Below are 144,179 nucleotides of genomic sequence, written 5' to 3'. Positions count from 1 at the left end.
CCTCGCTGGTCATTGCCAGATAGTTTTCAAGGTCTGGCTCATTTGTCTCAGTCTGCAAAAACAAACTAGAAAGCACTGGCTGTCTTAAACTCTGATTAGCAAAGTGCTGGAATGTGCCTTCAATGCAACAAGTCCCAAGATTCCTTTTATTTTTGTTGCAGCGAAGGCAATATAACCACCCGATTCAAAGGCTGAGCGTCTGGCTGATTATACTGGGCAGCAGAGTTCAGTGATTCTGGATGCTTTTGCACAAGTTTCAAGCTTGTTTGCAGTCATGAAACTCATAGTTTCATCACTCCAAAGGGCAGTGGCAGGCTCACAGAGCGCATTTGAGGGAGAGGAGAAAGAGATACACTGTTTGCTGAGAACTTTACAAATGTCATGTGTAAATTTATCCATGTGCATTTATTTATTTATTTTTGATAGTGTAAGTAAGACGGATACTTTTTCTGACTGTAAATTAGGTCTACAGATACTTCCTGACCTTTAATGTCTAAAATAAAGGCTGAGGTGAAAAGGGCAACGGCACTATTTGCTATCCCAGCAGTGGATGTATGCTGCAGTGAATTAAAGGCTGGACCAGGCTTGCTCAGCAAGCGCTCAGGTAGCAGAGCTGAGGATCATAATCTTAACTTCATGTTTGAGTGTGGACAGGAAAGTGGAGCATCATTGTTTAGCAGTGGAGAAGGCACTTGGATTCTGTGTTTTGTCCTAGCAAAAACCTGAAATACCTGCTACAGAGCTCTCTGTTACAGTGATCCACAGTAACAGAGAGGTTTTTAACTCTGAATAGATCGGCGAGAATAGTGGAGTCCAAATATTCCACATGGATTTAAGATGTATTTAAAAAAAAGGTTGGGTTTTCTGCTTCAGCCAGAAAAGTATTTCCAGTTTTTGCAATGGTTAAGCAGCAGTTTAACTTCCGATGTCTAAAATAACTGAGGATTAAGACTCATTACCAGTAAGTAATGACTCCAAAGGTATATTCACATAGAGCACATTATAAATAACCTCATGCATTTGAATTAATTCATATTATGGATTCCATGTATCTTTGCTTCCACGTGGATTTGTGGCTTTTAAATAATAAGTCTTTTAGTATATATTATCATTAGCTGGCCTATATAGTGTACTTAAATATGGTTAAATGGATAAACAAGGCCTGTGCTGTATCAGTTTTTAGTCTCAATGAGATGGGATTTAAAGGTGAATGCTTTTATATGGTGAGTGAAAAATATATTTATTTAGATTATGACTAAGAAGTACATTGTATTAATTGAGACCCAGTGGTGGCATGATAATTGAGGAGTTCAATTTATTCATATTCATTACTCCATAATGTGCTGTATATATAATCTGTGAGTGCTGAGCTGGAGATGCAAACAAGCTCCCAGTGAAATGCTTTAATTGGCCTGTTCTATTTCCATTTCAATAAGAGGTCCCCTCCTCTCCTCTTCTCCTCCCCTCCTCTCCTCTTTTGTCCTCTCCACTTCTCTCAAGCTGTCCTGTCTGATATTTGACATGCTGGCTCTCTCTCTCCTTCCTGTTAATGGATCGGTTAACTCCATAATTTGGAGCTGTATGTGAGGAGATAGAGACAAGTGTATGTGAATATGTGAGTTTGTGTGCAATTGGATGCTGCAGGACTAAACTAACACAGGAAGTTGAAAGAGGAAAGGATGGGAAGATGAAAGGAGAGACATGAAAAGGGATGGAACGGAGAGAGAAAGTTTAGATTTCACGAACACTACAAGTGGAGCTCTGGCAACTCAGCTTCTTCTCAGAAGTCATCACAAACTGACACCACTAAAACTGCAATCCACAGTTATTCAGAAAAAGAACATATTCAAATCTAAATCTATTTTAGACTAGTGTGATACTATAATTTGTAATGCCACCACGTGATTTAATATTACATGCAGTCATGTATAAAGTACTTTGACGCTCTTTAAATACTATAATTTGTTGTGTAAAAAAAATTGCAAACTGTTGCCATTTAAGATGTAATAACTTTAACTTTAAGCATTGCTCTGTCTACCTGTAACTCATCTATGTCAAATCACATTTTATCAGATCCCACTATATCATTTAGCAGGCAGTCAACATAAAAAACAAATGTAAACTGCATAAATTAAAAAATGTATAAAAAGTTGGTCTAAAATTTCTTTAGAAAACTGAGTAGGTTGTTTAGTTTATAATCAGATCAGCACCAGCAGGAGTGATGTGATGTGATGGTTATTTTAAACATGCTACTTAATACATCACAGTAATGAGAATATAGTAGGAACACTGTAAGAGCAGTATGGTGGCACAACTGCTTCACAGTACGAACCTGTTGTTGCAAATGTATTCTAGAAAATTATCTGCCAGCATGTTGTTATAATTTTATAGGTAAATGTGTTACAGTGAAAGCAACCACTGAAAGGGAATGTCCATTAAAGTATAACTGAATAAAAATGAGAAAGACATTTTATTTTATTAAATAAATGACACAAACCGCAAAAGTTATAATGTCCAACAAACCTTCTGCAAACTATTATGAAACACTTGTTCATCTAAAGGGGACATGTTCACAAGTAACAATGTTTCACACTGGAATCCATGAATGACAACACTACAACAGCACTCAAGTCTGGAAGCTTCAATGATACAATAGTAGTATTAGCTTCAACAATCAACTCCTTAACCCTTTAAAACCGGTCTGAGCGGGCACACTCCCTTTTGCAATTATTTTTAAATCCCTGTAGAACCGGAACCACGTAAGCTAGCACAATAATTTTGTTTGCACATGAAACCGGAGGAGTTGTACTTACATCTTATCCCATCAGCTTGTCCTAGGTCACAGTTTCCTTCCACGTATAGCTTTGCAGAAACAGCATAAAAAGGACTTGCAGCAACAAAAACACGCTTTGCCGATCTGATCAGCTGTTCATAACACTTCTTAAGTTGGAATAGACGTCAGCGCAAACTATCGCATGTCCGCCATTACCTGCCTGAAACCGGAAGTGGCATCATTTTTGCGGAAAATGTAGTTTTTTTACCTTCGGGGCCTTGAAAGCCTATACTGGTGTTTTTAGAAGTCATGTTTGACTTCATGCATAGTTTCTAGGATGCTTGGAACTCAAATTGCACTGCTGGACATAGTTTATTTTGATGCACATGCTGGTTTTTTTTGCAAATTTGCATTATAATATTTATGGGGCGATCGTGGCTCAAGAGTTGGGAGTTCGCCTTGTAATCGGAAGGTTGCCGGTTTGAGCCCCGGCTTGGACAGTCTCGCTCGTTGTGTCCTTGGGCAAGACACTTCACCCGTTGCCTACTGGTGGTGGTCAGAGGGCCCGGTGGCACCAGTGTCTGGCAGCCTCGCCTCTGTCAGTGTGCCCAAGGTAAATTTTTTGTAGTTTATTGCAATTTATGCAGTTATTATGGACTTAATGCATACATATTATTAGAATTTGGGCTATAACGGTTGTATTGATGTATAGCAACTTGAAATTCTCTCAAAAATGGCACTACAGCATGTAAAAATATAAGGATGACTCTGGCGGACTTGGTTCTATGGTAGGTCTTAATCCTGCAGCCAGAACTGAACTAATTCCCAGTTTGATCATTGATATTGAGAATCAGATTAAGAGGACACGGGGGAAATAGTAAGGATAAGAATGTGAAACACATGAAAACAGGACAGGGTAAGTTTTTCCATTCTTCCTGTTCCTGAAGTACTGTAATTTCTTCCTCTCTCTTTGTTTAAATTCCTCCTCATCAGTTGTTCTTTATCTGAATCTTCTGTCTTTACTTCCTAGAGCCGCTTCTTCTATGCATCCTGTCTGATTGCTTCCCTTCCATTTTTGCATTTCCTCCTTCCATTTTTTCTCCTCTTTTTCCCTTTTTCATGGGATTCCCCATTTCACATCCTTTTCTCCTGTGAACCCCTCAATCCTCCTCTAGCTCCCATCTAAGCCCCTCTTTTTTGGTCCCCCCTGTTCGTCTTTGTATGCCCTGCCATTCTCCGTGCTGCCCCAGGCTCAGACATATGGCACTCTGCTCTCTGCTATTGTCATCCATTAACACAGTTGTCAGTGGGAATTACAGACACATAGCGCAACATGCGAGGCTGTGCTCTGGCTTCTGATGCTGGAGACTGAACGAGGCAGCGAAAGATGTAAGGTGTCTAAATAGAAATCTGTTACACTACATTTCAAACATTACCCCTGCCAAGAGATGTTTTGCAAAGAAAAGGTAAAAGGTACTATTTTATCATAAACTATGTGAAACAAAATTATTTGTACAAGTGATCTGTAAGAAAACTTCAGGTTATAGCTCGGTTGATTTCTCCTAATCCTCATTTGCTTAGCTTTTTGGTTGTTAATGTTGAAAGGCAAACATTCATAGAGGATCCGAGAAATACTCTACTAAACAAAAAATAAATAGTGAATTTAAGAAATTCAAAGATTAAACAAAAACTTACGCAAAGCAGCTTAATAGGGCAAAGAACCAGTACACGCAGCCAAGAAACAGGATTCTATTAATATGTTTCATATCTGCATATTTTTACTGTTAACCGAGGACCCTGGGATGTTTTAAAAATGACAACTTTTGCCGATTTGCTGAGGACAACACCTGTTGTTACCTGCTATCAAAGACAGCTACAGCTGATTTTACTTCCAATGTATTTCTGCTACACTTAACATTTTGCACTGACAAAGTGTTGGACAACATTCTCAAACTGTACAGTTTCAATGGAGTAACTTTTTTAACTGGTCACTGCTGGGAGTGTAGTGCAGTTAGGTAGCCAAAATTTACTTGGCCAACTAGTTTGTGCTTCTAAGTATTTCTCTTAAGAACAAGAATATGTTGGCATTTATGGTATAACACACCGACTGCCCATTTATTTTCCCTTTTCAATGCAGTTTTATTTATATAGAGCCTCAAATAGAACGGTGAGACTGCTTTGAGCTGCTAGGAAGCTGACAGTAACTCAAATAACCACTTATTACAACTGCAGTATTCAAGAAAGTATTTCTGAATGCTAAACTGTGAATGTTAAACTTTAAAACAGATGGGCAACAGCAGCAGAAAATCACACCAGGTGCCACTCCTGTCAGCTAAGAACAGGAAACTGATGCTACAATTCATATGAGCTCACCAAAATTGCACGAGAGAAGACTGGAAAAATGCTGCCTGGTCTGATGGGTCTCAGTTTCTGATGTGGCATTCACATGGCAGAGTCAGAATTTGGGGTAAACAACATGAAAGCATGGATCCATCCTGCCTTGTTTAAACAGTCAGGCTGCTGCTGGTGTAACGGTGTAGGGGATATGTTCTTGGCACTTTCATGATAGCACCAACTATCATTTAAATCATACTCATACTTATAGCTATACTAATCATAAATGTTTATGACCCATCGCCTGATCGTTTCAACAAAATAACACACCATGTCACAAAATTAAAATAGTCTCAAACTAGCCTCCAGATCTCAGTCCAATTGAGCACAATTGGGATGTTGTGAAATAACAGATTTGCAAGATGGGTGTAAAGATCTGTACAAATCTGCAGCAACTGTGTGAAGCTATCATGTCAAGCTGGACCCAACTCTCTGAGGAATGTTTTCAGCACCTTGTTGAACCTATGCCATGAAGAGTTAATGCAGTTCTCAAGGCAAAATCAGGTCCAACTCAGTTCTAGTAAACTTGACATTTATCAGAGGCCGGTGAGAGTTTGACGTTAGCTATGCTACCTATAGCTATATTTCATTTGCTAATCTTAATTTTACAGCCATCATCATTTGGTGACTGTAAATTATTTAACGCATTTAACATTTACTTAAAGCAAGTCTAAAACTCAGGCTGGTTCTGTTCCTGCAGCTTGTTAGCACTATATCCTTTGCATATACTGCAGGAGGCCTATTCACATTAATTCACAGCTACTCACCGTGGGCACCTCTAAAAAGCTGAAATTTCAGAGGTGAACTGCCCGGGGATACAACCAATCAAGATTCAGTGCTTAGTTACTATTCTCGCTCAACTCCCTCCAACAAAATGTTTTAACAGTGTCACAGCATAGCAACAATAGCTGCAGGTCATAAAATTAATTATGGGTATGTTTGATGTCAAGTGTCAATAGGCAGTGACAAAAAAACAAAACAATACTTTGTCATTAGGTTCTTATAAAAGGGTCCCCTGAGTGAGCAATAGAACCATTATCATCTGTTAAAAAATAATGCTTTTTGCTGTTTGTGGATAGTTTACGAAGTGTCTGGCCTTATACTCCAGAACGGGGCTCTGCTCTAAACTTGTTAGAAATGTAGTATAAGGCCAAAATGTAGACTTTGTACAAGCATGTCCCCAACAGATGCCCATATAAAAGTTGTCTTCCCTATTGTCAGCAACAAACTTGATTAGTACAAGTTTGAGTAGGCCACATAAACACACACACAAACACACATTTCTCCACAGTTCTAATTAAAATGGCTGTGATGAGAGCTCAGAGTGTGATGTACAGTATTACACAGCACTCAGTATCACATTCACAATGATGTGCGTGTGTGTGTGTTTGAGAGAGAGACACAGAGTGAGAGTGAGAGAGACATAACAGCTCTATAATAATCAGTCCATAGGGAATGGCAGAGCAGAGAGCTGTGACAGCTTGTCCGCCAGCTAACTGTCAGTTACACAAACACACATATGCACGCACACACACAAACACACACACTTAGCAGATACACTGATGATAATCAAACCTTATATGTGATCCAGTGTCAAACAACTGTTTAAAGATATTTTTATTTGTGTTGCATGCTGCTGCGATATGGGAATTGTTGTGTTGGAGTATCTGAATGAGAAACAAGTTTTTAATGCCAGTGTGACAGCTGATCTCCAATTTGCAGGATGAACAACATGAAAACTGACTGCAGTTGCTGCAGCATTGGTGATGCAGGGCGGATGCTCCTGTAAAGCAGGTAGAGTGAAAGGTGGACAGATTGACAGACAGTCAGAAGACAGAGAGAGAGGGAGAGAGAGAGACAAGCAGGTAGAGAGACAGGCACAGCCTGGGGTGGTGTGTTTGCATCTCTCCACCACCGTCTACAGTTTTGATTCTGTTTGAAGTTCTCCTTTTCGGCGATGGTGTTTTTTGTTAAATCTTGTCAGATTGTTCTCTCAGATTTTCTGAGATGTCTTTAATCTGCTTTATCCAAAATATCAGTAAAGGGAAGACAAATACTCCCCCCCCCCAATCTTCTCTCACAATAGGATGAACATACTAGCTCTATCCATATCCCAATAAGTTACTTGGATATATCCTGTTTGTTAGAGCAGCTGATAAAAAATTTCAGAGCTTTAGTTGTACGAGCAGATATGTTAGGTTCCACAATTAAAGGTGTTTGAGTTGAATGACCTAAACTTCTCAGTCCCACACAGATTGCGGTCAAATTACTATCACTAAGATTGCTAAAAACAAAGTATTTCTCCTTTAGATTATAGAGTTAAAACTATATTTAATGACCAATCAGAGTCTGGATTAATTTCTCCATTTCAGTATATTAAAACCACTTCTAGATACCAACTGGTTGGTATTGCAAAGATGGGTTTATTTTCCAAAAGACAAAAATGCAGGAGCAAAATCGGTGGATGCGCGGCAGTAGGCCTCTCTTCCCATCCCAGTGTGGGGTCCATGCAACAATGTAAAAAACATAAAAATGATCAAAGCTTTGGTGTGGTTCCCTATAACAACCGTTTCAAATTCAAAAGCAGGTTAAAAAGACAACAAGTATGATTAAAGGCAGACACAAAAAACAAATGAATCTGATAATTACTTTAAATATTTAAATCCCAACTAAGATAAATGAAGCTTATGTACAAGTTCAACAAGCGAGTCTGTAGTCACTCATCTGTCTGCTTCGCAGGTGTTGGTGGCTAATCTAATCTTTACATCACTTCCACTTTCCCACGCTGTCAAGCTATTTGTGACATCACGGGTCTAGTCCAATCAGCTTTCTGCCAGCCTTCTTCAGGCCAACCAACCTTTATGCCCCATACTCTAAATCTCACTGTGAATCTGTCATTCTTCCTTGCAGTTGCCTTCGTGCAACGTACAACCCACCTCCTCCCCATCGCTGCCTCTCATCACTCAGGCTCCATTCAAGCCTCCATCTTTATCTCCACCACCAGCATGTAGACTCCAGGGGAGTCCTGCCACAGTCCCTATCACCACTGGGACTCCATTCTGCTGTGCTGGGCCATCGAGGTCGAACTGCCAAATACCTTAAATCAAATTCTGTACATTAATAAGTCACGTTCGGTTCCTTCTAGTGATCTGTCTTTATTGAAATCACAGTTAACAACCCCATATTCATACAAAAATACATTTCCAAAAATAATAAGAATTAGAATTTACATGTAGTGTGTCTTACCAGTGTGGGGTCCATGCAGCTCTGGCTGGGAACCCCCACATGTGCAATATGTCCACTTCTGGTGGACATGGTTCAATACAAAAGCAGCACATGGAGGAACTTTCAGGGAGGTGTGGCCAAAAACACTCCTGCATTTTCAGCGCACTGTGTGCCAGCACACACTGGCTCACCAGTACGTGCCACAGTTCAGGTTATTTCTGCTGAATCCTCTCTTACAGATGCCTCAGGAACTTCATAAAAGTCCACATTAGGGAATAATCATGCCGCACAATGTTTTGAATATTAAAGCGTGCTCCTGGTAGCACTCGGGACCTGACCCACCTCTAGGCTTAGACGTTGCAAAATCAAGAACCAGCTCTCTGAGCCCTCAGGTGACCAGCATAAAGAGAGATCGTTAAAATCAGTTGCAGTTTTGGATTATTATGGAATAACTGTCAGAAAGCTTTTTTCTCACACATAATTGAAATTTACTGTAAACGATGATAAACACACCACAAAAGTCATGAGCTACTTTGTTAATGTTGCAGAGCTGAAAGGATGTATTCCTTCTTTGTACCAGTTAGAATACACCACTCTGTCAGCATGAAACATTAAACGTTTAGGACCAGATTTACCAGGCAAGGAAAATCAATATGTTCTGATATTAGGGTGCAGTCTTCCATTAGAATTGATGGAGAGGGGGTCTTGGAGGTTAGGGGCAGCTGCTCTCTGGATAAATCTGATAGCTAAGGTGGCTTTACCACTGTATAAAGGTAGATAAAGGGCTTAAGGTATACACTGTATAAAACACTGTATACAGTGTTTTATTCATATATGAAGGCATGATAAAATGTGACCGCAGTCTAAAGCACTTTGAGTGGTAAGCAAGACTAGAAAAGCACAATCTAAATGGCAGTCCATTCTGTTTCCATAAACTTCGAGTCTATGTACATGTCCAATTCCAAAAAGTTGGCATAATTTATAAACTGTAAATTTCACAAATTGCAATGATTTGCAAATCTTATAAAGCCATATTTTACTTGCAGTAGAAATAGAAAACATGTCCCATGTTTAAAGAGAAGCAATAAGCTCATTTTGAACAGCAGTCTGCAAACATCTGGAAACTGAGAAGACCAGCTGTTGGTCTTTTCGGTGAGGAATGCTGTCCCGTTCTTGTCTGTTACAGGATAGCGGCTCAACAGTTCTGGTTCTTCTTTGGCATATTTTTTTATTCATGATGCTCTGAATGTTTTCAGTTGGTAAAAAAAAACCCTGGGCTGGCCGGATCAGTTTTAGCACCCTGACTCTTCTACTATGAAGCCATGTTGTTGTAATAGATGCAGTATACGGTTTACCTGAAAAACATATTATTTGGCTACAAGCATATGCTGCTCTAAAACCTGTCTAAATAAATAAATGTTTACTTATGGCTTCCTCTTAGCATGATATAGCTTTAACCTACTCATTGTAAACTCATGGTGAGGTCACAGTGAACTGTGTTGAGCCCATGAAATGATTGTGAGGACAGAATCAGTTTTAATGCGGTGCAGCCTGAGGGCCAGAATACTGATTATTGCAATATTGAATTTTGGCCTTTTCCCTTGTGCACAGAGGTTTCTCCAGATTCTCTGAATCTTTTGATGATAGTGTGTACTGTAGATGTTTTACATTGAGGAACATTATTCTGAAATCTGCAATTTGTAGACGCAGTCTTGTGCAGATTGGTGAACCTCTTTTCATCTCTACTTCTGAGAAACTCTGCCTCTCTAAGATGCTCTTTTTATATTAAATCATGTTACTGACCTGTTTCCAATCCAATCAAGTAGCAAAATGTTCCTCCAGCTGTTTCTTTCAAGCACCACTTACTTTTCGAGTCTTTGAAACCTAGTTGCTCCCATCCCAACTGTTTTGAGATGTGATGCTGTCATCAAATTCAAAATGAAGCAACATTTTTCGTGAAACAGCAAAATGTCAAACATTGGAGCTGTTTTCTGCATTGTACTGTAAATAAAATGTTGGTTTATGAGATTTGCAAATCTTTTTATTCTGTTTTTATTTATACTTGACAACAAACCAAACCAAGTCCAACATCTGTCCAACACACACAAATTACAAATTGTAAGATTCAGCTGTGGTATTGGGCAACTATTATCCCCTTGTTTTTGCACTACACATTCATTTCTACTAGAATTTTAAGTTACATTAAAATAGTAGATTGAGAACCAGAAATATATGGGCCTCAGCTCTAAACATTTACTGTGAGAAGCTACTGAACAGAGCCAACACTCTGGCACTGTGCTCACAATGAGCCATCTACCCACAGTAATTACACATGCATTCTGCTAACATCTCCCACTGGCATGCCAAATAAAATAGCAACAACTATCACAACCACATCAGGTGCAAAATAAGACATGCTTCTTTTTTTTTGACATTTTATGATGATTTACAGTAAATTGCCTGCCACAAACCTTCATAAATCAGTGTGTATAATTCATTTAAATACCCCTCTTTCATCTAATGCCAAAAGAAGGTTCTGAACTGGTGCTGACACTTAATAAACCTGGCCTGCACTTTTTTTAGGGGGGGTTATTTGTCTCCTGAAGTTAATCTGAGGAGAGGACAGATGAGGAGAAGCGAGGACAAGGAAATTTAGCACAGCAGAGAACAGAGAAAAGCAGCATTGAACCCCCTAATCTTCAGTGACTTTGTTGGAAAGATCTGGAATCCTTGACCGTTAAAATTAATCTCATCATAATATGAGTCTATTTTCCAGCTCACAGTTTGCTGACAGAGGAAATCATCAAGCTGCGGAGAACCCAAGCGTTCACACTTCAAATTACCGGTGACCCTGATGTAGGCACGCATGTACACACACACCTACACACACACTCACACACATACACATACATACATGCAAAAGACATAATCACACACCCATACAATGACATAGGGAGGCACAGTAAATGAACAGATGCACAAAGAGTACATGCTGATGCACACATGCACATGCACATATGGACACACCGACACATGTGCCCCTGCCTCAAAACACAACCCTACACTTTTGTGCTTTTACTCTTGTAGCAAAGACACTATATGGACAAGAAAATTGAGCCACGCCTCTTAATCTTTTAATTTGGGTGCTTTCAGTCCCACAGGTTTAAAAAAAATCGATCACCTCATCATGCAGTGTGTCTTTGGAAACATTTGTGAAAGAATGGGTCATTCTAAAGATTCAAGCATTGCAATTTAATACAATGTCACAAGTTGGTTTGTGACATTTCTCCCCTTCCTTGATGTTCCATGATCACCTTAAGTGGTATTAATAACTGCAAAGTGGAAGTGCTTAGGAAAAAAGGTACTGATCAGGGTCATCGAGTCCTGAAGTATGCATAAACGTCGCCAGCGCTCTACTGACTCCATAACTGCAGAGTTCCAAACCTCATTCACTTTAGCACAAATACTGTCTGCCAGGAGCTTCATGGCACGGTTTTCCATGGTTAAGGTCATAGGTGTGTTATGTAGATGTCCCTGTTCTTTGGTCCATAAGGTGTGTATGTCATAATCCACAAAATAGAGCCTGACCAATCACAGGTCAGATATATCTGCATTGTTGATACCTTACATGCTAAAAGTTGCTGAAAAAAACACCTATTTTCAAAGTTCTATTTTCAAATGCAATTTAATACAGGTTGAGCTCAGAAAATCATATCACATAAGAACAATAAATTGTTTTTATTTTATTGTGTATTGTTTATTCTTTTGCAGTTAAGCACTGGGCTACTTGGCAAATATTTATACTATTTTTTGTTACCTGGGTATAGCAAAAGGATGGAAATTATAGAGGCAAAAAACATATTTCAGACTCATGGTCACAGTTTTTTCTCTCTCACAGATTTAACACTTAAAACTAGAAGCAGTGTTACAGGAGTGTCTATATAGCCCAGCTCTTTCTGCATGCATACTGTGCGTATTCTATTTTTTTTTTTTACATGGCTCAGCACCTTAATGAGTAACTTTTCATTTCTAATGATTAAATAAAAGCTATTTTCAGCTGATCCCTTGTTGCACGGGGTTGCTACAGTGTTTAGCTCCACGTCTTTGATTTAGCACAGTTTTCTGCTGGAAGCCCTGGCTAACCCAGACCCCATAGGGGATTGAAGAATGAAGCCAGCAGCCTTTCAGTTATCAAGCAAATTTAAAAAAAATCTGCTATTTTCAAATTTATTGTTAGTGAGTCAAAGATTTTTGCCTGTGAGCAGCTTCTTTAGAGGATACACCATGAGATCTCACCTGCTTTCTGTTTTGTCCAAGCAATGCTTGAATAAAACTTGTGTTTGCATAAAACAACACACACAAGCCACTGTGAAAGATATTGTACGGGGAGATATTGTGTGGAGAGAGAATGTGGCAGAGGCAAACGCAGTGAAGCAAAGAGCTCTAAAAGTCACTTAGAATTTGGAGAGCTACTTAGTCAAGGTCATTATTGCACTGAGTCTGTGCATGTGTGAGTGTGTTCTTGCATACGTGCATATCTCTGTGTGTGTGTGTGTAGCGAATATAATAATGCAGCGATTTGCAGCTATACCAGAGTGTAGTAAAACCATTAAGTGTCTGACAGAGGTGCTGACTGTAGATTACAGAGGCTCTAAATCTGAGCTTGGCATTATGAAGCCACTTTGCTCTACATAACTACAGTATATGTCATTCTGAACAGCCCATAAATGTAGCAACAAATACCCACAACAAGCAGCATCTTGTAGTACACAGTAAACATTTGTGAATAGAATCATACAAAGTGTTAATTGTTTAAATCTGATGCCAAACAGAAGACGGTAGGTTAGATTTGTTTTAAACAAGCAAAAATATAGAATATTTGACAAAGTCAGAGAGCGACAGAGGAGAATGTTTTTTTTTTTTTCCAATAGAAAATCATGGATGCATGCACTTCAACTACACTCAGTGGCCACTTTATTAGATGCATGTTGCCAGTGTGGGAAACATTTTTCAAAGATTTTCAATTCTGACATAATCGAGCATCAAGCAGACGCTGCAGATTTGTTATCTAGACATCCATGAAGTGAATTTCCCTTTCAGTGAATAAGGCCTACTAGAACCGTACTACAAATACTGCCTAAATCTAATATGGGGCTACATGGATCCATGCTTTCAGTCAAGCTGCAATGACATTTTGTGAGACTTGTGCAAATGACCAAATGTCATCTTTGGCCAACACTGTAGCTGTTAATCGCTGTCGAATTGAGTGATTATTCAAATTTTCAAAATGGCAAAACATCCTGTTTTGAAAAACAGCTTATGTGGTCTCCCGAGCATCGTGCCCACTGTAAATGCATTGAATAAGTAATGTCCCGCTATAAACTATGACTGTATAGGATAAATGCACTCGTGCAACCATTTGCAATACAACAGAAGCTCGACTTAATGTGTTTCCGCGCCACACTACTACAGCATGATTAAATAATAAGTCAAGTGTTGTAAAACCACTTGAGAAGAGGTTTCTTTACAGCCTGAATAAGGTCTGGAGATGCTCTGCGTTAAAGAGTCCAGTGTACACATGTGTTAATTTGCCATTGCCAATCAAGTGTTTCTGAGATGATTGATCCTTGTTCGCTCCAATGGCGAAGTCGGCAAGGAGGGAGAGTATAAGAAGAAGAAAGAAGAAAGAAAGACACAAGCAGCATGTGCGAGCCTCTAACCACCAGCTGACACTCTTCATCTGTTGTGTTGTGTCTGCACGTCTGTTTCACCATCGAAGCACTGTGGGTTTGTCTGAATACATCAAAACAGCCAGAAAAACAGAGAGTGAGAGAAAGACAGAGGGAGGAAGAAAGAGCATTTTCTTAGAGAGACTCCAGCATCAGCTTTCTGTCTTGCTTTCTCTTTCCTTCATTTCTCACTGTGTAATATCATTTCCCCACTCTGTCCTGCTTTTATCGCTCTGTACCCCCCACACCCCCTTCTTCTCTCAGAAGCAGAGTTGGGAGTTGGGAGCAAAAGGCAGGAGACAGACAAGATAAAAGCTGCTTCCTGATTCTTCAGCTCTCAGCTTCTCTGCTGTCAGGCACGAAGACAGCTAGTCAAGAGAGAGAATTTCCTGCTAGATGTATCCCTGCACAGCTGCTGTCGCTAACAGGCAGACAGGCAGAGGAAAAAAGAGGAGGAGAGAGACAGACGGACAGATTCAGAGGCAGAAAGACCAGCGAGCAGCAATGCAGACAGGTAGAAAAAGACGCAACAAAAGAAGATCACGCAGACGTTCACTCTGGACTCTTTGGAAAAAATGCAGACAAGTTTGTGTTTCATATGCAAAGAAAAAAACTGAATAATAAAACATGAGAATATACTAATGATGTTTCACTATTCCACTGAGAGATGCTACCCTAAAAGGAATTGCACAAATGCATGCACATTTCCTTTAAGTGACAGAAAGTATGTCTTCTTGTGTCCTTTTTTACTGTGTTGTTTGGTGGTTTAAACAAATACATAAGGTACTGACACTCGCACACACATTTCTTCTCTGACACTGTCTTTTGAAGCCCTGGCCTCAAGCTTCTTGTCCTTCAGTATGTTAGTTTCATCTTTGGGAAAAGTCTCTCAAATTCTCAGCTTCTCTGAGCAGATAGATCATGGACTGGGAGCAAGAAATGTTCATAAGCACACAGATGGCCGGTGGTCTGGTGAAGGCCAGCATCAAATGTTGGAGGTGAATTGCGCTTTAGTTTCTCTATTCAACATCCCTGGGTTTATATTTGATGCCGTTCTAATCCTTATTTGGAAAAATACGAGAGTGCATTGGGTCGACTAGACGTTAGTCTGAAAATAGTCGAGGCAGCTTTGAGAGTTTGCTTCGTAGCAGGAAAAATATAAATAAATAACCACAGGAAGTGGTTATCCTCGTAGGCACATTATCGTTTGCATGGCTGGTTCCCGCAGTTATTAGATAGTAATAATGAATGTCAGGCAGGGGAGTGTGCAAACTGTAGGACGACATCAAGAGGGATATTCTCTGTACTGTAGCACAGTGTTAATTATGCTACTGAAAACATTCATTTTTAGCCCTGGAACTCAAACCACTTTCTGAAGCTCCTCAAAATGTGTATCTAAATAATTAAATAAATATTATAACACTTGAACAGAGCTCTCCCCTAAATATTAGATTTGACTTCGGGGTGGCTGTGGCTCAGGTGGTAGAGCAGATCAGCTACTGACTGGAAGGTTGGTGGTTCGATCCTTGGCTTCCCCAGTCTGCATGCTAAGTATCCTTGGGCAAGATACTAACCCCAAGTTGTTCTCCGATGCGTCCATCAGAATGTGAATGTGTGTGAATGCTTAGATTGCACTTAAGCATAGAAGGAAGTGCTTGTATGAATGAGGCACGTTGTATACAGTGCTTTGAGTGCTCCGGGAGAATAGAAAAGCGCTATATAAGAATCAGTCCATTCACCATTACTCTGAATTTGAGGCTTCAGAGATCTGTTAAATTGCCTATTTACTTTAATACAGCCACAACCCTGAATTGGATACGTGTCATGATCCTGGGTTTTGTACCCAGTGTTTTTAGTCTTCAGTTTGATATTTTCTGTTTTCAGCAGTTTTCATTCTCCTGTTGATTTTCTTTTCCTCCTATATTCTTCATGGCTAGTCTGTGTTTCTGTTAGGTCTCCCATGTCTCCTTATCTTTACTTTGGTCTGTCAAGTGTGTGTCTTAATCTCCATCTCAGTATTTAGGCTTCCTGCTTTATTTTGATAGTCTCTCATTTCAAGTGCATTATCTTCAATTTTGCTTTGTTAATCGATTCTGTTCACCTGCGACTTGTTTTCAGGTTTGGATTACTCTTGAGCCCTGTGTTTTTTCAGCTACCTGGATTTGCTCCCTGACCTGAATAATGGTTCAGGTCTCGGGGTCTGCATTTTGGGTCCAAGCTCTTCATAAACCGTAAAAATAAGTGGAAGAAAATGGACCGACAGGTATGTAATAATAACTTTACGAACTTAGCTTGGGCACTCCTTAACACAATCACCATTCATCCAGTGAACCATTAAAAGGTTTCACTGCAAACCTTACTCAATAGTATAAAGGCAGCCTCTTCCACTTACAACTTCATATTTCCATTTCTAGACTTCACCAGAGTCCCTTTGCCTGAGCATAAAATAACGCTTATTTATATTATACTGGTGTTAGTGCAGCCCTTCAGTTCATCCTAGGTCTAAGCAGTGTTACTCAATAAAAGTAATGTATTACACATTACGCTCTTCTTTTCTTTAAGTGATTTATTATAGTACGTAATTACTTCCTGGAGAGAGTAGTTAATTACAATACTGTTTAGATTACCGTTGCAATGCTTGTTACATAAGCCTGAAACGAACTGTCATATAAATGAATTGTCTGGTTACAGTCCCACATACCAACATGAATCCTTATCCTAAATAGGGACACACACACACACACACACACACACACACACACACACACACACACACACACACACACACACACACACACACACACACACACACACACACACTTTCTTTTAGTGTTAAAGTTTAAACACAAAGCTAACATCACATGAAAAAAGAACCAGCAGGAAGAGACTTCAGAGTGATCACCGCAGTGATTCTACTGTAGAAACATGCAATGGAGTCGACAATGCCACAACCCTGACTGCTCATCACTGCTTGTTGAAAAAGATCAGGGTCTGGCTGTTATGCTGGGGTCAGCATACACTCAGCTTCACTGGGTTCTTCTCTACTTTTTCTATCTGACCTTGTGGAGATACCTTTGTAAAACAAATAATAACATAACTGTAACAACAAAAAATGTGATAACAGTACTTGGTTACTTTGTACTTTGTAACACTGGAAAAAAGCTGTTTTAGGTCCTTGTGACTCCCATTAAGCCAACATCCTTTAGACTGACTGCCCCAAATAAACACAAGGACCAGCAGGTGGGTGGACCTTATGACATAACCATGTTTGGTATATATAAGAAATGATGTCAACTCTCGCATCATCAGATATCATACAGAGCCAAGGTAAAAAAAATAAATCTGGGCCTGGCACTTAGAGTTGTCTGTTGTCTCAGCTTTTTGCCTCTCAGGGTTTCCCTGACATCATAATTCGACAAACAGTGTATACAGCATATGACAGAATATAAAGTAAAACCCTCAATGGCACCTTGTTTTAGGAAATAAATCATACGGTTACAACTACATGATAAAATGAAGCCAAAAGCTTTGCTTTCTGTTCAGACTCTTACTTTAATGCCTCAGTCTGTATCTCGGCTAATAAATTTCCCGGTGTCCTTTCTGATGATTGATGATGGGGAACAGCGATCCAGCCTGGTGAAAATTGGTGTTTCACATTTGTTGCATATCCACAACACATCTTTAATGCATCTCTCTGTGTTTCCCTTGTGTGAGCATCTATCTTAGCACTGCCAGTTTCCTTGATGAGTGCACACCTGACTACACATGTGAGTACTTCCTCTGTCGCACAAAAACAAGCGCAAGTCGCACACTTTGTGTTACAGATGCCATGCAATTACACATCAGTCACACTGTTCAGTTCAGCCTTGCATTTACTTTAATTATTCATTACTCATTTTGGACGTGAGCAGAGACGTATGGTATTCTTTAAGAACGCAAAAAAAGAGGTTTATTAAGCGATATCTCTTGTATTTCCACTCATCAGACATGTGTAGGGACACAGTCACAGAGCTCTACACGCTGATCTCTGCACATTTTTAAGCCTCAAAGGACAGACAAGATCTCACCAGTTGTCACTGTAGCATACATGTCTCTTTACATTTTCTCCCTGTTATAATAATGTTTTTAAAAAGGGGGTTGGTGCCACCTTGAATGATGCCAGACCGACAGACCAACCAGTGTCAGACATGTTTGTATACGCCAGCTGTCGTGACAAAAGTTATTTTACATAGTGAGATCACCTGCTGAGGCTGTTGGCCAGTATTACTCATTCACCTGCCTTTCACAGTTATTCATGTCTAGCTCATCTATGCGAGGGAGGGCAGTTGTTTATCTTTAAAATGTAATTTGACTTTGATATATGCAATAAGCTCTTACAGCACCTGAATGGACACAACTGTGGGTGCCACTGTTGATTCTCCTGCAAAAAATGGAGGCGGGCATTCAGGCACACCTCCAGTGTCAAAAACTGGTAGCACTAAGAAATGTTTTTTGTACAGCTTGCCTTCTTTTACAGCTTCCTATCAGACAGGACACTCAGACATGTCCCACGAGGGTACAACTTTCCTTTCTTTCATGACTTAATTCACTTGACACCAGTGTTTTCTGTCCTGACACTTTCTGAGCAACAGTAGTCAACATATTGGAAGAATACTGTCCCATCAGACATCGCTGCTTGCTCTCAATGGAGCTGGTATCATTCTTCCTCTTTTTTCCCACATCAAAATCATTTTTTTTTGTCATTCTCTCTCTTGTGTCTGTCTTTTATATAGTGATCCTCTGACTGCACTGTCCCCCTCTGCCTCTGGGATGTGTGTGTGTGTGTGTGTGTATTCCCTCAAACCCTATAGGGGCTTGTATATGAGTCTGGCCCTCTCTGCCTTGCCATTGTTATGCCAGCTTTGTGCCTTGGAGCATCTGTGAGTGTGTATGTATGTGTGTGTTTGTGCCCATGAAAGCGTGCTCATGCACAGTACTTGCAGGCGCACATGTGCATTTGCATACCATGTGTTTATGTGTGTGTGTTTGTGAGACTGTGGGCAGCTCCTTTTTGCCAAGACCCAGCTCCTCTCTGTGTCTGTCCATTGTGTCCAGTGTTGTGTTCAGTGGCCCTGGGCATTTGGCCACTACAGAGAACAATGCAGAATAGACAATAGTCAAACAATAGCAGGGATACCCTGTGGACCAGTGGGATGAGACACCTACCATGTATGTGTAGAACCAGCAGTTGGAGTGCACTTGATAATATGTTCTTACATACCATCTCGCAAAACCTTTCTGCCATTCTCTATTGTGCACACAATGCAATATCCTAATCATGGCAAGTAATAAAAGCGAATTAATTATGCAGTATATTGTGGTGCTTAAATAGCATCAGGTCTAAATATGACTAGCATCCAAGGATGGAGGAAGGATGTGTATGTGTATCATGCTATACATTCCCTCTCCCCCTCCAATGACCTCCTTCACCCAATAGAAGCCAACTGGCAGCTTGACATTCTGTATCTAAAATCCATTACTCATTCTTTCTCTGTCGCTCCATCAATCTCTCTGTCTCAATAAGCCATCAGTGGTTTTGGTTCTGATCCAAATCAATCCTGTTCTGACACTGACCCAAATCATTCATCTCTTCCTGCTGTCTCTCTCTATCTTCATGTCTCTCTAACAGTAGGAGTGTGTAGCCAGCTGCCAGCTAGCATCAGTCATGTTGTCAGGGTCTGGCTCTGGAGCTGCTGTTGGCTTTGAGGGCAATAGTTTCTCTTCAGCTCTGTCCCTAAACAACACTGATGTACTGATGGCATTTAGCAGTATTGGGCATGACTCCTACATTTTAGAGCAGAATTTCAGGCTGTGCAAGCACAACCTGAAAGACTATTCCAGGTTGTGCACGGTGGGAATAGAAGTAGAAATTGGACATTTATTCCAACAATAATATTCCCTGGCTAAAGACTACAAGAAAAACCTGCATCAAGACAATACAAGAAAAGCTAAACTGTTTAAGGATGACTACCGCACCTTTTTAAAAGAAAAAGGGGTTCTAATGGAAAAATCTGTATTATTCTGCAAAACAGGACAAAATGTCTAATAAGACAAGTTGCTGTTATTTCTTTTGGTAAAGTGTGAACTCTGCAAACAATAGGATGCACATCTTAACTTTAGCAAATTACAATTAAGAAACCATAAATAAAACTAGAGATAAGTGTCTTTGTAATAAATGTCTTTGTAAACAGATTCTAGGAAATTACGAAGACAATGTAATCAAAATACTCTAAACTTTGTAAAACTTCACAACAGCAGATAAGTAAATGATGCTGTGTAGCAGTAGCATGTGTAGCACTGCGCCACAGTTTGCTGTCCATCGGTGGTATTTCATAATTGGCTCCAAAAAACATGATACTTCTTTACTATTTATGAAACGTACACATTGACAGACTAGCAGTTAATGTGTCAGGGACATGGTGGCAGCAAGTTGGGTTGGTAGACAACACAAAGAATTACAATTTAAAACATTTTGCAAAGAATTTTGAAAGAAAGACGTTAACTAAATCAGGCCTACCTGAAGGGCTGTCCTAACGCATCGTTTTGTCACTGATGGTTGGTCAGGTTGCCCAGGCAATCCTCTAATGTATTAATTACCATGTCAAGTAACTTGTACTGTTACTAGAACTTCAATCACATGAAGTTGAGAAAAGTCTAGACCAGCACACTTTTACCTTGTGAGGGATTATTTCACTTGTTCCACTTCTTGTGTGGACTTAAGCACCCCAAAGATAATCATATAGATCTGTCCATAGAATTAATATTGAAAAACTTTTTCATAATACATTCGTAAAAAGCTACTATTATGTGGTTTACTCTAAAGTAAGCAATTACTATAATGTTTTTAGTAGGCTTCCATCATTGCCCTTCATTCTGAAAACAGAGACGTACGTGTGAGCATTTGTTGGAAGAACCTCTCAATTATTAATGACAAGGATCGTGATGACGATGCGCTTCACCTGGCTAACATAGACTTATAAGATTTAAAGGTGTAGCAGTACATGGTGCCATGGTTGCAGGTATAACAAAAGCACCCTGACTGACCACATCACAAAAATCTGCACCATAAATTAAACCTGGCTGAAGTGTTGGCATTTCTGGATCTTCTGTTGTTATTTTGATTTTTTTAGACGATGCTGAATGAGAACATTTATTACCTTTCACTAAAAATGTTTTAAGCACTTTTTGCAGTTTTTCTTGTCCAATACTTTGTTACTTGAGTGGTTGGTTAATCTAAGAGGAGAAAAGCTTGTTTTTGCTGATGTGGCCTTTATGGTAATGCACAGCATGAACAGCTGTTTCAGGTTCATAAAGGCGCAGTCAGTGATAATTCTCTGAAAAGCCTGAGCTTCCTTTTATTGCCTGTGATGCTCATCATCTTGATTTGTGCGTTAGTACTGTATGCTTGGCAAACAGGTGTCAGTCTTCTCAGATTCATAGGATAGAAAAGATGCTTCTTGAACGTCTAACCTGAACTGACATCATGTCCTCTGCTGCAAAGATTTAAGCCACATTAAGATAAAAGGAGATTTTGGCTGTGTAAGAGCAGTCGAGCTGTGTACTTAGTATTTCTTTAAGCCCTCTCTTCTGTCTCTCTCTATTTTTCGCTGGATAATCTCACCCCTCTCCTCCTCTCATTTTTTTCTTTCCAGCAGATGTCATTTACCTTCTGTCTGCTCTCCAGGGACTCCAGACTTTTGCAAAATTAAGAAAAGATTCACTCCATCACCATCTCAGGTTGTCTTTGCCTTCTTCAATTTTTCTTTCTCTCTTTTTCTTATTTCTCCAAGATCAAAAATACAACCTATCTACCCGACATGACAAGCAGTTTATATCTCTTGCAGACCTCCAAGATTAAGACATGTAAAACTATTCTGCTTTTTTAGATGTTTTCCACCAAAGCCCACTGAGTCTCCTCCAGATTTAATTGGCCCTATAAATAAACTGTTCTGCTGCAAAAGACGTTTCGAGGCAAAGTAATGGAAGAGAACACACACACACATACACATGGAAAGATGGTGAGATAGAAAGACAAAAGTAACGATGTGAATTACTGCAGTAGATGAATGTAATTCACTGAGCCTTAGCTAAGCAGTGTTCAGACAGCTGATTTAGGATGCAGACAGACAGTGATGGCTTCATCACAGCAGCTGAGAGAGGAGGAGTATGTGTGTACCTCACGAGAAGATGGAGGCGAGAGAGAAAAACAGATGCAGAGTATGGAAAAGATCAACTTGCTGAAATAGAGACGAAACAAGGAGGGGAAGAAAAATCAGACGTTTATGTGTTTTTTTGTGTGTTTAAGAAAATGAACACCTTACATAAATCACATTTTGCAGTTAACACCACGGAGAGGTCATAATGTTTGTCAGCTTCAACAAACTGCAAAGATGTTTTTCATTTCTACGATCATAATTTTTGACACCTGTTGTTTACAGATCATTTCTTCTTAGAATTTTCTTTTTTTAATTCAAAGTGCCTCATAATTCACACACAGATGGCAAAAAGCTACACTGCAGAGTGGACAGAGAGAGATGCTGAATGGAGCAGTCACTGACAGCTGTTACTATTGTCTATTGTTGCTACTCCATTGAGTATAACATATAACACGTGAGCAAAGGACTTCAAGAAATGTATGTCTGCGGGTATGTGCTCTGACAGGGAGCTGAGACCCTGCAACTTTGTGATTGCTCAAATTAAGCAATATATAATAATCCAAAAAACAATAACACAGTAACAGTAGAAAGAAATTTCAACTTCCTTGGGTAAAGACTTTGTATGACCCTTAAGAGTTTCCAGATGTCAATACAAAGTCAAAGCAGAAATAGTATGAGTAGAGTTCCAACCTCAGTATTTCACTTTATTACCAATGTAATAAAGTGAAATACTAGCTAGATAAGGCTGAATATGAGTTTATTCCCTATAGCTTCCAATCAAGTAGAAGCATTTAGGAATTTGATTTGATTTTTAAAATAATACCACTATGTGTCAAAGGTGCTCTATTGGATTGAGATCTGGTGACTTCGGAGGAAATTTGAGTGCAGGGATCTCACTGTAGGAGTGGTCTTCTGCTGATGATCTGGGACAATGTTCCACGTTTTTTGCATTCAGAGATCCGATTCTTCATACCTCGGTTGTAACAAGTGGTTATTTTAGTTACTGTCAGCTTCCTTCCTGTCAGCTCAAAGCAGTCTGGTCATTCTCCTCTGACCTCTGCCATTAGTGTAATATTTCCATTCCCTGTAAACCCTAGAGATGGTTGTCTTGCAAACTCCCAGGAGATCAGCAGTTTCTGAAATAGACTCGCTTATCTGGAGCCATCAACCATGTCACACTCAAAGTCACGTAAATTGCTTTTCTTTCCCATTCTAACAATTGGCTTGATCTTTAGCACATTTCTTGACTTGGTGCAGTGAGCTGCTGTTATGTGACTGACTAATTAGACATTTGTGTGAGCAGGTGTAGTAGAGGCTGGTGTGTTTTCAACAGCAAGAAAAGACATTACAATAAGGTCACGTAGCTGTTGTCTCAAATGCTGGTTTGTTTTGCCAAAATGAAATATTATGCAATGTGGCAATAGAAAATACCCCCAAAAATTCTTGAACAGGAAAAATTTGTTGCATTGAAACCAGTTGAGAAAATGAGCCAACCCCCTCTTTGTGTGCGTGCACGAAACCAGCTCTGTCCAATTTGTACATTTGCATGTTTATGCATCTACAAAGAGGTCGGAGACCGCAAGCACCGCTGTTAGATTTGTTTGTGTGTGTGAGACAGAAACCGAGTATAATCTTGCCATGTAGGGTGTTGACTCTACAGGGATGTGCAGTAACATGCTGTCTAATTAACAGTGTCCTCTCTGTGGTGGTGACGGTTCCCACAGCCCCAACGGCCATGATTAAAAGAGACGCTCTCAAAGGATGGAAAGCTCTTCCAATTCACTCCAGATACTTCCTGGATGCTGTCCACACACATTCAACCATCTCATCTTGACCAAAACGGATGCTCTGTCTTACTCTGTGACTGGAGCCCTCTCAAGTATGCACACATGTTTCTGTGACTTTCTATTTCCCTTCATCTGTGTACCACTTTTTTCCTCTCGACTCTTTATTGCCTAAACTCGCTGTGCTTCCTCCTCTCTCGCTGCTCTCACCCTCGCTGTCTGCCAGGCTTCACATCAAAGCTGATGATTGGTTCCTAACTGTTCAGCAGGCAGTATTTTATCTTGCTTTGTGTGAAGAGACCAAAATAATCAGCATGAATATGGAAAAACCTGCTTCTATGGTAATATCCAGCCCAGTAATATCCATATCAGTCAAACTAACTTGGCTTAATTTGACTTACATATAAACGGATGGCAACACTTTACTCCAAAGTCCCCTTGGCTTAGAGTCACATTGTAAACACTGCCTTTGACTTACGATATAAATATACCAACTTGTCAAGGTTGTTGGCGCCGTGCTGAAATTGACTTGTGTACAGAAAGCAACAATTTACTTCATTTCTGCTGTTTTCTTGGCACCAGAGCCACTTACTGATGTAAATACTCACCTTTGTTTGACTTCTCCATACACTACCAGTATTCAAGGTTGTTGGTGGTTGTTTTAACAAGGGTCTTCAACGAGGCCCCCAATTCTAATTTAACAGTGAGGTTGAATGAGACTAGTCTTCTGTCCTCAGGTTTTTGGTTTTACATGCACAGCATTAAAACCCAGGGCTAATGGTTTTCAAAATAGATGAGAAAAGTCCTATTTGAGCAAATTGTTATTAAATGGTTGCATTGGTACTAAAATCCGTACTTAAACTTCCTTCAAGACATCCATGTTCTCTGTGTCAGGGTGATCTCATACATTACCATTAAGAGAGTGTCTGTTAAGCCTTTTTTAAATTAGAAGCACATATTGTATTGGTGTAAACAGCATATGTGTAAATAGGTTGGAGTTGAGAAATACCTTTGGTAATATACCTACATAATGAAATCTTGATTAGTGCTCATGTTGTGCATGCTAATTAACTGTTAATGACTGGTTGGAGTACGACAGTGTGGTGAAAGGCTGTAAGTTTTTAAAGATCCTTCACATAAAGAGTGAACAGAAAATACATCAGAGTCAAAGTAATAGATGTTATGTGGTAAAATAAATAAAAACTCCACAGTAGCTAAAATCATGGACAGTCGTGGTTTTAATGGCTGGTTACTATGGTTATAGGAAAACTACATAGCTTATATCATATACATATATGAGGCAGGAAATCCAAAGTGTGGGGTTAGGATGAACTTTGGCCAATTCAGTAGCCTAACAGTAGCACCATAGCATGGACACTTGCTCAACCAATAGTCTGCCTGCTGGTTGCTACCACTTCTTCAGATACAGTGATATATGTTCCTATTTTAAATGTTTGTTACTACAGTCGTTTATTTCCTTGCGGTGCACCACAAACTGTTATTATTCGCAGTCCTGGAGCACAAACCATTTTTTGATACTCCTCAAAATTACACATTTGAATAATTAAATGAATAAAATAAATATGCACCTACAGCAGCAAATGAATGGCAACCACTTAATTAGGAAACCTTTGGGGCTTGCACAGTAAGTTGAATCGATTATTAAACATTGCTGCCCTGACTAGTAAATACCAGTTAGAGTAATTGTTCATATTTTATTAAAATACAACAACTGGCTCTAAGATGTTATGCAGCCACTCAAGGAACAGGAAGCTAAGCATTGGTCAATAATGCCAACCCTCTCTTTACCTATGACAGGAGGGAATGTACAATGGGGTAAATAATAGTTTGATCCACTGCTGGATTAATAAGTTTGCTCACTTTCAAAGAAATGAACTTTTTAATAGTAGCTTCTTAATGGAGAGAGATTCAGGGGGGAAAAAGAACAGAAAAGTTATAAACTGATCTGCATGTCATTGAGTGAATTACATGCTCTCTTTAAATTTTTTAGGTTTCTTCATTGCCGCTTGGAAACTTGAAGGTTAAGCTTCCTCCAGGATTGAGCAACCCAAAGCATAATGTTTCCACCTCTGTGCTGAGATGGTGATCTTTGGGTCATAATCAGCATTTCAATTCCTTTAAACATGTCAGGTTGAGTTGATGCAAAAGAGCTTGTTTTTGGTTTCATCTTTGGTTTCAGCACTTTTCCCCAAGCCCTCTCTGTATTATCTATTGTCCAGTGGCAAACGTGAGACAGACCTGTACTAGACTGGACTGCTCATTTCTCGGAAGTGAAGTGAGCCAACTTATAAATTCACAGGGGTATTTAAGTAAGTATTCCCCCAAATGACAAATCATAGCTGTCTAAACAAAAATAATTCTGCAATGGTTGGCTGGACAAATGTTTGTTTCTATGTGAGGCACAGGGCCAGTGGCGCAATGGATAATGCGTCTGACTACGGATCAGAAGATTCTAGGTTCGACTCCTGGCTGGCTCGAAGCAGTTGTTTTTTTTTTTTTGGTTGGCTGAAGCTCAGGAGGTCGAGCAGGTCATCTACTGATCACTACCAGAAGGTAGTGGTTCCACCCCTGCCTCCCCCAGTCTGCATGCCAAATATCCTTGGGCAAGATATTAACACCAAGTTGTGTAAATGTTAGTTGGAAAGTACTTAAAAGCATAGAAGAAAGTGGTGGTGTGAATGGCTGACTGTGGCATGTTGTTTAAAGCGCTGTATGACAATCAGTCCCATGTAGGCTGTGTCAGCATAAACATGTAGCCACTGTTGTGTAAATGTTAACCTGTAAAAACAGAAAACTTTTGGTGTCATGTACGAACACTTATTCTAATCTCAAATGTACTTTTACAAGACTGTTACAGTTTATGTGTCTGTAAGTATGACAGGTCCACTGCTGTGAATTTTGTCATCAGACTGTGATTACAAGGATCCATGCAGGTGTCCTGTCATTTTTTTTTATAAAGTAAGTACATCTGTTGTGTCTGTAAAGCAATGTAGTAGCTTTTTATTTGGCAAACTATAACTATATTACACACTACGGACAGCTCTTTGAGCTAGGTCACATGCTAACTGATGGCTGCAAACTAAGCTAGCACGGCTGCTTTGTCCCCAGTCTGTGCTGTCCTCAAGGAAAAAAGCTTAGTGTTTGAAAAATATGATTTCAAAAATGACTTTCTCCAAAGGATGATACCGGCCACAGCTGGTTGCATCTATCCCCAATGAGTCACACGTCACAAGAAAGGCTGCAACCTATTCTAGCAAGGAGGCCCGGTTTTAACTTAAGTAAAAGCAGGGAAATGTCCTTGAACACTGGAAAAAGGACAAATCACATGTGTAGTTTGCGAGACATTTTATGACTGACGTCAAAACAGTCAAATCAGTATGCAAAAATGGTTACAAAAGTCTGTCTATTTAAAGTTTTCTGTGGTGGTACCTGGTGTTGTGTTAAAATACAGCAGCTGGTGGCCCTTCAAATCTGCCACCTGCAGTGCATCGTACAGGCCTCAGATTAGCAGCTACAAATGACACATTTCAGTATATTGCTTGCAGTGCTTGGGTTTTAACTTCAGTCAAAGTCTCCTTCAAACCCCAGCCTCAGTGGGAAGCTATACCCCCGTTAATAAATTGTCAGGTACAGATAACAAACTGTCTGAAAGGAGGGAAGGTATCTGCCATTTAGGGTCTTTACCTCCTGATATAATATGTTCTGAGTAAGCATATTTTGATACTGCAGTATTAGGAGCAATCCATAATGTTCAGTGGATTAAGAAATGTGACATGATGTGAATCCTCACAATCACTGTCACATTGTCCTTTTTTCCTGTTGCTCAGTGAAATGAATTAAGCAGAAATGCTTTCATGAGACAGGAAAAGAAGGGAGAAATTCAGAGGCGCTGCAAACAGATTGAGGGAGAAAAGGGGGGAGGAGGGACATATTTCTCTCTCCAAGATTGATAAAAGAGATATTTCTGTAACTCCAGGCTAATTCAATGAGTAATGCCAGATCTCGCTGGGGATCTGCAGGCCTGGCTTCAAAACAATTAGCTGGAGAATGGGAGCCGTTTAAAAGACAGGGAGATCTTAATACAGCTGTGGGTATTTCCCCATGGAGGACTAATTTTTACAACCTCGTTCCAGGGTCTCTCTCTCACTCTAATACAGCTAGTCAATCTCTGCTGTCTCATTTCACACAGAAGACAATTTTGTGAGAGTTGCTTTAGGGAAAAGAAAGAGAGCAGTGAGGAAAAGAGAAGGGACAGCAGTGCAGACGGAGACTGCAGGGAGATAAGGAAAAGAAGATATAAGACAGTGTGAGGTCCGAGACAGCGTTAGAGAGAAGAAGAGAGAATGTTATGGAGGCAGAAAGAAATACAAAAAGACAATTTAAGAGGAGAAAGACAGAGGGTGGAAAAGAGAGAAGAGTGAGCCTAAACAGTAAAACAAACAAGAACAAAAAGAGACAGGAAGAGAAAGCAACGCCTGTAGAAATAGATGAGGCTCAGCAGAAGTCAGGATGCGGTTGTCTGGGGAGCTTGAAGATTGAACACCCGCTCTCTTTATGAGGACTTCCTGCATGCTGCCCGCTGCATGCTGTAGGCCACTCAGTGAATCCGTTTGTCCAAAGGGACCAATCAGCCAGAGCACCAAAGAACTTAGTCAGCACGTCCTTGTCCACACATGTAATCAGAGTTACTGTTAAACCCTTACCATTGTAAATCACTCTTCACAGGCTCTTAACCCACAGCGTTTTTCACTCTGTAAAACTAAGTTGCTGCCTAGTTTAGCCTCTGTTTGCAAGGCAGCTGCCATCAGCTGAGGTATTCTAACTTGTTTTGTTTGGACTAAAAAGCTAATGCAGAATCTATTAGCTATAATTACTAATTCCTGAACTACAAGTATTTCATTATACCTCAGAAACTGGCTTTCCCTAAAGTTCTCGGATAAATAAAGTCCTTCCTTATCCTACATATGCTAAATAATACAGAGGCATCAATAGACCAGTGTTACCCGTTCAGTTTCAATTTCCAAGGGGCATTATTAAGAGATACAGCGCAAAATGTTCCTGGATACAATTTGACATATCTACAGCTAATCTGAGCAACAAAATGTGACAAAGAAGAATAAGAAAAATGTTGCACAATGTTGTTTCCTCTCTCTGACACTTTTTATTTTGTTTTCTATGCTAAATGTCTGAAAAATGCTTGAGAAACAAAAATGCAGGAATAAAACTTCAACAGGAAAAGCCGGCCACAGTCACACAGGACTGGAGGCCGGCTTGAAGCCACTTGGTAACCACAGGTTGTTAGGAAAAATGCGTATACCCTGGCAAGGTTTCGAGTGGTTGCTGGAGGTTGCTCAGCAAGCCTCAGTCATGCAGACCTAGTGACCAGCTAGTGATGCAATTCCGACCACTAGTCGCTAGTGAAAAACATGTCTTCCCTGAACATTTGGTTTGAGGGTGCTATTAGGAAAGCCAACCAAACAAGTAAATAAGTAACAGTTGTGCCTTTTAAAAAAGTATTGGTTGCAGTGGTGTGGCACAACTTTTATTTCAAATGTGAACATCCACCATTAACAGTCTCCATTGCACTTTTTGAAGTTCACTACTGCTAGTTAGCAAGAGTTCGCAGAAAAGTGTGCAACTTTCATGCAAATTGAAGGTGACAGATTTCACCTGGCAATAGCCAGCAACTTCCAGAAACACCAAGCTAACTGGACAGGGAATATTCATTTAATACTGATCATCATGCTGGGAGACCTTACATCCTGGCATTCATGTGACACATACCGCCAACTTAAAAAATAAATCCACAAATTTATTTCAGCAAAATCGTTAATTTTAGACATATCTTGCACATCCTGTCAGCAGCACACATACAGCAGCAGTTCTCTACGGTGCAGCAGCTCGTGTCATCAAACTACTCCCACTCACAGCTTCGACTCTCAGTATGATAAATGGACTTTTCCCTCGAGAGTAAACAACAAAGTCATCCAACCTAGACCCTACCAGTCACTGTCATTTCAGGGATAGCAAGTCACAGGTTGCACAGAGCGGAAATACAGTCATTAGGCGCACTGCAGTGAAAGCATGTAGCAAAAGGTGATCATGACCTTAGGCTGTATATGAAACGTTGTGAAGTTTGCTTTCTGTGATATAACAACAGGTTTTTAGACAGCATATGTGTCTTATTTCTGTTCAAGTTCTGGAAAACTTGAGGTTATTTTTTAGTATCATCATCACACTATCACATTCAGAAGCTCTGGCTGGTGGGAAGGTAACTGTAAATATATATATATTATAACAATCAGAAGAGCTATCTGTTTTAGCTAGTTGCAAATTAACTGCAAATTAAAAGTAAAGCCAAGTATTTATTTAACTTCAGCATGTTGCTCCTTTTCATCGTGACTGTTGTTTCTGCTCTTTGTTGTCAAGCTGTCTCCAGCTGATGAAACATTTGTACGAATTTGGCAGGAATCATCAACACCACGAGGAAAAAAAACACACGGACACACAGACACACACACCTTTTCTCACATAGCAGACTTCTGGCTTCCTGCTGACTTGAAGAAAATTGAAAACTCTTGAAGCAAGAGTACCACAGTTGTCAGCCACTTGTGCATTCAATAGCTTCTCCGTGTTCCCTGCTTCTAATTCACAGTTTCGGTATTATTTGCATGTTAAGGTGTCTCTCTCACTTGGGACCAATTAAATGATAAAGCAGCGCTGTACAGGTTTATGTAAATGCACCCCGCAAGAAGCTTGTATTGATAAATGGCGTGGAATTACGAAACAGCAAATAACTGCGGGTGGTGTACGTTATTTTGTCTTTTTTAATTGATAAGGCTGCAGCAGAAAATGTTGTCTCGGGGAGGGTAGCAAGCCTTTCTCAAGGGTCGTTATGTTTAAAGAGAAAAGGGAGCAAAATAATAGACGTGCAGTGGGGAGATGAGGAACAAATACATACTGAAAATTAATGCAGGAGCTCAACAGCTTGTTCAGTTCAGGAAATAAGTGAAAAATGGAGTCTCTTATTGTTGCAGCCAAGATCATTAAAGCTACATTAAGCAATATTTTTTACATGAACATTGAATCAGATGGCTCCCCGAATCAACATCCCGTTTTGCCTTAAGCTACTTTTTCAGCTCATTTTCCTGTTTTGCCTGACCAAAAACACCAAAACAATGCCAGTTCATATAAAACCATGCACAGATGCTCTCAGCCTAGATGCTCACATAAGCTGAGATACACCAGATATTACACAAGGCTGTATTAAGAAGAAGACAGCAGTGAAGGTTTACCATTCAGCAAGCCCAAGAAACTACAAGTGCGATATGTAACATAACATTTTTGCACTGGCCCGGAGGCGGTGATGTATATCTTATTAAAGTTTATCATGACAGCTGTGAGAGATAATATTGCAGATATGGGAATTCCTTTTTTTTTTTTTTTACATTTTTTACACTGTCTTTGACAGATTACATTCCTTCACTGTTATGATTAAACTGACAAACGCTCAAAATGGTGATGTACTCTAACTTGAAACTATCAAGGGAACAAATAAAACTGTATCCTGCATTCATTTAGGCCTTGTTTGCACCACTTAGTGTCTTTCTTGTATGTTTTTCTTCGGTAAAATCTTTTATATCACTGATTTTCAGTATGCAGCAACCAGCTGTATATCTCCTTGCCCATCAAGGTTTGGATGCAAAGGGGAGCAGTACAAGCCTGTAACAAAACAGACTGGTTTTGTGCTTCCCAGACTTTGTGTTATGAATCCTGTAACAGCTGTAACCATTAACACTGGCTCCTTCTCCAATTCAGAGGCAATAAAATTTTGAAGTTTGCAAGATATGTGATTCAGAGAGGGCTATCCCTGAGAGTCTGAACATAACTTCATGTCTTAGACATTTCATGTTGTGTTGCATAACTTTGGGGCAGTTTGGTTGAGACCATGATCAACTAGTCTGCAAGAACTCTCAAGGCCCCCCTTGCCAGCAAATCAATAGAGTGGTTTGACCACTCATGTTCTTGTGTATCTTATAGTAAGTAGAAGAAAGACTACACGGTTTGTAAAGTCAGATGAAGCAATGACATTTTCAATGAAGGCCAGTAGTAAAGCAACAGCAAACATAAAAGCCCCAAAAAGAGAATCACAAAGTTGTTTTTCACAGCAAACATTCTGACACAACACGGTGGGGAAATCACAGGTATAATAAGTAATACAATCAATCACAGCAATACAGTCACAGCTGAAATGTGTTTATCTTCAGTTTTGGGATCCTAATGTTGTTAAAGCAGTCCCACTGTTATGATTTACATGACACAGGAAAGTAGAAGCCATTGTCACTGCAGGGGTAGTAGCAGAAGCAGTAGTAGTGGTAGTAGTACAGTGCTCTAATACAAATTAACTGGCAACATCTCCAACTAGTATTTTGTCTTTTTTTTTTTTTTTTTTACTTAAAACATGAAATATAGTTTTTATCATATGTCAGCACTGGTAATAAATACACACTCTGTTAGGCTCTTCAAGCACTCAGAAACATTTTCTCTGACATTTAGCAACCCAAACTCCTCAAATCAAATCACTTATCGATTAAAATGCTTGCTAGCTTAGCTACAAAAACCTCATGATGCCACAGTTTTCTGTAGTAATTATGAGTAAATAACATGAGCTCTAAATACAGCAGTGAGATACTATTCAATCCTGTCAAGTGTTATGGCTGCAGTTAGCTAATTGTTAGTTAGTTAAAGGTTGTTGAGCTTTTCAGCTCACAGCCCGACAACACAACAGTAGAGAGAGCACAGACTTTAAGGCGGCGAGGCGTGATTATGCAGCGGCGCTACAGACCACGCCCCGCCACACACATTAACCAGGTAAAATACATATTTAGGCAGAATTTTGCAAAATATCTATATTTTTTTTTTAGCAGCATAGTGCTTTTTTTCCAATTATTTTTTAAAAGTCAGGTCAAGGCTCCAAAAGCCCAAAGGCGATATAAGGGCGGCTCACAACAGTTTTTGTTTGCTACATGGATCATTTTAGTTCAGCTGGGTGTCTTTCCTTTTGTTATATTTCTTTAAGAGTTCAAAATGTGTTAATTACATAAATAAAATGCAATTTTCTCTGTAGCACTTCATGGATTTCACAAGCAACACACCTTAGTTGCTCTGTGGATTCTTTTAAAAAGCAGTTAAAAACTTTTCTGTTCAAACAAACCTTTTGTTGATCTACGTATTTTATATTCTTTACATTATTTACATCTGATCTTTTACATTGTGTATAATGTCTATTGATTGTATTGTTTATTTTAATCTTTGTATACTGCGCTTTGTGACTGCCTGTCTGTGAAAAGCGCTTAATAAATAAACTTTACCTACTTACTTACTTTAGTTGTTCACACAAAGCATAAAGATAAAAAAAAACAATATATACAGTGTTTTCTTCATTTTAGATGTCAAAAAGTATTTGCGGCTCCCAGTGTTTTCTTTTGCGTGGAAACCGGGTCCAAGTGGCTCTTTGGGTGTTAAAGGTTGCTGACCCCTGTCATATACCATGGGCTGACTGAAAAAATTAAAATGTACAGCTCTGCTATCACTTCCAACATAAATGAAGACAGAAAACTAAACAGCAGTGACTTTTGTAGAGTTACTGAAGTTGGGCTAGCTGGTATATAATGATGTGCTACTTAATAATAATGGATTGGATTTATATAGCGCTTTTCAAGGCACCCAAAGCGCTTTACAATACCACTATTCATTCACTCTCACATTCATACACTGGTGGAGGCAAGCTACAGTTGTAGCCACAGCTGCCCTGGGGCAGACTGACAGAAGCGAGGCTGCCATATCGCGCCATCGGCCCCTCTGGCCAACACCAGTAGGCAAGTAGGGTAAAGTGTCTTGCCCAGGGACACAACGACCAGGACAGAGAGCCCAGGGATCGAACCGGCGACCTTCCGGTTACAGATGCGAGCCACGGTCGCTAGCGACACAGCTATGTTAGCATAACATAAACACAGTGAAGCTGGAGGATGAAAGCTAACTTGTTTCCACTCGATAAAAGTTAACTTGAGGGTTCCCGATGGTGGGGGACAAATGCAATCGCATGGCAGGATGCTGTAAATGGACCAAACTTCAGTGAGAAGAACAACTGAAATAATCCATCCCCAATACGAGGTTAGTCATTAATATGCTGCAACAACATGGGAATAAAGCAGCTGCAAGAGAATTCAACATTAATGAATCAATGATACGGAAGTGGAGGAAGCAAGAAGAATGAGTTGAGTAAAATTTGACTTACCTGACTGTTTTGTTTCCCTTATTGCGCCTTATAATCCGGTGTGCATTTTGTATGAAAACAGACCAGTTAATCGACAGTGCGTCTAATAATTCAGTGCGCACAATGGTCTGAAAAATACGGTACTCAGTTCTCAGTGTGCAGTGATACGGTTGTTTTGATTCTTGTGTCGTCTTGGCTTTAAGCACCTTTTACTTGAAAAGGATGTGGACATCTCCATACATCTCTAACTTGGAAAAACAACTGCAGCCTTGTGTTATTCCACAAACTAATGATATAAAATATTTGTGGAATTCTTGCTAAAGAGCTTTTTTTCCACACACTGGAATAGCAAGAATAGCGTGTGCTTATAAACGCTGAAGAATGAATTTTAATTTCTCTTTTAACCCCTCTTCATAGCAAAAAAGTTTTCATAAGAAATAATAATTGGATGAACTAAGATACTATAATGGGCTCTGATTAACTCCAAACTGGTCTAAGATCAATAACGCCGCCAAAGCCACACTGAAGGGACGCAATTAACTGGTAGGATTGACTTTTTGATAGGATTAGTGTTACATTCCCAAGGAAGTTCAGAGGATGTGAGGAGGTAACAATAAAAGTGTCTGTGTGAAAAAGGAGACTGGGAGGCAAAATTGGGAATGAAATGAAGTTTTTTTTTTCTTTTTATCAAAAAGCTTAAAGACACAGAAAAGCCATTGTTATAACTTCAAAGAAAAAGTTGGTCACAAACAGAAGAGTGAGTCAAAAGGTTAATGCAATAAATGCTTCTACCTAAAAACTAGGAGGCCACAAATACATAGTTCAGACGCTGTCAAGAGATTGGCAACTTTGGCACAGTAGCTCTACTCTCCCTCAGCTTAAACACTCTCTCGCCTAATTGCTGATGAGCTAGGAGTCAGCAGCACAGAGGGCCTACCAGGACCTTTAAAATTGGATCAGTGTATTAGTCCCTACAATGACAGCAGATGTGGATCAACACATCGACATTCCTCTTTGGACAGAACTGCAAGATGGTACCGCATCACTTATTAAGAACAGTTATCTTTGGTACTCGAGTGTCAAAAAAAGCAGACATGGTTCAAATATGTACACAGGAGTCTGACCCTCTGATAAATCCAAGAACAGTATATTGTTGTGTGTAGGAACCAAAACTAAAGAAGTGGAGAAACGCTTCAACACTGTCACGTCAAGAAAAATCTGCAAGGGTGGGTGGTAAGTGGAGATTGCTGTGATAAGCTGCCACAAAGCTCTACACTGACACTCTGCCCATGCAGGAGGAATTCAGTGAGGAAAATGTGACATACAGTACAGTATCGTATGTAGAGACCTTGCAGCTTTGGCAACACAAATTGTATTATGAGTTTCAGACTGGACTGTTTCTCCCCAAACACTTATAAATGGATAATACATATAGAAAAGTGCTTTTTGAAGAATATTGCAAACATTTCTTGCCCAGGGCATTACCACCAGCATATTTCCTGGTAAAGAGACTGACAGAGGAGAGAAGTGATGAGGATGAGGATTGAATTCTCAATCAGAACATTCAGAGGGAATATGTATACTTACATATATATGTATACTTACTCCTTTAAGGCCTATCTTATGAAAAAAAATTCCCATCTCATTTCACCTCACCACATGGACTTTGCTCACTTTTCAAGAAATATATGTATAATGTATATTATATATGTATAATATAATAATGTTTGACCGGTCCTGGCATATGCTGCACGTAAAGGACACTGTTTCATGCTCATTCACTACAGTTAAAACAGAACTCTTAACAGATATTCCTTACAATTCAGGAGACGCCCTGCATTTCTATCATTCTAACTGTTAGAGACACTCTGCCACTCAGGCTTGAAGTTAGCTTCTGTGTGCCTGCGTATGTTGGCTTCAGCATACGTCTATTGGGAATGGGTTGTGGGAGCTGAGTCTGAGTCTGCATCTGTGTGTGTGGTCCAGGTATTACTCATTTTGTGGGGACACAATCGCATTATGAGATGATGGCTTCCTTACAGGGAGAGAAAGCAAATCATTAGACACGTGTTACAAGGTTAGGTTAAGGTTACAATTAGAAGATGTTATGGTAAAGGTGAGGATAAATCCCCAGGAAACTGATGTCAGCCAGTGGAAGGTACTCTCAATTCATGGATACACAACTCAGTGTGTGTGTGTCTGTGAATGTATGTGTGAGTGTGTGTCTAGCAAAGAAGGAAACTCAGGGAGACAGTTGCCACCACCGTTTCAGCACCCAGCAGTAAAGTATTGATCTCTTATTTCTGTGGCTCTCTTTTCTATCCCCGTCATCAGTCTTCCTGGTCCTTCCTTTTTTCACTCTCTAGCTCTTTCCAACCATTTCATTGTCAGCATATTTTTTAAACGCATATGTATACTTTTTATGTATTTTATTTCTTCTATATAAATAGCATTTACTCAGCTTTTTTTCCTGATATTTTCTACCGATATCATTGTATCTTCGCCTTCTTTTCTATTTCTCTGCTCTTTTCTGACATTCTCCCCAATTTTTTTTTATCCTCCATCCTCTTTTCCTCATTGCACTTTTCCTCTGCCGCCTTCCCTCTCTTCCTGACTCCTACAGATGTTAACCTTGTAGCGCAGTTTCTTCAGGTTGCAGAGACAGATGGAGAGAAGGCATTGTAGAGCTCAATACCTCCACCCTCAGGTGATGAAGTGAACTTTTGTTTGCACTGCGTTGACTGTAATAAAATCAAACCCTGATGATTTGTGGATTTTTACAGCAGTGCTTTAGAGGGCTGTAAATCACTTTAAGAAATTGTCCTCATAAACTCTGGCAGAGAATCATCATCCCTATGCAGACAGAGATGTATAGCGATGGGGTGCTGTTTTCATGAGTCCCCGTTGTTCACCTGAACACTTTGAAGGGAACTTTAAAACATGTTACTCAAGCTATTATTTTCAATATAGAGCTTGAATGCGATGCAGTTTTTATCCTGCAGGTAGTTTAAGACTATAATGAAACAGACGTGAAAAAGAAAGTGGAGCCTTAAAGAGGATAACTGTCGGTTTAATATATACTTACATATTAGTGGTTGCAACGTAAATGACTTGGAGGTTAAAAAAAATCACAGAGACAAATGAAAAGGTAAGAAAATGCTTTCAAACCTATAAATAAGGCATCGATGTAGATCTTTAACAACTGGGCATGTAGCATTGTTGTCGCTTCTATAGGTGAGGCTTAGAAGGGAGGTGTTAGAGATAAGAGAAATGAGAAGCAATAATGGAAGGGGACAGTGGGAGGATGAAGAGGAGACGGGAAGAGAACTGAGTAAAAGAGGAAATGACTGGAGTGATGAGGAATACATGACTTTTGTCAGTCTTATTGCTGTTTCTGCTCAACTACTGCCCAGCATCGTTAAAACACAAACAACTAGCATTGTCCCTGGGACAACGCACACATATACAAAACTATTTGGGCTTACAGACACAAAAGCACACATAGAAGAAAAGAAAGCCATGAATGCACACTGAAAATCTCCATGTTTTCTCTCTATAAAACAGGGCTTGCAAACATACAGCTGCATTTTCACTGTTGCTCGTCTCCTTTCCTTTTCTTCTGCAATAATACATGCACCTATGCCAGTTTGAGTCCTCATTATTCTGAACACCCACATTGACATAAAGTGTGATTCTTCCATTTACATATTAATTTCCTGCACCTCCCAGGACAAATTTAAATGACTGAGGTCTTACATAGATTTTTCAATGGCTATTATTTAAAAAAAAAAAAAAATCTAATGTATATTACCATAATTACTTTGTTCGGTTTATATTTCCTTTTGTAACTTGGTTATATTTAATGCCACACAAGCTAATGAAAGTCAGAAAGAAATTCAATTCCTGCAGATATAAAACAGTTAGCTATACTGTCACTACAATCAACTAACCCGTCTTAATCAGGCTAATCCCTGCAATGTCCCTGGTAGCTCTTCTTCAAATAGCTGAAACACACACGCACGCACACGTGCACACACACATACAGTGCAGATAAATACATACACAATACAGACACACATTTGAATATAAAGGGATAAACAAACACGCACATAAAACACACATAGAAGATTTCATGCACGCACCTTTTCTGGCAGCAGAAGAAAGCTTGTGTATCTGTGTGTGTGTGTGTGAGGCCGTGTGCTTCTCTGTATTGTGTATTTGCTTGTATGGAGACTCAAAAGAACGGCTTCTTGGACAAATCCAGTCTAAATAATCATCATATCCTGGCTGTCCAGATACCAACACTGTGTCCCATGTGGCTTCATTACGGTTGCTGCTAATTAAGCAGCTCCAAATAAACACCATCTTCTGCCTTCATTAACACAAACACAGCAGAATCATCACATGCTTAAACTGGATGCATTTGTTGTTCCTGATATGGAGAAGTATGGAACTACATGGCACGCTGTTAATAGTGTAGACAATTAGTATTATATCATATAATATGATATACGATTCCTGTGTGTACACATTGACTTTTTTTGCACTGTCTCACTTGTTAGTAGTATATGGCTGCTAGCTTAATGTGGTTGCCAGACATTTGCTGATTTGAATTTGTGGAATATGAATCGGTTTAGTAAAACTGTAAACAAGTTTAAAAACATACAATTAATTAAAATAAAATATGCAACAGTGAAAAGATTTGAACTATTTTGCCTTTTTATTAGAATGATTCTATTGAAAAAATTGCTAATAATAACTTTGAAGCAGTTTAAGTCTGGTCTGATAATTGCTTGACTGTTTAAATGATTTTTATTGCAATGAGAATTTTCCCTATTAACACAACACATAAATAGAGTTTGTGTTTATTGGAGCTGTTTGGACAATGTTCAGTTTTAATACAGTTGACTTTTGTTTATGTAGCTCATTTTGGTGACAGTGGAAAGGAAAAACTCCCTTTTAACAGGAAGAAACCTGCAGCAGAACCAGGCTCAGGCGGGGGTGGCCATCTGCCCCGATTGGTTGTGGGGCTGATAGCTTGTGTTATGCACTTCTTGAGTGCACTTCTTTTTGTTTCATAAAGATATTTCATCCAAAAAACTTCTTCAGTTCTAAAACAGCAGATAGAAAGTCCAAATATTGAAGTCCTAGTGTGGATGCCTCCCTAGACGTGGTCCTCAGATGAAACATCTTCATCTTCATGTCATTTTCAGACTTCTGTTCAATGATGATCAGTCACAGATGTCCCTTTTTACTCCTCTCTAAATCCCCATACTTTATTAAGTATCCCCATACTTTATTAATCCTGCAGGAACCCTGCAGGATTAATAAAGTTTCATCTAATCTAAATACCAACAATTCAGCAAAAAAGAAAAACAACTAAATAAACATTTGGTACAGTTATTTGAGAAATTTAAGGGTAAATTAAACAACCACACAATCTGGGGATTAACTAATCATTAAATTTTAGTAGGCAGACATTTTTTTTGAGGTAGAGTTTGTTACTATAATGAATAAATGCAGTTAGAGCCACAGTAACAACCCACTACGCTCTTCTTTATTGGAAGATAAAGCTGCCCTAAACCCATTTATTAACTCCATGACCGCTTACTCACTGTATGGATAATGAAAGAGTCACAAAATATCCACCTCCTTTACTGCATCAGAGGAGAATACTGGATGGTTATGTGATTTATCACCAGCCGGCAAGAGGGCAGACAACAACTGAAGATCTAGATTAATTAATTGGAGTCTGCAGTTAAAAGTGTGTAATAACAGAAGAGCTGAGTGTGGAGAAATCATCACATTGGAGAAAATTGTATCAGAACTGCTTGAACAAAATGCTTTAGAGTGTCTTAAGGAAAGGATGCACATGTTTAAAACTGTGTTTCTAGACAGCATTTGTGTTGTGCTCTTTATGTCCTTCTGCATCCATACTCTGTGTCTGCATGTGTAGATCTGTGTGTAAGATAATGAGCAGGAGATAAAACAAAATTGTATGCTGAAATCTCAGCACTTCAATTTATTCCTCTATCACAGCTCAGAGTTCAACACGGTGCAGGAAGAGAAAAGCCTTTGATTATGAAGCTGTTAAAAACTAGAACACAATGTAAACAACAGCAGACCGCCAGACTGAACTGGTGCTTTTCCCCTCATCAAAAGAGAATTGATCCCAGATTTGCATACAAAGATAATTTGCCTACAAAATGCTTGGGGATGTATTAATGTTTGAGGCATTTGTTTGAAGACTGCAGTGTTGCTGTTTTTTCACAGAGTTTTGCTGTCACAAAGTGCGAAGTTGATAATGTCAGAGGAGCTGCAGAGTCAGAAAAAAGCTGTGATAAAATGCTTCATAACCCCGTGACTAAAGGACACCTCGCCTCTCTTCTTGTAACCCTTTAAATCTCCATCTTTCCCATTTCAACCGTTTACCCTTGTGCACCCTCTAAGGTAAGAAAACAGTTGTATTACTGCCCTGTTTAGAAGTAACAGGAGATCAGAGAGAGCTCTGGAGCTAAAGGGTGCTATGTTATACTGCTATACCTTTACAGAGGCTCAATTTAGCATGAACATCTCATTTTTTACACTGAGCACATTTAAACATGAAGATTCGGGGAAATTATTTAAGCTGAAGCTATTTGGATTTTTCCTGCTGCGTTCATAAACAAACAAATTAATATGTTGTGTGGAATTTGGTGTTGCTAATGACTTTTCCATTGACAATTATCTCAAGTTGACAAATTTGTTGGAGTGTTGTTTGTTCCCTGATAGTTTCTAAGAAGCTCTGAAGCAAATGTTAAACTAGCTCAAAGCTGAACTTACATTTTAATATAAATTAAGTTCATACACTATTAAAAAGGGGCATCTAAAATTAACACAGTTTTCCATGCATTTATCAAATCACATTAAATATATTCGTGCATACATTCCTCAAATGTCTCTGTGAGCTGGAGTATATGCACACAGACTTAAGCTGGTTTTCCACCCTGAATGAAAATTCTTGAAACCTCAAATGGGTATCTTGACATTTTGAATTCAAATCTGTTTTCATCACCTCAAACTTTTTTTCCCAGCTGTCTAGCTGCATTAAAAACGATTAATTTGCTTGCGTCTACCTGCAGAATACTTACTTACTGTATTTTTATTCATGGATACAAACTCTAATTTGGTGAATATTTTTCCAGAAAAGAGTGTTGATCACAGCGACAGATTAAAAAAAACACACTTTTGTGATGTGCATGTTTAAAAACTTCTACAGTTAAAAGTAAAATCGAAAAAAATGACATAAATTAATCAAATCTGTTGCTTGCTGTTTAGACTTTTGTGCCTACTTTATTATGATACCATAATGTCATGCTGTATTGAAAATTCATGAGTAAGAATTAATGAGTGCAGAGAGTGTCACCTCCAACAAATCATCATGCTGACATATTTCTGGGTAGCATGTGTGAGATGAATATTATTCATTTCCAGTCATAAAACAGCTACTGCTGACACGCAACAAGAGGGGTGACAAAAAAAATCAGACCAACTGGAGGGATATTTTAACGGCCACACGAAACAAAGACTGCACATACAAGCTGGCTGGAGTGTTGGAGCTCTCTTATCCTACTGATAAGCAAATGGCATTTTCCTTATTAGAAAACTTTTTGATAAAGGTTGGGATGCTGTGTGAAACCCTGGAACACCTTACAGCTAATTAGGTTAACTGGCAACAGTTCAGTAACACAACTAAGCAAACTTCAAAAGAAGACGTGAAATCCATCACCTACTATGCACAGTGCTGGGGAAAACAGTGGTTAGAGACCACGGCATGACCAAAGTTACTGTCACTGTGAGAAATGAAATTGTGATCTTGTGAATTGTGAACACAGAGACTGTGAGTCAAGGCAACTTTGTTGCATCAAGATGGGCTACAAAACAGCAATAAGATGGAGTCAGTCTGCTATGAGTTGTGAATGAGTGGCATCAAGCTGATAATTGCATGCAAACTGTTTGTGATGAATCACTGTTGCAATCTACATACACAGAAATTTGCATTAACTACTAACATACATTCAGGATCTGGCCAAAACATATAAATCTAAAAGAGAAATTTGCAGTTGCAACATGACATAGGCACTCGGTATCCTTGCTTTTGTATTAATATATAACCCAGTGCTTCCCAACCACTATGTGCCGCGGCACATAGGTGTGCCATGAGAAATGATCAGGTGTGCCGTGGAAGATTATCTGGTTCCACCTGATTAGTACTCTCAATTACATTCTCTTCCATTAGAGGGCAGCACAGCTACCTGCTCTAATTAAATGGGTTGCCAACTGTCAGTAAAACAAAAGAAGATGAAGAAAAAATTACATAATAGTCAAGCTGTGAGACGGCGCAGCGCGTAATAGCAATAGATAAATTGTTGAAAAGAAAAAGTTGTCAATCTGATCTGGGTCCTGAAGAAAATGCCAACGCGGATGAAGCCCCTAGCATGAGTAGTGATCGGAAAAATGCAAAAAAGGTATACTGGGGACAAACTGCGCCAATTCTGCTATGCCTGATGCATGGGGAAGCAAATTATCAATATGCTTTTTGTGACATTTCTGTTTGGTGGTGCGATTTTTCAAATGTGAAATATGTGCTGTGGCTCGAAAAGGTTGGGAAACACTGACATAACCAATATAGTCAGAAAAGTGCCAGTTGGAAAGCAGCTGAGTTGAGTCCCCTATTCCAAAGAGATGCATCGCAGACGAGTCGCGTTCATCGTTGCAGACTGACTCAGATTGATTGCAACATGTTGACGTTCTGCCTGCGTTTAAAAAGTAGACAGCAGTTATTTGCAAACCTTTCCCAATCAATCTGAATGTGACTGCAGTCAGCCAGAATCAGTCACAACTGTTTGGAGACAGTCTGCCTTCCACCAATCACCTAGTGGTCTAAAGGGGTCTCTGTAACAACTTGCAATCTGTCCCCGACTGTAAAAAAATTCAGTGCACTCACTGGGCACCTTTGGGCCCTCGAGTGGCACTGCAATAAAAACAGGCACGATTCTGTGGCAGGAGACACTAAAAAGCTCTCAGTAACATTTCTGACGACTGTTTCAACATAGCTTGACGCCACTTCCACCAATCCAAATTAATACAATAGATGACAACAGACCTGTCACCTACTGAAAACATTTGAGACACTATTGAATGAAAAATATGTCAAGACTCTCAACTATCGAGCAGCTAAACTTTGATAGCTAGTAGAGATAAATCCAGCAGGAGAAAAAAAAAAACCTACAGTAATTGGTCTCCTCAGTTCTTAAAAGCTGACAGAATTTTGTTAAAAGATGTGATGCAACACCATTGTAAACATGTGTCTGGACAACCAACCTTTTCTGGCATTCAAAAGTAGCACCTATTCAAGAAAAGCCAGTTTTTTTGGTGCCAACATTTGATATTGTGTTTCTGTAAATGAATTATAGGCTATGAATAATTTGCTGATAACTGCAACTCACCAAAGATTGCTCCCAGCTGCTCCCAACAGGCTTTAATGCCCTTCCAATGAGTTCTGATCTAAAGATATTTTTTAAGGCAAGAACAACAAAATTACCTGTTTCACAGTAGGGAAAACACTGAGGCTACAAAGAAAACAGATAAAATGCTGTTCCATCAGTCCCATCTAAAATAACTTCCCTTTTACATCACCTCATGTAGCAAGTGGTGAATGACATTTCCCCGGGCCAACTGTTAAACATGGTCTGCTTCACATTCACACGCACAGATAAAATGGATGCTTATGAAAACAAACTGTCTTGTGCCTCTCAGCTTTTTCTCGCAATCTAACTCCCACTTGTGCCCTTTAATAGGCAAGTCAAACCGTGTTAGGCGGCATTAAACTCTTCCTGCTGCTTGTGTTTTTGATGCATATCACAACAGGAGAAAACTGCTCTGACGGTAACCTTCCACATGATATAATTATCTTTGAGTTTAGATTCAATATTTTGAAATCTTTTTCCATAACACAGAAGGCTGAATGAACGTGGCATCTGACAGGCCTTGATTCAGAGTAAAAGTGACAACTATGTCAACATGAAGCATGTGTTTGCAGACAAAAATACACAGGTACTCATCAAAACATCAAAATGCACTGCTGATTATGGTAAAAGGTAAAAATTAAATATATTTTGAGAAAAGTAATGCATTACACATTGCTTGCAACGTTTTTTTTTTTTAAACATAATGCGTTACTTTACTTATTTGCTCCCTGTAGAAAATAATTCCTCACATTACCTTTGCATTACTCTGCACTATGGTCTAAGATGCACTGTTACTTAATTACCAGATAACAACATAAACCTCAGGCTACAGTACTGCACACTGATACAATTTCCTATCAACACAAGACTCTTATTTTAGCTTCAGCATTAATAGAAAGCCAAAAGACCACTTAACTGTAGAAACAGCTACTAGCTGACTGCCCATCTCTGCTTTTGTTACCTGCTGAAAATCAAGCTTTGGCTGCTCGGTTGGGCTTGGCAGACACTCAGCTTTAACATCACTCTGGGTACTTCACTGCGAGCTTTGTACTCACATGCTGTCTCTGCAGTCGCTGCATGGTAGCTGTTTGTGGCCTGGGTGCAGTTTACACTTTACTGTCATTTTCGTGTGCTTTTTGTGGAATAAAAATGTAATCCATGTTCATGTATCTGCTCCTCAAATATTGTTGATTGCTCTGCTATATTTCTCTTGTCTCTGTGGGAATAAGTGCACAGGAAAAGGACATCTTTAGCAAGGAGGGGGGGATAAGTAACAAAGGACAGTTGAATAATAGAAAATCCATCGTGGACATCAATATAATGAATATTAAATAATGATGTAAAAAAGTAAAGATGCAAAAAAGCTAGGTTGAGTAACTACACAATATGGCCTACATCCAGGAAGGCACACATCAGGTTACGGCATAGGTTACTGTCTAGCGTTTCAGAGGGATTTGCAGTTATGATTAGTTATGATATTTCACACAGTTTAAATCCCTGTTACACCTAAGACTGATCAGGATTGCATCTCATCCACTACCAATAACTCACACAAATGTATTATTGCAGGGTCTTTATCTTACAATATAAAGCCCCTTGTTGTGATTTGCCGCTATTTAAATGAAATTGAAGTGAACTGAATAAACATCCAAAGAGTCAGGGTCACAGTTCTCAGGTAGGAGATTTCATGTTTCTGCAGTAATATTAACATAAGCTAGTATGTACTAAGAATAAAATACAGTAGCTATCTAAAGACGAAACAACTGTTAGTGTGCTGTGACTCTATGAAGAAGGCTTCTTTAAAGAACAAGAGCTCTTACTCTGTGGTTCTGACTATCATAGCAAGGTTATGAAACTATAGAAAACCCCAAAAAGCAAAGACTCTGTCAGCAAGAAGGGTTCATTTTTCTGCAGGAAAAGGTGAACTAAGTACTCAGTAACTCAGCATCCTTCAATGGCTAAAAAAATTAAGCTGGACTATGATTGGGTCAGAAAAGGGCGCGGCTTGTTTGGCAGTAGGGGTGCAACGATACACAAAATTCACGGTTCGGTTCGGTTCGATACTTTGGTGTCACGGTTCGATATTTTTTCGATACAAAAAAATGTTCATGCTTTTTTAATTTGTCATTTATTAAAATTATAAATATATATTTTAACTCAAAAGTACAGTTTTTAAATTTAATGTTGCTGAAACAAAAGTAATTAAAAAAATAAATATATCTCAGGGCTCTCAAAATTTCAAAATCCCTGGTAGCCCTTCAGGTAGGGACTCTTCAGTTTTTGGTAGCCCAAGATAAATGTAAGTAGCCCGAATAAAAAAGAAAGCAATTTTTTGATTGATGTTTTGTTTCCTGTTTTGTTTCCTTTACAAAATTATACATTAAAGTATAATATTGTAAAGGAAACAAAACATTAATCAAAAAATTGTTGAAAAACAAATTACAACATTGTATAAAAATTACAATCATCAACTCAAATACTTGGTTCTAATTGAACAGAAATTTCTATGAACTTGTAAGAACTGTGTAGGACATAAATCAGTCTGTGTCAGATCCTGAATTTGAAATTTCTGCTGAAGTCACGGGTAAGAGGCAAGTGGAACCAAGATCTAGGCCATTTGCTTTTTGAAGTTTGCAAAGACTGCTAAATTTTGCCAGTGGTAGTTCACCCTTTGCAACATAGTACGCTGTTCTAAACAGATTTTTCAGGTTTATTTTTAGTATGTTATTTGCAATTGGTGTTTGTTCTGGGAAAGATATTGCAGACTGAGCAATAATGCATTTCTTGCATTTCTCATGGCTTCTAATGGGGGCCTTTCTTAAAATGACTGGTCCCAGTAACAAAGGCGCTTGTCGACTCAGAAATCGAGAGAAAACCAACAACACACCCGGCAGAACATTATGTTATTTACACGGGTGCACATAAGTGGTCCGCATGTGCGCATTCGCTGTCAAAATAAAAGACACGCACCAGATAAGAAGTTGCAACGCGTGTTTGCGTCCATATAAAAGGCACTGTTTTTGTCCGCTAGAGTGGGATTTTCACGGCACATTCCGCACCACATCTCTGTGCGTTCATCATTTGTTTGAAGCCAGCTCACCTCCTGCAACCACTTTTCCGAGAATACGCGCTTCTTTTGTGGTTCGGACTCCTTCTGACATTTCTTTGGAGGTGGAGGAACACCAAAGTAATTGCTTAAAGGAGCTTCTTCGACATCTTTAAGAGTTTTAAACAAATGTCTGTCCTCCTCCAGAAAATCTTATGTATGCAAACACGCGTTGCAACTTCATATCTTGTGCGGGTTTTTTTTTTTTTTTGACAGCGAATGCGCACCTGCGGACCACTTCTGTGCAGCCCCGGTTATATAGCTCGTCATATTGCAGCCACAGAAATTCTAGCGATTTTGCAAGCCCTGTACAGGGCTATCTATCTGATTGAGGAATCACTCATCTTTGGAAAAGAGAGTTTATTACAGAGAAATGGCTCTTTCCAAAATAAAAGCTATACTATACGCTTCTTCTTGGCTATATTCTCAGCAGCATATTGTAGCGGGTCAGGGCTGTTCGGGGTTCTGTTTGTACAGTTATGTTTTGTTTATGTTGCCATAGTGACGGGTGACGCCCTCTCGCTGCGACGGTGTGTCCTTCCGGGGTCAGAGGGCGCCCTGTGTGTTGCTGTGCGGTTGCTGCGCTGAGCAGTTAGCTAGCGGCAGTGTTCTTCTGCAGATAATAATAATAATAATAATAATGGATTGGATTTATATAGCGCTTTTCAAGGCACCCAAAGGCGCTTTACAACACCACTATTCATTCACTCTCGCATTCACACACTGGTGGAGGTAAGCTACGGTTGTAGCCACAGCTGCCCTGGGGCAGACTGACAGAAGCGAGGCTGCCATATCGCGCCATCGGCCCTTCTGGCCAACACCAGTAGGGTAAAGTGTCTTGCCCAAGGACACAACGACCAGGACAGAGAGCCCGGGGATCGAACCGGCGACCTTCCAGTTACAGATATGCTTCCCAACCCCCTGAGCCACGGTCGCCCAGATGTCAATAAACGGCTGTGCTCCCTGGCTAGCTCACGGGAAGCAAGACCAAACGACACCTCCGTCTCCTCGTTGTCTGAGCTCACCACATTGGTGTCAGAAGTGGGATGATGGTGGCACCCCATGTTCTGACCCGAGTGACTTTTCCCCCGCCGGTCGTGACCGGCCGGTGCACCAAAAGAAGGCACCTGGACATTTGCAAAGTGAAAGCAAAAAACAAGCGCAAATTCAAACGCGATTTCAATATGTCACATATTGACAGTGGCTCACCGATGCCAATGACATAATTACCCAGCTACATTTCCGAAAGAAAGCAAAAGCATTGACATATATTTTTCCTTCCTACAATAGCCCGACGGGCAGGGCAGAGATAGATTTTGGTAGTACGACTGGAAAAATCGCTAGCCCCGGGACGTCGGGCTAGCGATTTTGCAAGCCCTGTGTTACAGGCATGGCCCTTTAAGGATGAAGCCTGATGGGAAATGTATTCGGGATGTGTGTAGCGGGACTGCCTGGTGTGTGTGTGAAGAGAGAGAGCGGAGAAGGGGAAAAAGTAACGGTTAGCTACAGAAGAGACGAAAAGAAAATAAATAAAAGGAATATAATAACTCCCTCGACAGCCAGAGTTGTGTCGGCGATGCTCGCTGTGAGTAAACTGTTTCAGCTCACTGTACGCGGTGTTCGTGCCTTAGAGAAGAAATAAAGTTTGGTGAAGCAGTTTCCTACGCCTCCTTCGATCTTTTTGCTAGCAGAGTTGACCTGTATAGTAAGCTGTTGCCGGCTACGAGTCAGTTACGGAACCTTCAAGTAACTGCCAGAGGTTTCCTTACTATGGTTCGGGGCCGCGGATCTGGCGCGGTAACACCTGTATCTAATTGAGGAATCACTCATCTTTGGAAAAGAGAGTTTATTACAGAGAAATGGCTCTTTCCAAAATAAAAGCTATACTATACGCTTCTTCTGGGCTATATTCTCAGCAGCATATTGTAGCAGGTCAGGGCTGTTCGGGGTTCTGTTTGTAGTTATGTTTTGTTTATGTTGCCATAGTGACGGGTGACGCCCTCTCGCTGCGACGGTGTGTCCTTCCGGGGTCAGAGGGCGCCTTGTGTGTTGTTGTTGCTGTGCGGTTGCCGCGCTGAGCAGTTAGCTAGCGGCAGTGTTCTTCTGCAGATGTCAATAAACGGCTGTGCTCCCTGGCTAGCTCACGGGAAGCAAGACCAAACGATACCTCCGTCTCCTCCTTGTCTGAGCTCGCCACAATATTAAACATATCAGGTCCCCATAAGGAGAATCATGTGCTAACGGCTGTCTAAATGACTCGGGTAAAGTTTGTAGCATGCATGCTTGTTGTTTTTATCTGCTTCCACTTGTCTTTCCAGACCATCTCCAAGGCAAGCTTTCCCAGATGAATGTGTCTGATCCCATCTGCCGGTGGATCACTGACTTCCTGACGGACAGGAAGCAGCATGTGAGGCTGGGAAAGAATGTCTCGGACTCCCGGACCATCAGCACCGGCTCCCCTCAGGGCTGTGTTCTTTCTCCTCTGCTCTTCTCCCTGTACACCAACTGCTGCACCTCCACCCACCAGTCTGTCAAGCTAATCAAGTTTGCAGATGACACCACCGTTATTGGACTCATCTCGGACGGGGATGAGTCTGCCTACAGGAGGGAGGTTGAACGTCTGGTGTCCTGGTGCAGCCACAACAACCTGGTGCTGAATGCCCAGAAGACAGTGGAGATTACTGTGGACTTCAGGAAGCACACAGCTCCACTCCCCCCCATCATCCTGACTGACACCCCCATCACCTCTGTGGACTCGTTCCGCTTCCTGGGTACCACCATCACCCAGGACCTGAAGTGGGAGCCCACCATCACTTCCGTCATTAAAAAAGCCCAGCAGAGGATGTACTTCCTGAGGCAGCTGAAGAAATTCAACCTGCCAACACGGACGATGATGCAGTTCTACACCGCAATCATCGAGTCCATCCTCACCTCCTCCATCACTGTGTGGTACGCTGGAGCCACTATCAGGGACAAACAGAGACTGCAGCGTGTTGTGCGCTCTGCTGAGAAGGTGATTGGCTGCAGACTCCCATCTCTGCAGGACCTGTACACCTCCAGGACACTGCGGCGTGCAGCTCGGATCTCAGCTGACCCTTCTCACCCTGGACACAGTCTGTTTGACCTGCTCCCCTCAGGCAGGAGGCTCCGGTCCATTCGCACCAGAACCTCTCGCCATAAGAACAGTTTCTTCCCCTCTGCTGTCGGACACATGAACAATAACCATATGACTGTTCCCACCACTAACACATGACCCTACGCTGTGTTCACTGCATCATTCCATGTTTGGCACTGATCACCACCTGCACTCATGTATATATCATGTATATATCTATCCACTTAGCACTTTTAATTCTTATTCTTATTTTTATATTTTTATGACAGTATGTTGCACTGAAGCACCGCAGCAATTTCCTAATGTTGTAAACCTCCTCAACATCTGGCAATAAACCCTTTCTGATTCTGATTCTGATTCTGATTCTTTGCACTAGGATGATGTCGGCGTAAATGTGCAGTCGTATTCGTTGTGTTCCCACTAGTGCTGTCAGCGTTAATCTCGTTGAAATGACGTTAACGCCACAACACGGCAAATCTCCATTAACGAGCTACCCCTGCGCGGGGCTAGACACGTTAACGAGCTAACTGTGCTAACACACTAGTTCCCACCCATGTAATTGAGCATTGCGTGGCACATCCAACATACTGTTTTACTTTAGTCCATGACGCGCTTACCTTCAGGGTCATACATCACATGAAAACCAAAATAATTCCAAACGCCAGATCTGAATGAGGGTGGGGGAGGTTCAATTTGCCATGTTGCAAGGAGAGCTTAACTTCTGTCTCGCTAGCTTGCCCTGAGCTCTTCCTTCTGACGATGCTGTCTGTGTTGAGCGCTCAGTGGATCTGCGCTCGACAGTGCAGCCTAGGCGGAGTAGTCGAACGCAGATTCACTGAGCGCTCAACACAGACAGCATCGTCAGAAAGAAAGTTGATAAAATAAATTACAAATTTTGTATTGTTCGATACATATGTGTACCCGAACCGAAAGCACTGTATCGAACGGTTCAATATCGATACGAGTATCGTTGCACCCCTATTTGGCAGTGGTACAAGCGGATCTATTGCAGGGTATTTGAGCAAACAAAGTTTGGAATCAGTCATTCCTTCATCCACCCATTTCATATTCTCTTCCCGATTCCAGCCATCTATTAGACAGCGCATTCATCTTTTCCCTCTTCCTCTCTCTCCCCCTCTCCCTTTGCCTCCATCAGAATTGTGGAGACGGATGGACAAAGTGTGCACGAGTCCTTGGCTGAACTGCAGAAGTGCTGACGTGGCGCCAAGCCCTCTAACTGCGTGGTGACGCCTCTATCTGTCTCTCTATGATGCAGTCGCTCGTACAGACACACAAGCGCGTTCATACAGAAACACACTTGCAGGTGCATGCTTATGCTGGCACTTGCAAAAAACACTGAACTTACACGCAGAAAAATGCCCGTGTTGTATTGGCACACAGAGTTATACTGCATGGTAAAAAAAACAACAACTCACACACACAAGGGCTATGTGCACACTCCAACCGTGGAACACATCCACTCTCTATCTTTGTCTGTCTATCTAATGACACCTTTATCACTCCATTCAGTCTCCCATGCAATCAGCATTAGTCTCTATTGTCACACACACACGCACACAATCTGGCCACACTCCTACCATCACCACCACAAATACACAGGATCTCATATTAAATGCACCCACACACAAACACTCTCAGGTCAGCTGAGTGATGTTGGACTGTGTATTTCTCTTCTGCCTGTGTTAAAGTGAGTCATCTATCCTTCCACAGCTTCATTACAACCTGCAAGGGCAAACACTATCTTTTGCTCCCTCTGCCTCTCCAGATGAAGGGAGAGAGAGAACGAGAGATACAGTATGTAGTAAGTGAAATTCCTCTCTCTCTCTTTATATCCACCCATCTCCTTTCTCTCTTGTTCCCTTGTCTCTAAATTTATCATCTATCTCCATACCTATCACCTTATACCGTTTCTTTTTCCCCCTCCAAGTCACACAGTGTTTCACTCTTCCTTTTCCATGTACCTTTAAGCAAGCACCAGAATGGTTAAAGAGCTTGATGTAAACATTTGATGGATGTGATGCAAGAGAGAGCATGTCTAGGTAGATATAACCAAGAGCATGTGGACTCCATTTTCCTGCTATTTCTACTTTGGGGCACTTTAATGGTCTTGGAAAGGCTCATTCTACCTTGTCCAGTTAAGGAAACGTTGAAGCAGCAACAAACAACACTTTAGATTATAGTGTGCCTCCAACTTGCTTGCAACAATTTGGAAAATGCTTTTTTCTGATTCAGTATAATTCCCCTGTGCAATGCCCAGGAAGGAGTGAAGTTCATGTTGACGAAAAACCTGCAAAGAGCCCCAACTCCCAGAAGCACATTAAAGCCCTTGTTTTTTGGAGTCCAAAATGTTGCACATGGGTTTAATTTTCATATTCAGATAGATAAGAGATTAAAAATAATCATGCTTCTATAGCAAGACAAGAACAAGAAGAGAGTCATTGAGAGGAGAAATTTGTTGTGTTTCTACCTGCCTCTCTCAGCTCTGAGTTTTTCAGGGCCCTACAGAAACCATGAATAATTCATGGCTAAAACCTCTTATTCTCTAAATTTTAAATGGCTGGCTGTTATCAAAAATAACTTGATCTGTGTAGCATTAGTCAACTTGCACGCAACAGAGTGGCTTCAGTGCACTACAGGAAAGAGAGGGCATTGGGTCCAAGCTAAACAAGTTACATATTTTTCACCATGCTTACAAAGCCCTCCTTGTGATGTTTCAAGAAGGGGAAAAACATCATCTCTCTTATAATCATTCATGCATTTTGAATAAACAAATACTGTTTGACTCACTAACACAGCATAAAATTGATATTTTAGTGCTGAGTTTAACATGTACGTTTTCACAAATCTCAGCCTTAAACTGGAACCCTCAAATAAGCTTCTGACTCACCACAGTACAGAGACGGGATTAAAGCCTTGGACTCCCTCTACTGGTTTATATGACAGGCTGATAGAAAAGGCTGTGGACTTTCTAAGACTGTTGAGATGTCCCCTTAGAAAGAGCATTCCCTGTGGAAGATTATTACAAGTCATTAGGAAAGACACTCAGTGGAAGCAATGGGGATTTGTGCTTATAATCCACAAACAGGGCAGCTTTTGATATTTTTACAGTCACTCCAAGGGAAAAAAAAAAGGTCTATGACAAATTCATCCAGGAGTTTGAGAGTTAAAACAATTAGTCATAAGTTTCTTATTGATCTTTCCCCAAGGTCTCTTATCCTGACAACTGCAGGCGGGCTCATTACTCTAAAAGACAACCTTAAGGACTGATAAAGCCGAATCAATGCCACTGATCAGCTCTCACCTTAGTATGGATAAACACACCGAACTAGAACAGACAGAAAGGGCATTCTCATTAAAAAAAAAAGCTTTCAAACAGTCTTTTACACCAAGAGTACAGTAACTTACAGGGTACAAGAAAAGTTGGTGCAGTTTCCATGACATAAAAAAATCAGTGTGGACAGAAGCACTTGATCACTTGCACCCTGATATAAGTGGCTACAACTTCTGGCCCAGCTATTTTGTGGTGTCGGTGGCAAGTTGCAGCCTTTTGGCATTTTTTTCCCAGTGGGAATGCGTGAAACTGGTTCTAGATTAGGCATCAGTGCCACATCACTGAAAAGAGATATTCATCACTTTAACAACTACAGCTTGAAACAATGGCATGCCTATGGATAGGCCTTGGACACCCAAAGGAATCATCTAGCCACTGTATTTAATAAAAGAAAGCATGGTTGCACTTATTCAGTGCTTCTTCATTTTATAGTCAATCACAGCACTTTTTTCACCCATATGGCACAGACATGGTTAAATGAACTGTTCTCCACAGTCCAATTAAATTAGTTAATGCCTTTGATTTTCACTCGCTCTTTCTCTGGTTCTTACAAGTTGCATTAGGGGTCTTGTGCACTCTGGTTTCACAGCTGAGCTTGTACATGTTGCAAGCTGTGTTTCTTTGAAGTTACTCAATCCTAGTTTACCACAGAAACAACTGCGCTGAAGTATTGTTTAATTTTACTGTTGTAGTTCCCCATTGACGTTGATGATTTTAGCGGTAAACTCAGCATTCAGCCTTCACATGGGTCTGTCCTTGGCAGAAGTAGTTTAGTTCATCACACAGATGGACACCATACAGGCACAACTTTGGAGTATGAATGTGTGTAAATGTTAGTTAGAAAGCACTCAGGTGTAGAAAAAAGTACTCATATGGATCGGTTTATGAGGCATGTTGTATAAAGTGAGTGCTCAAGTAGAGTAGAAAAGCGCATATAAGAACCAGTCCATTTACCAGAACCAGTGCTGATTCTCATTTTTCTGTTCATCATACATTCTAACTCTTAGCATGTACCGCTGTGCTGAAGGAAGCATTTGGACTCATAGTACAGGATGCAGGAGACAGGACATGAAAGCATTTGACTTTTATTACTGCTAATTTACAAAGACACAAAAATAAACACAGAGCCAGGTCAGAGCTACCACATACACAACGGGTATGAGGGGACAACGCAACAAGGAATACAGACAATCAAACGGTTGTCTAAACAAAAGGGAATAGGGCAAAGTGGAAACATCTGGCAAGAAACTGAATACACTTAAAAGAGGGCACAGACCAACATGGGGATAGAATGGGATCAAACAAGACATAGCTAGCAGAAAGCAAAAAATCACCATAATAAACAGAAGACTAAATAACTAATATATATATATATATATATATAATGTGGATGCTATCATCCCACCTCTCCATCCCCTTCTCAAAATGAATTTCTAGACACTTGCTTAGTCTACTCTTAATCCAAATGCCCATCAAAACATGACACCCCTGGCTTGATATTAATCAACCTCAGCCGCCTGTTTGGCACTTAAACTTGCAATAAAAGTTCATTTACATCTTCAGCTGATACTTAATTATTTTGGAACTCAACTTTTAATTGCCCAACATGAACTACAAGAAAATTACACTGATCCTCTAATTAACATCTTCTAATAATAAAGCCTCGAGAGTGGTGAATGGGAATGAACTGATGGACTATTTTGTCAACTTGTTATTCTGCTGGTCTTCCGTCTTGCTGGCGTTTAGTATGCATCACATGTCTTTATTATTGCTCAAACCCCGCATTTCTGCGCTGTGTTGTCTCTAACATGCTTACATGCTGTTTGGGACCCGGATAATAGCTCATTACGCCGCTTCCATGAACCGCCTAAGCCCTCAGAGTAGACTCTGACTCACCTGCCACACAGTGTGCAACAGTCAAACAAGTTACAGTGTTTTCACCATCAGCGTTATGAATACACTCCTATCTCTGTGTGTGTGTGAACTGTACTGAAATCTGAGCTTTGGGCGGATTGTTTTGCAACCCTTTTACTTCCCCTTCTCTGTACTACTACGCCTGGGTGTCACCGTTGCTACAAGCATGCTATTATCCGCAGTGAACGGTTGGAGTGGACTTCTGTGAGTTATTACTTGGTTTTTCTATACCATCGCTGTCTCTCTGTCATCATGGGTGACTACAAGCCAGCCGAAGCATTAACCCACAGGAGAAGAGCGACTCTCGCAGTGGCGAGAGCTGCGACTCTCCAGCCGATGAACAGGAGGTTTGAAGGGGATCGTCAGAGCTTGGTGGCCGCAGACATTAGCTTTGAAAATGAACATAACAAACATGACCATTCACTGGAAATAAGCCGGAATAAAACGAAGAACGATAAGAAGAAACGCAGGAATGATATAAGTGACATGTTAAGGTGAGCTGGATAAACTTACTGAAGTGTTGCCCAGTTTGAGGAAAGTGGGAAGAGTTTTTTGTTTTTCCTTCAGGAAAGATATGACAACATGCTGCCCGTAGCTAACGGCTAATGTTGTATCTAGCGTTTCTTAATGCTAGATACGTGTCCTTGTTATTCATTGTCGGTAACGACTTGGTTCAGGGTCGTGGGGGGGGCGATCTGGACCAGAGCCTGTTTATTTTTTCCACAGTTGTCACTCATTCATTCATACTTACACTCCCGCTCTACTTTAGTGCTGCTGGGCCGAGTTCCAGGAACTTTAAGATCGGGTATATGTGTCTCTAATAAATAAAATGCACAATGCGGGTTGTTTCGTGGGAGGCTGTGTAAAGGGGAACCCTATGAATAGGCGTGAATTAACTTAATCTTCTCAGACCAGTTATGTAACACAAACAGCCGATATAACACTGTTTGGTTTGCAAAAGTTTCGCATATTCGTTTATATTGCTGATTGCTGAAGCCTCATCAGAAATGGAAGGGTGTAGTCAAAAGGCAGTTTTTAATGTAGTGAAACAGGGAGGATAAAAGTCTGAGGAATGCCAAACTACACAAGAACTCCATTGAAAATCAGTGGCAACAGTTCCAATTAAGTGATGAATCCAAATTTGAAATTCAAATTATCACCAGTATGTACAGAGGAGGTCAGGAGAGATGCACAACAGTGAGTGTCTACAGCCATCTGTAAAAGAGATCTGTGCACATATGAATGTCTACAAACCTCAAGCAATTGAAGCAGTGCTGTAAAGAAGAGTGGGACAAAATTTCCCCACAGTGATGTGAGATAATAATAAAAACAGACAGGACGTGATTACTTAAAGCTGTTGTTTCTAAAGGTGGTTCTACAAGCTGTTGATTGGGTTTTACTTAGTTTTACACAGGACATGTTTGTTGCAGGACTATAAAAACCTTCACAGAGCTCCTAGCACATCTCACTGTGTATTTAACTTTGTCCTATTATTGCAGCTAGAGTTCGAATGAAAATCAATGCAACATAAATACATTCATTTTTAATTGTCTCACTCATTTACTGTATCCATCTGATTTATTTCAGTAACTGTCACAAGACACAGGAGTCCCTGCTGAGTTCAGCCAGTGGTTATAAAAACTACAGAGGAGTCCTCAACTGGTGTGTGGTAATGCTGGTAAGACACAGACAAAAAGAAACATGTGTGTTCCCACGAAAATCCTAAAAAAAGCATTTGACAATCTTGTTTTGTTGTTTGAGCACATAAGATGATATTTTTGTTGATTTTCAATGAATTTCCAAACATGGCCAACATGTATCCAGTGACATAAAGCCAAGCGTCTTTCCCATCTCTATTTCCCACTCATGTTTTTTCTTTAATTTTAATTCCAGCAGCTTTTAGTGTGGGTGTAATTGTCAGTTTTTGTGTTTTTGACAGATGTATTGTATGAAATTATGATTTTTATGATTACAATATACATGGAAGTAAATGGAAGTCAGGATAAGCAGTCAAAAGAAAACTGGTTATCAGCTTTCTTTCAGCTGCAGCCCCGATGGTGTTAGGGTTGCAGCATAAGTTACCACGGTGATGTACCCCAGTAAGATGGGAACCACCTTCATAATACAAAAACCCAGTGTTAGCCCCCAACTGACCTGTATATAATGATATCCTGCTTCGCAGTACAGGCCTGTCAGGTGGACACCTCCAAGCTATTAGTAGAACAATCTGTCTAACCACACTTCCTGTAATTAGACTTTTTGGTTATTGATTTTTTTCAGTAAGATAAGTCTTATTTTATTGCATATGACTTAATATCAGTTTAGCAATTAGTATAGATAGTAATGGACTTTTGTGATACAGACCATCCACTGTCATAGACTAATACACTGAGATAATTCAATATTGCATTAAATAGTAAACAAAACGATTGTCCGGATTAAGACCCTGATTAACTTATCTTCTGATATATGGGCATGACCTCCGACACTTCTGCTGACCCTTGTTTGTACTAATGGTGATTGTATAAAAATGTCACCAGCGTTTCAGCCAACGTTCATCCTGATGAAATGCAGAGTTTTCACTGCATTTCATCCAAGTGAAGAGGAAAAAAATATGCAGAGTCACGTTTTGCTGTCATTACTGTTGTGCTGCTTCTGCCCACTCATTTCCTCTTTGTGCAGAGTTTCCTCTCAGGCGGGGCTCAGCAGCTTTACCACAGACACACACACAGACACACAAGACTCTAAAGTATTTTGTTCAAGTTAAATAGTTCAGGTAGATAATTTTTCACTCATCAAGAAAAAAAAAACCCTATGAGCTCTAGCCATAGTCAAGAATCTGTTCTTCATCTATTCCCCATTCACAAGAATGGCTACTTCTCCAAGAGTATTGGTCAGATTTTTAGTGAAAACCTCAAACAGTTCTTCATTGAAACTGTTCACAAGATGAAGGTCACATTTGTTATTTTGCGTTGCAACGCTAACTGCATTGTGATGAAGTGTGAACAGATGAGCTAACTAGCTAATGTGTATTTTCTGGAGATGTCGAATAGTGTACATCCACCGTAAAATAACTGACCTGTTAGTGTCAAGCTTAGCACATTTTGCAGTTCTCTCTCGCCCGTGCTTGGGAGAATGGGCCAATTATAGCAGGAAACGAGGAGATTCAGGTGGTGAACCCCGCTAATCCAACAAATCATTGTGTTCATTATAGGAGGTTTTTCCTTCATTCTGACAGACCCAGAGATTTTGTGTTTGGTAATAAGATATTACAATCCATTTAGCTGAGGAGAGCAAACGGACAGGATACAGCAAGGAGTGCAAAAGAGGGGAGCAAGAGAAGGAGATGACCATGGAGGAGAGAGTGATACAGAACGATGAGGCAATTCAATTAAAGCTGAAGGCTTTAAAATGAGAACCATGAAATAAATGTACATGTGGAGAAAAGTGTAAGCAGGATTGTTGTGCAATATTTATCATTGTCTGTTTCTTTTTGTTACAGGTACTGAGCAACGCTCGCCTCTTCTTAGAAAACCTCTTACGGTGAGAATGTTTTATTAGCTATTATTTCAAAAGGCTTCATGGACTACTTTTACCCAATGTGCCATTCTTAACATTAATGAGGGTGGTGTTTTAAACGTGACACGAGGTTCATGTAACTCATCTCGTCATAATGTCATTTGTTACACTTGTGGGGGGTTTTTCCTCTCAGAAGTTAAAATAACCGCTGTGGAAAATATTATATATGAAGCAGAAAACTGAGCCAGCGCTGCGTCAGTTGTAAAATATTACAACTGACGCAACGTTACTTACATTGAAGCTCAGATCTGTAAAAACACACCTGTCTTAATTTGGATCCTGGCTTTTCTTTTGGCCATTGTTCTTTGTTTTGTTTTTTTAGGTACGGTGTTTTGGTCGATCCTGTTCAGGTGGTTTCCTTGTTTCTGAATGATCCCTACAGCTGGCCAGCAGCTTGCCTAGTGATTGGTAGGTATATTTTCTGTGTAGCACTTCAAAATAATGGAAATGATTCAATATTATTTTACACTGATTATATTATTTCTGGGTTTAAAAAAACATAAAAATCTTAGCTACAAAACGTGCACGAAAAGCTTGTATAACCAAGACCAGGATGACCAATTTTAAGTGATCTTAAGCAGTAGTATTCCAGGTTGTATGAAAGTTGGTGACTTTTTTTCACTCATTTTCAGTCCACTCATTGTACCTGAACATGTTCTGGGGAAAGTTTTAATTTAGCAAAGAACCAGTTTTAAAATAAAATCCTTAGAAACTTACTAACATCCTATCACCAAAACAAGTGGGGGACAAAAGTGTGATATGTAAGTGTAAATGTCAGGTCATGCAAAAAAAAGTTACCTACAGTAAATGAACAATGTTTGAAAGTCTTGCCCTTAAGCTATAGGACAAAAACAGAAACTGATAGATCCATCTGGACCTTAAGTTTATTGATCTACTGCTTATTAGAAAAGGTCTCACGGGAAGGGTGTCTGCCAAGAAGTCAGTCATAAGGAGGAGAAACTGGGAGACAAGGCTGTGGCACGCCACATTGCACAAGAACTGGATAGAAAATCAGTGGCAGCGAACTAATGGATTGGCTTAAATTATTATCACTATGTGTGGAGAAGGTAAGGAGAGAGGTACAACAGCGAGTGTCTGCAGCCATCTGTAAAACACAGTAGAGGCTCTGTGATTGTTTGGGGCTGAATTCAGTCAGTGGTGTTGGGGATCTTGATGGATTTCTGTATACAGAAGAGTACCGTACCACCAGATTATCATCCACCATGCAGTACCATCGTGAAAGTGTCTGATTGGCAGCAGCTTCATTTTTTTCACCATGAGAATGATTCCAAACACACTGCCAGAGCAGTAAAACACACAACGGAACAATTTTAAAACAAAAGGCAGCTAACGTTCAAGAGCTTTGAATGTCCTCAAGAAGCCTGGAGAACTATTCCTGAATGACTGCTTAAAGAAATTAAAAGGATTCTTGTTTAAGAGAGGAATAAAAATGATAAAGAATAAACAAAATATTGACTTTCAAGCTTGTTAGAATTATACAGACTCTGTTTTTGCCTTATGTACTGTATTTTCTTTTATGTTTCAGTAATTCGTTGCGATTTGCGGACCAACCTAGCAAGAACGTTTCAGAAAACTAGGTGGAAAAAACATTTAAAACTGATTATAGATCCACTTCCTTTAAGGCCTACGCTGCTATAAGACGAACACATGCAGTTTTTTTGTTTTCCGAGTACTTACTTTTATAGTATATTGCAGTGAAGGTCTGCAGTGGTGCAGCTTTCAGTGTCTCTAGAGGGACACTCACCTGCCCTATATACTGCATACTGGTGTTCTCCTGCAGAGAGGAGGAGGGAGTAAGAGAGAGGGATGAAGAAGAGAAGTAAGGAGGAAGGATTTAATGGAAGCCAAGTTAAGTAAGTAAATTTGTATAGATGGTTGGAAAACAGGAAAAGAACAGGCAGAGAGAGACGGGGTAGAAAGAGCAGGAGAGTGGTGGAGTAAAGTGCTGCATCAACTCGGGACCAGAGAAGGGAAAGGGAGGGAGGAGGAGAGAAATGGATGGAGTTAAGGCAAATGACTGCACAGACAATAGGTAAGAGGCAGGTGAGGATGGGAGTCTGTTTACAGTGGCATGGACTGTAAAGCAGCCTATCCCCCGAGGGCATTCAGAGAGTCACTGCAGTAACTTACGCACACTCCCACACACACAAACACAGTCTGCACTTCATGAAGCCTACCAGCAAAATGGGCAAACTTTGGAAAGAAAGTTAGACATTAAGAAAACTCTATTGTGAGTGATAAATGTTATTTTACTTTGCTGTAGTAAGTGCATTGCTTCTACAATATATACCTGAAGGCACCAGATAAAAGGTTTGTGTGTCTAACAGGTGCTAAATTGAGTTGTTTGTTCCAGTTTCATGCAGTTTGGGCACAATACAATAGTTGGTATTTGGCAAAGAGGCTCAACAGATGCTTTGCAAAAGAAAAAGCAGTAGGGAATAAGATTTGGGCTCTTCTCAGATGTTCTTTTGTTTGGTTTCTCTTCTTTGCATTTAAAAGTCTCTTATTCTGTGAATTGTTCTTATTATTATACAACGATAATGATGGCAATAATAAAATTGTCAAAGAAAACTGTCCTAGCAATAAAGATCCTTATATAAATGTATTAAATTGTTTAACTTTTTTATAATTTAGCACCAATGATCTTGATACACTCACAGTACTTTGTAAAATTTGCTGTGTTATCCTTTGCGACATTCTCCTTCGCATATTTGCTGAAAGCGTGAGTTGTCCTCATGTTAAACGCAGCCTAGTTAGAAGACAGGTTTCCTGACTCCATACTTTTCTTTTTCCTTTCTATAGGTGCATTTAAAGATGAGTATAATGGGAGTGTATTGTGAGGTCTGATGAAGTGATGCCTACAGGCTGATTAATTGCTTTCGTTTGTGCACAGTAATCTTACTGTATAGACTCTGCTGTGCCTGCAGCACATTTCCTCCTTCCTGTCTTTGATGTGCCGTGTATACCACGAACTCGAAAACAACCATGTGACTGAATGACGAAAGAAATTGATTCGTAATGGCAGTTATCAAGGGTGACACTGTTGATGATCACATGACGAACCCCCCCAAAAACAGAGTTTATACAATTCTAACAAGCTTGAAAGTCAATATTTTAGCATGACCAACGTGATCTTCATCGCTGCCTGAACTCTCTTAGACAAGATTTCTTGTCATTTCTTTAAGTAGTCTTCAGGAATAGTTCTCCAGATTTGTTGAAGTCCATTCAGAGCTCGTCTGTGGATGTTGGCTGCCCTTTATTCAGTTTTCTGTCAAGATGATCCCACACTGCTTCAGTAATGTTGAGGTCTGAGCTCTGAGGAGGCCAGTCTATGATTGATATTGTTTCATTTTGTGTTTTGGATCATTGTCTCCACCACTGGCTGAAATGCAGCCCCAAACCATGACAGAGCCTCCTCTGTATTATGACTATAGACCAGGGGTAGGCAACTCCAGGCCTCGAGTGCCGGTGTCCTGGACGTTTTAGATGTGTCCATGATCCATCACAGCTGATTTAAAGGGCTAAATGACTCCTCAGCATTTCTTGAAGTTCTCCAGAGGCCTGGTAATGAACTAATCATTTGATTCAGGTGTGTTAACCCAGGGTGCGATCTAAAACCTGCAGGACACCGGCACTCGAGGCCTGGAGTTGCCTACCCCTGCTATAGACAGTCAATGATGTACCTTGGTCCTGATCTGTACATACTGACAACAATTTGAACCAGAAAATTTACATTTGGACTCATCGCTCCATAAACCCCATTGTCACAGATTTTCAGTCCAGTTCTTGTGTAATTTGTCATACCTCAGCCATTTCTCCCCGTTTCCCTCCCTAAAAATGTCTTCTTGATGGTCACCCTGGAAACCACTGAAACCATTTCTGAGGCTTCAACAAACAGATGGATTATCTGAAGGCCCAGGTGTACCTCGCAGGTCCTCTGTCAAGTCTTTGCTGGATGTTTTTTTTTTCCCCATTTCTTAACATAACTTTTAGATACTGAAACAGATATTGATACAGGTAGATGCAGAGACAGAAGTAGATTTTCATCTGATGTAAGTGATATGAAACACTGTATATCATCCAAGGTTTTGGTTGGTAGCTCTTTGGGAATCACCTCGTTGCTGCAAAAATATCATGTTATTCCTGTTAAACCATGTTATCCTTGTAATTTTGCATAGTTTCACCTAATAAAATTGGAACAAATGGTGTGATTTTTGTGAGAGGCTGCAAGTAATAAAAGGCCCAAAGATATAATTTTTCTAATTTTTCTATGTTGAAACAACACTGGTTTAGCCCTTGAGTTAGGTGCTTTTTTACGGTATAAACAAAAAAAGAATGACCTTCCTCTGATGGACTGAAAAGGAGTGAAAAAGCAGACAGTATCCAAAGAAAAACTTTCAAAGACTCTCAGAAAGCCTTGAGAACTATTGCTCAACACCACTTTAAAAATTACAAGAAGTCTAGTTCCTTGGAAGCAAAGTAAAAAAAGAAATGAGGAGTTGCTCAAGACTTTTGCACAGTACCATACATCCCAAAATTATACCTGTCTTTCTGAAGTGTTGATATGAAATCATACTGTAGAATATCGTCTGTTTTATTTTATTTTCTAAAGCTTCACTAAAGAATCTTCTTGATTATGTTACTTGATTGATTCACTTGGGATTTTTCTGTCACAGTCATTTGCTCCATGGCCTTTTTGATCTTACATATTCAAGTAAACAGTTTAAAGTACACTCATTTATTTGATAACCTCCACATCATACAAGTTGTCAAAAGAGCAGCAGACACTGAATATGGAGATGGATATACTGTGCAGGAAACCAAAAGATAAAGAATAAAAAAATGATGTGATTCTTTGTGTGTGTGTGTGTGTGAGAGAGAGCTTTTACACACACATCGACTGGTCTAGTCACTCAGCTGTCTAGCAGTTGGTATGTGCTGTGAAACACATATGCTCTATTATTGCCGCTTCATTTCTTTCATCAGGTGTTGCTATTTAATCATGTGAAAGTCTGTGTGTGTCTGTGTGTGAGAGACACCATGTTGCTCAGGCTTCAGGAAATTTTCAGTCAAAACATGAAATTGGTATATTTTCTCAGCACTGCTTTTAAAACGTGGAAGTCACTGACTAAAATGATGGAGTTCTGCTGAATACCAGTGTTTTCGGAGCCAAAATGTCTTCAGTTCATGAGCTCCCTAGTGTAAATACAGGCTGAAAAAATGATCACTGAGCATCAGCACTGACATGGTTCATTTTGTCCGACAGTGTCCAATGTGTTCATTCTGGTGGCTCTCTATACCGAAAGGCAGCTGTCGAAGGTGAGGAGAGAAACCCTGCTTGCACTAAAACGTGAGAGCAGTGTGAATTTTAACCAGACTGCTGAATTCAGAGCACTTTCCCAAGTCTCGGGTGGGATTATTTTCCTAAAACTGTTCTCTAAAGCTGACTGTGGAGCTGACCCTCCCCAGTTGCATCTGCAAATGTGAAATGGTAAAATGAGAAATTAGTTTCACCATCTACATTTGGGGCACATTCAGTTATGCTCTGCCTGTTTGGCACGAATTGGAACAGTTTTTTGTTGTTTTTTAACTTAACTAGGCCAGAATAACTTAAAATGCGATCTGTGGTGGGGTGAGAAGTAAAAAATGGTTAAAACATTTAGTTTCTGTAATAATTGGCAGTGTTTTAGAATTAGGTCACCAGTAAATACCCAAGGCTAAAAGCATGCGACCAAAACGGAGGCAGTTTTGTAGAAATGGATACACTGTTAAGATAAAAAACTCCTGCTGTTCCTATGTTTGTTTGTTTTTTGGACACAGGGTTCATTCAGTGAACTTGTGGGATTTCTGGTCCATTTCATTAACATGGCCGTTCTGCTAACGTTCCCTGCAGCAGTGGTCCTATTGGTTCCCTCCATGACCTCAGGTAAAATGTGTTTCCCTATTATTCAACTGTCCTCCCTGCAATCTTGTTCCTAACAACTGTACATTACTGCGACAAATAATTTACTAAAATAGTCTCATCTCTTATGCAGCCAAAACATTATCCGTTCACTCGTAGTTTACAATGTAGAAAATAATTTAAAGGTAATAAAGATTAAGAGAACATCCACTTCCTTGCCCTTCACAGAAACACGCAGCCAGTTCGGCAGTGCAGTAAAAGGCATCTCTGATACAGAGTCATAATTGGAGTCGGTTAGTGGTAATGGACCAGTTGGTCATGACTGGATTGTTTCCAGCTGGCTCTGAGGAGAGGAGAGGGGAGGAAAGGAGAAGAAAGGATAGGAAAGGAATGGAAAGGGGTGTGGCTTGCTGTGCAGGGTTATTCAAGGTTCACTACCTTCTGTCTTCATCATACACGCAACATGATTGACCCATGATGAACTGGGAATACAGCACGCTGTATTTTTACAGGAAAGACAAGTACACAGAAGTCCTCATAAATTTAATGAGAAATACTCTTTAAGCACCTTTTTTTTTTTTTTTTTTTTAACCATGAAACAATCACATTAATGTGCATTACTCTGTATAAAAACAATAGATTATTGCATCTACTGAAATGTTATTGCTTGATGACAATAATTTGCTGTGTCATCGCAAATTTCTTGATGGTGGTGGTTATCCAAATTTCACTCTTTCCGCCGACTGACTGGCTTATACTACGGTAAAATCTTAGCCTGTACCAGGGTGTAGAGTTTTAGCTGGAACACGTAACGAACTTGACAATTGACAAATATTTCACCGACAAGGTCACATTTGTCACTTAATCCACAAATGTTCCACGGTAGGAGTGTTTTATGTCATGGACTTGATAAATGTATTTAGTTCAGTTGTTTTGGCACAGCACCAGTCCTTTACTCTTCAAGCTTTAGTAAGCACACCTCTGACTTTAAATCAATCAAAGGACATCCATGTTGGGAGTTTCCTATGTAAGGCTGGTTTATTTTATCCCAGAAAGTCATTGTTTCCCCTTTTGGGTTATTTTTTCTCTCCTCTTCTCCTCCCTCATCTCATCTGTTCTCTCACTGGGAGGTGTAGAAGTAAAGGAGTCGGTCCATCTGTCTGTCTGTTTTCTCTGCACTGCTGTTCGCACAGGAAGGACAATTGACAGAGGGCAGGTGTGTGTATATAGAAATATGTGTGCGTACTGATATCAGGTTTTGGGGGCATATATTAGGGATGATTTCATAGTCACATTGTCAATTATCATGTAAATGCAACGTCCTGTTACAAAACACAGCTAATTTTGTGTGTCTGTGTGACAGACGGAGAAAAAGAACACATTTATAGATATTCAATCAAATTTGGTAACATACTACTAAACTTTACTGTTATCTGCTGACATCATTTCATTATTTCCAAAGCTTTAGATTGGTCCTTTAATGCATCATGGCTTTAAGTGTGTGCACCTGGGTTTGAGTGTCCTTACAGCAGTGTTTCTGATAACAGTGCGAATTTGAAAAACTGAAAAATAAAAATCACACAGATATTCAGACGTCCACATAGATGGTGTAAAGTGCAGTGCCACATACATTGTGTATTTTTATAAGCAGGTGTAAACCACCCTCTAATATTCTAAAGCACGCTCTTACTCAGCTTATCAAACGACGACTCAGAAACTGCGTGCATAAAGCTGTCAAAGCTTTCTTTGCATAGTGTAGTACAGCGTTAGGCGACACCACATCTGAGAGGGGGCTGGTTTTGGCATGTTTTTCCCCACTCAGGCTCGCCTCTGTGTGCTTATTTTTTATTTTTTTTACGATTCCTATCTCTTGAGTCACTGTCTTGAAGAAAATCTAGCAGTTTAGGAGCCACACTGAGCCAGAGAGACAGATGGTTAATGGATAAGATCTGGTATGGTTTGCTGCCAGGTGTGCTGACCTCCTCCTCACCCTGCTGGCACAACAGGCAGTTTTTGTTTGTGCGTTTCTGAGTGTTTGTGCACATATACGTGTGCGTGTTTGTTCTCTGTCCGGCTTGATCCCTTTCTATCAAGCATATGGTGACTATTGATAAAGCCCTGGTAGGCAAGCTGGTGTAAGCGTGCGCTTGCAATTTACTAAATATGTTTATTGATCTCCTTTCAAATCAGCTTTTCCTCATTGGCCAATTAGCACAAACTTTGGCACGGGTTTCTGAGTGCACATTCTCTCATAAAAACAACAACAACATGGTGACTATGTAATAATGTCCTTGGCATAGTTAGACTGCTTTTATACTTTGTGTTGAGATGATTTATTCAGCTGAGCTTGTTTTGCTGTTTGTTCCAGATCAAATGACAGCCTCTCATTGTCTGTCTCCTTTCCTTTTTCACTCTCCTACCTCTCTGCTCTGTTTTCCATCCTGTCCCTGGCTCTGCTTCTAACTTATATCCCATAATTTTTTTTCCTCGCTTTGTTCTCTTAGTTTTTATGTCCTCATCCATTCTTCGCTATTTTTTCCTGTCTGTTAGCATCCCCTCATATCTTCCTCCTCATTGTCTTCTTAGATCACATATGAGCTAATTACATGTTTCTGCATTAGTTTATCCACAGTGCTAATCCTTACCTCTTTTTCTCCCTCTCCCCATGACAGTTGGTGGTTTATTCGTACTTGGTACTTACACCATTATCTTACTTAAACTGTACTCCTATAAGGATGTCAACTTGTGGTGCAGAGAGCTGAGCACTATGAAGGCAAAGAAACTGTCCAGGTCACTGTCTTGTAAGTCACACATACGCATGCTTATTTAGATTTATATTTTACACTCACTGACATCATGAGAAAGTAAGCAATATACATTATCATTTTGTTTTTATACTCGAAATGGCTTTTAATGTGATTTAGTTTCTACCCAGAAAGAGGTTTCGGTATATTGCTCGTGCTTGTATGGTGACATCTACTGGCAGATTGTTGACATCACAGCTTTCTGATGAAACTTACATGAATGGTGACATTGCTGTGTGTAAATTTTATTTATGTCTGGTTCAGGCCCGTCAGAACAGCATTTCTATGAAGGTGAACGCAAAGTGTGCTATCCTGGCAACCTCACCCTCCGAGGTACTCAGAGCTTTTATTATCATTACTGTTTGCTGGGATGTGAGTTGATCGTGTTTCTGTGATGCACCACTGTTTCTGTTTTACTGTGTCACATGTTCTGGTTAACACACTGACTTTCTCTCCACCTCTTTAGACATGTACTACTTCATCTTTGCGCCAACTCTGTGCTATGAGCTCAACTTCCCCCGCTCTCCAAACATTCGCATGAGCTTTCTGCTAAGGAGACTCTTTGAGATGGTGAGGAAATATCTCATGTCAGCATCACCCATTAAACACCTTTAGTGTAGCTGTGTGTTCAAAGTAAGCACAGACACACACTCAGACGATTAGAAGTATCACCTAAAAGTGCTTCAGTGCTAGATCACAGTATAAAGGTGGCATTTTTCTGCAGAAATATTGGGTTACGGACACGATGCAGTGTATGTACAAGTTTGATCAACAACACAGGGCACAATCCCAACATGTCACACAAACAGGTGCATCCTTTAAGAGTGGAACTGAAAAAAGGCCATTTATATCACTGAAATAATGTCACTCTATCAATTTGTGCCTTTCTCCTCAGCTTTTTTTCACCCAGCTGTTAGTTGGACTCACTCAGCAGGTACAGTCGGATAAACCTAAACATCACCGTTTAAAATGTGTACATTGCAGCTCATGTCTTAAAGTAGCTTGAGTATTTTTTTCTCTTTCTGTCAGTGGATGATTCCCATCATTCAGAGCTCAATGAAACCACTAGAGGTAAGTCAGGCAAAATGAGACAGACGCTACAAGTGTGAAGTGGTTTTAAACCAGATGTGTAAAATCTGTTCTTCAAGTATTTTGTGCCTTAAAAATAAATTTTGTAACGTTCACACCAGCTGCATAATTTTGCAAATTTTCAACCTTATTTGCAACCAAGCTCAATTTTCCGCTCAGATCTGACCAATCAGACCACTGCATTTGGCAACAAGTGCGCTCTTGGCTCAAAGCTCCCACAAGTGTTGAATTTACAAAAACATGTAAATAGTAAACTATAATATATTATTATTTTTACCTCAGACAACGTTCCAGATCAGTCGGCTCAGTGGAGGAAATTCTCCTTGCTGCTGCATTCTCGTGATAATTGCATGAAATTGAAGTTATGCAACAAGTTCGGATTTAAAAATGCATGAATTTCTTCTCACTTTTTAGGATTGTGCTTGGTGTGTAACGACCTTTACTGTGTGTTTGTCAATTCACGCCTCATGTTTTCTCTCCTGTAGGACATGGATCTGTCCAGGATGACTGAGAGACTCCTGCGACTGGCTGTGAGTAAACACTATAACATTAAGCACCGTGACATCAAAACAGAGCTCCAGTTTTGATAAAAATGTGAAGCAAGAGATCAGAACTGTTAATTTCCAGTTCTTGTACTTGTCAGTGTTTTGGACTTGCAGTGTAAAGCTACAGTTTATTTATAACCAGAGATCATGCTACAACTGTAGTGCAACTTCTCAGTCATCATTAAAGCAAATACATGCATGTAGTGTGCACGCATATGCCAATTTATATTTAAGCTGTAAACAGTTACTGCGTATACTGAGCATGCAGCAGCATGTTGGGTGAGGGTCATGTGTTGTTCTTGTTCACGAGACTTGAACTTGTCTTTCCAGGTTCCTAATCACTTGCTTTGGCTGATGTTTTTCTATTGGTTCTTCCACTCATCTTTGAACTTCACAGCTGAGCTGCTGCGCTTTGGTGACAGACAGTTTTACAAAGACTGGTGGTAAGTTTTTGTCTGTGTTGTTTGTGATTTTTATGAGGTGTGGTGGACTGTGCTCAAACACTTTTTCAGAGTAGCTCCATGCGCTAATAACTGCATGTGTGCATAAGAGAGCGGATTTATGTGCATTCTCATGAATGTATTTGGTTTATATCAATGCCATTTGTATAATCAAAGCAGTAAACTTATGAATCAGTTTGTGTATTTCTAATATTTGTAAATAGGTGTCAGTCAGTGGACTGTGGAATAATTGCTTTTATTTCCTCCTTTCTCATGAAAACAGATTTCCTTATGTCTATCAATATTAATCAAGCTGCTTTAAATTCATTATTTAGAGGCTGTAATCCAGCACACTGTTTGATGGCTTTTTATTATTTTATTTTTTTTATAGGAATTCGGAGTCGGTGACATATTTCTGGCAGAACTGGAACATCCCAGTGCACAAGTGGTGTCTACGGTAAAGTGAATTATTCACACAGTAGGACATTAGAAGGGAGGAATTAAATTATAGGAGTCGGCACAGGAGACGGCGGTGAATTTGATGCAGCGGGATGCGCTTAACAAGGCACACTGATGTATTTAGGAAGTGGATTCATCTGGCTGTGATTGAATAAGCAGCGGTGGTAAATACAGCAACAGGAGCAAATACATTTCTATTAAACAAGATGAAGTGAACGCGGTGCTTTCTAAAGTGTATTTTCTCTTAGAGAGACAGAATTACAGCAGGTCTACTGTAGTACACACGGTAAACAAATTCTAGTTTACTGAAAAAATATAATTTGTTCTCAGAATAATCTCTCTGATTTGAATGTAGGTATTCACACATTTTTATATCTGTTCTTCTGTGTCTTGCAGCCACTTTTACAAGCCGCTTCTGAGGAGAGGATTCAGCAAAATGTTCAGCCAATCAGCTGTCTTCTTCTTGTCAGCCTTTTTCCATGAGGTAAGAATAGAGACCAGAACTGCTTTTTCTGCTGAGCTTTCACTGTCATTCAAAAAGGGAAAACAGTAGCAACCAGGTGCTGCTAATCAAATGCACTGATTGGTTAACTAGTAAAGAAGTGTTAGCACCTCTATGAAAGCAGAAATGTTTCCTCTTCGCTCATCCGGAGTATTTACTGATGTTCAGGACATTACAGAAGTTTTGTGGTTCAGACCACAAAACTTTTGGAACAATGTTGTTTAGACAGATGAGACCAAAGTGACCAGAACAAGAACACAGCATATCAGCACAAACTCTTCATACTAAATGTAAAGCACAGTGGTGAAGGGGTGATGATTTGGGCTTGTTTTGCAGCCACAGGACATGAGCGCTTGCATTCAGTGACCTGACCGTGACCAGTGTCTGGGTCATGCAACAGGACAATGGTCCCAAGCACAGCAGCAAATCTACAACAGAATGGCTGAAAAAGAAATGAATGAAGGTGTCAAAGTCCAGACCTCAATGAACTGAAACGATGTTGTAAATAAGTGTGGCTCAAAATGCCTCCATGACTGATAAAGTCATGCAGAAATTATCTGCTTCAAGTTATGAATCATCGGGTGTGTTTTGTTTTTCACAGGATTGCATACAGTGCTGTGAAAAACATTCTTTCTTACATGGCCGCACGTTGACCTGGACAAAATACAATGTACACAGTGTTGTACCTCTTTATCAGTGTGGTGCAAGTTGTCAAGCATATTTCTAGAAATTATAGCTGAATATTGATGATTCTGATCTGATTTCTTTCCCTGTGTGTTTCCCTATCTGCCAGTACTTAGTGAGTGTTCCCCTCAGGATGTTCAGGTTATGGGCTTTTATGGGCATGATGGCACAGGTAAGACGATAAATATACGGCTACAGTTGACACTAACTGCCGTGTACTGAAATTTTTAATGTAACATGGGTGCGAATTCCTGCTCAGTGTTTAAAAATGCTAAAAGAAAAACAAAGCTATATGGAGACCAGATGTCATCATTGTATATAACTAAGTCATACAGAGGGTCAAAATACAGACGTTTTTATGATATTTCTTTGAACTGTTGATGGACATCTTGCGGTGTTGTCAGTGTTTGACCCCGAAATAATTAACTTAATAAATAACCTTATTAATATAGCGGGGGATGTTTGATGTACCAATGATAATCAGCTATCATGGGCTGTCTCTCTGGGTTTAATATTTACAAACAAAAAGAAATAAGAAGTTAAATAAATTAAAGTTAGGTTAATTAGGGCTGTCATTAGTGATATGTCATGATTACTCCTTGTGGGCTTTTTTTAATGATGTTTTATTCGCTCACCAGCTTCCGTTAGCCTGGTTCGTTGGCTGTTTCCTGCGTGGTAACTACGGCAACGCTGCAGTTTGGATTTCCATCATTATCGGTCAGCCGTTTGCTGTCCTCATGTACGTCCACGACTACTATGTCATTCACTACAGACAGGAGGGAGACTAATACACATGTATATTCACACAACTTGCAACACATCTTTCTTACTTAAGTGTAAATACCACTAGACTAAAGCACAGGTAACACATATTGTCCGCTAGTCCTACATGTCAGGATGAGTGGGTCACATCGACTGTGTTGTGGTTGTAGTGTGTTTACATTAGACACACTGACTTTTGTGTCTTCCTGCTGGAAAAGCTGAGAATACAGTGGGGAAAAAAGCAGAAATTGTTAAATGTCCATCTTGAAACACTACTGTAACATAAGGAGAAAGGTGATGTAGCATACAGCATCATACTCAGGGGATTTTTTTTATTTCAGTGCCTTGTAAAAACCTGATGGTTAGTTTGGGGATTCATATTTATGGTGAGTTTGTCGTTATTGGTACTGTGAGAACAGCAGACACAGGGTCTTCTTTACTCTATTTCCATAAAGGGTCTACTTATCTTTAGCATGTGAATCACAGTGGAGACACTGTGCTTGAACACTATGAAATGCTAATATGACACCATGACTCAAAGGGTTGCTGTTGGTTAGGAAAGAGATCTATGATCCAATCATTTTTCACTTTGTGACCAAAGGGGCCTTAAACTGTCTGGTTTTACTGGGAGGGGAGGATCATAAGAAGAATGTATACTTCTAGGATTTTATTAATGTAACTTTCTCTTTCAAATTGTGGTTATAGGTTATAAAGTCTGTGTGTGTATGTTTGGGGTGTTTTTTGTTTGTTTTTTAACTGAGAAGCTGCCATGTATCAATTGCGGCACCACTTTTTTTTTGTACTGACTTTTTTAAAATTTTGTATGACAACAAAAACGAATAATGTGGTAAAACCAATTACAGAATGTGCTGTATTAAACACCAGACTAGTGCCAAGTAACGTCTAATGATAATTCAAACTACAGTTTGTGTCTGAAAATAAAGTTTTGATTTAAGTCTTATGAAGTGTGTGTTATTTAGATTTTTTTCCCATTTTGGCATGAACATGGTCTTTCTCATTTTAGTTTAAAAGTAAAAAAAAGATTAAAAGTAAATAGACAATTTTTGGTATTGAAAGTGAAACATGCAGAAAACAAGAAGACAAGTGCAGCGTTCTCATAGCCTTCATGTATTTTCTTTCCTCCGTGCGGCCATATGTAAATATATTGCTAGAAAGGGAAGTTGAGATTTTAATTTTGTAAAAAATTTCTTTTGCACATCCTGTTTACACTCGAAAAGCCTTGATAGCATTGGTTTGGACTCCTTTTTGCACTCAGAGCTGCTTTCATTCTTTGTGGCAAATACTCAACAAGGTGCTCAGAGATTTTTGACACAGATTTGTCAGCTGCACATCAATGATGTGAATCTCCTGTTCCTCCACAATCCAGAGGTGCTCTGTTGGTAACTGGAGGCCAAATGAGTGAACTGATTGTAATTTTTAAAAAACAGTCTGAGGTGACAGGAGCTTTGTGTCAAGGGTGCGTTACCTGCTAAAAGCAGCCTTCGGTATCTGTGTGCACTGTTCTCATAATTTGGTTGTATAGTCAACAATGCTTAGGTAGGCTGTGGTATTTAAATGGTGCTTGCCTTGTACTAAGGCGTCCAAAGTGTGCAGAGAAAATTTATCCCATGCCATTACACCACCAGCAGCCTGAACCTTTAATACAAAATATGAGGGATCCATGCTTTCATATTGTTAAAGCCCAAATTCTGACTGCCATCCACATGGAAATCAGAAATCCAGACTTGAATTACAGCCTCAGTTTCCTATTTTTAGCTGACTGGAGTGATACCTAGTGTGATCTGCTGCTGCTGTAGCCCATCTGCTTTCAGTTTTGTTAAGGTTGTTTTAACTATGTCAAGCCTAAATGTGCTGCTGTGTGTTGACTCATACATACTTGCATTCATCTTCAGTTGAATGGTTGTATGTAACAAAGTGAGTGTATATTTTAGAGGCCCAACTTAAAGTAGATCATTTAAGATAAATTATAACTTTCACTCAGCTTCTCGCTGTTAAACTTTCCACAATGGTGGAAATTTTTGCAAATATCTGAACTTGAAGCAGCTTTTGGAAGACGATGTTTCAGAGCTGTACTAATTTACTGTGGAACTGTATTGCCTTATCGCCTTAGATTTCTGTAGACTAGGCAGATATTTAAGTCTATGAGAAAAGACAATCTCCGAGTTGGTGACTAATTTCTCTTTCACCTGTTAGTGTACAATTTGAAGGTTTGTAATAATTAGATTAGGAGACAGTAATTTAACATTTACCAAATTAGAAGGCATATCTAATGGCTCACATGGCTCACGAGTTGGGAGGTCGTCTTGTAATCAGAAGGTTGCCAGTTCGAGCCCCGGCTTGGACAGTCTTGGTCATTGTGTCCTTGGGCGAGACACTTCACCCGTTGCCTACTGGTGGTGGTCAGAGGGCCCGGTGGCGCCAGTGTCCGGCAGCCTCGCCTCTGTCAGTGCATTGTAGCCCCAGGCTGTGGCTACAATGTAGCTTGCCATCACCAGTGTGTGGATGGGTGGATGACTGGATGTGTAAAGCGCTTTGGGGTCCTTAGGGACTAGTAAAGCGCTATACAAATACAGGCCAGTTACCATAATTGCCACTGTATAAGATCACACTGCTGATAAAAGTTACTCTATTAAAGGATTACTTTTTTCTCAAACTACCACCCTACTGAGACTTCACCATTCAGAGAATCATACCTCAAAGAAAACTGAGGAAAAAGACAACTACTGCAGTTTCCTTCCAGCTTACTCCTAAGCGATCCTTTCACCCCTTAACAGTGTTCGATGTACAGCAGTGCATAGTAATTTTACACCTGTATGTACCGCCAGTGGCTCCTGTCATTAAATTCAAGACCCTGTTGTCTGAGGCTCTGAAGTAATCAAATATTAATACCTCCAGGCAGTGGTATAAATCTGTAATCAAGACGATGATGATGATGTCTGTGACACTCACCACTTAGCTCTTCTTTCAGCTCCTTTATCAAGATTAGAACGATCGTGTGATGCATTCAGAAAAGCAAATTTACTTCCATCCTTGGATGTTGGGTTAATGCTTCACTTCACCTGCATCCCAAATTACAGTGAGAGTCATATACATCATGTATTTTCCAAAATAACCTCAAATCTTACTCTCCTATTTCTTTTACCAGTTTATTGTTAATGGTTACTATTTAATGTGTGTTTGGATGATAGCAAGGTAAAAGCAGAAATTGCAAAGATATAATAATACATCCAGACACAGTCATTAATACTCATACACTTCAATCTTTAGTCACAGACATTTACCAAACCAGGGTTTAAGGACTGATAGTCATGATGATCAAGCTCACTGCCTACCTGGCTAAATATTCAGTGTAAGACAGTGACAGTTTATTTTAGTTTTTTATTTTATCCAAGGGCACAAAACCAGATCACATTCTCACTTTCTCTCCATGTGCTAGTAGATTAGTCATCCATAGGTGTGAGGACAGGGCTGTGAACCTGCATTTTGTCAGGTTGACAGAGAGTTAAACATGAAGTCTGGGACAAATCATAAAGTTTCTCAAGTGTGACATTTGGTTAAACAATCATCACGGGCGATTAGACTGTAGATAAGACAGGGGACTTTGGATATGTGAGGCAATCCCTTCAAAACAAAAATAAACAGGTATAATTTTTTCTTTAAGGACTTGGTAGGAAATTGTATAAGGCTAGTTTGGTTCCTGTCTTTAAGGATATTATTGTTTCTGTAGAGACTCTACAAGTAAGTTCACGTTTTCCTCTTGTGCTTGTTGTCATGAGGGATACATGTAGTTGTTTACAGAATAATTTAAAAAATCTCCTCATTCCTGTTAAACAAGGAAGGCAGGAGACTTTACTTTTTTGCTGCAGATGGCTGCACCAATGTAAGAAATGCAAAAAATGTCAACATCTGTTACGAATCATCGGTGTTCAGAATGATATAAACCACACCTTCCAGATCCTCTTACCCACAGATTGATGCACCATCTCTATAACAGCCTACATTCACAAAGACATTATATACTGTAACGGTCTGTCTTCTGTTTACCCACATGTGCAGACATATATATATTTACTCCATGTTTTTCTCTGAGTATTTCTCTAACATGTTCCCGTGCCCTTGCTCCATGCACTTCTTTCCATTCTGTTCTTACCCTGCTCGTTCTAACAGATTGATCCATGGCGCTTCTCTTGGCATCCGTTATTCCGGATCTTTTCTAGCTAGCCTGACAAGTTATGAGTGATGATGATTCTCCTGCCAGGAAACCAGGAGACCTAAACCTGTCCCATTCTGCAAGACTGATGGATGCTTGAACCAGGACTAGTTATCAAGAGACAGCCCGAGTCTTACATTTGAATGTGATTTTTAGTCAGACCAGTGTATTTACTTCCTGTATTTAGGTTATGGATAAAAAATATAAGATATGCTAAATGCTGCACATTACAGGAGACATGATGACAATAATTAAGCATCCATCAATTTGAGTACATTACATTACATGAGTTTTTCAAAGTTTGTAATGTAATTGTTGCTTGTAAATACATTTAAAGCAATCTAATCATGTCTTTATACATTTATCAACACATTTAAGAAATGTCTACAAAATACAGTAGATGTGTCTAACACACACATGTGCGTGTGCATATCCACACAAATTTTCACACATTTTTAAAAAATCCAGTGAAGAAAAACAGCAAACAATATTTAGCCTCTAATTTTCCTTCATACAAGTTCACCAATATTTTTTATTTCGATTGTAGTAAAGTGCAGATGAGCCAAATTTATATGTATCTTACACTATGTCTCTTTGCACGCCCTCAGTTCATTTGTCTGAAACATCTGCCTTTCCTGATTGGCCACTCGGCTCAAACAAAGGGTTTGAACAGCAGATGTATGTAACTCTTGTGCTTGAGAGGACTATGTTAAAGATACTCCTTCTGTTTGACATCATGGAGAGCCAAGTCTGAAGCCTGAGCTTTTGATTCACAGGGATTACTTCAAACACTGACTAAGCTTTTGAAACTTTGGCCATGTTTGATATAAGAATCCATCACTGCACACTCTGTTTATATGAAAGAAAGTCACAAAATCAGAAAGAAAAACCCCTAGAAAATGCACAACATTTGTTACAGAATATGTTTTATGTGTGCATGCTTGTGCTTTACACTGGTGTGTGTGTGCATAGTGTATATGGGCACATGCATGTTCCCGGGAATGTAAACACATTTTAAGACTTCCTGTCCGGGGATGAAACTGAAGAGAGCTTTAGAGAGTGAGGGAGGAAGGTATTAAGCCCGAGCCGCTGAATGAAGAGAGAGACTAAAAATGATGGAAAAAGAAGGAGAAATAGGAGAAGAGAAAAATAAGAACACACTGACACAGGTGAGATTTACAAACACAGATGGAGAGGCCGATAGACAGGAGGGTGTTTGAAAAATTTGGAGATATTCAGAATGGGCAAGTACATCTCGTTCACAGATTTACGCACAAAACAGAAATGGAATTCTACCTGATGATGAACTGCTTAACGCAGAAAGACGACTTCCAGAAACGGGGATGAAGATACAAAGTTGCAAAGGTCACTGAAAGCTGAAGTATCCTTGGACAACGATGAAGGAATTTTGGATTAGGATTTAAAGACACCCCAGTTTCATCATAGTTGACTTCAGAGTTACTCATTTGACTGATCTCCTTTTTCTCAGCAGGTATGTCATATAAAATTTCTATTTTATTAAAAAATTGAAAACTTAATGAAGTGTTTCACCAAGTTAGATTTTTGTGAACTGTTTCTTAATCAGGGTGTGCTGAAACACCAGCGGCAAGCTTTTAGTCCAATCGCGAGTACATATGTCTCTAAAATCAGAGTTGTCTTGAAGGGTTTAAGTAAAACTAGGAAAAAACATAATATATCACTGTCACACTCCATAATTTTGCCTTATTTGTTTTCTTGAATGCTGTCTTTTAGATGATCAGTAGCACACACAAACACACACACATAAAGCCAGACTCCCACGCTGCTAGGATTTATTTGCACAGTGTTATTTTGGATCTTCCTCTGAGCCCTCTCTTTTCCTCCCAGTATCATTTTACAGTCATTGCATCATGACTGTCTTTGATTTCGGAAGAAGAAGAGCAACAATAAAATGGAAACAGTGATGCATTAGATTACATCTGGGTTGCCTAATGTTGCGGTATTACAGTACAGTTACACTAGGCAGTATTTTAGCTTATAGCAGATAGAGAGTGTGAGCCCTACTGTAAATTTTATTTTAAATTAATAGCATTTTAATTTTCCTACCATAAATCTTTACTTGATGGCCCATGATGGCAATAGAAGAACAAACATGAGCTCGTCGTGCTGTTAGGGTTGCCTAAGGATTCCAATCATGTTATAGCTGTATCACATGTATTAACTCTTGCATGCTTTAATTGACATTTGACATCAGTAAAAATATCCTAAATGTCATTCGTTTAGCCTGAAAAGTGATGACTTGAGAGGGTCAGTCAATTTATACGATTGCAGGTGCTACTAGATTTTGTACATTGAGGCTGTTTCAGGTTCATTTTGAGCCACGTCTGTTGAGATGCATTCTAGAGCCACTCGTGTGAGTCAAATCACGGAAAATTGTGGATTTAGGGAATCTTGAAACTATGTGTGTATTTTCTATGGGATAGTGGTGACAGAGTTCGAGGGTGACCTTGACACTGTGTTCCCACCACAGCTGCCCAGGTTCCCACAGAGGTAGGCACTTGCTGGTCTGGAAATAGTAAAAAAACAAAACAAAACATAGAAGTGATCATATGTATGATGCACATAAGGAACAGAGGTCATACAGAGGTCAGATGGTGCCTTGATACAGACACAAGATGTGCACCCGCAAGAGCAAGAAGCAACAATGTAACTAAATAATCTAAAAATGAAGAAAGTAGAATCCCTGTATTCTGAACTTCTGAGATTAAATTAGGTGACAGCTAAATTAGATTACAATAGAACTCAGAAGAGGAATAGGGAGTGGGTAGATCAGTGCTAGGTGGTATCTTATTGCTGTTTTGGATAGACAGACTAGTTTGCAGTTATACAATAAGCAGTAGACATGATGTTTAATGGTTATAATGTATAATAAATCCCAACAGTTCCAGAGTGATCTCGCCATTTTTACTTTCAATAAAATATATTTAAACAATTATAGCTGCAATGTTTTTATTATTTAGATTAAACAGGGCATGATGTTGTGTGATAGTAGAGTTTTTTTACAAAACCCAAAAATATACACTTTCTCATGCTCTGTGAAATATTATTTAACATTAATAATTAATCATTAATTTAATATTGTCTCATAGGCTATTTATAAAGTCTAAAGCATTTCATTTTGGATCCTGTGAAGACACGGTTTATGAACAGTGTGTAAGGGTTAATAAGCCAAATAATAAGGCAAACTAAATGCAACTGGCTGTAGTTACTGGTGTCACAGGAAAATGTCTGACTACATTTCTAAGAGTGAAATCTAAGTGGAAAACCTTTAACAAACTGAAAAGAAAAATTCTCAAAGAATGTTTGGGAACAGTTTTTAAGTAATTTTTAAATGCACAAGTTATTAGAAATAAAGAAGAAATGACAACAGGGCTAACTTTTTTGCCATTCTGCTGAAACTTACACATAGTTCATGGGTTGCTTAGGATGAATAACACTCATATTTGTGCATATATCATAAAAGAGAGAGAAAGAAGCAAGTGCCTAAATAAAAACTTTCCTCAGAGTACCTCACTATAACGCTTGTAAGCACTGTTAATAATGATGAACTAGGTCAAATAAGCTGACTAATATCAGAGGGTGTCACTGTGAAAACACTCATTTATTTCCTTCAGTGCTGTTAATGTTGTGTGGCTAGACTGCTCCGGTTCATGCAGATGAATCACATTATTCATGCCTCACCCTCAGTTGAGCATGTTATTCCCATTAGCATGAATAGACTACATTTTTCATCATGATTATTTTGCTAAGGGATTTGTTGTAAGCAAGGAGCACAAAACACAAACTCCGGGCATCACATACACTGGGCTTCTTAAACCTTCCCAGTGTGGCACTCACAGGAGCAATTAAACTGCATTTGTCATGGAAGACAAAGGATGCAGAAGTGAAATCCAGCTCATTTATGCGAAACATCACGCGACTTTGGCCTTTTTTAGTGCTTTAAATGCCAGTAGATTATCCATGAGATTGATTCTGTAACCTTTTTCTTCTCCTTCACAGTCTTCATCTCAACACGCTACTGCTGTCCTGTTGGCTTTAGGTGTAAAATCCTCAGATCACTTTTAGTAAAAGTCACTTAAAGTAAAAGAATTAAAGTAAATAAACATACACACGCCAGCTCAAACAGGGGCTAATTAATGTAGCCATGAAATGACTCTCTTACTATAGATCTAAGCTTTTGTGAGCTATTTAAATGGAAAAGAAAACAAATGATCTATCTCTTTTTTATTATGATTAAATGAAAAGGTCCCTAGATGTCCAGAGTAATGACGTGTTGTTTCTGTAATTTGTGAGAGGGTTATATCTTGGCCAATAAGAGCAAAAGTATTTATTTTTTATTTGTAATAATAGCTGGAATGAGAATTAATCCTAGCCCCTCAGGGAGTATTGCTGTAGTGATAAATAAATATAGTTACATTATAAATATATGGGTTCAACAAGCCAGTTATTGGTTTAAAATAGCCATGCCAGTGTATCTGTGACAACAGCAACAGCCAGTATGAGGTCAGAGACAGAGAGAGTGAGCATCAGAGAAAAGGAGGACAGTGTGTGTCCCTGTGTTTCTCTGTAGATGCTGAAGTCAAACATAGAAAAGAGGAAGTAACATAGTACAGCAAGGCAGGCCTTTAGAGATGATGTAACTGTAAAACTGCAGGTTTCTGTTTAAACATGAAAACTAATGCAACGAATGCGTGGATCTGTCAGTAAATGTGGTGTATATATCTCTATCTATAAAACTTGTATTATTCTCTCTGACAGTTTCCACTTTATCATCCGTGTCATCCTCACAATCCTCATCAACATCATTAAGGCGGCTTATCACCTCATCGCACATCATCATGATGATGAACATTAATGGTACAGAGTCCTGGCTTTTCATCAACACTTCCTTTAATACACCTCAAATATCGGGTCCAGCAAACACAAGTGGTATGGAAAGATATCTTCAAAGACTGGCACATTTAGACGAGGGGCTCTACAATGACTTCTATGGCCTTTGGATTGCACTGGTGGTCATAAACTCCCTTATTTTCCTGGTAAGGTGTTTTGACGAAGGCTTTTTAATGTTGCACATAATTTCTATGTTGAAATTTAGTACCTCTTACTAATTTTCCTCGCATCTATCTTTTAACTCTTTTGGTTTTTCAGGTGGGCATGGTGCTCAACATAGTTGCACTTTATGTTTTCTGTTTCCGCACCAAGCAAAAGACCACCTCAGTCATCTACACCATCAACCTGGCCGTGAGTGACCTCTTGGTGAATCTCTCTCTACCGACTCGCATCCTGCTCTACTACAGTGGAGGAGCTTGTATCACCTGCTCATATCTGCACATCTTCAGCTACTTTGTCAACATGTACTGCAGTATCCTGTTTCTAACCTGCATATGCGTCGACCGGTACCTTGCCATTGTGCAGGTGAGTGTCGTCTGTAGCTTGGTTACACAGTCGTGCTTTTGAAAATGCTAGACACTTACAAGGCTGCACATTCTGTTCTGTCTTTGTAGGCTGAAGCCTCTCGTCGCTGGAGGAACTCCAGTGTGGCCAAATGTGTTTGCATTTCTGTATGGCTGTTTGCCATTGTGGTTACCTACTCCTTTCTTTCCACCGCTTTTCAGCACACAGGCTGCTGTCTCTCAAAGCTCCTCTTTCTCACCATCACTGAGTTCTTTCTACCACTTGTCATCATTGTGGTCTTCACTTTGCGCATTATGTGGGCCTTAACAGACCGTCGTCTGATGCAACAGAGCAGGTAGGTAGAACTAATATTACACTGACAGATGGCGGGAAAGAAAACTAAAGTTGTTTTTCTTGTATTGAAGAAAATAAAGTGCATCCACAAAATATTCAGAGGAAATCACACACTGGCTCTGAATACTTATATACATGTTATGTTTTTGTTTTTTGTTTTAAATTTGCAAGAATTTCAAGCAAACCTTTTTCACATTGTCGTTATGGGGTATTGTGTGCAGAATCTCGAGTGAAATGTAAATAAATCGATTTTGGAATAAGGTTGTAACATGACAAAATGTGGAACAAGTGAAGCGCTCTGAATACTTTTAGGATGCACTGCATTAACTGTTTACATGGATTCTCTCCAGTTATTCCAGCTTCACCGTACAGTCCTAAGATGTGCAGGGGTTTTGTTAAATGTTGATTCTGAACTGAAATTGGGTTTGAATGTGAGCCTCTTTGTTCCATGTGTGTATGTGAGCCGTCTGTCTGTCTTTGACTCACTGACACATAGGATAGTTTGTATCCCATAAAAATATGCAGATAATGGTATCTTTAACTTTATTTTCTCAGGGATAGGAGAAGGAAAGCTGTCCAGCTGTTGACAACTGTGCTGATCATCTTCACAGTCTGTTTCACACCCTTTCATGTTAGACAGGTGAGCAACAAGTATTTGCAACAAGTATATATAAAGTAAAAGGCCAAGTAGTATTAATGATTGTATTCTCCCTTATGAAACTGTGGATGCTTTCAACTTTATCCTCTAAAAGGATTACAAATGAACAAATGTGAGGCAGAAAACCAGCCTTTGCTTGAACTGCTCATAAATTATGTCCATGCTTGGGTGAACCTTGACCCTGCATTGTGGGTCACCGGTAGGTTCAGGACAATTTTGATTAGACAATATTACCAGGTGATAAAGCAACAAAAAAAATCTATATATATAACATAAATATATAGACAAAAATACATGTACAATATTTCAAACCAATATTGACATGTATTAAAAAGACAGAAAGTTTATGTATACACATACATATACACACAGTACACAGTCCTCCATTTTCAGCAGCTCAAATATAATTGGACAACTTCCTGATAAATAATTTTATGGTCAGATGAAGCCTGTTTCCTCACTAACACTCTCCAGGAGGTTCATGTATCATTGTCAGAGTCTGCAATCAAGAGACGCCTTCATGAATGTAAACACAAAGGGTTTACAGCAAGGTGCAAATCCACTGGTTAAACTTAAGGACAGGAAGGGCAGATTAGACTTTGTCAGAAACCATCTAAAAGAGCCTGAGCAGTGCAGGAAAAGATTATTTGGACAGATGACACAAAGATTAACTTGTACCTGAATTGTGGGAAGAGAAAAGTATGGAGAAGCAAAGAAAAAGCTCATGATCCAAAGCATACCACGTTATATGTCAAACATGGTTGGAGCCAGTGATATCGCATGGGCATGTATGGCTGCCAGTATAACAGGGTCATTAGTATTTATTGATGATGCAACTGCTAACAGAAGCAGCAGGACAAAACTGTGAGGTGTGCAGGGCTGTTCTCTCTGATCAGATCCAGACGGCACTTCATGGTGACAAAAACCTTACCGCAGAAGCAACCAGAGCGTTTCCCAAGACAAAGAAATCGGACAATGTTCAATGCCCAAGTCAGTCAACCCAGTAGAGCAGGCTTTTCAGTTACCAAAGACAAAACTGAATTCAGAAAGATCCACAAACAGACAGCCACTGAAGATGACTGCAGTAAAGTCCTGGCAGAGGAGAAAACTGAGCATTTGGATATAAATGGCTTCTAGACTTCAGGCAGTCATTGACTGCAAAGTTAACATAAAATACTAAACTAAAATACAATAGAATGTTATTTTAAAAAAGCTGAACACAAAAGTAGGGAAAATAGTAAGGATCTCAAAGTTATAATTTTAATAAAATACAACAAAGATAAAAACAGTAAACAGTGAAACACAATAAACATATTAATGAAATGAACGTTTTTGTTTGACCTAATGATAAAAATGTATTTGCTTTTATGGGAACATTTGGCATTGCCTGTTTGTGCTGCAGGTGGTGGTATACTTCTACCCTGACATGCCTCACCATGTGATAGTGTACCATCTAACTGTCACCCTCAGCAGTTTGAATAGCTGTATGGATCCTGTTGTCTACTGTTTTGTTACAAATAATTTCCAGGTAAGACTGAAGCACTTTTCCTATTCTCTTCCTCCACATTCTTTAACCTAACTTGACATTTTTCTTCTTTTCTCCACATCCACCTGTCCCTTCAGGTGTGATATGCCCATCATCATTTTTTTACTCATTGATTCTCCAAATAATTTACTTCTCCTGCTGTCTCCAGGCCACTATGAGACATCTTTTCCGCCGCGCAGAGCCCAAGCAGACCAGTGGTGACATTGTCAGTATGCAGCACAGCTCTAAAGCCTCAGCAGGGACGGACAACGCCATGACTAATAATGTTATATTGATGACCAAGATTCTCAGATCACTGCAGAGCAGCAACACAGGAAAGGACCGCACACTGTAAACTATTTTACAACGGGTGCATAAAACTATAAGTTATAGGGATGGCACAGTTAAAGTTCTGAGTTCTGCAACTTGCTGACCAGCAGAACTCAACACAGACACTCAGTGCTGCCATTGTTTTTTTCAATGATGAGCGCCAACACAATAACATGCAGATATTCACATGTATATGATATTCACACCAAGAAACATTGCCATCGCTCTGGACTGACTTTTCATTTGTCAATGTCTATAGACACTTGGTCAATTTAGCCAACTGCCCTATGGATATTATTAGAAACTACACAAGAAAATGTCTCAATAAAATGGTAAATATTCCAGTGTTGTCTGTTTTCCTTTTATTTCTGCCATTCAATTTGGCAGAAATAAGATGCAGAAATAAGATGCAGATTAATCAGCGGCGTGGTGTCACTCTTACAGAAAGGTGAGACTCTTTAACAAGACGAACTGGACCAGATTAAAACCGTGTGCTCGCAGCCTCTTGCTGGACTCTTCCTGGCTGAAAAATTGTAAAATGTTATTCTTTCTATAGTTTTCATTTAAATACACTGCTAAACAAAATGTGTTTGGCCTCTGACATTTTTCCTTCCTTATCTTTTCTGGCTGTTTTTTTTTTTTCATCAGTTTTGCATGTGACTAGACTCAGTGTCATTGCTGGTAGCATACGACAATACCTGGACCCTACAGAGGTTGCACGGGTAGTCCAATCCTCCAGGATGCCAGAAGGTTTGCTGTGTCTTCCAGCACAGACTCAAGAGCATGGAGTAGATTCTAGGAGACAAACAGTTACATTAGAAGAGCTGGAAAGTGTTTTAAAAAGTATTTAACCCATCAGCAGAACTGGTATCTGCTCCTTTGTGCAAAAAGCAGATATCAGGAAGAAGACTGCCAGAGCCCTACAAAATGACCACTAGCGGGCGACCAGTATGAATGTCTCTGACCAATCATTCACAGACAAACTTAATGAGGGTAGCTTTACTCAGTGGGCCCTGTGCTTACTGTCAGGACATTGGAGCCTAACTGACGTTTGCTGTATAATATCAAAATTTGCCACTGCGGCCCTGAACTTTTCTTGCAGGGTCACCCTGAGGATTAACCCTAAGGCATGAAAGGTTCTCGAAAAGCCATGGAGAACGTTATACTGGCTTTAACATTGTTCAGCACGACTGGTTTGGGGATGGGTCAGGCATGAAAAGGCTTATGGAGGGATGCACAGACCTCTACAGGCTAGGTTACCCACCCTAACTGATATTTGGTATCAAAATGAAATCTTACGCTCACCTGACTTAAATTCAATGGAACGCCTCTGGGATATTACGTCCATCCAAGTTGTCCTGTCGAGTAGCTCAGTGATGCCTTCGTCCAGATCTAGGAGGAGATCCTCCAAGGCACCATAAGTTTCCTCATCCTTGTTAGGCATGCATGCAAACAGGCCATACATAAAGCCATACAACATACTGAGTAACATTTGGAATTGTTGCAATGAAATTTCTGAAAAACGGACTAGGCTGCTACATCATTTTTTCAATTTGGTTTTCAGGGCGTCTTTAAATTCAGTTCTCTGTTGGTTGATCGTTTTCATTTCTGTCAAACGATGTGGGATCCTTTCTTTCCTAACACATTACCCCGTCCACATCAGTACAGGCAAACTTTTGAGCAGTGTCGTTACCATTTATAGAACTATTAGTTTAGCAAATGAAGCAATAAAACACTTAGAAAATACCTGACTGCCCATTAAACTGTATCAATGGAAAACTGTACATTAGGTGTGTCAAAAGTAAAAGTACTCATCCTGCACCAAAATATTCCCCATCAGTGATATATGGATCAGTATTGCTGCTCCTGATATTTAAGGTGGAGCTCATTTTAAACACTTGTTCTCTTGACTGTTCACTTTATGGGTTGACAAAGTGGATCATCTGCCTCCATCTCACCCTATATCTAACATCCTCTTCTGTCTGCATTTCCTCCTTCACTACATCCACGAACCTCTTCTGATGTCTTCCTCTTTTCCTCCTGCTGGCAGCTCCATTTTCAGCATTGTTTGTCCAGTATATCCATCATTTCTGCCCGCCATGTGTCCAAATCATCTCAGCCTTGCCTCTCTAACTTTGTCCCCAAACAGCTCAACTTGTGCTGTTCCTCTGATATATACTAATTTCTAATCCCATGCAATCTTTAACCAGCTCAGAAACTGAGATGTGAATTTAAAAAGTATATTAAATACGTTTTTTCTTCTTGTCTTTCTTTAATAGTGAGGGCATTTTCCTCCTCAATCCCCAAACAAGTAATATAATCAGAACATATTAGAGAATAATAACTACTGATGTACACCAGGGAGCAGCATTGCCTATTCTTTGAAAAAACCAATGGAGAACGAGCCCGAAGGAAACTTCAGCGCACTGGAAACCGCTTGGACGAATGATTCTTTGAATGTAAGCACAGGGTTGTTTGTTTGTTTATTTATGTATTTATTTATTTTTTACAACAGAGTATAATATTATGCGATTTTTAAATAGCCTGAAGAACTGATGGCTTCTAATTAATCAATCTTCACAGCCTGTTTTTGAAGCTCTAGATCACAATAAATGTATATTGGAGCAGGGAGGAAATTAACCGAATTAATGGTCAAGTTAGTCAAAGTCAATGATTTAGGAACAACATATAGGAACATATATAGAGCTATAGGACCAAGTTCTAGGAAGAGTCGAAAGCGTGCTAGCTAATAAACAAAAGAGTAAATGAATTAATGAATTATGAATAAATAAATAAATATCCTCCATTATGACTTTGTGAATTGTCTTTTTTTTTCCCAGTTCTTGAGGTCCATTATTGTTGACATATTTTCATTTCTTTATGTTATCAATCCATCAATTTTCCATGCAGTTGGTTCCACTTATATCATGCTAGCTAGTTGCCCTTTCACCGGCGTCCATAGGTGAGGCGTTCGCTGACGTCACGAAGGTTTTCTGATGGCCACGCCCCGCTGTGTTAATGTGGAAACCATTGAAATTGGTGAGTGTAGTAAACCCTATGGTCACCCAGTTAGCTTGCAAAGGTTTTGCAAACCTAAAGAAGTGAGAGGTTTTTTTTCTTCTTATTATTATTTTTTTGTGCTAACACGTCATAGAAGTTTTCCACAATGCGGAACTGGCTGAGCTTTACCACAGCGCTGTAAAATCTCAGGTACGTTACACGTTCCTGTCTGTCATGAAAGTGGGTTTCTCCGCTATTAACTCGCTAACGTAAGCTGCTTAATATCAGCCAAGCCTAGCTTGCTAAGGTAACTTTTTGCGTCAGTCAAAGTCAGGTTAACGGTAATGCGCCTGAAGTCTGGTGTTTTTCCTCTCAGTCCAGGCGAGAATACACTTTTATCGCTGTGCGCCTTATTCGCATAAAACGGCAAATAATTTTTAATATATTCATTTATTATTTATAGACTGGCAGGTAGTTCAGGTGAGGCAAAACATGTCATAACTGGTCCAACGAGCCCCCCGGACCTTCACGTGTACACACAGTCCTGTGAGAATTCAGCTCACACACCTCGATGAAGTTTTAAAAAAAGTTACCTTTCTACATTAATTTGTTCGGATTACTAACTAAACACAAAAACACTTTGATCTGTCTCTTTGTGAAAATGACAGAAAACTGCACAAGGCTCTCATTAAACATCAACTTATACATGATCTAAGCTTTTTTTTCATATTGCTCAACTCAGAAGAGCCAGGCAGAAAATGAATAAGTAAAGAATAGAAGAATGGTCTTTGCCATGCTCTCTTGTAAGGTATGTGTCAATAGGATCTGCTTGCTTTCTGCTCCACTTACGCAACAGCAATAGTGGTGTAATAATGGTTTATTTTTTAATGTGGCTCTTGTCTATGAGTCTGATTTTGCTATTATGACTTAAAGGTTCTAGATAGTGGCGATGTCACTGGATTTAACAGAGCAATCTTGGTTTAATTCAGTCTAAGTTTTTTGATCGTTTGGCCCTTTATTTGAGTCTATGATGCTTATACTTATTGTAAATTATTTGTTATGTCTTACGGCGTAATTTATACAAACCCATTATGGGGTGAACCTCTCAAACCCTAGACTAAGGGAATCAGGTGTCTCTGTTCGAACTCTTAGGCCTTTTGTTGGCAATGTCTGGTTCCACTTATTCCCCTTGAAAAGAGAGTTGTAAGATAAGAAAATTAAATCCTAAGGGCACTGATCTCTTCCAGGATGATGATAGATATGAGAGTGCTAGGAGTCTATGACCTTCACTGTCACCAGATCTGAACCAAACTGGATACCTGTGCATTGGTATGGGTTGATCTGTTTGACCACTCTCTCCATCAACATCATCTTATCATTAAGGGAGGTATTATCTCTTTGAGTAGTGGCTCTGGGAGTTATACTATTAATATAATGTATTGTATTCTAATTTTTGCTACATAACTTTTGTTTTGTCCACTTCCTGCTGTGACAAAACAAATTTCCCACGTGTGGGACTAATAAAGGTTATCTTATCTTATCTTATAAGGAGGGAATAAAGCAATTCTGGGGGAAGATGTTGCTACAGCACCCTTTTAGGACAGTGGTGTATTTTTTTTTTTTTTTTTCATTCACACTAGAATTTACTTGCAGAAATAACAGTTCATTAAAAAATCTACTTAATAATAATAAGACTTCTGTATCAGCATTTGGAGACTGAACAGATTTTCTGGAAAATGCAGGTTTTTGCAGGTTAATTTGTAACATTATTAGTAGGAGTTTACCAAGAAATCTCAAGATATTTTAACCCGGACTTGCCTGACTAGCACAAACTTTCTTAGTTGGACTTGCCCAAACTTCATGCACACAGCCACTTCTATTCAGGAGTTCACTGCAGGTCACCACCACAAACATCTGCTGGAGACCATAAAACACTTATTACCCCACCTCGCCTCTCTTACACTCTTCCCTACCCATCACCATTAAATACTTTTGGAGATGTGCTAAAACTGTGATTGTTCTCGCCTCTGTGTTTCTTTTGCTTTGACCTTAGTAGTGACTTGTTAGTCTTATGAAATAGCTTTATCTTCTCATGAGCTATAAAAAATCAAGGTGAAAACTATGCCTATTACATATTCTTTTTGACAGTGATAAGATGGTAAGATTGTGCTTGCATTTATAGGAAAAACTGTGGCACAAAGACATATATACTGATCTATAACAGCCACAAGCAAATGGTTCCCCTGAAGTCAAACCAGACTGAAATGGAGATGGCAGCTGAGGGTGGAGATGCTTCTCGTCTTCCAGAGATCAGAAGACCCAAAGAAGAAGAAGCATATGACAGTGAGAGTGAGACAGACATGGACGAGGAAGGCAGAGGAGTACGAATCCCTCTGCATCGCTGGGTAATGCACGGGACAGTGATGTTTGGACGTGAGTTTTGCTATGCCATGGAAACTGCTCTGGTAACACCAGTTCTGCTGCAAATAGGTAGGAGACACAACACAGTTTTTTCCTTATCCACTAGTTAGTTATCTTAGTGACACATTTGTGGCAGCATTCTCCTAATCACTGTCAAAAAACTTGAAGATTGGTTGCAGTGTAGCAGCGATTATGCTGTGTTTGGTTCACTATCTATATAACAATAGCTGGATTTGATTTGCAGGGAAGCTAACCACTGTTATCCAAACCAGATGCACATCAGTCTGTGGTTGTGGTAGTAGTCAGGTAACAGTGGTGACTTTGTGGAATTTGATTGTTGTCACAATTCATTGGTTTCAGGGCTGCTCTTCTGTATCATGTAGCCCGTATCTCTACTCAAGCGGGGAGCTTTGTGGTTTGATGTCAACTTAGCAACCATAACAGACCTGGAACAAAAGCATTTTTTACTGGTTAGGTATGAGAAGAATGTTTAACACAGCACATTTCACTTTTCTGCTCCATTAACAACATGATAAGACTGACTGATTCTAATTAACGTGTCTGATTGGGTAGTTATTTTTTCATATGCCAATGGAGTTTATTGCTAAACCTGTTGAATGTAAATGATCTACCAAGTAATATTGGTTATAGATGACAACGGACTATTGACATAGGATTTTTTTTTAAAGTTATTGAACTGAATCAGCCTCACTTATTTTTTGGAATGGATACGTTTTAAGCTAATTACATTAGAAAAGGAGAAATCTTTATGCTTTTTCTTTGCTTTTTAAAGCTTCAGGACTTGCAAACGATTGTGTTAAGACTGAAAGACACTGCTGAGCTGGTAAAACATCAGGATTTGTTTTGTCTTACCACTCATACTCTTGCTTACTTTGCCATAGCCAACACCTTTAAAACAAACATTCAGCAAGTGCAGTGCAGTTCATTTCATGCTGGGACAGGTTGTAATTTTGAACTTACCTTTGATTATTGCCAAGTAAATGCATCCATAGCTTGTTGAAATCCCAGGGTTCTTGACTGAACATGTGTTTAGAAAACTGTTTGACATTGCCTTTAAGCACAGTAAATGTGTTTTATTAACTTGTTGCAGATACACAACTTTGTTCATGTTTCTTTGTTCACAGTGCACAAGGTATGTTTGTAACCTAAAACTCAAGTGAAGTATAGACACGATTTTTCTTGTCTCATGGGTTTATCATGCTTTTACTTACCGTATGTGTATTTTTTAGCTCAGACAAACATTTAGAGTTTTCTTCCCCATGTACTTCTATTGGACACACAGAGACACACTCATGTATAACTACTTCATTAGTGAAAAGTGTATAAAGCATCTCTGAGCTTTGCTGCATAAGTCTGTTGAAGAGGAAATAAGCAGTAATGGAAAAGACAGATGGAGAGAGAGATATTTTTCATGCTGTGAGAAAGTTATATTCGCTTTTGTTGACTTAAGGGAGAAGGAAGGCAGGAACAGAGCATAATGTTCCCATGAGAATTATCCAGCTCAGTCAGCCTGCTGACATAATTCATCAGATTTTAAACCTAAAAGTCCACTTCTTTTAGAGTTGATGTACACTAAAAATGGAAATGCCTCTCCGGTTTGGAAATGGGTAAAAACAACTGAAGAGTAGTGTTTTGAGATTTGCAGACATGCTGTAACATAGTTTTGTCTTCGACATGCACAACTACAGGTTTCACCACTTTCCTGTTTGTAGCATATTTTTGACTGTGTTGATGTAACTGGCCGCCATATTACCAAAAATGCTTCTGCTAAGTTAAAAACCACTGATAATGGAAAAGCACTAGTGGTTCTTCAGCTGTGGAATGCAAGTCATGTGATATTATTAAAACATGGGAAAACTTGCCCTTTGTGTATTGAAATCATAATGAAAACGTTCTGTGCCTGTTCCTGCATGACAGGCATCTAAATTTGGCTTAACTTTGACTTAACTTATTCAAAACAGAGCCTGGTAGATAAGTAACTTATTACAAAACAATCATCAGCTTTTTGTCAGCATTTTTATTTTGTTTTAGTGAAAGCTAAAAACTGGTTTGCAAAAGAGTCAAAATACAAATATCTAATGCCAAAGCCTGATAGATCTCAGTATTTAAAAGAATAGACAATGTACGAATATTGCCTTGCATCAAAATAAAAATAACAGATAAAGGTATTCAATTCTGCAGAGTATGTTTTATTCCCACCACCGCCTAAATAAAATGACAAATATGAGACATTTACTTACATTTGGTTGTAATACATTAAGTATTAAGTTTTGTGGCCTGTCAGAAAACAAAAACACTTGCTCTTAGATCAGATCAGATTAGATTGCTGTTTTGTAATTTGTCTTTAAAGCTCTCTGTGGCTTTGCTCCAGGTTACATTTCAGATCTCCTTAGCCTGCACCTAACCACTCCAACTCTGCGTCCTCCAGTCAAATACTTACGTGGGTCCCATGCTCCCATTTAAAATCTAAAGGTGACAGGGCTTTCTCTGTTGCTGCTCCAAGACTCTGCAAGTCTTCCCTCTTTTATATGGTTCTCCTTCTCATTGGAAATCTTCAACTCAACTTGAAGACCTACCTATTTTCACAGGCTTTTAGATCACTTGGAAACACACGTCTCATTCCGTCTCATTTATTTTGTTTTTTTATGTTATTTGATGATGTATGCGTGTGTGTGTGTTAGTGTGTGTGTGTGTGTGTATGTGTGTTAGTGTGTGTGTGTGTATATATACATATATATATATATATATATACACTTCACTATGCTGTGGTTGTTTTTTAATTCTTATATTAGTTTTAGTGTAATTGAAAATACTTGAATGAATCAATTGTGTTTATTTTCCAGGTCTTCCTGAAAAGTATTACAGTTTAACCTGGTTTCTCAGTCCTATCCTGGGTCTCCTCTTCACACCTCTGATTGGCACAGCCAGTGACCGCTGTAGCCTGCGATGGGGCAGGAGAAGACCGTTCATTCTGGGTCTTTGTGTAGGTGTACTGCTGGGAGTGGCACTGTTTTTAAATGGTTCATTAATAGGTGAGTGGAAGGCTTCAAGGGAGATAATCTGCTAACAAATCATAAAAAATGCAGTTCAGCAAATCCGGTCTGTGTATATTTTGTGGTATTCTCTTCAGGCCTTTCCGTCGGCGACACTCCCAATAAGCATACTATCGGCATCATTCTTACTGTGCTGGGCGTGGTGGTGCTGGACTTCTGCGCTGATGCCTCAGAGGGACCAATCAGAGCTTATCTGCTGGATGTTGCAGACACAGATGAGCAAGATATTGCGCTGAACATTCATGCATTCTCTGCTGGTAAGTCTATGTAGATTTTTGGAGGTTTCGTTCTCAACATTCACAAGACTGTGAACCAGGAATTCATTCAGCGGGGATCAGACTGTCAACATTCTTAGATATCTGGACACCAACACACAGTTCACCACGCATACTACAGCTACTTCGTCCTCTTTCCCAGAATGAAATTTAAGTTGAAGGCTCACCTCTTTGACACAGTGGAGGAAAGACATGGACCGTGTAATTTGAATGTTTACATGGATGCAGAAAGCGAATGTTCTGAACATTATCAAATCTGAATACATGCATAATGTTAGGATTACAGTTGCACAACCCTCCATACATATTTACAAATAATAATGCTACACTAATCCCCTTATACCTGTCTCTTTAGGGCTTGGTGGAGCAGTAGGATACATGCTTGGAGGTCTAGACTGGACTGGCACAGCTCTGGGCCAAGCATTTCAATCACAGGAGCAGGTTCTCTTCATGTTTGCAGCCATCGTCTTTATTATTTCTGTCACACTGCACATGTTCAGTATCCCTGAGCAGCCCTTCAGTCCATCAAACCAGGTTAAAGACACAGAAAATGGGGATTCTACTGGCCAGGTATCTTTGAAGCCAGCTGGCCGCACACTGGATGTAATTACAGAAGAGGATGCTTCTGCTCGAGCTCGATCCAGAGACGACCCTGAATCAGATCCTAAGGAAGTGGAAATTGACTTTCTTGCTGTGGAGCGAGTAAGGAGTAAAAGTGATTCAGTCTTAGCCATGCCAGATGCTACAATTGAGTTAGATGCAGACCTTGACCCAGACACACAAAATTTCTTGCCAGAAACATACTTTCAACCTGAAATGCAAGAAGTCCTTGAAGATGTTTTCAAACTATCAGATTCCAGTGCTGAAGCCCCACCTTCTGTCAGACCACAACCCCCTCCTGATGGGATGGCCGACGTGACGCCTATAAGTTCAGTTTTATCTGAACTTAAAGATTCAGCAAATGGTTACCCGTCCTTCCAGCAGACCAACTGGGGCTCAGAGGATTCCCAGTTGAAACAGGTAAAATGGCTGCTGTGATCAAATATGGTTTTTGTTTGTTTTTTAGTTTATGGTAACTTTGAGACAAACAGTGTTCCTTCAGTAATTTCTACCACACTGCCTCTCTCTTCTGTCCTAGCAGGCCAAACCTGCCAACGGTTCTGAATTCCTCAGTGTTATGAAAACCCATGGCACCAAGCCGGGAAACCATGCATCCAGTACACGGCCAGGCAGACCCACCTACTACAGACAAGTATGGTTTAATTTATTGTTTAATCTTTAATTGACAACATAGGTTATTTTGCAGATGTATAAAAACTGATTTTGGTGGGTTTTTTCTCTTCAGCCCTCATTTACTTTTTCATATTATGGTCGAGTTGGAGCACAACGGCATCGAATGCGACACACAGGACATTTCAACCCTCGGCCAATCACCACGTCCCAAAGTTTGAATGATTTAAGCATCATCCAGCGGCATACAGACAGACGACTGTTGCAGCTTTCAGCCAGCAGTGTGTCATCTGAGGGCTCCAGCAGTGAGGGAGGAACAGACAAGGGTGGGAGTGTAAGGCTGCTGTGGTTGTCCATGTTGAAGGTGAATTTCTTCTTCATTCTCCTACTACAGCACTGGGTTATGTCAACAGAGATGACTGATGTTCCAGTAATAAATACTGCCTGTATTACTTTCACTCTAGATGCCCAGTCAGCTCTGGAGATTATGTGTGTGTCACCTGCTCACATGGTTCTCCATTATAGCTGAAGCTGTGTTTTATACAGATTTCATGGGGCAGGTTATTTTCCAAGGAGACCCCAAGGTATACACACAAGCACACACATACAGATACCTTCCAAATCCCATCTGTATTGTTGTTGAAGCACTACCTGACATCATTTGGTATTTTGTATTCCTTGGAAACCACACAGTAGTGCAGTGGCTTACCACATTTTACAATTTATGAGTATAAGGCACTAAAATGTCAGTGGAAGTCAAATCGTCAGTGTTTCTACTTTTTTTCTTTTTTCTTTAAGGCACCAGCCAATTCCACAGAGCTACAAAATTATCACAAAGGAGTACAGATGGGCTGCTGGGGACTGGTGGTTTATGCTGCTACTGCTGCTGTCTGCTCTGGTAAAACTCAAACAGCTTCATTTTTTTATAGAACTATTCAGCTAACTACTCAGTGAATGACATTTTTTCTCCACCCAGCCATCCTTCAGAAGTATCTGGATCATTTTGATCTCAGCATTAGGGTCATCTACATTCTTGGGACTCTGGGATTCTCAGTAGGTGAGCTGACTTATTAGAATAGTTGAAATATGAGTATAAATGTTGTTAGCCTCTGTAAAGTAACTTACAGATTGGATTCCCTCTCATCTTAGGTACTGCAGTCATGGCAATCATCCCTAATGTTTATGTTGCGATGGTGATGATCAGTACCATGGGCATCATCTCCATGAGTATCTCGTACTGTCCCTATGCATTACTTGGCCAGTACCATGAAATCAAAGAGGTATGATCACACTTGTCAAAGGAGCTTGCAAAGAAAAGCGTCTGGACTTCTTTAAGTTGCTTGAAGACGTTTCACCTCTCATCCGAGAAGCTTCTTCAGTTCTAAGGTCAAATGGTGGAGAGTCCCAGATATAAACCTAGTGGGAGTAACCCCCCACAGAGGGGACAAAAGGACCCCCTGATGATCCTCTAGTCGCCTGAGCCAAGGTGTGAAACTGGGCGTGGGTCCAAATCAGCCAGAGTTTCGGGTGTGTTCATCGTGAAACCTGGCCCCACCTTATCATGCGAATTCCTGAGGTCAGATGGCCCAGGATGTGAGTGGGCGTTAAGGCGTCTGGGAAGGGATCTCAAAACTGGATTATAGATGGCAGAGAGTTGGTGTCGTCTTCAAGCAACTCAAAGAAGTCCAGACGCTTTTCTTTGCAAGCTCCTTTGACTACGATGACCTGGATGACTGAGAACCTTCACAGACATATGATCACACTTATGTTCCTGGTGCATACTAAAACCATTATGGTCAAGTCTGAGGTTGTTTGACCAAATGTGCTGTAATTCAGTTCAATTCAGTTTTATTTATATAGTGTCAAATCACAAAAATTAAAAACAATCCTTATATTTAAAATTATGTTAATATTCCCAATTACTTTTGAAAATGATTGATGTGTCTATAAATGGCTCCAGTTTTTATAGTTTCTAAACAGTTAATGCAATAATTTTATTAAACCACTTTAATTAATTACTATTTGTTTTGAGCCTCTTCCCCATTTATTCAATTAGAAACATCAGTCGTTTCAGTAAAGTTACAGTCTTTCCTGTCATGCTTCTTTTCTCAGTACATTAACCACAGCCCAGAAAACACTCGAAGAGGTTTTGGGATTGATTGCGCTATTTTAACCTGCCAGGTAAGTACTGTACCAAATTAAGCTGACCCTGATGCATAAATTCAGGTTACACTGAGCAAAATGAGAAACGTTCAAAAGTGAAACGGCATGTTTAGGTTTTTGTAAATAGTCTGGTTACAGTATTTCCTCTTTCAGGTTTACATCAGCCAGATTTTGGTTGCATCAGCACTTGGATCTGTGGTAGAGGCAGTTGGCAGTGTGCGTGTCATTCCCATTGTGGCCTCTGGGGGTTCTTTCCTTGGCTTTCTTGCAGCTTGTTTCCTTCTCATTTATCCTGATTTGGAGCCCAGCAGCTCAGAGCAGGACGAGGATTCGGTGGGTTTTCCTGGAGTAGAAGACCAGAATGCAGAAAATACCAGTGAGCAGACACAGGCTCTGCTGAAACTCACAAACACAGATACAGAAACGGAGAGTTTGAATAAGATGGAAAACCACTCTTCTACCTGAGGATGACCATACAAAGACTTGCTTAGGATTATGCTCATCAAGCAGAAATCACAGGATGTGAGGTTTTTACCAAATGCATCTACCTGATTTACAGATTTTACATTCTGGACCTTTCTGAAGGAAAGATCAGAAAAGAAAAAAAAAGACATGGCGGAAAGTTAGGTCCATATTAAGATATCAAGGTGGAGCTGAGCTGGAACAATTATTTGCTTTGTGTACTAACAGAAATAAGTATTTCAGTTTTGATATGTTTCATTTGTCGTACTACCTCAGCTCTAATGCAAATAAATTTCCAGCTGCTTAGATATAAAGAAGCCATTAGAATACCAAAAGACAAATGACAGCTATCTGTTGTGACTGTTGAAAGTAAATTAGATGGTACTACTGAAACAAACTTTATTGGAAAATGGAATTAAGAAGCACACAGGGCACTTTCTGTCTCTCTTCTGAATGCTGATGCTGCAGAGTAAAGTAATGTCTGACACTTTACATCATAGAAGCTGTTCTATAACTGCTTAATAGACAATCATGATGCTGTAAAAATTATGTGTATTCCTGCATTACCTGCAGGCTAAATACAGATGCAGAAAACATTTTCCAATTTCTTGCTGAAGTGCCTTGAGATTATATTTTTGTTTAAGCTCTTTTTGATGCCAGATATTAATGTTGCTGGCTTTAATGCAATGGGATTCTGTCATTTAGACATAGGTCACTTTAGCTCACTCAGTATTTTGTCATGTGTGCATAAGGTTTGTTGCATTTGTGAAAACTGTTGTTGTCAGTATTGTCTCTGGCAGATAATTGGAATTCTCTTTGGGCATCTGAGAGGTTCCATAATGCATAATGTGTGTCTGTTGTTGACCACACAGAGACTTTCAGAGTTGTGGAGACTTTTTTGTGTTTACTTGAACGAAAGGATTTTTTTTTAGTCGCACCATTGAGATTTTATCCTCAGTTTTTCAATTCTGCAAACGAAATCTAGGCTGTTTTGAACTTGAGTCAGCGCTCTTACCCTGATGAAGTTAGCTATTTTAGCCGAAACATCAACAGCATAGTTAATTTTTAGCAGTGACTTACACAACACCTTCTGGTGTATTTAATAGTGCAAAAATGCCAATTTCAGTTCTAGGTTCATTTCTCTCACTTTATACTGTATCTGATTCAAAAGTCAGATGTTTTTTCCTTTCAGATTTGGACAGCCATCGCTTTTAACACCTGCCAGTTTGTCCCAATTTAGCCCCCAGCTTATCAATTCATGCAGTTACCTCCGTGAACAAGTAACTCCCTGTCACAGTCCCTTTCATAGAGTGCATTTCTGCCAGCTCCTTTGTAATCTCACACTCTTTTGTTATCCCACGTACAAAGATGAGAAACTGGGCTGTGTTGCGGACCTAACAGCGCTCATCCAGAACTGAAGTGAAAAGTTAAAATTGTCTGGCTAAAGCCTCACATTTTTCACAGTGTCCTTGATCTGTCTTGTTACTATTTGCATATTTTCAAATACTTATTTTATCTCAGGGCTAATTAGCTGGGCAGAGTCCACCAAATACTCTTTGATAAACTCCTCATCTGAGAACATCCTACTAGTGATGGGTAGACGAGGCCTCGTGAAGCGTTTCAGCACATTCCCCAAACTGTATCGATACTATGTCGACACAGTGTTGTTGTTTTGCTCCATACTGACACCTGCTGGACCTTAAATATCATTGCAGGCAACTTACTTGAGACTCAAAACAGACACTGATTCAATGACCTACTCAAACTTGTATACTCTGTAAGGTATTGTACTTTCCATGGAATCATTTTATATCTTTTACATTTCAAATATTGTAGGCATCTTTAAAATATATTGTGAATGACATTAAGTGAAAATTAAAATGAAAGTATTGTGAATGTAATATTACCCATTTAAATGTAACTGACTCAGAGTTTATTATAAATTTCTATTCAGAAAAATACGTTTATCCAATGTTTTTGCATTCAGTCTATTGCGTTTTTTTGACACCATTTCCCCAACTTTGGAAAACACACGCTCACGGGGCACAGATGAAACTGGGGTACACAAAAACTGTAAAGCCAGGTGGAAAAGGTTCGGATAAGACGTCTTCCTATTCCCCCAGTACGTTAAAGGATCCTCTGATCTTGGAATGTTTCTCTCTGCCAAGTAGCTGGACCTCAGTGATGGAGTCCGCTGTTGCATTGTTGGTTTGTCTGCCAACTTCTTCATCGAGCTGCAGGTTTTCTGAAATAATAAAAAATGCATGGCCATTTTAGTTTTTGTCATCTACCCCAAATTAGTACACATTAGCATCAAAATAAATGTAAGAATAAGCTGATAAAACTGAACTTGTCTGGAACAGGTGACTGTTCTGATGAAGGTCCAGGCTGTGGCTCAGATGCTGTGCGGGACTGCAGCAAGGCAAGGCAAGGCAAGTTTATTTGTATAGCACAATTCAACAACAAGGTGATTCAAAGTGCTTTACAGAGACATTAGAAACAAGAACAAATAAAAAGCATGATTTAAAATTGATTAAAACAAGCAAATAAACTAACTAACTAATTAACAAACACAAACAAACAAACAAACAACAGTATATAAAATCAAAACAGATAAAATCAGAACAGTAGATAAAATCAGTAGTTAAATGTAAGTTTTGAAATTTAAGCTTAAAGTGTGGATTTGGTGCTTTATTCAAATGCAGCTGAGAACAGGTGAGTCTTCAACCTGGATTTAAATAAACTGAGTGTTTCAGCTGATCTGAGGCTTTCTGGGAGTTTGTTCCAGATATAAGGAGCATAAAAGCTGAATGCAGCTTCTCCGTGTCTGGTTCTGACTCTGGGGACTGATAAAAGACCGGATCCAGATGACCTGAGGGATCTGGATGGTTCATACTGGGTCAGGAGGTCATTGATGTATTTTGGTCCTAAACCATTCAGAGCTTTATAGGCCAGCATCAGAACTTTAAAGTACATTTTATGGAGTGCAGCACACTCCATTTTCAGGCGACTGACTGCCTCACTACACTTGGAGGAACTACAAAATCCGAGTGTTTTAAATCTGGGGTCTAAAAGGGTTGATAGGGTCAACACACTTAATGACTCCAGGTTAGAAGCAGTGTCTGTGACATGACACCTAAGTTGGTCATGGAGATGGGTGGCTGTTTGTGTGTGTAGATGTAAAGAGTTCCGGTCAAGTGCACAATAAAGCATTTTCATCATCGGGATGATCTTTGATCCTGAAACTCTCCTCAGACAACTCCACTGTGGCCTGATGGAAAGGGGCCAGCACAAGAAGTGCTTCCCTTATGATGTTACACTCATCAGCCGTAAGTGGAGTTAAATCTGTTGAAGAGAAGCAACAGATACCCAGACTGGTTCTTTCTCATGACAGCCGTGACAGCATCTGATATGTGCTGTTCCAGTGTGTTGGTACCTCGTTGATAAGTTTCAAGATGGGCCGTCCCATCTACTGCTGCACTTTGGCAAGCTTTTCTTTGGCTGTAGTGCTGGATCTGAAGAATGATACGATTTGTCTAGATTTGTCTCTTATGGATGAAAGTTCAGGGATTTGATCACATGATTTCTTGACTAATAAATTTATTTTGTGTGCAATGCAAACTGAATGTCGACTTTGGAGAGTTCTTGTTGCTGCAATCATGTTTGGTGCTGTCGGTCAGTGGACACCTTACCTTATTTGTGATGGCCCAGTCATCCATCATGCCTGTTTTGAATTGGGCCAAATTGTCTGCAGTGTGACTTTGTGGAAAATGTTTCACACCCAACACAGATGTACACAACTGCATATTCTCATTAATGTAGTGACAGGTAAGAGCCAAGTAAGCCTCCATGTTCAAAGAGGTGCACATGTCAGCTGTTATACTCACTGCCACAGCTTGCTTTACTTCCATTTTCACTCGTTCGAGTTCCTCCGCATGTTTTTTGGCTATCAATTCCTTGATGATCTGAAGATGAAACAAAATTAAATCAGTATGCAGTACTTAACATCAGCTACCTGATGAGACGTTGTCTATACAAACCTTTCTGGTTGGCAAAACGTATGATGGATCACCTGAACCAGCCCCCTGAACCCCTCACTCTCCACAATACTAAGGGGTTGGCAGGCCTTTATAATAAAATTCAGGACTGCCTGGCCCAGAACAGTCTTCCTAGATGCTTGATTTCAAAATAATAAAACACATATTAATTAAAAAAAATATGATAAAGCTGCTCAATGTCTATATAAGCCTACCTGTGTTCATTCTCGGTGTGTTTGTCTCTTCATTTTCATGTTTGGCTCTGTAATGCCTAAACATTGAGGAGGTGCTTTTGTTTGTGTAAGAAAGCTCCGCAGAACAGATTTTTTTTTAATCTTTGCGAGAGGGGGGGGGGGGGGGGGGCGACTCATTCCGTTGACAGATGCGGACAGGATGCTGAAAAAAAGAAACTTACTATTTATCGAAAATCATAAATTAGAGATATCTCCTGAGCGGTTAATCCACTCAGATAGGGCTCTTTGTAATGGGTGTAACCTTTTACATTGAATTCATGTAATAAAAAATCACCACAGTAAGTCCCAAGATTGTATTTGTGTTTAATATGAGCGTTTTGTAAATATAATACATTAGAATAAACACGTGTTTCGTTAATTGTTAAAGATTGTTCCAGTCATTCATACAGAGCCCAGTTACGCTTTATGCACTCTTTAAACCTAACGTGTGTTGAAGTCCATAAAAGCTTTTTGCGCTTCCTCAAATATTCAGTGCGCATGTTTGAACCGCTACAATAGCGAAACAGGAAGCAGGCCGCGTTAAAGGGAACTATCTGGGATGAGTTTGTTTCATTCAGCAGCTCTGGAGATGGCTGCGCAGTCCGTGCTGCGCACTGCTCAGCTCCGCATCGGCGTTATTAATGTGAGAGCGGAAAAATAAGAAGGAGCTGCGAAGCCTGTGAGTGAGGAGGTTAGTGACAAGTCAAAGAAATTTTAAAACACATTTGTGTGTGTGTGTGTGTGTGTGTGTGTGTGTGTGTGTGTGTGTGTGTGTGTGTGCTGTGCAAACAGAAGCATCTCACCCGTTTAGCGTGTGACTCGGAATCACATGTCACAACATCTATACAACAGTTATTGCTAAACTTAAAGTGTGGCACTTTAATGTTCTCTAGGAATGCAAGTGCCGATATACAACTATACATTGTGACCTTTATACAGAAAAAAGCATATGCTACCTTCCATCATAACAGTGGCAATGATCTGACTTGGACATTATGTTTCAGGGGCTGCATAGTTTTAAGGCAGCTTAGGATGGCCCCAGCAGTAAAACAATAAAAAGAACAGTAAAAATTAAAACAGTAAAAAGAATCATTGTTAGATCTCAGTGAGCCGTTTTGACTGCACTTTAACCTCATCTCGATTGTTGGTAACAGTGCCACTGTTCAAGCTGAACCCTGTTTGATGCACTTTTCACAATTAGTATGGGAGCAGATCAAAGGAGACATCATATTTTAGGCATCAGGCAACTTCAGGGCATTTTCCACTAAACTGATAGTAAAAATCACAATGTTCCTTTTTAAATCATGTTTACGTCTGGCTGCTATCAAGCACTTGTATCAAAGATACAAGTGTTCATGTAAACGATTGTGTTGTGGCGGTATCAGAACATGTTACACTTGCCTTGATATGTGCTGTGGTGGTTTTGTGTGGAATTTACCCTTTTTTCTCCAGGGGTCATATGACTGTACTGCATAAAATGATAATCACATCACTGAAAGAAGCCGTCTGCATGTGTATGCAGCATGCTTTTGCAATAATACTTTATTTATTCTTAACATTCTTGGTGTTGTCCAGTAGCTGTTAATTTAGACTAAACAAGGGGATAGTCTCACCCTGTTCCCATGGTTACTTGGTCAAGGTTAAGATATTGTTAGAATGAGCTGATTGAAGTGCTCATGTCCCTGTGAGAGCATTTAAAGTACTTTCGTGCCGTTCAGATTCTAAGAAAGTCCTTTTAGTCTTTTAACTATATCAAAGCCAGCTGGTAGTATATCAACTCATGTAGCCCTCATGTAGAACTTGTGGCCTACTTCTAAGTAATCTCTGCTTTCTGTGCATGTCTCCATCTTCCTCTGCACACATGATCCCAATTTTCCAGGAAAAGACTAGACTGTCTGGACCATCAGGGAAATGTGATGTGGTGATTAAGCTTTAAGGAAAAAGAAGCAGATGATAAAGGGAACAGGATGCCTATTGATAGGATTTACAATACTGATACTACTACTACTAATACTACTACTAATAATAATGCTCTGTACAGCCAAAGATAATAATACAACGTAGACAGAATTGTGGAAACTGTGCTACAGGAAATATATGCGGTGCAATGACATATACTTTGCTTTTTGGTTGCCTTCAGATTAAATATTATTGGCCATTTATTGTTGTTCATTTTACAGGCCACAACATATTAATATGCTTTGTTACATTAACAAGTCTGAGAGTTAAACAACAAACATTAAAGGTTTAGCTGATGAATAAATTGTAGTGAAAAATTTGGACTGTCCACACCAACTGTGTTTATAACGCACGTACAAAGTGATGTACGGTGCTGTGACAACCAGAGGGCTGTTAGTCATCATGGCGAGGTTCATTTTATATTCTCACAGAGCTCTTTGAGCACTCAGTCAGCAGCTTTAAACTTATGATGTCAACACCATGTCTCAGGAGTTTTGTTTTTTGTCACGAAAATGGAAAAATTATGCTTTTATTTGGCAAATCCTACCATTCTTTCGTGGTATCAATCTGTAAAATCAGTCAGACAGTGATGGTTTCACATGTTAAAGTATGAAAGGGAGAAATGTTGTGATATAATTTTATATGAAGTTAAAGCCCTGTGCATTTAACAAGAGTAACAAGAGATGCTTTACTCTGTATCGATACTTTTCTCTTTGAATTAATTTCAACCGACTATGGAGGGAAGTGCAAAAACAAGTGCACAACAGAATCATTCAGCATGTTTTATGCAATGACATGGTGTTGTCTCACTGGTTTCTGAGAAGTTTTCATCTGAGCCATTTTTCTTATGATGCTAACAAAAACAGCGACTCTAATAATGAGCTGGAACAGCCGCTCGGTCATGTGTTATAGCTTTATTTAGCTGAGAAGTGTTGTTTTTAAAGAGAAGGATGACGATAAGAGAGCTTAGACAACTGTCTGATTTATTACTACACAAACAAGTGTAAGTGTATTTTTTGTCTTCTATCTTTACCTCCTCATGTGTATCTAATTTCTGGCTCATTTTACTCTAGCCTGCCTCTCTATTTCTTTAGATCCAGCACATCTGAGTAGACCCTTGGTCAGGTGTATTCACCCAGGTCGTGGATTGGTTTCAGAGATGGCAGACTCTTTGCTGCCTGCTCTGCTGGAAGCCTGCGTGGTGGTTGGAGCATCCAGTGACAAACTCCAGGAAATCTGCCAGGTTTTTGCCTTAAAATACACTCCGATACACAAATGTTTGACATAAGTAATTTACTATAAACTGATAAAAGGGTGATGGTAATGATAAACAGAAACCTTTACTGGTTATATCAGCAAAGTTCCAGTTTAGGTACAGTATGAGAAAGGACTCTCCTCCCCCTTCCCACCCTCTTAAATCTTTCCCATCTTCTGCCCCACTCAGACCGTTAACGATGATGAAACTCTCGAACACCTCCCGTTGGAGCCGGAGGTTCTTTCAGTCTTGGCGCCACCTTTTGTTAGCAGAACACAGGCTGAAAGTGAAATGCTGAGATCACATGGGAAGCTGCGGCGCTCTTTTATCAGGAAAAAAAGAGAACTGCCTCCTTCAGCTGCACCAACACCCAGTCAAGGTCTGGTACATTTGACCCATAAATACACCAGTTGGAACATGAGAAAAAAACACTTTATTATTAAATACAAAACAGTTATTGATCTTTAATATCGTATTTCTTCATTTTACCTATCTTACCATAGATTTTTTGTGTCTTGGAGTTTTTATGTCTCTCCAACCAGCTGCCTTTTTGCAGGTGGAGATGAGGCAGGTCGAAGAGGAGGAATAGAAGATGTCAGTGTACCTAAAAACATCGATCTCATGGCTTTACCTCAGCTCTGCTTCCCCGGTAAAAGGTTTTCCATAGCACACACAACGTCACACACAAAGACACACTAAGACAACTCACTCACACGTATAGTACATGTACACATGCACAATGCACGATGAAAGCTCATGTTACTGACGTCCACTGGAACATGGTAATGGTTCTTTTAATGGGGATGAAACATTCAGATGGCGGACATTGGCACACTTACAACAAACATTTGTATATGGTGTTGAGCATATGCTACTGGCAGGATCAACCAGGTAGCCCCTCGGGCGGCGGCGGTACCGCTGCGTGCGTGCGAGAGCGCTCGCTCGGGGCTACTGAGTCCTGTTGACCAGGGTGAGGCTTTCTGGACGCAAATATGGACCGTGGTGAGGGTTTGAGAAACCGTGTTTGCCGGACGGGGCCCCGTTGACTTTGGGGGAGCAAACTCTGGGTTTGCCTACCCCTCTGACAAGGCCACCGTGGTCTCTATCTCACCGAACTTACCCAGGGTGTACCCTGCCTCTCGCCCTACGACAGCTGGGATAGGCTCCAGTGCCCCCCGCGACCCTGAAAAGGATAAGTGGAAGTGAATGAATGGATGGATGGATGGACAAGTGAAGTACAAAAGAAGCGGTAGACCTAAAAACAGTCTACAGCATATGAAAGTCACATCCTTATGAAATAAGAAAAAATCCACCAAAGACCTGACACACAGACTCAGAGATGCATCTGACCTTTCAGCTGGTCCATCTACTGTTCACTGAAGCCTCATCAGAAATGGTCTCTGTGGAAGGGTGGCTGTTATGAAGCCTTTCTTCAGGAAAGGAAACAGGGAGAAAAGCCTCAGGTATGTCAAATTACTCAAGAACTGGAGCGAAAATCAGTGGCAACCGCTCTGATAGAGTGAATCTACGGAGGAGAACAGGAGAGAAGTACAACAGTGAGTGTCTACAGGCATCGGTAAAAATGGTGGAGGTGCTTTCGTTGTTTCTAACTGCATGTTATTTTGATCCACCATGCAACACCAGATCATTAGAATAGTACAAACTCTGTTTTTGCCTTATATACTGTATGTCCATTCATGTTCGCATGTTTCAATACATTTCTGCACCTGTTCCCTGTTTTTCTAGCAAAATATAAGGAATGAAGAAATATGGGTGGCTCAAGACTTTTGCACTGTACTGTATATACTGCACCTAAATACCATCAAAAAACACCAACAGTCTTCTCTTAAATATATTTTAATTATAGAGTTTTTCAGAGATTTTGTACATGTGCCTTCTGGCTGTGTGTGCTGTAGCAGTACTATAATGACACATTGTGTTCATAAAACACAATGCACATGTACATTTCCATTTTTTAACCAGGTGGCCTCCAAGTAACCAGTGAACAGAAAGAGGAACAATTCCACTTCCTGGTTTTCACAGACATCCTTGGCAACAAGACCCATGGAGTAGTAATGCAGTGCTACCGTCCAATACTGGTACATATTATTTACACATAATACTGCATATGATAGTATAATAATAATATAAGCAGTCAGCATGTGTGCAGTGTACTGTAATGTTTCATGAAACTAACAAAGCCCTTAAAAGAAAATAAGTCCCTGTTGGATTAACTGTGTTTCCACAGGAAGGGATGTCTCTCTATCGAAATGGTAGAGGGTCTTCAAAGTGTCCTAAACTCTTCTGTGCCTACAGCATCTGTGTCATATCCAAGCATCCTTACTTCACTGCACTCAAAGACTGTCTTTCATGGTAAGAAACCTGAGAACTGAACCTAATTACTCAGCAAATTAAATTGCTAAGATCAAAAAGGGGTTTTTGTGACATTTTTGACTCTTGAGTTTAAAAATAGCTGTAAGAAATCTGACTTTCAGAAGTGTGGTTATGGCAGGTTAGAGAACCTTCTTCTCGTCTGACTCTTTCTGTTGATTTGCTAGTCTTTTAATCCAGCTAAGAACCTGTCGATTGTCAGACATGGAAGAGAGAGTGAAGGAGTTTGCGGCCAAACTGACACTTGTGCCAATTCCACCTCCTGGACAGCTGCACTTGGTTTGTGTGTGTTTGTAATCAGCTTAAATAAAGACTTTGAAATTAGTCTTTAAGAGACTTCAAAATCTGGAGCTCAGAGTAGGCCAGTGTATCCAGCACAGTGCACTGCATTCATATCCACATGTTTTACAGATGTTTACAATACGTCCTCTGACCATCATACTGCCCTCCAGAGAAGACAAGGACCACCCGGTTATAGATTTAGACCTCCACCTGCCCTTCCTTTGCTTCAGGCCACAGCAGCTGCTGCAGGTACCACACACATTGTTTTGTGTTTGTGTTAATCGAACGAGTGGAGACTCACATTCATTTCCACTTCCCTCCCTCTGTTTCTGTTCTTCTGTCTCCCGCCCTGTAGGTGCTGTCTTGTCTCTTGCAGGAGCAGCGGGTGGTGTTATTTTCTGCTGACTGGGCAAGACTCACGCTGATGGCAGAGAGCTTGTTGTTGTTTCTGCAGGTTAGATCAAAATCCACAGCATATCTTCAAGGGTCTAGAGTTAGTATAAGCATGCAATACTTATTAATTCCATCCTTTAAAAAAAAAAAAAGTATTGAGAGTTACAAGTCTTAAAGGGTCAGTGCCACAGTTAAAAGGAAGGGTGCAGCTGGAAACCTTGGGAATATGGGTATTTCATAAAATTTGCCAAAATGAAATTCCTAAATGAGTGTGTCTGGATGATGGATGTTAATTGGTATTAATGTTACACCAAATTACAGTAAGGGATATAAAAATGGATAACTCAATTATTAATTTCCCTTTAAGCATTAAAAAAGTCACATATATTAAACTTTAGAGCTTCTGTATAGAAAACCTAAATTATTATGTCTAAAAAGTGCCAACACTACCATGGACCCCCTCAGTCCATAATAAAGCCATCCGCTCCTTAATCTTTGGTCCATTCATTTCTTCCTTGCCTGTCTAATAACTCTTCCAGCCTCTGCTGTGGCAGCACCCATATGTTCCTGTCCTGGCTAAAGGCATGCTGGACTTTCTAATGGCTCCTACAGCCTTTCTTATGGGCTGCCATCTCAGTCATTTTGCAGACGTATCAGCTGTAAGTACATAATCTTCTACTTTAAATTTCCCATTAATTCGCCCACCTCTTGTAAAGGATAAGGTTAAGAAATGGAGTTACCCCCCAAGCTCAAATATAAGTTAGTAGTTCTATAATTGTTTGAACCTGGTTCATGTTACTGTGTTCTACAGGAAACAGATGATCTGATCTTAATTAACATTGATAATGGAAGTCTCAGCACTTCTACTTTTGATACTGTTAACCTGCCGGACATTCCTCCAGTTGCTGCACACTGCTTCACACAGAGGTACTTTATTTTACTGCCAAGAACTGTTAAAGTAAATACTATGCTGTAATACCAGGTAATGATTAAAAAGTCAGAGTCTTACAGTCATGTGAAAACCAAAGTACACCCTCTTTTTATTGTAAGACTTTAAATTTAAATACATCATTAAAAAACAAATCATCTCATCCTAAGGTCTTACAGTTATTTAGTTACAACCTCAGATGAACAAGAAGATATTACACTGTGTCATCGTTTATTACAAACTAAGCCAAGATCCAGAAGCAGTGAGTAAAAGCTAAGTACACCTTATGATTCAAAAACTTGTAGAACCATCTTTAGCTATTGGGCAGCTAAAGGTTGGCCTCACATTTGACGCTAGAATGCTTCGGTATACAGAGCAGTTCAGCTCAGTGACTGCAAGATGCTCAGTTCCTGTGGGTGCAAAATAAGCCCAAAGCATCACCCCTCCACCACCGTGCTTGATCGTTGTTTTAGGGTGTTTGTGCTAATATGCTCAATTTGGTTTTCATCAAATATTAATCTGCATTATGGTCAAACATTTCCTCTTTGGTAATTTGTCCAAAGGACACTGTGCCAGAAACCTTGTGGAGACTGTGCTGCCTTATTTTTCTAAATAGAAAAAGAGTCTTTATATTGAAACATCTTTTCAGTCTTTTTCTAATTTTGCTGTCATGAACTTTAACATCTAACCTGAGTTTGAGATGCAACGCTTGAGTTATTGGCACTTTCTTTCAGCACTGCACAATGTGACAATGGGGTGAATTTGCTGGGATGTCAACTCCTGAGAAGATTGGCAACTGTCTTGAAAGTTTTTCACTTATAAATAATCTTTCTTCCTGTAGGATGATGGACTTTAAATTGTTTGGAAATTGCTTTAAACCCTTCTGTGACTGATGGGTAGTAGCAGGCGCTTCTTTAAGATCATTGCTGTAGCCTTTCCTTTAGCATTTTAATAACATACAGCTGAGTACTCCAGACCTGCAAACTGCCAAAACATGTGCTTTTATAGAGATGCTCATATTTGTTGATGATCTTGGAAGTGCATTAGATTAGCAGCAACTGGCTGCTACTTAAGAAGTAAGGGTGTACTTAGTTTTTCACACACTGCTTCTGCATTCTGGATTAGGTAAATAAGTAGCAGCATGGTGTAGACCTTGATAAGAACCTGATGAGGGTTTGAGGGCGTACTTTCACTTAACTTGAATTTATTTTGCAGGTGTAAGTTATTACGAATACATTTTGACTTGGATCAGTGCCACCATGCAAGTTGCACTGACATCAGTGAACAGCGGGCACAGAGGCGAACCTGGCAACGCAGCCTTAACAACGACATCCAGAGGATTGCACTGGAATTAATTGTCAACATTTTCAGGTTCTGAATTTACTGATCAGTCCACTATTGGTGGGAGGCTTCCTTTAAATATGTGTTAATATTTTGCTGATGTGTGTGTGTGTGTGTGTGTGTGTGTGTGTAACAGGGATGTGAGCAGTCATCTGAATTATGAACATCGAGTGTTTCACAGTGAAGAGTTCCTGAAAACCAGAGAGCCAGCTGAGCAACTTTTTTATAAGAAGGTAAAGGCTGACTCGGTGCGGCTTTGCTTAGAAGGGCGACAGATCAGCCAGCATCTTTCAACAGACACTGATGCTGGAGAGGTTACGCATAATTAAAAGAACTGACAGGACTGTGTTGCAGGTGCTGGAGACGCATATCTTCCATTCATTTCTCAAGGATCGTCTCAACAGGAAAATGGATAGCTTTGCACGAATGGAGCTCAGCACTCGTTCTGAGATGCAAAAGTATGTCCATTTTTTTAACCTAATGAGCTCGAGGTAACTGATAATATTAAAAGAGGCACAAATCTGGTGGTCAAACCGCTCTTGGAAAAACTCAGAAGCACCACAACCTTCATCAAGTTAGGATCTGTTACAGGGATGTCGCGTTTGGCTGTATCAGCTTTACTTACATGTACCTGTTAAACCGGAAAGTAAAAATATATTCAGCTATAAAGTTATGATGGATATGCTTATTACAAATATATAACTGATTATGTTGGTATATGACAACTACACTGCTGGTAAATGTTCAGGTGAACACTTTTTCTGCAGCACTCTTTTGTCTCTATCCTCCATCCTTTAGGATGAAGGCCATGGTTGAAGCCCCACACAGACCCACCATGCAGCAGATTCAAGCCAGGAGAAAGGGCTCCATCACAGAGATGAGGCTGAGTAAGAGACTGGGCATGAGTCTCCCTAACTTGAGAGAAGATAAGATTATCGGCTTCCAAAGAAACACACCGCTCTCCAAGATCCTCCTATCTGACCCCGGTGAGACCCCAGGGGTTAATACCCAGTTAGATATAATACTTGATTGACTGATTTAATGAAGGAAACACTGTCAAGACAAAGAAAATCTGTCTAATCTGCCTTCCTCCCCTTTGTGTTTTTTGTCTCTACCAGCACCAAGCACAACTCCAAAACCTATAAAGGTGTTCAAGCTTCCAGACTTCCCAGTATCTCTGTCCTTCCACTCTGTCCAAAGTTATTACATTGAGCTCATCCAGCAGCTCGGAAAAGCCATTTTCTCTGTCCAAAGTGAGAACCCTGCCATGCTGGCCAGGTATTCTCTTGTTATTCTTTATACGCACCTATATATTATATTATATACACCTATATCTATATTTATGTGCTTCCCGCTGCTTAGAATCAGCTGTCCCTGCGCTTTATTCTTTTATAAAGCTGCGTATTCTTTTATAAAGTTTTTCAGTGCTGTTGCTGACACCAGTGACCTGAGACATGAATAAAATAAGTTTTCTCCTGCAGATACTACTACTTGCGTGGTTTAATCAACACACTGTGTTCACGGCGACTGGATGCACTGAGCGACTTCCAAAACCTCAATAAGACCGACACTGCAATTTTTCCCACTAGCTTGGTCACATGGCTCGTAGACTCTCTGCAAAGAGATGAGAGACAACAAGCTCAAAGGCGGCCTGAACTCAAGAGACTCATCCTCAAGGTCGTTTCACGCACATTTTCATCGTGGTTGAAGTTCTGCACCTGCTGGTGATGAAGCAGTGATGTTGTCTTTTTTTTCTGCCTTAGGTCAAGACAGACAATGAGAAGCCGCTGGTGGAGCCTGATGACCATGTAAAGAAGTTTCAGCTTCCCTGTAAGCCTCTGTATCAGGAGGAGTTTATGCGATGCGTTCAAGAGTGTAGGATTGTTAGAGATGTGGCGACCATACAGCGTTTATTTGATGCTCTCACTGACAGTAAGTCAAACAGAAAAGCTGTCTTCTGCTTTTTGAAACTTTCTCTTATGAGCTGTGTGTAACCTCAAGATCCCTCAGAATTAAAACTGTTACGTGTGTATTTGTAATCAGGAGTGCAAGCCAAGGGAACTCACTAAAATGCTGCGGTGCACAATTGGCTTGTGAATGTCCAAGACATTTTTCAAGTCATTTTATTAGATGACCTGATAAGATGGACACAGAAGTTACTTACACTAATTATTTTCTCCATTAACGCTCCAGAGTTGCCATTATGATTAACTTAAGCAGCTATCAGATGATCTAGTATAATCCTTTATCTATAGATTACAGCTTAACGAAGAAATTATAATTTCTGATTTGCATATCTGTCTCAGATTGAGTCTTTCAGGCCATAGTTTGGGTTTGTACAACCAAGACTAATAGTTTAAGATCATTCTCTTTACTCTTATCAACTGCTGAAATTAAAAACTGTACGCTAATGCATATAAAAAGAAACTCTGTGAACAAACCAAAGCTTCCCATTTATCAGTTTTTTAACTGCTTAGTGATTTCAGGGTTGTGGGCAGCTGGATGCTGGGCAAGAAGCAATGCTAGCAAAACCCAGGGGGCTAGCAAACAACAACAACAAAAACAACAAAATAGCTAAAAGGGCAGTAAATATTGGCCTTTAATTCACTCTGTGGTGGAAGAACATGACTCCAAATGCTAACTGTTTCAGTGCTGAGTGTGAAAATTTATTGCTCATGGTGTAGTATTATGCCGGTCGTCTTTAGAACAGCTGTTTTCAGCTGTGCACCAAAGCAGTGGACCTTAGCATGGGTATGTTTTTGGTCTGCCTCATTTATCCACAGCTCTTGGTAAAGCTGTGGATAAATGGACAAAGGAAAAACCACTGACATTTTGGTTTGGATCACTTTAAGATTGTAAGATTGGGTGTCTTTGTCTTCTATATCTCTGTCTGTTTGCATCTAGTTGCGTATGCACACCCCTCTGTCCGAGGTCAGCCAAAGCAGGTGGACCCTGAACTTTTCAGAGTCTTCTACACATTCTGGAAAGAGATGGAAGCTGAAGCACAAGATGTCAACCTGCCCTCTGATGTCATTGACCGACTTGACAATAATGAGTGTGTCTACAAGTTGTCCTCCTGTGTCAAGACTTCCCACGGCGTTGGTAAAATCGCCATGACGCAGAAACGCCTGTTTTTGCTCACTGAAGGACGGCCCGGTTTCTTGGAAATCACAAAGTTCAGAGATATACAGGTCAAGTAGCATCTTTAAGACTATTTTTGATAATTGTGCCTTGTGTGTTCTCATTCTCGTCTGTTAATAAATAAATAATCTCTTACAGGAGGTAAAAATTACCTCAGTTCCCTTTCTGCTCGTTCGTATTCCATCCCTTCGTATCCAGACATCCCGCAGGCCTGAAGTGTTTGAGGCCAACCTAAAAACAGAGACTGAGCTTTGGAACCTCGTGATCAAAGAGATGTGGGCTGGACGCAAGATGGCAGATCAACACAAGGTGCAGAAAACTCAAATGATCTTAAAACAGTTTAACAGATGTGATTTTATTAGACGTACCTTCCCAGTCCACATCTATGTAATGCTGAGGATCGAGGATTTACTGTCCTTCAAGTTGTCAGCCGTAGACGTTTGGCTGCTGCTTGCATGCTGCGTCTAAATTATACTTTTTACCTGTCAGCCATAAAAGTCTGATGGGGTATTGTCATCACCGTGCCCGGCGAGTGGGCAGGCGATGTGGACACCCAAGTTTGTTAGTTTGATGACTCAAGAACAAAGTGGGGTAGGACTTTGAATTTGATTCCACACCTGTATCTACTAAAAATCTCTCATGAGTTTGAATCTCAGTGACGCTGACCTCAAACTTTTCTAAAAATCTTGTAACAACTCAAGAAATAAATCACCTAACATTTTAAAATTGATACCATAGGTGTATCTACTAGGAGGCTGATGGGTACCACTGGTCGCCAGTATTTTTATAGCTTTTGCTGCAGTGTTACTGATTTAGCTACTCTGTTGGTTTGCCATAACTTTTCTGTTCTTAAGTACAACCTGCCTTACCCCTTCTTTTAATCCTTTTGTTATTATTTTAGGTTTTTAATCTCACTTTGTGTCTCTAGGACCCTCAGTACATGACTCAGGCTCTGACCAACGTTCTGCTAATAGATGCTGTCACAGGCTGCCTGCAGAATCAGAGATCCATCACTGCTGCTTCAAAGCTGGCTTACTTTGATAAAATCAGACAAGAAGGTCTGGGCTCAGAGTTTGTTGTTTTGTTTTGTTTTTGACTGTTTCTGTCAAATCGTGTAATTTTGATAAAAGAAAAAAAAATATATATAGAAGAGTATGTTCAGTATATGCTGTTTATATTTGTTTATCGTCTTCTTGTCTCTGGCCAGTGCCTATGATAGTGCCTAAAACTACCTCAGAGACTCTCAAACACAAGATCAACCCATCATTGGACCTGGCTGAGCCACAGACCGTACATGTGCTGCTTTACACTCCAGGTATCATTGAAATGAGGGGGAGGCTACTTACCTTTACAACAGAATATCACTAAACCTATTTATATTTTGTCAATATCAACATTGGTTATCCATACACACTATTTTGAAGAGGATCTGATATTTGTACAACTATATAAAACAGCTATTACCACGTGATATAGTTATGTAAAAAACTGTGTATGGAAAATGTGAAATAAGCTTTAATTAATAAATTTAAAATTAGTGTTAACTGACTGCTGTTATCCTTTTTTTATGTATTTAGAACACTTTTTCTTATTTTTTGCATGTTTCTTTCTCATTTCAGGTCAGCTGACTGGTACTGGCAAAGTGGGTGATATGAACCCAAAGCTGTGGGTGGCTCTCAGTGGGGGTAAGGTGGTTGTATTTGATGCGGCGAGTTGGACAATGCTGCAGGACTGTATCCAGCTTGGACAGTCGCAGCTGGTGAGAGGAAGCGTGCTTTTACTATTTGAGCTATGAGCTATTTAATGTATCTCTCCACTGATTTTGTCCATGAAAATGAAACATGCTTATAGATCTCAAACAACATGTGTATAAAGTGTCATGGCTGTTTGACTTAGTTATTCGTATACTGAAAATGCAATAAGTTTTTGCATTGCTAGATTGTTACAGTACTCAGTGATTCAAACTTTAGACCATCTTGCAATATTATCACACAAGCTGCCAGTTTTTAGACCACAGGTGTAGCCAGAAATATCATGCTGAGTTACAAATACATGGCAAGTGTAAAGCTGGGTCATGTCTGTCCCTTCTGCTGAGAGGGGGTCTGGGACATTTCCACATTAGCTTCACTTTTCAGACCCAGGGGCTACATCCAATTGTTTATCCACAGTCTATGTTCACCACACCATGCAGAGGATGTGAAGGGACGCAGGAAGCGTGATCGATGGACACATTTGTTTTGGTCGAGGGCTTTCGTGCAACATTCAGTTGTTTTCAGTATTGTTGTTCTCTGTATTTAATATTATTCAAAAAGAGCAGGTTTATAGTAATAGAAGTAAAACAGATACCAATATTTCAACATTGTATTGCCTTTGTGTTCTAAGATAGTAGTGATTTTCATTAAGCTACATTAAGCTACATACATCAAGTTTCCCATCACATTTTTACTTTTATCTATTATTATTTAAGATTCTAATTTAAATTCATACTTAATTTGAACATTTGTTTCTTCTCTAATTTCTTATTAGTTTTTACCTTTAGACATATGTAGTGTATTTGATTGAGCTACATACTCATCTTCTTATTTCAACTATTTGTTATATGTTTGTTCTGCTTAACTGTTGTAAAAAATAGAAATTTGGCAGCTTTGTGATGAATAAAATACATCTTATCATATCCTCTGTGTAGAACTGTATGATAGGACTGGTCCAGGAGCAGGTGTGGATTGGTTCTCAGGACTCTGTAATCTACATTATCGACACTCACAGCATGTCCAGCAACAAACAGCTGACCGAACACAGACATGAAGTGACTGGCCTCACAGTGGACTCCAGCAACCAACCCAACAGGTAGAGACGTGTTAATCTGTAGTTCGTACAAAACACAAAAACCGACACACGTACAAAAATGAGAGCAGTCTTATTACAGTGAGTCTCAATGTGTTAATGAACATGTTGTGATGCTGTATTAAATGAGCCTTCTTTCCCAGCCTGCTGACATACTCCTGCAGCCGCGATGGGATGATCCTGCAATGGGACTCATCCAGTCTTAAAGTGAAGCGGCAGTTTTTACTCAGCTGTGATTATCTCTCCTCCATACAGATCCACAACAGTGCTCTGTGGTGCTGTGAGTACACGCTCTCTCCTCTTTCTCCCTCATTTAATCAATGTTTCTGATTATGTGTATCGGAGTAATGAGTTCTCTCTCAAGAGCTTCATGTCACAGAGCGGGCGTGAGACAGGCAATAACAGAGCAGAGTTGATGGTAATTTACAAACGCAAAAGCAGACTGAGAAAAGCTTACACACAATGAGGGAGATGCTGACAATACATACAGGTGAAGAGGAAACAGGTGGGAGCACAGCTGCCAATCAAAGACATGGCAAGTTAAACCAAACATATTGCACAAGAGACGACGGAGTGTCAAAATAAAACAGGAAGCATAAACACTGAGGCAGAGACTAAGACACACCTGCTTGATCAAGACGAAAGGCTTATAAAAACAGAGACTTAACAGACTTTAAGGGGACACAAAAAGGATGAACACAGGATGAAACACAGAGAGATGACTACAGGGACAGGATGGGACAAACACGGGGATCAGGGCTTAAGATGTAACAACTTGGCAAGACAGGGAAACCATACAGCCACGGAGACAGGACACAGGGAGACCAGACTGGGGAGAAAAAAGGGTAACAAAACACAGAGACAAGACACGGAGACGAGACTAGGACGGAGTGGACACAAAAGGGAACTAACATAAACAAGAACCAAGAATTAACTACATAAATAACAAAAGTGCAGCGGTACTAGGGAATACTGAACTCCAGACTCAGTAATACAGAGCTTGAATTTGCATATTTCTTAAATCCAAGGAAGTTTATATTAAGTGCAGAAAAAACAAAACAAAACACTGGGCTGGAGGCCCAGGAGCATGACAGTCCACTTGTTCTCATTGCTTACATACATTGCCCAGAGGTATCTGGGACAATGCCTAACATTTTTTCTTGGTGGTCTAAGTAGATCAATTATGTCTACACATTAAGCCACCTTAAGCCAAATGTGTTTGGATAATGATTTGAGGATGTGTGTTCGTGCAGGTTGTGGTGACGGCATTGTGGAAGTGAAAAAGAGCGGGACACCACAAAGAAAGATAACACTTCATAAGGACCTACAGAGCATGCCCAGTAGTTTCAGCAGCTTCATTTATATACCAGAGGTGACTTTACAATCCTTGCTTATATGTCTGTAAATTAAGAACGGTAGTGGTGATTCATTCTGTCAATCCATGTCTCAGTCAGTAGGTGGCATGCAGTCACAGTGTAGATGCAACAATGTGCCACTGAAATTCAGTTACAGGATTGTTCATGTGTTTTGTGTGTTTGTTTCAGTGGGGACAGCTGTGGACAGGCTGTGCAGACTCAGTAGAGTTGTGTCTCTGGCACACAAACAATCACAGGCATCCATTTAAAATAATCTCCCTGCCTGGAAGTTCAGGGGTCACATGTATGATTCGTGTCAAAGACCAGGTGAGCTGTGATTAGCATGTCAGGTCACGAAATGATCTTGTATTTGCCGCTTTGTATTTGATATTTTTACTATTGTTGTCAGCATGTCTTGTGAGGTTTACACAAACATGTCAACCATTCAGTTATTTTAATCATTCAAAAATTTTCATTTATCCAATGAAACCTTTCATTGATGTCCTTTTGTATTCTTAGATCTGGGTTGGAAGGAGTGATGCTGGGGGTCAGTGTAATGGTCAGCTGAGTAGCCAAGTGTTGGTAGTGGACATAGAGAGCCACACGGTAGCAAAGGAGCTGCAGGCCCATTCAGACAGCGTTCAGACGCTCTGCTCTGCCGAGGATCGATATGTCCTCAGTGGCTCTGCGTGTCGTGACGGCAAGATCGCCATCTGGAAGGTCGAATAGAGTCCGAAAAAGAAGAAGGATCCAAAGAGATGGAAGAAGAAGAGAAAAAAGAACTACTAGAATTACTATTTTTGAACAGTTTTGTTAGTCTGAAAGCCAATGCATGTCTTAAACCAGCATTATTATTACATTTGTTTTTGTAAAAAAAAAAGAAAAAGAAAAAGAAAAAGCAGGGTGCAACTCATCTGGCTGAAAAAAGAATGTGTGGAAGAAAAATGACCCTACCTCTCATTTATTCACACCATCAGTAAACACTTGTCTAAAATATTTATGGTTTAAGTCGTTACTCAAGTCGTATTTAAGCGTGACGTTCACTAAATAATGGCAAAATAGACTTTAATGCAAAGTTTACCTCTGTGAAAGGAAAAAGTGGAAACTCCTAAAAGGAGTCCTCAAAAGAGCTGCAACACTTTTCTTTTTTAATGAAACAGCAAAATATCACAGGAAATGAATTCATATCTCATGTTTGAAGACACATTATCTGTTACTGTACACAGATCATTTGTGATAGTAATACAACAAAGTTGAAAAGGCTGAAGACTAAAAAAGGGGAAAACATTTGTACCAATATTTCAAATGTAAATGATATCTAAGAACAAAAAACCCCTAATCTCAAAAAGCCCTTAAACATGGCATTTTTGCATATTCACAACATGTAAAAAGATTCAATCTGCCACATGATTGTGTGATTTTAAACTTTAATTCATATGCTCCCCATCCTTTAAATATCAGTTCTACATGGAATTGTTGTCAGTTTATTGGTGTTTTTCAAAAACAACTGAAATCAAATTTCTCTTGGAGAAATTCTTTTGCACACAGTGCTTAACAAATGTATTAGACCACCTCCCAGTGTAAGGTTTATGTCACAACTGCTGCAAATTAACATTATTCGTAGTTATCAAAATCATTTTTTATGTTTTTAATCGTCAATACACCAATGTGTGCAAGGTCTTTAATCAAAGTTATATTTGTAATGCCAAAATATCGTTGTTAGTCAAAAATTTGCAAATGTACTGTTTTGCAAAAAATCATTAATTTTGATTTTTGATTAAGATCCTAAATCAAAGAATTGTTTTAATTTGAATAGAAGTCCAATGTGCCAGCTCAAATTTGGGTGTAAAAATCCAAATTGTTTATTATTTGCTTAATAAACGATATAATTTTAGTTTAAATTATTTTTTGACAAATTTCTAAAATATCTGTGTGTGCTTGTATTTATGATGGTTGCACTGCATATTAGCTATAAAGACCTCTGCCAAATTAATTTAAAAAGGTTATCCTTAACCATTAAAACTGATAACCCAACATCTGAATCACATGTGCAGTGTTAACATCTGTGAAACACATAGTAGGTTGGAAAAGGTCAGCACACATGAAGCATATTTTATTAAAAACTATGAATTTTGTAATTGATTTGACAGACATAAAATTCCTTATTAATATAAATACAATGCAATCAGTCAAAGATTTGCAAAAACACATCTGTGAAGTTTTGAAATAGTGATTAACCCTTTTTTATTTTGTCAAAAGCATTTAGGAAGTTTTGAAAATTCATAAATTTCTGAAATTAAATTAAATACATAAATCTCAGTGAAATGCAGATAAGTGTTGAATTGGGTGACATTCTCCTGGTTTGTCATGTTCTGTGAATAAAGGCTGCTTTCATGCATGTCACTGGATGAAAGGCTGAAATTTCTTCTATGATCTCAGTAGTATAATTCCTGATCCCACCAACCTGTGAAATAGCAAGAGATAGATTCATCGTCATGGAATGAGAATGCTTAATTTAATGATGATTGAAGAAGAAGAAGATTTTTAAACTTACTTCCTGGGTGTCTTCTCACTCCCAACTTCCTGATCTCATCATAGACAAAGATTAAAATACCAAATGGAACTGGAACAAACCACCACTGAACCCTGAAGAGAAAATAACCCAACGTGTTAACATTTAAAGAACCTTTTGGTTATTAACAAGCAAAAATGATTGTGTAAGTTCTACCTATTCTACCTATTGTTTCAATATTATGTTTTAATAAAAGATGTGTTCTGTAGATTACTGACAATTTGTTTTCCAATCCAGTCTGAACTATGATTTTAAGATGGTGACCATGTAAATGAGGACCTGTGTTTTTACCTGATGGGCATAAAGTTGAAGATATTGGGCATTCCAGGGCAGTAGCAAAGCAGATTACCCAGGCAGAGCTGGAAGACTATGGCGGACACCAGGACTCGGTTCCTGCACACAAAAACATAAAATCTCCCAGTCGGATCTTGTTACAGTCACTTATTAGACCAAAGTTACCTTTATGGCAAAACACATAGGAAATTTCCCAGATAAATGTAGCAAACTTGTGTTTTGTGTTTAGGAATTGCAAAATTAGTGTTTAACAAAGACTCTGTAGTCAGCTGTAGCTCTTAAGAAAAGTGTCTATACAAGCGTCTAATGTTGCCACTTTCCTGACTCTAGTTTCATGTGTTGCACTTTAAGCTCTTTTTGCTTAACTTCAAGACAATCAGCAGGGTTAGCTATCTTGGATAACAGTTAAACACTCAGACAGGAATTATGCTGGTTTTCTACTTTATCCTGGTTTCACAGTTATTGACAAACTAGAAATGTTCCCACTTCACATTTAGCTAGTAGCAAGTCATGGTATAGACGGGTCTTTGCTGACCTGAAGAAGCCTTGCTGGAATGCAGAGAGACGTCGTGTTTTCCTGATGAGCACATCTGCGATCTGGCAAATCTCTATACTGACGAAAAACACGGTGTAGCACGTATATTCTTGATACAGCCTCTGGCTGTAGGTCTGCACACAGAGAAGAGGAAATGAGAGAGTAAGTCCTTCCATAAAAAAATTACAAATATCCCTATTACCAAAAACACTTATAGTAACACTGAAAGTAAAACAGAAGGTCTAAGCTAACCCATTCTTGTCCATAGCTGTCTTGTAAGTCTTGAAGTTTGACGTCTTCCCACTGACCCCGCAGGCCAACGCATAAGAGTGGAAACCAACCCTCCTGAGCCATGGCGGTGAAATAATCAGTAAAACCTGCGTAAGACTGAATGGCTCCTAAAACATACATAGAATAAAAAGGGTCAGAAGTTTCTAAACAGTATGTAGATGCAGAGAGACAAAAATAGATATTCTAAGTATTAGCAGTACCATCTCATCTGCTGCACTTTACAGGATGGACTGAGATAGTTTTGTGTTTGTCATTCAGTTAAGGGTAACTGGGATAAGCAATTCCAATAGTAAAACTGTACTGCATGTATATTTTAATGTCACAAACACTTATAGTCGCACCTATCTGGAAGTACGAATACACAGCCAGGGCTTCGTTCACTAGGCGATCACGCCGGGGGTTCCTAGGTTTAAGGTGCATGATGTCACTCTCTGCTTTCTCGTATGCCAGAGAAACCGAGGGGAACTACACCAGAGAGAGAAATAAACATACGAGATATCAGTCCAAAGCACATATGAGAGTGAAGAATATATTAATATCACTAAATCACCCACTGTTAAGGGCTAAACTGTGTGTGAGTGGTGCAAGCAAATATAGGATAACAGCAATCATCACCAGTTAAACCAAATTATCAGCGTAATGACTGTAATTAAGCAATTTTCTTCCTTAAGGAACTGGTACTAATGACATAATTACTCACAATGTCAGTGGCCAGTTCAATGAACAGGATGGTGATGCAGCCGAGAGGAAGAGGCACGCTGACGGTGATGTAGACCAGATATGGAGTCAGCTCAGGAATGTTCTTTGTTAGCGTGTAGGCAATAGACTTCTTCAGGTTGTCAAAGATAAGACGGCCTACAGACACACATACACAGGTGTGACAACAAAAGGACTCAATGTGCTTTAGCTTTAACTGTTCATTGCTTAGTACAAGCAACTGCAGGATCTTTATAATTACCACAGGTTTTACCTCAAAATCAATAGTACTTTAAGTAGGAAAATATAAATTCATTCTACATACGACCACTTTTAATACACAGCAGAGTTTCTTCTCAAGTCTCACCCTGCTCCACTCCGGTGACAATAGAAGCAAAGTTGTCGTCCAGTAAGATCATGTCTGCTGCGTTCTTCGCGGCATCTGAGCCAGCGATCCCCATGGCGACGCCAATATCGGCCTTCTTAAGAGCGGGAGAGTCGTTCACGCCATCACCTGTCACAGCCACAATGGAGCCCTGGGGTGGTGAAAGATGAAAACAGTCATTAACCTGAACACACTGGGTAAAATGATATGAGCAAACCAATCTCTTCCCCTGCTGCTTCTTCATTCACTGTCCTCACAGGGGGGCCATAGTAAGGTCTAATATCTAATATCTTACTGTAAGGGGACCGTAAGATATTAGCATATGCTTTTATGAAACATGTGCACAACAAGTTTAAAAGTCAGGCCGCGAGTTATGAGGTGGAGGCAGGGTAGTGAGAGGTCACAGTGTATTTGTATTTACCAAACGCTGACAGCTCTCCACAATAATCAGTTTCTGCTGAGGGGATGTTCTTGCAAACACCATCTCAGGATGGTTGCGCAGCGCCTCGTCCAATTCGTCGCTGCTCATGTCTTTCAGCTGGCCACCGCTGATCACACAAGCACGAGCTTCACTGTGCAGACACATACATATACATCGTTTATTTATTTGTCACAACATATGCTGAATGATTGTGAGAAATAAACATTAGACTCAAATGTACAGACAGTCAAATGTATAAGCCACTGAAATGGGAATTGTTTAAACTGTGGACTGAAGCGATGCAGTCACCTCTTGTTGACTTGTTCCACAGGTATGCGCTTCCTCTGGGCAATATCCTCAACTGTTTCACTGCCTTCTGAGATGATGCCAACATTAGCTGCTATTGCCTTTGCAGTAATTGGATGGTCTCCAGTTACCATGATAACCTAAAGTTATGAGAAAAAAAAATTGCATTACGTGAGTAAAAACTATTTTTTTAGAACTCAAACCATCTAAAAAACAAGCCGTTTAAGTGTGGCCATAGTAACGCACCCTGATACCAGCAGTACGGCATTTCATCACTGCATCGGGTACAGTGGCTCTTGGTGGGTCAATCATTGAGATGAGGCCAGCAAAGCACAATCCAGATGTGGGGAAATTCATGTCATCCGTTTCAAAGTGATAGCCACGAGGAAACTCTTTCTCATTTAGATAAAGGTGACAGAAACCTGGGAGCACAGGGAAGGATGGTTAAAAATACAAAACCCAAAGCACCACCAAAATTAATTATGTACTATCAATTATTACGGGCCATAAAACAAAGCTGATTACAGTGAAAATGTTTTGAAAGATTTGCTCAAACCTCCAACAGTGTGTGGCGGGAAAAACAAACAACTCTAGCAACATTTTAATGAGAAGCACTCTAACCCAGTACTCTTTCTCCCAGCCCTCCCAGGTCCATGTAAGCCGTCTGAAAGGATTCGCTCCACTGCTCGTCCAGCGGCAGCTCCTGGCCTTTTACCAAAATGGTGGAGCAGCGTTCCAAAATACGTTCTGGTGCTCCCTTCATCACCAGCAGATAACGCAGGTCCAGCGGATCCTCTAGTTCATGGATAGACAGCTAAGGATCAGACAAGACAATTAAGTAATGTAAAGCTCCAGGTGACCACAAAATGATCTTTTTTTTATCATTAAGAATGCAGGGATTCATCAAGCATGACAAAATATCTCTGTTGCTACCTGAAACTTGTTGGTAGAGTTGAAAGGCACTTCCACAATTTTCTTAAAGCGGTTTCGGTAGTCCATGGTGTTTCCTACAGTGAGCTCAGTGAACTTGAGCAGAGCAGTCTCAGATGCATCTCCAACCACAATCCGCTATGAGAGGCGGTAAAAGCAATGTGATGAGAACAAATCTTTTCATGAAAGAGTTAGATAATGGGCCACCGAGCTACTATAACTTTATATAATGTTTATAATAAAGCAAGACTAAATGCAACATTTTGCAGGGCCAGAGTTGCACTATATGCAAGCTGACTCCAAATCAAGTCAAACCAAGTTTAATTAAATAGCACAGAGTTCACGTAATTACGTACATATGAGACAGTAACACCAGAGATCATCCTGTACCTTAGGAATGGGTATTCCTTCCTGGTCCGGTTTGAATATAGCTCTGTTGCAGAGGGCTGCAACTCTCGCCAGGGAACGCCATGTCTCTGATGACTGATCGAAACTTTGACCTATGCATATTTGATTATTGTTATAGAACTGTTTACAGCAATACAACTGGGTGATTTCAAAAGGCACTGCTTTAAATGTGCTTATTTACCAGACTGATCTTCTGTGGTATCAGCAGCGTGAACGTGGTTGTCAAACCAAAGGTGAGCTACAGTCATCCTGTTCTGGGTCAGTGTGCCCGTCTTATCCGAACAGATCACTGAAGTGGAGCCTAAGCACACAAGGGTCAAAGGTTACACACGCGTCTTCTAAATGTACAAGAGACTGGATTTCATGAGGATATTTTTACGATGTTATGAATTGCATACGTGATAAACTTTTTGATGAATGGCAATGACAGTTTTTATTCATAAGACATTTCATTACATAAGCTTCATATGAAAGAGAAAACATAAAAAATGTAGGTTTATTATAACTTGAGACAATAAAACAGCCAAAAAAACCCCCAAAACAATTTAACACACAGACAGATATAAACTGTCAAGCCTGTGGAAAAGCACTCAGCACATTATTATTAACTAATATCTAAATATTGCCAAACTTGCAATGATTTTATCACCACAATTGAACTCAGTGAGACTTTAAATAATCTAATTATAAATAAAATGATCCCTTTCATCATGAAGTGATTTTATAATAAGCTGTCTCCGCTGAGTAACAGTCTGATATGCTGACCTAATGTCTCCACGGCCTCCAGGTTCTTCACAACACAGTTCTTCCTGGCAAGTCGCTTAGCAGTGAGAGACAGACAAACCTGTCCAAAAGAAACAGTTTGTTATGGGCTGGTGTGTTACTACAAAGAAGAACCACAGAGAAAACGAGTAACTGTGTACTAATACACAACACGTGATTCTTCAAAATGAGCACTTGTAAAGCTGGGTTCTCTTATTATAAGACAGACAGGTATTTGACACACACAGATGTTACAGTAGATGTGAAACTTACGGTTACTGTAGCAAGTAGCCCTTCTGGCACATAAGCCACCACAATAGCCATGAAGAAGATCATGGCTTCCAGGAAGGCATATCCAATAAACATGGCAACCACAAAGAAGGTAAACCCAAAAAAGATCGCAAGACCAGCAATGATGTCCACAAAATGCTCAATCTCGATAGCGATAGGCGTCTTCTCGTTTCCGACACCACTTGCTAAGCTGGCAATCCGACCGATGATGGTACGATCGCCTGTGTTAATGATCACGCCAGTGGCCACACCTGGAGAGGAGAGGAGATACTGTATGTTTGTTTACCGTGTTTAGTTACTGCTTCTGCTTCACAACAAACTGAAAAATATTAGCAGAAGCCATCATAGGCCTATTTTAGGCAAAGATAATGTGTTAAAGAGTACAAAAGCCAACCCTATTATCTAATGTACCTTCCAGACAGGTTGTGGAGAAGAAAGCAATGTTCCTGGTCTCCAGGGGATTCTCGTGAGTACATTCGGGGCTCCTGGTTTGTGGTTCAGACTCCCCAGTCAAGGACGAGTTGTCAACCTGGCACACAAAGTATATTTACAAAAGATTTCCTACATATCTGCATGTTGAAATCGAGATAAGAAACAGAGGTGTGCGATAATGGACCGAGCTCTTTCATGTTTTTAATTCCATTAGCCAAGTAAATGTGAACCTTTTAGTGTCCCTCCATTATTCAAATCATCAACTCGTGTTATTTAAAGAAATTTTACTTTTTAAACTTTGACCATAGGCCTGCATTATAACATAGCATTATAACATTTCTAATAAAGCATCCAATGCTATAGGACAGTATCCTGTCCACAGTGCACTGCAGTATGTGTGTATTTTACCTTGCAGCCCTGACTAGTGATGATGCGAATATCAGCAGGGACTCTGTCTCCTCCTTTGATCTCCACCAGATCCCCCACCACTAGTTCGTTAGCATTGATCTGGTTCTTCTGACCATCACGGATTACTAGGGCTTGCTAATGTTGGAGAGTGGGTTGCCAGATTAGACAAGATGAAAGAGGATTAAAACATGAAGGCCAGAGAGATATAACAGACGTCATTAATAATATAGGCCAACATTTGGTAACATTTTGACACCTGCATTTGTGCAACTTACTTGTGGAACTAGGTTTTTGAAGCTGGCAATGATGTTAGTACTCTTGAATTCTTGGTAGTAACCAAAACAACCGGTTACCACGACAACAGCAATAAGGACAATGGCCAAGTACAGCTGGAGTGAGAGAGAGAGAGAGACAGAGGATGTTAAAATAGGACGTCGTTGCCCTCCTTCCCACAGTCTCTCTTCATTTACCTCCCAGTTCTCTCCGATACTTCCTGCTCAAATCAATTTACATGAGCCATAATGCATTCGGTTCAGTTGTACACTAAAGGAGAAGCAAGAGAAAGGGAAGAGTGCCGACTCACATCATCAAAGCTTGTGAGGTTCCCTCTTCCAAGTTCAATTCCAAAGGCGATGAAGCAGATAACAGCGGCAACCCACATGAGACACTGGAGGCCTCCAGCCAGCTGCCTGGCAAACTTCACATACTCAGGAGTTCCTTTAGGAGGCTTCAGCTCATTAAGACCATCTCTCTCCAAGACCTCTCGGGCGAATGAGGAGGTCAAGCCCTGTGGATGGAGTACAGAGCAAGACACATGAAAAAAAGTGAACTTTAAAAAAGGACAGAGGCACTGCCTTTGTCTTGTTTAATGTTGCATAATAAATAATAAATAAACAAGACTGAAATAAAAGATGAGAAATGTCTTACTTTATCGACACTGGTGGTGTACCTCATTTCAAGCTCTTCAGTTGTTATTTCATGGTCATCCTGCAGAAGGAGACAGACAAAATTACAGATTCAGAAATCTTCCAAAGGGGAGTGAGCTAAGGTTATGTACTCATATCTAAATTGATGCATTTGGTCAGATCTCAACAGCAGCTGGAATAAGTCATAAAAGTAACGTGGAAAGTGATAGAGCCTTTATTCAACTAACGCCCAATCCTTTCTACATGATTAAAGGTGATAAAAGAACAGAGCTTTCTTAAAATCACTCACTATATCCATTTCTTTTTTCATGCCCTCCAGCTTTTCCTTCTTCTTCATCTTTTTCTTCTTCTTCTTGTCCATGTCGCCATTCATTTCGAACATGTCGTATGAGTCCTGAATGCAGGTAGATATGGAAACAATACTTAAGTCCATATATTTTTGATGGTGAAGAGACCAAAACAAAAATAATTTCATACATTTGGTATACACAGTACCCTTCAATGTGACCTTTGTATTGCTAACATTAAATGCTTCTTAAATGAGTTTTTTGTTAAATTATTTTTTTACCACTTCATTACAAAACCCACAGATGAACTGTACAGTTAGATAAATAATACGTATGTATTTATGTATATATCTGAAATTATGTATTGCTAATTTCAACTGAGGCATTTCTGTATACTGCACAGTTATTTATAGACATCTATAAACATATACGCTTTTTTGAACCCATTCCCACATATACCAGAAACTACAAAACAGGTCCATTTTATTCTTATATTAGATCGACCTGCTGCTCTTTTTCACACTTAATTCATAATATTCTGTGTCACCTACTTTCATGGTTGCAGGTGTGACACGGGAAGGTTCTCCCAAATCAATGGAGGTCCACACCACTCTGTCCTTCTTTGCCCCCGAAATTTTGTCACTTAAGGTACAGTCCCGAACACGCGCCCTGTTTCTCACTCTCTCTCTCACACACACGCAATCTTACACACACACACACAATGGTCTGAGACACAACAAATTTTCTGGGAAAGGTTTTTATACCTCAAAAAGTCCTTTTAATTTGCACATGCGCACTCACACTGCTGGAAACAGACTCGTGTTTATCAAGCAGCCTGCGTAAAATGTCACCTCTAGTCAGGTTACACGGAACACACACACACACACACACACACACACACAAGCTTATGATACGAGTGAAACTGTATTGTGTATCTCTTATCTAACCTTAGCATGTTTTTCCTGATAAACTGAATGAAATTAAATCAAGGAACAGTGAAGGTTAATAGAGACCAATGTCATTCCAACCACATAATCCTAACATTGCAGTGCACCCACTACCTCCCAATATTGAACAACAATCCACTTTACATTGATAGATTCTGATAAATTCAGACATCTAATTGACTGAATTATTGAAAATAATTCACTGATTATTACTAATTATATAAGTATATAATAAAATGTAGTTCTGATGGAAAAGATGTGAAAAAACAGACATAACTAAAATTCACAGCCTAACAGCTGTGCCACAGGACCAGACAGCCAATGACGGCCTGCAGCTCCACAAAGCAAAATACAAACAAAAACATCAGAGGGGAAATTTCCTGCAGCTTGTGTTAATCAGATGTCACACCTGCTGCCAATCTCAGCTTATCCGCGGTGCTGGAGCAGGTTACCTCGACCACAGAGGAAGGTTAATGGTGTCAGCGTGTTCACTGATGTCGCTTGCCTCCCGCTGCAAGCTGAGTGTCGCAGAGACTGGCACTGTGACAGCTCATGCTCGTTCGGTCTAAGCCCATATCCTCCTCCGTTAACAGCATTAACCCCAAACTACCACCACATGCTATTAATGCACTCCTGTCTATCCACAGGTGTGGAATGTGGTTGCCATGTATGTTCGTTTGTGATTCCTACAGCTGCATCACAGCATTAAAAATAAAAAGTAAAGCAAAAAAACAAAACAAAAACATGAGCAATAGATCACATATATGTGCTTTACCAAATAGCTAAAGAACCCATTCAAATATGCATGTGATATAATGTGAGTATCTGGGTCTATTATCTGCTATATTAATGTCAATGAGATGATGCATATTAATTTTACCAGTTCCTTCTACCTTATTCTGAATCTCCACCTTTACTGGCTATTTGATTTTTAAACATTAGCAATTGCAAATCAATTGATTTAATCCAAATCAAAAAACTGTAATGATGAATAGGCTATGTGGTTAATAAGTACAAAAAAAGATTTAGCTTGTATAGAGACCGTCGTGTTGAGGGACAAAACGTTTAGTAGTTTTGACTCAGTTTGGACTTTGCTTATCAGATATTAGATTGGAAAGACGCAAAGAAGAAAAAATATGTAATTTTTAGAAATACATTTAAAAATAATGAATGGACAGTTCAGAGTTGATTTATGTATCAACATATACTTTAACTATAATAGCCTGTGGTTATGTACCAAACGGAGTTAAGGTCATACTGTCCCTTACCTGTTCCTACGTAGAACTCTTTGCATGCTGTGTAAATAAAAAGATAAATAGCAGGTACGATAAGCTGTGTTTAAGGGAGTCAATATTATACCACACTGTATAATAGTCTGTACAGTGGTTAGATAATCAAAGTACTTTTATCAGCTCTAAGAACGCAGTGCTGGAGGGTGGATAGGTGAGGGGAAACTCTCTGCTCAGATTGTCGTCTGCAGGGCCCAAACATGACAGAGCCTCTGCCGTGTTTTTACAGATGTCTGCAGACACTCATTGTTGTACCACCCTCCCTTCCTCATTTATACATACTGACAATGGCTTGAACGCAAAATTTCAAGTTTTTAAATATTGCTCCATCAGACCTCTCGCCACTGATTTTTGTTCAGTTTATGTAATTTGACATATATCAGCCTTTTCTCCCTGTTTCTCTTCCTTAAGCATGTCTTCATTACAGCCAACCTTGCACAGAGACCATTTCTGATGAGGCTCTAGCAAACAGTAGATGGGTAGAATAAAGGTCCAGATGCATATCTCATGTTCTGTATCAGGACTTTGCTTAATTGTTTCCAATTTCATGAGAACATGACTTTCAGATACTATTCATCTGTTGTAAATAGTGTTTTGGGCTGCTACTTATTCTTTTGTCCTCCATCCAGGGCTGAACTCTTAGTCGAGGTGGCTCACCATGATTATTCAGTATATATTTATTATTGAAACTGACACAAGTTTTAGTCAGTTGGTACTATAAGCAGTGGCCATTCACTGGTCAAGTAGCCATTCATTTTGCCTGAACCCTTGAACTTCTCCCTTCCTTATTATGTCCCTCCATCTATTTTCTTACCGAGTTCATTTAACCCCTCCTTTGTCTCTTCCTCACTCTGTTGTTGGGGCTGCTGTCCCGCCTCCTGCACTTCTCCATGACTAATGCTAACAACAGCAGCCTCCTGTGACTGTGAGAAAGTCACCATAAAAGTACTGGTGTGTGTGTGTGTGTGTTTGTTTGTTTGTTTTTCTCTCTCTCTCAGCTTTTCAGCTCCACCTTTTCACCACTTTCATTAGACTTTCCATTGGCCCATTAAATCCAGGTATGCCACATTCAGACAGTCCAGCCCTGCCTCCACCGCTCTGGTTTCCCCAAGTTTTTGTTTTTGCTGTAGCTCTTTGGAAATCACTTTGCCTGTCAAAATGGTAACCTACAATAATATAGAAAATAAAATGGGAACTAGTGATGGGTTTTTGTGCCTAAAGATAGAATTTAAAATTAGTTCTTTGCTAAGTTGTCTGTTATGTGTAGACACAGCACTGGTTCACCCCTTTTTTAATGATTCTTTGGTCAATGTTAAGTGGCTGATCAAAAACAAAAAAGAAGAAGAAGAAGAAAAAGAGAAAGCCCAATTCCTGTGAAAATGGCCAGGTACAAGGACAGTGCTGACGAATGAAAAAGCAGCCAATGTCGAAAGATTGACCGACCCTCAGAAAATCTGTAGAACTATTTCTCAAGAAGAAAAAAAATGTAAGCAAAATATAACAAAGTAATGCAATGGGTGGTTCAAGAGTTTTGCACAGTGCTTTCTCCTGTCAAGTGTGATGAGAGCGTTCACACCAACTGTGACGGTAAACTAAGTAGCTTGCAAATAAGACAGATTTGCCCTGAATGTGAGCTTCATTTCATTCATGAACTGGTGAACGTTTGGATTTGGTTTATATAGAAATGCATTACATTATAAAATAGATTCAAACACACACTATTGAACGCGACCTGGACTCTCGATTCTTGTCGGGCGACTCGAAACATTTCCAGCCAATGACAGCGACATCCGCTGATCACGTGACAGCGTCCGACGACGTCAATTTTCTGCGACCACCTCTCCTAGACACTTTCCATGTGAACAACTTTCGCCAAAATGATCGTAAATTAAAGGTAAGCCTTTGGTTATTTGGGTAGCGGGTGAAACCGTGCAGTGAGTCTGCTCTCCGACGCACAGACACGAGTATTATGAGGGGAGGTAGATGGCAGACCGGCGTTTCACTGCGCCTCTTCCTCTCTACAAGGTCAGGATTCAACGTTACATGACAAGACCAGCGTGTTCTCTCTTGCTGCCGGGTTCCGTGTAAAGAAGATGGGTTTTAATCAGCGTTACAGTAGCATGTACTGCAGAGCTAGGTTTAGATGCATTATTGACGAAGAAAAACTGCGTACCACTGGTTACACAACCACTTTTATCACCATTAGCGACGCTGTTCAGGAAATCTGTATCACAAGTAGAAGATGAAACATGGCTAAAGCATTTGGCGGACTTGAAAATGTGTTAACTTGTAGTGAGATTTAAAAGGCGACCCTTTTCATATAGCCACACTTAATGTTGAATTCTTTACTGCCCCCTCAGGTTTAAAGTGGGATGGTGACACCAGCTGGTGAGCCGTGAGAAAGCCCTTCTTACCTGTCTTTAGTCACTCTCTGTCTCTCAGACTCCATGGCTGGCCGCCTCCTGGGCAGATGTGCCCGTCTGCTCTGCAGGTCCTCCTCTCAGGCCTCAGCTGCTGCTGCTGCTCGCCTACCTCTATCTGCTGCTGGGCCTGCAGAGTTTCAAAGAGCCAAGGGCTGGCCATGGCTCACAGAGAGGTCAATGTGTGAAAGAACAGCAGTTACCAAAGAAGACCACTATTCAGTGAGCCCTACTCGCACACAGCTGGATGAATCGGTGGACAAGGCAACAGTGCCAGAGGACATCCTGTCTGCTTGGGAAAAGTATGGAGGTAATGGTAATCAAGCTGCCACCACCCTCATGAAGTGGGCCCAGCTGGTACTAAAAACCAAGGGAAAGTTTAAGGAACAACAACCAGAACTGATGATGGATTCAAGGCTCCTGGATATGATGAATACTTTATCTCGGCAGGTACATGAGTGAAGTGCACTAGCTCTGCCCTCATCTATTAAAGTTATCAACGTTCAAAAAAAGGATTTTAAGCTTGTCTGTTGAGATAAATATCTCATTTATCTTTGTGTATTCTAGGTGGCCTCTGTGTGGAACAGCAGTCTAGTGTCTGTCTTGCGAACTCTCTGGATTATGGGCGTTTCCCCCGGTGATCCGGTGCTCAGTTCTGTCCAGACAGAAGTCCTGTGGAGAATTCGAAGGCTGACGTACAGACAGCTGGGCTACTTGGTAGACTGGGGAGCAGGCAGGAAAGGTCAGCAGGATGTGGAACTAGTGAACGCTACGCTTAAACAACTTGAACTGCGCTGGACTGAGATTGATGATACGAAAACTGTCAGTGCGCTGATATCCAAAGGAGAACGCATGTCGCCAAGCTTGATGGACAGACTGGAGGACAAGGTATCAGACTTCAAACAACGGTCACCTTTAAAACACGGTTAAAGTTCCAGTTTTGAAGTTTAAAGTTTTAATGTCAGTGTTTTAGGCAGATTTCTGTGTTTTAAAAGTTTGGCCCTTCTCACTGGGTTAAAGTCATTTGCATGCAATCCCTTGAGATTGCTAAATGGAGAAAGCACGTGTGAAATTTTATATATATATTATAGAAAAAGTTGAAATATTAATGTGTTGATTAGAAATGATAAAAATGATTGTGTCTGTAGTGGCAGCACAGTGAAAGTAACTTAGAGTTAGACACTGTGTCCATATAAATAAAACTCTGTACAGAGATTTTACCTAGTATTTAAGGCAATGATACAGTCATCTTCTTCTTTCATTTAAGTTCTTTTGGAGTATAAATATAACCTAAGAGTGGGATATGTAAATATATGTTGCCTCAGCTTACTGTCATTTTCCTCTGTGCATTTCTTCTAGTATTATTTTACTGTTTTCATCTAACTTACTATTATTATTTTTATATTATTACTCCATTCCCTAATTATTATTATTATTATTATTGTTTTTATTCTTCTTTAATTACTTGTGTTGTTTCTTTGTTAATTTTAATTGCTTATGCAGCTGGGCAAGATCAGTTGTGTTTAATGTGCTATATGAATACACTGATTTGACTTGACATATATTGAAATCATATGAAGGATCCTCTTTCTCCACTTTTAGGCTTTGGAGCTTGCAGAGGGCTTTTCAGGAGAAGATATTCGCAAAGTCTGTGTATCTTTGGCAGCTCAGAGTCGCAGAAGCGTTCCACTTCTCAGGGCTCTGTCCTACCACCTTCTCCAGAAACCCTCGGCAGAGTTCACCACACCTTTGATAATGGACATGGCCTTTGCATACGGTAATAACACCATAAATAATAGGCAATGTATGTGTTATCATCACAAGTCTTTATATTAGGTTTGATAAACATGATGAATGAGGGATGAATGTGTTTTGTATATGACTGTCTGCTCACACACTCTGCGCTGCTAACAACAGAACCTTTATCATTGCTTTTAGGGAAGCTGAGTTTCCACCATTCTCAGGTATTTCAGCGAATGGCCTCGGAGCTATTACCCAGAGTCCCTGAGCTCAGTTCTGCTGACATCACACGCTGTGCTAAGTCACTTGGTTTTCTCAAATGGCTCCATATGCCTCTCTTTGAAGCCTTTGCTGAGGTGAGTAATCAGCCCCTGATAAAAGTCATTTTCAAAACATTGTGCATCTGTGATTTCAAATTCTCTCTCTATACATTTTGTTTTATCAGCACTACACAGCAAACAGCGACAAGTATACTACTTCTCAGCTGTGTAATCTGCTCATGACTTTTGCCAGACTGGGCTTTCAGCCCAGCAAAGGAGAAGAGTTCTTTAACAAGGTGCTAATGTCATTAAAGGCTTTTTGTTGATTGTGCACATTTCGTTCTGCTTCCTAACTGAAACGATTGCTCTCTGTGCTGTTTTGCTTAAAGGTGCACTCTGTGTTGGAGAAGGCTCTCTCAGGCCTGGAACCCTTTCTGAAAACGGATGTGGTTTGGTCTCTGTGTGTGCTACAGCAGGCCAAACCCCACTATCTCATTCCCCTCATACAGCAAAATCACGTTTCCAAACTTTCAGGTAAGACTCGGTACTGTGTGTGCGTTTATCCTCAATTCTCAGTTCTGCAGATATGCGCTTTATGTGACACAGCAGGCTCACACAAGTAAATCAGGTTGCCTCTAAATTGTCAGACGTTCAGGGTGAAATACACAGCCTGCTCCTTTAAAGTAGGAGAGGTTGGTGAATGTGCTTCAGGTAACTGATAAGGAAGCCCCTATCACATTACCAAAATTCCTGGTATGTGTTGAGGCAGAAACACCAGATGATAACAGCAGGACATCCAATCAGACCCAGAAAACCAGCACAAAGATTGTTTTGCCAAATAAAATAAAAGACTTAAAAAACATCCCTCCCACAATTCAGAGCCGAATCCCCACACAGCACCTATGTGATACCACAGGCTGAAAGTTTTACAAGCTGAACATGGAGGAAATGTTCACCACAGCTGTCATGGAGACCGATACATAAAGCAGCTCAAAGATTGTAAACTAAATAGTCATACCAGAATAAAGAGCTGACAGGAACATGTTGGCATGGGATACTTTTTTAGTGCAGTTGATTCATTTTATTCTGACTTTATGTGCATTACAATAATCTAATGCTTGTTTTACCTTTAGTGCAAACTTCTTAAAGTATATTTAAAAGAAAATGGAATTTAGATACAAAATATGATACTGTTCCCTTTAAAATAAATACTGAGCTGCCTTGGTGGTGGTCTGCGTTCTCCGAGTGTCTCTTGCATTTTATGTTGTGTTTGTTCAGTTTTTGAGAGATTTTGAGTTTGTTCGGTTGCTACCTTTGCAAGGTCTCCTGTGTAAAACCAGATTTGATCTCAGTGGCACTTCCTTGTTAAATAAAGGGAATAGATAAATGAAAATGAATTGGCCCCGTAGTTTTCTTAATCACAGGTTTTAACCCTAACTGTGGTTGGTGTGCACAAATAAAGACAATTGTATAGACCTCTTACCACTCACAGTAGCTGGTGAAGTAGAGCTGAGTGACTGAATCAATGTAACTGCAATGCAGGGATGCTAACCACGAAACTGTCTGGGCTATATAGGCAAGACAGGAAGGAAATTTTTAAGGGAAAAAAAAAAAAAAAAAAAAAATATATATATATATATATATATATATATATATATACCAAGGAGATGCTCTGTCCCCACTGCTGTTCTGCATAGGCCTGAACCCCCTCAGTGAGATCATTAACAAGACTGGCTACGGATACCGACTACGGAACGGAGCAGTTGTCAGCCACCTCCTGTACATGGATGACATCAAGCTGTATGCCAAGAGTGAACGAGACATCGATTCACTGATCCACACTACCAGGCTATACAGCAATGACATTGGAATGTCTTTCGGACTGGAGAAGTGTAGTCGGATGGTAACAAAGAGAGGGAAGGTAGTCAGAACTGAGGGGATTGAACTACCAGAAGGCAACATTGCAGACATAGAGGACAGTTACAAGTACCTGGGGATCCCGCAGGCAAATGGGAACCATGAAGAGGCCGCTAGAAAGGCTGCAACCACCAAGTACCTGCAGAGGGTCAGGCAAGTCCTGAGGAGTCAGCTGAATGGTAAGAACAAGATCCGGGCCATCAACACGTACGCCCTGCCCGTGATCAGGTACCCTGCTGGGGTAATAGGCTGGCCAAAGGAGGAGATAGAAGCCACTGACATAAAGACAAGAAAGCTCCTTACCATGCATGGAGGGTTTCACCCCAAGTCCAGCACCCTGAGGCTGTACGCTAAGCGGAAGGAAGGGGGCCGGGGACTGGTGAGTGTCAGCACCACAGTCCAGGATGAGACAACGAACATCCAAGAATACATTGGGAAGATGGCCCCAACTGACCGAGTGCTCAGTGAATACCTCAGGCAGCAGAAACCCAAGAAAGAGGAGGGAGACGAGGAACCATCATGGAAGGACAGGCCCCTGCACGGTATGTACCACCGGCAGATAGAGGAGGTGGCTGATATCCAGAAATCCTACCAGTGGCTGGACAAAGCTGGACTGAAAGACAGCACAGAGGCACTAATCATGGCAGCACAAGAACAAGCTCTGAGTACAAGATCCATAGAGGCTGGGGTCTATCACACCAGGCAAGACCCCAGGTGCAGGCTGTGTAAAGATGCCCCAGAGACAATCCAGCACATAACAGCAGGGTGCAAGATGCTAGCAGGCAAGGCATACATGGAACGCCATAACCAAGTGGCTGGCATAGTGTACAGAAACATCTGTGCCGAGTATAACCTGGAAGTCCCGAGGTCAAAATGGGAGATGCCCCCAAGGGTGGTGGAGAATGACCGAGCTAAGATCCTGTGGGACTTCCAGATACAGACGGACAAAATGGTGGTGGCTAACCAACCGGACATAGTGGTGGTAGACAAACAGAAGAAGACGGCCGTAGTGATCGATGTAGCGGTTCCGAATGACAGCAATATCAGGAAGAAGGAACACGAGAAGCTGGAGAAATACCAAGGGCTCAGAGAAGAGCTCGAGAGGATGTGGAGGGTGAAGGTAATGGTGGTCCCCGTGGTAATCGGAGCACTAGGTGCGGTGACTCCCAAGCTAGGCGAGTGGCTCCAGCAGATCCCGGGAATAACATCGGAGATCTCTGTCCAGAAGAGCGCAGTCCTGGGAACAGCTAAGATACTGCGCAGGACCCTCAAGCTCCCAGGCCTCTGGTAGAGGACCCGAGCTTGAAGGATAAACCGCCCGCAGGGGCGTGCTGGGTGTTTATATATATATATATATATATATATATATATATATATGACCTCAGATTTCTCTGATTCCCATCTGTTTTTCTCTTTTTTTAACGTTGTGTTGTAGTGTCTTTCTGGGCATTTATGGTTAACTACCTAAATACCATTCCTGCTCAGCAGATGGCAGTACCACACCACTATACTTCTGACAGGACAAGATTGATCATCAGTCCCATTTTCCTGTAGAGACAAAAAATTGCTTTGTTTCCTCAAACCTTCTTGTAAGGGTTTTGGAAGCCCTGTTGCCAGTGAGCTGTCGTCACTCATTCTCTTTCCTTTGTGTTTTTTTTCCCTCACTATAGAAGGAAGTCCAGCTCGAGCAGAGAACTACAAACTGAAGCTCTTGCATATCGCTGCTACTCTCAGCTTGGAGCATCCTGGTTCTTTGGATACTCTGTCCTCTCAGAGTGTCCCGTCTTTCCTGGCCAGCAGCTCCCCCCTGTCCCCTCTGCAGAGAACCCTGAGAGAAACATTACTGAAGTTTGTGGGCGGGAGGTCAGAGGCTCTTCGCATTGGTGTTGACACAGTGTATGGATGGACTATTGGTAAGGAGATATAATAAGCCTGGAGATATAATATGAGATTACATGCATCATCACTACTAGAGCGGTTTTGTTTTTTATGTTCTCAGATGGTGAGCTGGTCGTGGATGCTGACAACAAACCAGTTGACATGGTAACAATAAAAGCCCCTCATCTACCAAGCGGAGGAGGAGATCAGGCTTTACCCACAGGAGCACGACGGTGAGTCATAGGGAAGAGTCATGTGGGTTTGGGTACTTAAAGATTTATTTTGAGCTTTTTAATGTTGCAGCATCTTTTGCTCCAGGAATCTAAATATATTTGTCCTCCTTTTTCCCCACATATGTTTTTTTTTTTTTTTAGGGTAGCTTTCCTATCTTGGGAATTTCCCAACTTTGGCTCAAAGAGTAAAGACCTTCTGGGACGTTTTGTCATGATGAAGCGACATCTTCAGTTGGCTGGCTTCATCACAGTAGAGGTGAGTAGAAGCCAGCGTTGTAGCAGTGCCTGAGATGGTGGTGTTTTTCCCCCCACAGTGACTGAATAATTTTCTCTATATAGGCTGAACAGCTCTGTTTGTTCTTTAGATTAGTTTTTTTTATTGCCCAAACTCAGACACACACTAAAGCCAACTGAAATAGAGATCTTCTGTTTTTTTTCTCTGCTCGTGAGCAATATTTCAAAGAAAAGAAGCAGAGAACCAGCACCGCCGCTGCTGCTGTTTCTGTCAGGCTGATTGTGTGCAAACAATGGAGCTAATACTTGTAGAGCTGAGAGTCAGGTGGGCCCCGCTGCAGTCTGTGGTATAAATAGAGCTCCAGCCGCAGCTCTGCCTCATCTAGGCCAATCCAAGCTCTGTCTCTTCTCTCATCTAGGACAATCTCCTTAGCCAACAGTGGACTCACTTGCTTGTCGGGTTGCAGTGTTTCAGACTGTATTAACTGACCAACTATATGAATCTAAGAGTGAAAACCAACATTTTATTTTAAATATACATCTTTAATGGTGACAGATGGTCATCAGCTCTGTAAACACATGCTTTGTCTGTTTTATTTTCTTTCAGGTGCCGTATTACGAGTGGCTGGAGCTCAAGACAGAGTGGCAGAAATTAGCCTACCTCAGAGATAAAATGGGGAAGGCTGTGGCCGAGGACATGGCCAAGTGAACTGGGCAACATTTGCAGGCTCAGCTAAATCGGAGCTTTCCCAATCAAATGTGGGACCACCGGGAATACACACACCCACGTTCACACACTCAGAACAGAGCAGCATTGCAGAGAAGCTCTCATATACTGCCACGAAAAAAAGAAAAGGGAAAAAAAAGCATATTTTCCATCTGGTTCCCTTGGAAACGTGTGGGGCTTTCCCTGTTTCCATGGTGACAGTGATAAAGAGTTTTGGAGCCAGAGAGAGGCTGAAATGAACACAAGGCTTCTGCAGAAATTTTATGATCGAGGACTAAGTCATCAGTGGTGACAAGGCAAAACCGAAGCAGCACGGCTGTGTTTCAATTTGTTCCTAATGTGCTCAGCGTCAGGGCGTGAATATACTGAAATAACTTATCTCTGATTGTGTGTCATCTTGTGATGGAATAAATTGTTTTATTTAATTTTCTTTTACCTCCCTTTGTGTTTTAATGCTGTTGCATTCGTTTGCTTTGAGTGGCACTCAGATACAAGATGCTCAATTCTGTGTTTCGCAGCTGGTTTGCACATCACTCACCTGTGTGTGTGTGTGTGTGTGTGTGTGTGTGTGTGTGTGTGTGCGTGCGTGCGTGCGTGTGTGTGTGTGTGTGGATGAATCTTCTCACTGCTGTGTCAGATAAAATGACGAGTCATTTGATGCCCAGATTTTCTGTATTGAGCGGCAGCATGAATTTTGTGAATGCGTTATCTCTTAAATAACTCCACCGCATTTGGATTAATTTTTCCAAACTTCATATGCATTTGCATTAATGTGCATGTTTACTGAAGCCCAGCAGTACTGCCACGATGAAACATGCTAGGGTAAACTTCACTGATAAAACACGTTGCTCACTTGAAACTGCTTACACATCATCATGGACAGCTGCAGCAGCTCTCAGTTGTGGCGTATAAAGGAAGACTGACAACTGCAAACCAGGGCAGAGGAGAGAACTTAACGATGGTTAAAGCACTGCGTGGATAAAACCAGAGCCAAGAATGAGGCAGCAAGAAAGAAAATATTACTTAACTCGAATGGACTTTCCAAAGAAATCGATTTGAGATTGCTGCTTCTTCTCTCCTTTGTTTCCTGCTGTTTAAAAGTTGCAGCTTAATGGTGTTAAGCAAAATTTCAGGATAAAGGTAAGATAGGGTTAAAGTTAAATTATTACCTGAACAGTATTTCTGGTAAAAAACAAAAACATGAAATGTGTAACTTTTTGTGTTGCGTGTCTCACAGGAACAATCTATGGTGGCACTGTGACAATACACAAAATTAAATGTGTGTTTATGGTCCACGCTTTTGACTCCCACTTTCTGCATGTTATTAATCACAAATATTGGCAGATTTGACTAAATTAGCTGATAACACCTTCCTGTGGCTGCTTAGTGGGATTGCTGATGTTAAAGTAAGTGAAATCAAATAAGGAAAAGTGTGGCATCTTGATATTAAAGAACACTTTCTCTGATGGTCAATCAGTGACTTGGGCAGGACTGCAGGCATTTTCAAGCTCTGTACCTGAATCCAGGAGTAATAACAGAACAGAAGAAGTGTAATGGTAACACTGGTGACGGCTATGCTGACAGCATGTACTCTGGAAATCTGCTACATTTCTATTTTGCTCAGCTCCACTCTTTAACCTCCATCAAGACCAGGAAGTTAACAGAGCTTCACACAAGCACTGACGTAAAATGAGATTAGATCTGTTGGCCTCGCGTCACTGATGAGGGAAAGCTGAGTTTCCACCATCCCCCAAAGCACGTCATAATATATGATGCAATGTCCAAATGCAGATTAAGAGAAGTCATTAATTTAGTATTATATAGTATGATATCGGGCACAGCACAGAGACAAGAAAAACCGTTACATGCTTGGTGAAAAATTCATCCAAAATATTCTGTCTGTTGTCAGCTTCTCCCGCTCCAGCTGTTAGTGTATTGAACCACAAAGCAAGCCATATTATTTGTTATATATGCGTTACACCACATGCCTGAGCCAGACGTCCAGCTCAGCATTCATCTGTCAGTTAAAGAAGCTAAACTGAAGCTAAACTGAAGCCTAAATAAATCTGTAGTTTTTTGCTTTTGTTTTTTAAATCCCCTTTGCTCCTAGCACATGGCTTCAGGTGCAGATTTAATGGGCACAGCAGCACTTTCACATGAAACTCACAATCTGAGAGGACAATCTGGGAGCTGAAAACCCAGAAATACATTTTTCTTTCAGCTTTTTAAGCTTTGAAGGTTGAGGTAAACTGTTTTGTACAGAGTCTATCAGACTTTATCGGACCAGTGAAGCATTAATTACTTGTGCTGAGCTGGCACTCCATCATGGGAAGTTTTGGGTTGCCATGGAAACTACCACTGCTGTTTATTTTGCTCACTGCTGCCACCCCCTCTCGTGCTTTCTATTTCTAGCTAGATTTCCTTCGCTAGTTGTCTATAAAAGAGGAGGGAAAAAACCCAGTGATTGATAGGCAGTTGATTATTTAAAGAGTCATAATCTGAGACAAATGATTGACAAAAATCACTGAGAGGCTTTCATCTTTTGTCTCAGATTTTTATTTATTTATTTATTTATTTATTTATTTATTTATTCACAACAATAAAGAGAAAACTGCTGAGGACTTCTGAGGTAAGCTGAGCTGTTGGAACCCACACATGCACTCAAGGCCACAGGGTGGTTTTCTTTTTGGGGAAAAAAGAAGATATTTTAAGCAATGTTGTTAACGCCTTTCTGACAGCTTCAGTGTTTTCAGTAGTTTGCTGTTTTCTGCTGTTATAATGGTTATGCTAGAGTTCTTTCTGTGGCATTTACATCAAGGAGACACCAAATTTTTACTCTTGCAATTTTATGAGAAAAGGTAAAAGAACATTTTTGAAAATCAGGAAGCAGCTCCACTGAAGAGGAAAACGCATTCAGATTGAGTATGACACAAGAAGACATTAGTTTGACATAAATGATGAAAAACAAGAGTTTTTTTGACACGGTCAGCAGGAATAAATTATTGTTTATCACTGCTTGGGCTCTGACTAATCCCCAACACAGTTACCCTTGACTTCTTATCTCTCAGTAAATGTAATGAGTTTGCACCATTTTTTAATTGAAAACATGACAGTGGCCATAAATTGCTCCATGTTGAACAATGGAACAAGGGTTCCTGCTCTAGGTGTGCAGAAAATGAACTGGCTACATTGTACAGCCAACAAAGTCGAAACTCTGGAGGACATAATGGAGCATTTTAATTCATCCACCTGCTGTTCTGACCTTGACGCCATTGTTTCTTGAATTATTAATTTAATACAGACCCATTATTAAATCCTCTTAAAGGAAAACATGTTGAGAAAGCTATTTTGAATAACTTGCCTCAAGAAATGCAAATGCCCTTTTGGTCACATTTCAGCCAGAGTGATTGAAAATGACACTGAGAATGCTGTTTAGCTGTTTAAAAAAACATATTGACATAAAACATCTTTTACTGCTTGGTCCTAATATCGTCTTTGCGCATACCATTGGATCATATTCATGTTGAATGAAATGAGGAAAGTGCAGATGCATATGTGAGAGGTTCTAGCCATAAACTTATCTTCTTTTCGGTCCTGCTGTTTGTAAGGAGCAGCCAATCAAGTAACAAAGTTGGCCTAAAGGCAGGGTAAAGGGAGATAAAATGACCATGGAGCTGGGGATGGGTAATCACTACCATTTAAGTGAGAAAAACTTCTGGGCAGACTGGAAAACTGGCAGATATTATCTTTCACAGTCCTGAAATCTAAGCAGACTACTACAACATTTTGGAGTTTGCCAGGTTTTAATGCTTTCATTGGTAAAAATCTTATCTGAGAATAATTTTAATCACAGCTTTGCATGACACGCTCAAGCTCTATTATCTCGAAGAAAGACATTAAAGGTCACGTATCCTGCCAAGAGGAGCTCATTCGTGGTTTCATTTTCAGGAGTAACTATTTTAATACTTTAATACCCCAAGAGTGTAACACAGCATTAGCTTATGCTAAAGTGCTGCTGTATATTAATGTAATGTTAATAAGCAGGGGTGGCTGTGGCTCAGGTGGTAGATCAGCTACTGATTGGAAGGTTGGTGGTTCGATCCTTTGCTTCCCCAGTCTGCATGTCAAGTATCCTTGAGCGAGATACTAACCCCAAGTTGCCCTCTGATGTGTTCATCAGAGTGTGAATGTAGATTAGTTTGCACTTGTGTTTAGAACTGGGAGTGAATGAGGCATGTTGTATACAGTGCTTTGAGTACTCTGGGAGAGTAGAAAAGCGCTATATAAGAATCAGTCCATTTACCATTTAAGCAGTCTTGGCTCTAAACACATTTCTCATGAAGAATAAACCTAGTATCGAGAGCTCTTAGGTCATTATGGAGTCTGAAGCAAACAAACAGAAGCTTTTTTAACTGCACACACATGAAATCACCTTCATGATTATTCACATCTGATCTAATTATAGCAGCTTCAGTCCCAATGAAAATCTTTATTCTTCTTCTGTGGTTTTGATTGATGAGTTTCTTTGTTCTACTGTTACTTTGTTTCTTGTTACAATTTGAGGCTGTTATTATCAATTATAGCTTCACTGAAACAGTATTGCCACTCTGTTTCTGGCCTGCCGTTATTTTATTTTTCCCCTTTAGATGAGAAATATTTGGCATATCACTTAAATATACAAAAGAATTAGCCCATCAACCATATCAACAACAGACTTTGGTCTATCAGGTATCTTAGAACTAGATTACTTGAGCATTATAAAGTACAAAAGCTCAAAGAGTGTGATACTTGATCATCACAGTATAACACAAAGTCACCTCAACTTAAGCAATATCAGTCCATCCAGAATGGAGGCATAAACCACTGTAAGCCAGGTGAACAAGACAACCCTCCTGAAAATTGATGGTTTTGCAGGTGGTGGCTACGGGTCATTGCTATCTCCTTATCCCCCCTGACTGATTTTACTCCAGTTTTGCTCGTTGCAAGTGTCCACTGCATGTCATATGATATTGTACCTGCAGCCCATTCAGGTTACAGCTAAACCAACTCCTTGCAAGAAGGTTTTCTGTATCTCCCAGCAGAGTCTGAAGAGCGA

General features: G+C 40.0%; 6 protein-coding genes and 1 non-coding gene across 10 annotated transcripts; 6 read left to right on the top strand and 1 right to left on the bottom strand.

The window, feature by feature from the left end:
* The first annotated feature begins 26,525 nt into the window (after positions 1–26,525).
* Positions 26,526–26,598, top strand: trnar-acg. The gene has a single exon. It is a non-coding gene; the product is annotated as a tRNA-Arg (tRNA).
* A 28,611-nt stretch (positions 26,599–55,209) lies between these two features.
* On the top strand, positions 55,210–73,141 carry LOC120732195 (diacylglycerol O-acyltransferase 1-like). Of its 2 annotated transcripts, none has more exons than XR_005695547.1 (17): positions 55,210–55,887; positions 56,981–57,071; positions 58,896–58,936; positions 59,295–59,380; positions 64,260–64,312; positions 64,814–64,919; positions 67,568–67,696; positions 67,964–68,032; positions 68,166–68,269; positions 68,595–68,633; positions 68,729–68,770; positions 69,274–69,318; positions 69,664–69,776; positions 70,165–70,230; positions 70,629–70,716; positions 71,071–71,590; positions 72,057–72,120. XR_005695547.1 is itself a non-coding variant. In XM_040029618.1 (17 exons), exons 1-17 carry the CDS (start codon positions 55,646–55,648, stop codon positions 72,204–72,206), a joined length of 1,527 nt encoding a protein of 508 aa, XP_039885552.1. In that variant the 5' UTR covers positions 55,216–55,645; the 3' UTR covers positions 72,207–73,141. The 2 variants fall into 2 exon arrangements, 1 of the variants encoding a protein (XP_039885552.1); XM_040029618.1 differs by having other exon boundaries at positions 55,216–55,887; positions 71,528–71,590; positions 72,057–73,141.
* Positions 73,142–74,688: 1,547 nt separating this feature from the next.
* On the top strand, positions 74,689–85,003 carry LOC120732193 (G-protein coupled receptor 20-like). Its single transcript, XM_040029616.1, has 7 exons — positions 74,689–77,903; positions 81,209–81,486; positions 81,599–81,865; positions 81,955–82,199; positions 82,754–82,838; positions 84,259–84,384; positions 84,551–85,003. The coding sequence occupies exons 2-7, from the start codon at positions 81,289–81,291 to the stop codon at positions 84,734–84,736; spliced, it is 1,107 nt and encodes a 368-aa protein (XP_039885550.1). The 5' UTR covers positions 74,689–77,903; positions 81,209–81,288; the 3' UTR covers positions 84,737–85,003.
* A 2,753-nt stretch (positions 85,004–87,756) lies between these two features.
* On the top strand, positions 87,757–99,287 carry LOC120732192 (solute carrier family 45 member 4-like). Of its 3 annotated transcripts, none has more exons than XM_040029614.1 (14): positions 87,757–87,921; positions 89,894–90,201; positions 92,525–92,593; positions 92,997–93,185; positions 93,284–93,463; positions 93,837–94,501; positions 94,623–94,733; positions 94,827–95,075; positions 95,176–95,295; positions 95,510–95,609; positions 95,688–95,768; positions 95,861–95,991; positions 96,824–96,892; positions 97,028–99,287. In XM_040029614.1, the coding sequence occupies exons 2-14, from the start codon at positions 89,946–89,948 to the stop codon at positions 97,337–97,339; spliced, it is 2,532 nt and encodes an 843-aa protein (XP_039885548.1). In that variant the 5' UTR covers positions 87,757–87,921; positions 89,894–89,945; the 3' UTR covers positions 97,340–99,287. The 3 variants fall into 3 exon arrangements, with proteins under 3 accessions (XP_039885548.1, XP_039885547.1, XP_039885549.1); XM_040029613.1 differs by having other exon boundaries at positions 94,620–94,733; XM_040029615.1 differs by lacking the exon at positions 92,525–92,593 and having other exon boundaries at positions 94,620–94,733.
* A 2,424-nt stretch (positions 99,288–101,711) lies between these two features.
* On the top strand, positions 101,712–120,275 carry LOC120732190 (DENN domain-containing protein 3-like). Its single transcript, XM_040029611.1, has 28 exons — positions 101,712–102,297; positions 104,660–104,808; positions 105,010–105,199; positions 105,377–105,469; positions 106,804–106,919; positions 107,069–107,193; positions 107,379–107,490; positions 107,623–107,742; positions 107,849–107,947; positions 108,426–108,545; positions 108,698–108,813; positions 110,030–110,185; positions 110,292–110,388; positions 110,510–110,613; positions 110,954–111,141; positions 111,274–111,433; positions 111,637–111,832; positions 111,919–112,087; positions 113,060–113,346; positions 113,435–113,605; positions 114,225–114,354; positions 114,504–114,611; positions 114,916–115,055; positions 115,983–116,143; positions 116,284–116,420; positions 117,394–117,512; positions 117,685–117,822; positions 118,015–120,275. Exons 2-28 carry the CDS (start codon positions 104,725–104,727, stop codon positions 118,222–118,224), a joined length of 3,846 nt encoding a protein of 1,281 aa, XP_039885545.1. The 5' UTR covers positions 101,712–102,297; positions 104,660–104,724; the 3' UTR covers positions 118,225–120,275.
* On the bottom strand, positions 119,842–128,178 carry LOC120732191 (potassium-transporting ATPase alpha chain 1). Its single transcript, XM_040029612.1, has 24 exons — positions 127,991–128,178; positions 127,442–127,546; positions 127,154–127,213; positions 126,810–127,013; positions 126,502–126,615; positions 126,227–126,361; positions 125,798–125,915; positions 125,369–125,637; positions 125,099–125,177; positions 124,515–124,634; positions 124,316–124,425; positions 123,929–124,063; positions 123,617–123,809; positions 123,242–123,417; positions 122,999–123,135; positions 122,690–122,840; positions 122,251–122,419; positions 121,888–122,042; positions 121,529–121,652; positions 121,149–121,294; positions 120,897–121,030; positions 120,359–120,460; positions 120,050–120,141; positions 119,842–119,959 (listed from the first exon to the last, which is right to left on the bottom strand). The coding sequence occupies exons 1-24, from the start codon at positions 127,994–127,996 to the stop codon at positions 119,931–119,933; spliced, it is 3,063 nt and encodes a 1,020-aa protein (XP_039885546.1). The 5' UTR covers positions 127,997–128,178; the 3' UTR covers positions 119,842–119,930.
* Positions 128,179–131,442: 3,264 nt separating this feature from the next.
* On the top strand, positions 131,443–139,514 carry tbrg4 (transforming growth factor beta regulator 4). Its single transcript, XM_040029610.1, has 11 exons — positions 131,443–131,569; positions 132,036–132,545; positions 132,663–132,983; positions 133,698–133,872; positions 134,034–134,191; positions 134,281–134,391; positions 134,485–134,629; positions 137,683–137,925; positions 138,012–138,123; positions 138,265–138,379; positions 138,965–139,514. Exons 2-11 carry the CDS (start codon positions 132,123–132,125, stop codon positions 139,064–139,066), a joined length of 1,905 nt encoding a protein of 634 aa, XP_039885544.1. The 5' UTR covers positions 131,443–131,569; positions 132,036–132,122; the 3' UTR covers positions 139,067–139,514.
* The last annotated feature ends 4,665 nt before the right edge of the window (positions 139,515–144,179 follow it).

Source organism: Simochromis diagramma, unplaced genomic scaffold, assembly GCF_900408965.1.
Source record: "Simochromis diagramma unplaced genomic scaffold, fSimDia1.1 OVJJ01000361.1, whole genome shotgun sequence".
Lineage (NCBI taxonomy): Eukaryota > Metazoa > Chordata > Actinopteri > Cichliformes > Cichlidae > Simochromis > Simochromis diagramma.
The sequence above is the reverse complement of the archived record's forward strand: the minus strand, read 5'-3'. Positions and strand labels throughout refer to the sequence as shown.

Excerpts from the sequence above, each read along its gene's own strand:
- LOC120732191 (XM_040029612.1), bottom strand. Across the intron at positions 124,635-125,098 it reads GGAGGCCGTGGAGACATTAG|GCTCCACTTCAGTGATCTGT; the intron begins GTCAGCATATCA and ends TTGTGTGCTTAG. Across the intron at positions 121,031-121,148 it reads ACAGCTATGGACAAGAATGG|ACCTACAGCCAGAGGCTGTA; the intron begins GTTAGCTTAGAC and ends CTCTGTGTGCAG.
- LOC120732193 (XM_040029616.1), top strand. The coding sequence starts at position 81,289 with ATGATGATGAACATTAATGGTACAGAGTCCTGGCTTTTCATCAACACT. Across the intron at positions 82,839-84,258 it reads CACCCTTTCATGTTAGACAG|GTGGTGGTATACTTCTACCC; the intron begins GTGAGCAACAAG and ends TTTGTGCTGCAG. Across the intron at positions 84,385-84,550 it reads TTGTTACAAATAATTTCCAG|GCCACTATGAGACATCTTTT; the intron begins GTAAGACTGAAG and ends TGCTGTCTCCAG.
- LOC120732190 (XM_040029611.1), top strand. The coding sequence starts at position 104,725 with ATGGCAGACTCTTTGCTGCCTGCTCTGCTGGAAGCCTGCGTGGTGGTT. Across the intron at positions 104,809-105,009 it reads AACTCCAGGAAATCTGCCAG|ACCGTTAACGATGATGAAAC; the intron begins GTTTTTGCCTTA and ends TGCCCCACTCAG. Across the intron at positions 114,355-114,503 it reads TGATAAAATCAGACAAGAAG|TGCCTATGATAGTGCCTAAA; the intron begins GTCTGGGCTCAG and ends GTCTCTGGCCAG.
- tbrg4 (XM_040029610.1), top strand. The coding sequence starts at position 132,123 with ATGGCTGGCCGCCTCCTGGGCAGATGTGCCCGTCTGCTCTGCAGGTCC. Across the intron at positions 133,873-134,033 it reads GGACATGGCCTTTGCATACG|GGAAGCTGAGTTTCCACCAT; the intron begins GTAATAACACCA and ends CATTGCTTTTAG. Across the intron at positions 138,380-138,964 it reads CTGGCTTCATCACAGTAGAG|GTGCCGTATTACGAGTGGCT; the intron begins GTGAGTAGAAGC and ends ATTTTCTTTCAG.
- LOC120732195 (XM_040029618.1), top strand. The coding sequence starts at position 55,646 with ATGGGTGACTACAAGCCAGCCGAAGCATTAACCCACAGGAGAAGAGCG. Across the intron at positions 57,072-58,895 it reads ACTGGTGTGTGGTAATGCTG|GTACTGAGCAACGCTCGCCT; the intron begins GTAAGACACAGA and ends TTTTTGTTACAG. Across the intron at positions 70,231-70,628 it reads GTGCACAAGTGGTGTCTACG|CCACTTTTACAAGCCGCTTC; the intron begins GTAAAGTGAATT and ends TGTGTCTTGCAG.
- LOC120732192 (XM_040029613.1), top strand. The coding sequence starts at position 89,946 with ATGGTTCCCCTGAAGTCAAACCAGACTGAAATGGAGATGGCAGCTGAG. Across the intron at positions 94,502-94,619 it reads AGGATTCCCAGTTGAAACAG|CAGGCCAAACCTGCCAACGG; the intron begins GTAAAATGGCTG and ends CTTCTGTCCTAG. Across the intron at positions 95,610-95,687 it reads TACTGCTGCTGTCTGCTCTG|CCATCCTTCAGAAGTATCTG; the intron begins GTAAAACTCAAA and ends TTCTCCACCCAG.